This window comes from Oryctolagus cuniculus, chromosome 19, assembly GCF_964237555.1.
Source record: "Oryctolagus cuniculus chromosome 19, mOryCun1.1, whole genome shotgun sequence".
Taxonomy (NCBI): Eukaryota; Metazoa; Chordata; class Mammalia; order Lagomorpha; family Leporidae; genus Oryctolagus; species Oryctolagus cuniculus.
Window position 1 is genome coordinate 5,348,844 of NC_091450.1, and position 144,179 is coordinate 5,493,022.

Here is a 144,179-nt window from a genome sequence, read left to right on the forward strand (position 1 = left end):
GTCTCCCACTGGGTTGCCAAAGTTACGGAATTGTAGCGTCTCTGGAGAGTGCTCACGTGAATTCCGTGAGTTCTCTCCCCCACCGTCTCTTTTTTCACAGTCTCAGTTCAGTAGCACCACAAATTTACTAGGTCCTAATCTCCTGTTAATTCGCCCCGCCCAGAGTCAGGTTTTTCTGCTAGGCTCAGGGCCGGTGCAGACCTGAGGTCGCTGTGCTTATGACGTATGTCCAAGATGGTGCCTGCTCTTTGTCTTGCTCGCCCTTGAGAGGTGAGCGGAGAGAGAGAAACCCGTGTCCGTACCAGTCACCTTTTTTCTCTCTCTCTCTCTCTCTTCCAGTTAGCCTGGTGAACTTCCCCCCCCCCCGGGGGGTCGTTCCCTCTAGTCTCCTCTCTCCGCTTGCCTGCCGGTGTCTCGGGCTATTGAGGTTCAGCTCACCTCGCGTTCCAGCGCTGGTGTGTTGAGTCTGCCGCTGGTGTCCTGAACTGTGGGCTCCCACGCTCTCCATGCACGTCCACTGTGAATCACGCGTTCCAGAAGAGTTTCTTCTGCTGTTTCCTCCCCTACTCTTCCTTTAACCTGCAGTATCTCCACTTTTATTAAACTTTCTCTCCCCGGACTATCAGTGTGCTCCCTTCCTATTCCGCCATCTTGCCTCCTCCCTTCTACCAGACATTTAAAGAAGAACTAACTCCAATTATTCTCAAACTATTCAGAACAATTGAAGAAGAGGGAATCCTCCCAAATTCTTTCTATGAAGCCAGCATTGCCTTAATTCCTAAGCCAGCAAAAGATGCAGCATTGAAAGAGAATTACAGACCAATATCCCTGATGAACATAGATGCAAAAATCCTCAATAAAATTCTGACCAATAGAATGCAACAACGCATCCGAAAGATCATCCATCCAGACCAAGTGGGATTTATCCCTGGTATGCAGGGATGGTTCAAAGTGCACAAAACAAACAACGTGATACACCACACTAACAGACTGCAAAAGAAAAACCATATGATTATCTCAATATATGCAGAGAAAGCATTTGATAAAATACAACACCCTTTCATGATGAAAACTCTAGGCATAATGGGTATGGAAGAAACAGCCCTCAATACAAACAAAGCAATTTAGAAAAACCCACGGAAAGCATCCTATTGAATGGGGAAAAGTCACAATGATTTCCACTGAGATCTGGTACCAGAAAGGGATGTCCACTCTCACCACTGCTATTCAATATATTTCTGAAAGTTTTAGCCAGAGCCATTAGGCAAGAAAAAGAAATTAAAGGGATACAAATTGAGAAGGAAGAACTCAAACTATCCCTCTTTGCAGATGATATGGTTCTTTATTTAGGAGATCCAAAGAACTCTACTAAAAGACTATTGGACCTCATAGAAGAGTTTGGAAAAGTAGCAGGGTATAAAATCAATGCACAAAAATCAACAGCCTTTGTATACACAGGCAATGCCACAGCTGAGGAAGAACTTCTAAGATCCATCCCATTCACAATAGCTACAAAAACAATCAAATACCTTGGAATAAACTTAACCAAGGACGTTAAAGATCTCTACAATGAGAATTACAAAACCTTAAAGAAAGAAATAGAAGAGGATACCAAGAAATGGAAAAATCTTCCATGCTCATGGATTGGAAGAATCAATATCATCAAAATGTCCATTCTCCCAAATGGAATTTACAGATTCAATGGAATACCAATCAAAATACCGAAGACATTCTTCTCAGATCTGGAAAAAGTGATGCTGAAATTCATATGGAGACACAGAGACCTTGAGTAGCTAAAGCAATCTTGTACAACAAAAACAAAGCCGGAGGCATCACAATACCAGATTTCAGGACATACTACAGGGAAGTGGTAATCAAAACAGCATGGTACTGGTACAGAAACAGATGGATAGACCAATGGAACAGAATTGAAACACCAGAAAACAATCCAATCATCTACAGCCAACTTATATTTGATCAAGGATCTAAAACCAATCCCTGGAGTAAGGACAGTCTATTCAATAAATGGTGCTGGGAAAACTGGATTTCCACGTGCAGAATCATGAAGCAAGACCCCTACCTTTCACCTTACACAAAAATTCACTCAACATGGATTATAGACTTAAATCTACATCCTGACCCCATCAAATTATTACAGAGCATTGGAGAAACCCTGCAAGATATACGTACCAGCGAAGACTTCCTAGAAAAGACCCTGGAGGCACAGGCAGTCAAAGCCAAAATTAACTATTGGGATTGCATCAAATTGTGAAGTTTCTGTACTGCAAAAGAAATAGTCAGGAGAGTGAAGACGCAACCTACAGAATGGGAAAAAATATTTGCAAACTATGCAACAGATAAAGGGTTGATAACCAGAATCTACAAAGAGATCAAGAAACTCCACAACATCAAAACAAACAACCCACTTAAGAGATGGGCCAAGCATCACAATAGACATTTTTCAAAAGAGGAAATCCAAATGGCTGACAGACACATGAAAAAATGTTCAAGATCACTAGCAATCAGGGAAATGCAAATCAAAACCACAATGAGGTTTCACCTCACCCCGGTTAGAATGGCTCACAATCAGAAATCTGCCAACAACAGATGCTGGAGAGGATGTGGGGAAAAAGGGACACTAACCCACTGTTGGTGGGAATGCGAACTGATTAAGCCTCTATGGAAGTCAGTCTGGAGATTTCTCAGAAACTTGAATATAACCCTACCTTTCAACCCAGCCATCCCACTCCTTGAAATTTACCCAAAGGAAATTAAACTGGCCAAGAAACAAGCTGTCTGCACCTTTATGTTTATTGCAGCTCAATTCACAATAGCTAAGACCTGGAACCAACCCAAATGCCCATCAACAGTAGACTGGATAAAGAAATTATGGGACATGTACTTTATAGAATACTATACAGCACTGGCCAGCGCTGCGGCTCAGTAGGCTAATCCTCCACCTAGCGGCGCCAGCACACCGGGTTCTAGTCCCAGTCAGGGCGCTGGATTCTGTCCCAGTTGCCCCTCTTCCAGGCCAGCTGTCTGCTGTGGCCAGGGAAGGCAGTGGAGGGTGGCCTAAGTGCTTGGGCCCTGCACCCACATGGGAGACCAGGAGAAGCACCTGGCTCCTGCCTTCAGATCAGCGCGGTGCGCCGGCTGCAGTGCGCCAGCCGTGGCGGCCATTGGAGGGTGAACCAACGGCAAAAGGAAGACCTTTCTCTCTGTCTCTCTCTCACTATCCACTCTGCCTGTCACAAAAAAAAGAATACTATACAGCAGGAAAAAAACATGAAATCTGGTCATTTGCAACAAGATGGAGGAATCTGGAAAACATTATGCTGAGAGAATTAAGCCAATCCAAAAGGGACAAATATCATATGTTCTACCTAATTGGCGACAACTAACTGAAAGGGGAAACCTGTTGAAGTGAAATGGACACTATGAGAAACAGTGAGTTGATCAGCTCTTGTCCTGACTGTTGATGTACAATGTAATACTTTATCCATTTTAGTATTTTTGTTGTTCTAGTACTATTGGTTGAACTCTGTAATTAACACACCTTTATTCTTAGGTGTTTAAATTTTAACTGAAAAGTGATCCCTGTTAAATATAAGGGTGGGAATAAGAGAGGGAGGAGATGTACAATTTAGGACATGCTCAATCAGACTGCCCCAAATTGTGGAGTTAGAAACTTGCCAAGGGATTCCAATTCAATCCCATCAAGGTGGCATGTACCAATGCCATCTCACTAGTCCAAGTGATCAATTTTAGTTTATAATTGATCACACTGATAGGTCTAAGAGTGAAAGGGATCACACAAACAAGATTAGTGTCTTCTAATACTAACTGATAGGATAAAAAAGGGAGAGAATGATCCATCAAGGGCAGTGGGATGCACAGCAGACTCATAGAATGGCAGATGTCCTAAATAGCACTGTGGCCTCAGAATCAGCCCTTAAGGCATTCAGATAGGGCTGAAGAGTCCATGAGAGTATTTTAGGCATGGAAAGCCAAGACACTCTGGAAAAAAAAGAAGGCCTAAATGAAAGATCTCTGTGAGTGAGATCCCAGTGGAAAGAACAGGGTCATCAAAGAAGAAGGTACCTTTCTCTGAAGGGAGGAGAGAACTTCCACTTTGACTATGACCCTGTCAGAATGAGATCGAAGTCAGCGAACTCAAAAGGCTTCCATAGCCTTGGCAACTCATGACTAGAGGCTAGGGAGATTACTGATGCCATAAACAAGAGTGTCAAATTGTTAAGTCAGCAACAGGCGTCACTGTGTACTTACTTCTCATGTGGGATCTGTCCTTAATGTGTTGTCCAGTGTTAAGTAATGCTATAACTAGTACTGAAACAGTATTTTACACTTTGTGTTTCTGTGTGGGTGCAAACTGATGAAATCTTTACTTAATATATACTAAATCGATCTTCTGTATATAAAGAGAACTGAAAATGAATCTTTATGTGAATGGAATGGGAGAGGGAGCAGGAGATGGGAGGGGTGCGAGTGGGAGGGAAATTATAGGGGGGGAAGCCATTGTAATCCATAAACTGTACTTTGGAAATTTATATTTACTAAATAAAAAAAAGAAAGAAAAAAAATTATTTCCCCTCATCATCATCTATTTTGTGGTTGTCAATGTACTTATGTTCACGTTGAAGATGAGTTACTCCTTATCCCACTTACAAATTTGTAATATGGTAAATTTCATAACAGATGTCAGTTTTGAACCAGGAAATGGTGATTTGTTTATAAGGACAAAACACTGGCTCCATTTCCATGAAATTGCTCTTTGAAAATTTCTTTCTTCACAGGTAAGCCAATTGAGATATTGTGATGGTGTTGATTTCTTTCAATGATGCTTACCATTTATTTTAACCACTGTGCCCTTAAAAGTGTTACCAAGACATCATTTAGACACATTTAGACACATGCAAATTTTACTTCAGATTATCTTATATTGTATCACCCAAAAATTATTTTTAAGGAATCAGAAAAATATTAAGTGGGGACTATGATTACTACACTCAAGATATGAATTCAGGTAATTAGTTCAGCTAAGAATTTTTATAAAATTATCTTTATAAAACAGAAAAATATTAAGTGTGACATATTCTAGATTCTTATGAAATATTTATAAATTTGTATAAAACATAAAATTATAAAACATTAAAAATTTCACCATTGTGAAATCATTATTAATGTAAAGTATATTACTTGATCGCTAGATGTTCCACGATAAGAAATCTAGTATTTCTTATGAGGTGTTATTGTCTTGCACAAACTATCTCTGTGAAATATTCTACTCATGTGTGTACTTGATGTACACATGCATGTGATAAAACATATAACACACGTTCCCCAAACTCTTAGAAAAACTAAATAGACTCAGAAGTACAAAAATCATTAAAATGCTCAAGAGCATCTAAATGAACATTGGAGAATTTCCTAGGGGCAAACACAAATCAAGAGAAAAATCGAGAGGACAAGTCAAACTGAGAGAGTACTGCTGTCCCCAGGACGCTGGCTGACTACTTGAGCCTCAAACCTCTGTGGGTAAACCAATTTTCCCTCTGGTGAATTGGGATAAAGAATATATGCCACTTAGAAATTATCCATAGGTTAGGCATAGTCCACATGATTGCTAAACTGGAACTCATGAAGCATACAAAGAACTGGTCCACCAGAATGAAGTTTCACAGATGAAGTATTGGAATTATGTTTCAAATCTCTAAATAAATATCAGAAAATGAAAAAAAATTGAAACAATAATGAGAATGGGAGATAATAAGAGCAAAGAACAACAAAATTGAACATATTTGTAAAAAAAACAAATAAACATAAACATTTGAAAATTGTAATAATGTCAATAAATATACATCACAGAGTTTAAATATGAAGTAAAACTCAGGCTAATGACCTGGAAGAGTGAGTGTTGAATTGGATTACAGAGTGATAATGCTATAAAAAATACTAGCACAGTTATATGACAGCTAGAATGTGAATGAATGTGACACATTTATTTGGATCATAAGATTCAGGAAATTTATAGAACTATGAAAATTATTAAATCATCAAAATTATTTATAAATATATAACATAATATACCAGACCAAAGGTATGGAATTCAGCATTTAATTGTGCTAGGAAAGAGACAAGTAAATGGAAGCACTGGATACAAATGTCCCAATCTGTGTAAGAGAATGAGAAAGAGAATTTGAGGAGAGAGAAGTCCAACTTAAAAATAGGGACAGCATAATTGACACAGCCTTTAGTTAAACCACAAAAGAGAGAAATAATACATTAACACTGCTAACAGAAATTGGTATTCAAGCTACACTTACATATTTACCTATTTTTAACTAATAAGAATAAAATAAAAAAAATTTCAAATGTAAAACTCATGAAAGATTTGATTAGCTGTGTGTATTTCTAAAGTGCTCCTATGCGAAGTTTGAGATATCAGAATGAAAGAACAAAAAACTTGTAAACCTATGGAAATCTTAAACCATGGTACACATTGAATTAAAGGATTGTAAGTTCTGGACAAGATAGATATCAAAGTACTTAGATATAATAAAAGTATAATTCTGTACAATTCAATTAATCAGACAGGCATCTATTTTACTAGAATAATTTACATGTTCATAGAAACATCTATTACAGGGCAACTATTTTTATTTATTTATTTTAACTTTATTTGAAAGGCAGACAGAGACAGAGGGAGAGAGAGAGTGTGAGAGAGGCAGGGAGGGATAAAAAGAGAGAGAGACAGAGACAGAGACAGAGAGAGAGAGAGAGAGGAGAGAGGGAGGACTGGGCCAAAGCCAGGACCCTATAACTCAATGTGGCACATTGCATTGTACATGGAGGATAGCAATGCAAGTACTTGAACCAACACCTGATGACACTCAGGGTGTGCATTATCAGTAAGCTGGATGAGAATCAGAGCCAAAATCCAAGCCCAGGCACTCCAACATGTCTGTGGGCATCCCAAGCAGTGTCTTAACTGCTGCACCACATGTTCACTATATGACAACCATTTTATCACCAACTTGTTAAAATCAAAAGCTTTTCCATGGTACATTATGCAAAATATTGATCATCCTCTTATCAGAACTGATACGCACCAACGGACTTACAGTGGCAAAGACACTGACCACAACACACTGGACACACAAGATAACTGTCATATGTCCACAGTACCATGGAGGAAGAGATGATGAAGACAACCCAGTACATGACCACAAAGAAACTCACCAGCAGCAAGTTTGTCTGGGTGGCCCTTTTCTCTGGGGTGGGGGGCATCTTGGGGAGAGGCTGGTGCTGTGAAGGTGCTGGGACCTCCTCTGATGCCTGAGTAAGAGGATCACCATGTACACACTTGAGAGCAGCGTGACTCCTACAAGGAAGACGTCCCTGGATGTTGTCAGTGTGAACATTAAATGCCTGATGCCATGGGTCATGGGGGAAAATGAATAGTATTTAACAAGAACCATCAGATTGGGTCACATTGGAAGATGCCACCGTGTGGAAGAGTGTGCTAGTACTGAAAGACAAACATATCAGCCATATGAAGAAGAAATAGAAGATGAAATGTGTGGATTTAAACGTAAACTGTGCCAACTAGGAGGTGCTGGGGCTGATGGTGATGGCCTGGATGACAGGAGACAGGTGGTGCAGATGGAGAAGCTCCACACTACTGTTGATGTAGAACAAAGCCTTACACTTGAAGTCATTCCAAAAACTTAGCAACTCAAACAGTTCTGGAGAGAACAAAAACAACACAGTGATGAGCAATGCAATGTGGACAAAGGCCAAGTGACAGGTCATGAGGTCAGTGAGCTTAGTCTGTGATCCACCAGGAGTGTGATGATGTGGAAAAGGGAGAGGAAGTTATTGGCTGAGATTCCACAGCAGTTTGAGAAAGAACATATTTATTAACAGGGACACAAACAGAAGGTTTGCTCATCTTAATTTCAGGGAAAAAACACATGCAGGTCTGAAAAAGCAAATATTGTGTGTCACCTCATTGGCAAGCATTATTCTACCTAGTAGAAGTTTCCATTCTTACTTCCTATCTTTACTGTGGTATTGGATTTTTCTTAGTTTCCATCATAAATCCCTTAGATGAACTCTCTTGTATACAGGAGGATATTGTCAAAGTCCAGCTTTCAAGTATCAAAAGGGAAACAAATAAATTTTCCACCTTGTGATGTACAAGAATTTGCAAAATAACCATGATACAGTAAGCTTTTATTGCTAATTAGTATTAAGTACTTAATATTTAATTCTTAGATATCCAATACTTAAAAATTCCCTTCAACTCTTAATTAAGGAAAGTTCACTGCTGAATTTTTGCCATTACTTTAGCATATTATTGCCTTGATGCAGATATTATTATGCTCATTCTGTAACTCTTTCAAATAAACAAATCTTATAAAAAGACTTACCATGAGGTGTGTGGCCAGAGATCAGAATCAAAGACAAGAGCAAAGAAGAAGTATTTTATAAGAACTTAGGGTACATTTTAGATACAATGATTTGTCATTTTAGAGAAACATATCTTGGTAAGAACCTCATTCTTTAGTAATTTATTACATTCAGGAAATTATTACTTGAGAAAGGATATCGTTTCCATACAGATTTTTGTATTTTGCCTGGTGTAGATAAAATTACATAATCTACATTACAGAAGAGTACTTTTTGCTTTATTGTTAAGCCAACAAGATTTTTCATCAATTTGAACTTTCTTTGTGAACAACTGTGGAAATTATGACTGGTTACCTATAGCACAAAGATCTTTTGAGAATTTGAGAGGAGATGCATTAAGTATAATTCCCTTTATGTAAAGACTTCAAAGACAATACTGTAATATCATTGGCAGTTTTATCCCATCTATACTACATGTATTTAAGAACAGAAGGCCAACTTGAAATCTCTTCATTCACATGAACCCTATGCTTTGCAGGCCTCAAACATCTGAAAAATTCTGTAACAACACTTACCTTTCCTGTTCTTCAAGACTGCAACAATTCAGATGACATGTCCTGGAGAGAATGCTTACTCAGCAAGGGTTCCTCCACTAATGAGCTGAGGCCAACTTTAGCCTTGGCTGTCTAAGAGTGAACTCTGTATCCCAGTAGCCTATGCCAATTTCTTTCTGTTTACTTTTAAAATTTTGACTTGCTTCAGTCTCCTTGAAATACTCACATGGGTATTCCCTTTGCATTGCTCTGCTGATACCAAATATATCTTATTATTCTTAGGGGATTCTGATTGTTATGTTATTGCGCATCAGTAGATGCTTTTCCGGTTCTAAAGTTTAACTACTGTGCACATTCCAGTCAGATACAGTTGTTGGGTGCAAAATAATGTGCCCAGAGGACATAAGTAAGGAGCTCACAATGGAAAACAACATATGTCCAACTGATACTTTTCTTAAAGGTATATTCTTAAAAATCAGTCTTTTTTATATTCAAAACTTTATTTTACATGGAAAATAGTATTATATATTAAATATAGTATTATTATAATTTTGAGATGTAAAAGACAAGCCATTTATATTTTCAGCTTTGCCAAAATTTTGTAATAACTATCACAGCATAACAGGTAAATAATTACATTTAATCAGTACATACTTTTGCTGCCCAAATATCCTGAAAACTGGTCCCAGTAAAAGGGAAAATATTAGGTATGGATTAAATACAAAACTTACTGATATAAAAGGCAAATATTTTGATGTATATGTAATTTTTAAGATATAATGAAATCCTTCAAAATATTTATATATTAGATTAATTGTTCATTCCCTTGGAATCCTACAAATATCATTTGGTATTACTTCTAAGACAATGCTGAATCATAGATTTAGGCACCAATTTTTTTAATTCATTTTTATTTGAGGGGCAGACATTGTATCTCATCAGGATAAGCCATTGCTTGGGATACCTGCATCTCATATTGGAGCACCAGTTTGAGGCCCTACTAGTTGGCTTCTGATCCACCTTCCTGCTAATGATCCTGAGAGGCAACAGAAGATTATTCAAGTTCTTGTGCCCTTGTCACCAATGGGGGACACCCAGATTAAGTCCCAAGTTCTTGAATTCAGTCTAGGTTACTCCCAGCCATTGCAAGCAGTTGAGACAGAAAGAAGATCTCTTTCTATTTTTCTCTCTCCCTCTTCCTCTCCTTCTCCCTCTCCCTCTCTCCTTCCCTATCTATGCTTTTCAAATATATGCAGTAAGTATTTTAAATTAATTTTTAGACACACATATAGAGATAGATAGATATTCACCCTAGGGTCATCTTGAGGACACTTCAAAAGTTCATGGAATTAAAAGATAACATTAGGTTTGGTGTAAAAAGCTTTTCTAAATATAATATTTTCTCAATACGTATTGTTGTTCACCTTTTGAAGACCTCTTTTTGTGGAATTCAAACATTTTTATACTAAAATAAACATACTCTAGCTTAATTTTCACAAATTTTGAAGTATCCTTATATTCTTATCAAGTGTTGAGGAAGGCAATTTATCTCAGGCCTTGACTTCTAAAAATGCACAGCCCTGTCCAATTATTAAAAACAAAACAAAACATGCTGTTCCCAATACATAAGGCAGATAATTCTACCAAATACCTGATCAGCATCCTCGAATTTCCCAAGTTTTAAAAAAAGTCACACAGAGGATCTGAACAGGTATTATAGCCTGAAAGAACCTATGCAGCGTACAGGTGTTTGGTGCTGCAGTCAAGAGACATCTTAGGAATTCCACAACCCTGGATGAGAGTGCCCGTTCTCCTCCCAGCTCTGTTTCTGATTCCATCTCCCTCCCAATGCACACTCTGAGAGACAGCAATGATGGAGCAATTATTGAGACACTGCTAACTGTATGGGAGACTCAAGTTGAGTTCAAGGCTTCTAGCTTCAGCATGGCCTACTCTGGATAGTCTCTGGATATTTCAGGCATTTGGGGAGTGATCTAGCCAAGTGGAAGATATTTTTTCTCTTGCTCTCTCTTTCAAACAACAATAGAATTGTCAAGAAATATCTGTTCTGAGTCCAGCTTCTCTCAGAGCCTTTCCCAACGTGCTATTTGGGAACAGCTGACAAAGTCATGGAAGTGCTTTGACAAAGCCTGAATGACTGAGGTCCATCTACTTGGCCTCCCAGTGACATTGGTGCAGAGCCTTTGGGCACCATCCCTATCAGCCACCTCATGAGGAAAGATACCTTCTGATCAAAGGCGCCTGTATGAGACTCCAGGTGCTCAGTAACCATTTCTAGAATGAATCAGCATGCTGACCACCATAACTGGATATAAGCTTTTCCCATGTCCATAAGGCTCCTTCATGTCCCTCATGGTCAGTATCACCAGAAAGGGCACTCAGGCTTCTATCTGCAACACTAGTTTCTGCCTATGAACAAGAATCACATTGTACACACCCAGGAGGATCATGTGGTCTCACACAAAGAAAGCACTGAGATATGGACAAAACCTCAAAATTTATTAGTGGGAATTTTAAGGAAAGTAAAAATAGAGAGTCAGCAAGGAGTGGGGAAATCATCCAAAGAAAATGAACATTCAACCTGGTCTCAAGGTGTAGAACAGTACAACATTTTTAGGATGGCTCAGATTTCTATTCCACTTCCAAAGTTGTTCTCCTGGAAGTGAAAAAAAGTCTGTGGTTGCTTTCATGAGCTTTTATTGTGTCCCATCTCCTTTTTGTCTTCTGTAAAACATCGGAGCTCCTGATGAATACCTGGCAAATGGCTATATCTGTGCATTTATTTCACACAAAATGAGAGTCAGCACATCACAGGTGTATCTCTGGGTTTATTGGTGTGTACATTCTCATAGTTATTTTTACCTTAATTGTTAAGAAATAAATTTTATGATAAAGAGGTGAACTTTGACTTATCTTTTTTTAAAAGATTTTATTCATTTATTTGAGAGGTAGAGTTATGACAGTGTGAGGGAAAGACAGAGAGAGAGGTCCTCCATCCACTGGTTTACTCCCCAATTGGCCACAATGGCTGGAGCTGCACCGATCTGAAGCCAGGAGCCAGGTGCTTCCTCCAGGTCTCCCATGTGGGTGTAGGGTCCCAAGGACTTGAGCCATCTTCCATTGCTTTCCCAGGCCAAAGCAGAGAGCTGGATTGGAAGAGAAGCAGCCAGGACTAAAGTTGGTGCCTCTATGGAGTGCTGATAGCACAAGTAGAGGATTAACCTACTGTGCCATGGCACCAGCCCCTGCCTTATCTTTTAAATTAGGAATTGCAGCTATCTCAGTGTGAGCTATTGCACTGAGATTTATTGAATGTACATCAATGAATAGATTTCAATGACCTTATGCAAGGAAACTTTTCTTGCAAGCAGTGAGAAGGGTGAGTGCTCAGGATGTGCAGACACTTGGATCCCTTTCCCATGAACCAGTATCCTCTTTCTCACACTGTCCTCAGAAACCAATAGGATCCTTGCTTCACAGGTGACAAAGCTGAGGAACTGAGGAGTTCCCCCAAAACATGAGTAATAGGGGTTGTGACAGCAGGGGCACAGGGAGATAAGCCCCTTATTCTCTGACATAAAGATGTCAGAGGGTATCCTTAGGAGACTGGAATGTGAACAGAGGTGTCGTAGCATGATTCCTGTACTGAGGACACAAAGGCCCTTAACAAGAAGTAGTCTTTTATGCCAGCATAAGGCCAAGGTGGAATTCTTATCCAAAATCCTGAGCCCCAAACTCAGGTTTTTCCCTTATGTATGGTTTTAGCCTCTTTTTCTCCTTTATATGGTTACCTGCATACATTTGATTGGATATTCTAATGCTACATGGCATTCTAATTTACATTAATTTAACTTTTAGTGGATTCAAATCTTTTACCTAATTTAAATTAATTTAAATTCACCTGATTTAAATTAATTCATAGTTACATGGATATTCTAATGTTACTTGGCAGCCACAGAATTCATATAATACTACATATGCCAACATAGTTACTTAAGATTTTTCTTTAAGCACATACTGAGCCGTAAGCTTTCTGATAAGTGTTAACATCATTGCTCTGTACTAAGGAGTAGAGCCTGAAATGGTTACATATAGGCAGAAAGGGACAGCAGTTGAAGCATTCATAGGTAAGCAAATAACAACCACATTTAATTCCTAGGACAGATGCCTTCTTTTTCTTCTTCTGACCTTGGGAAGGCTTCTACCAAAACTTTAATCCTGTCAGCTAGAAACAAGCTTAATTAAAAGAAAGGGGTCTCTGCCACATCCCCCTCCCTTGATGCTAAGAACCGTTTTGGGCCAGATAGCATCATCCTGGTCCAAAAGCTTATTTTTAACAGAATTATGACATCTGTAGCTGTTTTTGTTTTGTTTGTATTTGACCAGGGTCTTTATGAAGCTGGAGACAATTTTCATAAACAAGGGTACAAGATAAGGAAAAGTCAGACAAGCCCCCAACACTATAATCACAGCACCTAGGAAAGATTTGAATCCACCAAAAATTAACAAAAAACATCCTCCAAACAAGTTTTTGGAGATTTATACTTTCTAGGTCTGGAACAAAACATGGATGGCCTTTTTATTTGATAATATTTTTTTTATTTGACAGGTAGAGTTATAGACAGTGAGAGAGAGAGAGACAGGGAGAAAAGTCTTCCTTCCATTGGTTCACCCCCCAAATGGCCACCATGGCCAGCACTACGCCAATCTGAAGCCAGGAGCCAGGTGCTTCTTCCTGGTATCCCATGTGGGTGCAGGAGCCCAAGCACTTGGGCCATCCTCCACTGCCTTCCCAGGCCACAGCATAGAGCTGGACTGGAAGAGGAGCAACTGGGACTAGAACTGGTGCCCATATGGGATGCTGGTGCCACAGGCAGAGGATTAACCAAGTGAGCTATGGCGCAGGCCCCTGATCAATAATTTTTTGTGATCTTGTTCTCATTATCTATTTGTATACAAAAATTGCTTAGATAAAAGTTTAAGACAAAAGGAAAGAGGCAAAAAAAGAGAAAGGATCAGCCCATTTATTGTATCAGGCAGCTGATTCCTCAAGCTTTGGCCATGCATAAATCAGTCAGCATCTGGAGTGACAGAAGCAAGGCTGTCGTCCTCTGGAGATCCTCTGTAGTCACCGTCTCTGGTGATCTCTTCATGGCCGGCTCACTTGTTTCAGATGCTCAGCTTGCATGCTGATGCTGGGTTTGAGCTGCACTCCAGTTTCAGGCCACCAGCTTCTCTCTGCTGTGGTGGATTCAGGGAGTGATCTTAACCACCTTGACTCTAGTAGGTGTGGACAAAGCAACAGTCTCTTATTTGTAAGGCCTTGTTTTGTGTCTTTGTACATCTGGAGGAAACAGATCTAACAAACAAATTAAATGTAACAAGATCTAAAACAAAAAGATTGAACTATTATTAGATCACCTAGGAAACATGTTATCTAAACCACAAGAAGTTTTCTCACTGAGAGGGGCATGTAGGCCTGGCCAGGTATATGTGATGCCTAGACCTATCTATGTTTACGTGGGATACTGAAAGAAACATTATAAGGAATTTGTGAACCTCTTTAGGGAATACATCCTGTTGACTCTGATTACCTAGCCTGCCTGAGAGAAGAGCTGGCTTGAACAGGTTAGTGTAAAACAGGTGATATATCCAAGAGGAAGAGCATAGTCCTTTCTATACTGACCCTGGGCCTTCCCCTCAGCAGAGGCTGTTATCCTGGAAGCTGGGCAGAGAAAAGAGCTTTATCAGTTTGAAGCCATCAGGGTCTGTGGTTCTAACCTGGGAGCCCTTTGGCCCCAGGGCAGTTCCACATACCCAGTTCTTATCAGAATTTTGTAGAGTCTGACTTTTGTCAGGACAACTGTTTGCCCAGTCTCTTGGGTTTCTATATGGAAACCTGATGACATTTGGGGTGGACTGTTCTCATTGTGTCTCTGTAGTGCCAGAACACTGAGTAAAGCAGCCTTTAGTTGACTTGCTACCCCTCATTACATTGACTCCACATGCCAGTCATAACAAGTTTTAATAAGTTTTTTACATAGACATGCAGCCTACACACATGTATGTATGACATATGTTTCAGTTAAGTTTCAACACGTAAGAATAATTGTGTATAAATTACAGATTTCAACCAATAGTATTAAGTAGAACAAAAAAATACTAAAAGGGATATAGTATTAAATTGTACATCAACAGTGATGACAAGGGCTGATCAAGTCACTGTTTCTCATAGTGTCCATTTCACTTCAACAGGTTTCCCCTTTGGTGCTCAGTTAGTTGTCACCGATTAGGGAGAACATATGATATTTGTCCCTTTGAGATTGGCTTATTTCACTCAGCATGATGTTTGCCAGATTCCTCCAGTTTGTTGCAAATGACCAGATTTCATTTTTTTCACTGCTGTATAGTATTCTATACAGTACATGTCCCATAATTTCTTTATCCAGTCTACTGTTGATGGGCATTTGGGTTGATTCCAGGTCTTAGCTATTGTGAATTGAGCTGCAATAAACATTAATGTGCAGACTGCTCGTTTGTTTGCCAATTTCATTTCCTTTGGGTAAATTCCAAGGAGTGGGATGGGTGGGTTGAATGGTAGGGTTATATTCAGGTTTCTGAGGAATCTCCAGACTGACTTCCATAGTGGCTTGACCAGTTTGCATTCCCACCAACAGTGGGTTAGTGTCCCTTTTTCCCCACATCCTCTCCAGCATCTGTTGTTGGTAGGTTTCTGTATGTGAGCCATTTTAAACGGGGTGAGGTGAAACCTCATTGTGGTTTCGATTTGCATTTCCCTGATTACTAGTGATCTTGAACATTTTTTTCATGTGTCTGTTGGACATTTGGATTTCCTCTTTTGAAAAATGTCTATTGAGGTCCTTGGCCCATCTCTTAAGTGGGTTGTTTGTATTGTTGTTGAGGAATTTTTTGATCTCTTTGTAGATTCTGGTTATTAACCCTTATCCGTTGAATAGTTTTCAAATATTTTTTTCCCATTCTGTTGGTTGCCCATTCACTTTCCTGACTGTTTCTTTTGCCGTACAGAAACTTCTCAATTTGATGCAATCCCAAATGTTAATTTTGGCTTTGACTGCCTGTGCCTCTGGGATTTTTTCCCAAAAAGTCTTTGCCTGTGCCTATATCTTGCAGAGTTTCTCTAATAATTTAATGGTGTTGGGTCATAGATTTAGGTCTTTAATCCATGTTGAGCGGATTTTTGTGTAATGTGTAAGGTAGGGGTCATGCTTCATGTTTCTGCATGTGGAAATCCAGTTTTCCCAGCACCATTTATTGAATAGACTGCCCTTGTTCCAGGAATTGGTTTTAGATCCTTGATCAAAAATAAGTTGGCAGTAGATGTTTTGAGTGATTTCTGGTGTTTCTATTCTGTTCCATTGGTCTATCCATCTGTTTCTGTACCAGTACCATGCTGTTTTGATTACCCCTTCCCTGTAGTATGTCCTGAAAACTGGTATTGTGGTGCCTCCAGCTTTGTTTTTGTTGTATAAGAATGCTTTAGCTATTCAAGGTCTTCTGTGTCTCCATATGAAATTCAGCATCATTTGTTCTAGATCTGAGAAGAATCTCTTTGGTATTTTGATTGGTATTACATTGAATCTGTAAATTGCTTTTGGGAGAATGGACATTTTGATGATATTGATTCTTCCAATCCATGAGCATGGAAGATTTTTCCATTTTTTGGTATTCTCTTCTATTTCTTTCTTTAAGATTTTGTAATTCTAATTGTAGAGATCTTTAACATCCTTGGTTAAGTTTATTCCAAGGTATTTGATTGTTTTTGCGGCTATTGTGAATGGGATTGATCTTAGAAGTTCTTCCTCAGCTGTGGCATTGCCTGTGTATACAAAGGCTGTTGATTTTTTTATACCCTGCTACTTTGCCAAACTCTTCTATGAGTTCCAATAGTCTCTTAGTAGAGTTCTTTGGGTCCCCTAAGTAAAGAATCATATCATCTGCAAAGAGGGATAGTTTGACTTCTTCCTTCGCATTTGTATGCCTTTAATTTCTTTTTCTTGCCTAATAGCTCTGGCTAGATCTTCCAGAACTATATTGAATAGCAGTGGAGAGAGTGTGCATCCCTGTCTGGTACCAGATCTCAGTGGAAATGCTTCCAACTTTTCCCCATTCAATAGGATGCTGACCGTGGGTTTTTCATAGATTGCTTTGATTGTATTGAGGAATGTTTCTTCCATACCCAGTTTGCTTAGCGGTTTCATCATGAAAGGGTGTTGAATTTTATCGAATGTTTTCTCGGCATCTATTGAGATAATCATATGGTTTTTCTTCTGCAGTCTGTTAATGTGGTGTATCACATTGATTGTTTTGTGCACACTGAACCATCCCTGCATACCAGGGATAAATCCCACTTGCTCTGGGTGGATGATCTTTCTGACGTGTTGTTGCATTCTATTGGCGAGAATTTTATTGAGGATTTTTGCATCTATGTTCATCAGGAATATTGGTCTGAAATTTTCTTTCAATGCTGCATCTGTCTCCGGCTTAGAAATTAATGTGATGCTGGCTTCATAGAAAGAATTTGGGAGGACTCCCTCTTTTTCGATTGTTCTGTATAGTTTGCAAAGATTTGGAGTTCTTCTTTAAATGTCTGGTAGAATTCAGCAGTGAATCCATGTGGTGTTGGGCTTTTCTTTGTTGGGAGGGCCTTTATTATTATTTCAATTTCTTTCTCAGTTATGGGTCTATTTAGGTTTTCTATGTCTTCATATTTCACTTTAGGTAGATTGCATATGTCCAGGAAGCTATGCACTCTGATAGATTTCCCTTTTTGCTGGAATAAAACTCTTTGTAGTAATTTCTGATGACTCTTTTTATTTCTGTGGTGTCTGTTATTATGTTTACTTTTTCATCTCTGATTTTATTGATTTGGGTTTTTTCTCTTCTTTTTTTAGTTAGTTGGGCCAATGGGGTGTCAATTTTATTTTTTTTCAAAAAACCAGCTCTTCATTTGGCTGATTTTTTGTAATTTTTTTTTTTTTGGATTCATCCTATTGATTTCTTCTCTGATTTTAATTATTTCTCTTCTCCTACTAGATTTGGGTCTGGTTTGCTGCAGTTTTTCTAGATCTTTGAGATGCATTGAAAGCTCATTTTTTGGTGCCTTTCCAATTTCTTGATGTAGGCACCTATTGCTATAAACTTTCTTCTCAACATTGCTTTTACCGTATCCCATAAGTTTTGATATGTTGTGTTGTTATCCTCATGTACTTCCAGAAAGTTTTTGATTTCTCTTTTTTATTTCTTCTATGACCAATTGTTCATTCAGGAGCATGTTGTTAAGTCCCCATGTGTTTGCATACACTCTACGGATTCTTGATTTGCTAATTTCCAACTTCATTCTGCTGTGGTCTGAGAAGCTGCATGGTATGATTCTAATGCTTTTGAATTTGCTGAGACTTGCTTTATGGCCTAGTATGTGGTCAATCCTAGAGTAGATTCCGTGTACTGTTGAGAAGAATGTAAATTCTTTAAATGTAGGATTGAAAGCTCTGTAGATATCTGTTAATCCATTTGGGCTATAGTGTCGATTAAATCTGCTGTTTCCTAGTTGATCTTCTGTCCAGTTGATCTGTCCATTTCTGAGAGTGGAGTATTGAAGTCCCCCAGTACTATTGCATTGAAGTCTAAGTCTCCCTTTAAGTTCCTTAACATATCTTTTAAATAAACTTGTGCCCTGTAATTAGGTGCATATACATTGATAATCGTTATATCTTCCTGTTGAATTGAACCCTTAATCATTATATAGTGCCCCTCTTTGTCTCTCTTAAGAGTTTTTGTGTTCAATTTTATTTTGTCTGATATTAAGATGGCTACACCTGCTTTTTTATGGTTTCTGTTGGCATGGTATATCTTTTTCCAGCCTTTCACTTTCAGTCTGCATGCATCTTTGTTGGAAAGATGTGTTTCTTTGTAAGCAGCAAATAGATGGGTTTTGGTCCTTAATCCATTCAGTCAATCTGTGTCTTTTAAATGGACAGATCAGGCCATTAACATTCAATGTGACTATTGATAAGTAGTAACTTTGTCCTTCCATTTTCCCAAATATATTTTCTAATATATGCTTTGATCTTCCCATGCTATTTTACTGGTAGGTGTTCTTCCTTTCCCTTCTTTCATATTGATGGACGTGTTTCTGTGTTTCTGAGTGTAGCACATCTTTAAGTATCTTTTGCAGGGCTGGACGAGTGGCCACAAAGTCTTTCAATTTCTGTTTGCTATGAAAGGTCTTTATTTCACCTTCATTCACAAATGAGAGCTTTGCAGGATATAATATTCTGGGCTGGCAGTTTTTCTCTCTTAGCACCTGGGCTATGTCTCGCCATTCCCTCCCAGCTTGTAGGGTTTCTGATGAGAAGTCTGCTGTGAGTCTAATTGGATATTCTCTCAGAGTAATCTGACGTTTCTCTCTTGCACATTTTAGGATCTTTTCTTTATGTTTCACTGTGGTGAGTTTGATTACAACATGTCGTGGTGAGGATCTCTTTTGGTCATGTTTACCAATTCTATGAGCTTCCTGTACTAGGATGTCTCTGGCCTTCTCCAAACCCGGAAAGTTCTCTGCTAGTATCTAATCCTTTCTCTCTCTCTCCATGCCTTCAGGAACTCCTAGAACCTGAATGTTCGGTTTTTTAATAGTATCCTGTAGATTCCCAACAATATTTTTTAGATTTCTAATTTCCTCTTTTTTGGTTTGACTGTATACTTTCCTGTGCTCTGTCTTCTAAGTCCAATATTCTCTCTTCTGCTTCACTGACTCTGTTTTTAAGGCTCTCTAATGTGTTTGTCATTTGATCTATTGAGTTCTTCATTTCATTTTGATTTTTCTTCACTATCACAATTTCCTGTTCTACTAGTTTCTTCATCTCATTTTGATTCTTCCTTAAGATTTCATAGAAAATTAATTTCAAAATAAATTTAAATAATTTTTCAGGAGTACTCCCTGTGTCTGCATCACACATTTACCAACAGAAAGATGATGCATTGAGATAAATCCTTTATCCAATACCATTCAGAATTTGACAGAGCTCATAAAACAATGTTGGAGGGATGAGCTATAATGCTTACAACAGATTTCTCATTAGTTTAACAAGGTAAGTAAAAATTGGAAAGGAAGTATTTTATTCCAACAACTAAATGTAAGCTGGCCACCTCCCAAGTATGGGAGTTCACAGGAGTCACTATTCCGTGAGGTCTAAGTCCCAGTAGTTATGCCATCAATTCCTCTGATTTCCAGAAAACAACGTGGAAACCCTCTGGCCTCTAAGCCTCTAAGCACTGAAGCTTCTGCCAGTTCCACCAGAGATGCTGAGTTTGGAATGGATAGACCTGTAGGTTTTGAGAAGTAGAAGGCACAGCAAAGATAGCGTACAAAATGTAAGGCAGAGAAAAGCCCACGTGGGGAAGCTGTATGTAAAGATCAGGTTTTTGAAATTGTTGCAGTGAAAATGACCTCAGCATTAACCTAACGTTCATGCATCCCTGCCAAGCACCAAGTCTCTAGTGCTCATGGGAACTGCATGAGGTTGTCCCTCTGGTCAAAGCCAGGAAGGAGCTGGCTTTTATTCTGACTTGAATGTTCTGAGCAAAACAACCCTGCATGCCTTGCTTAATATCTTATGCCAAATCCTACAGAAGATCCCTGAGCAGAGGCCCAGAGTTTACCAGGTACTATGAATGAGCCTTGGAACCTCTCCACTGGGAAGAACAGAACCTGAACTCGGCCAAGGGCTTTCACTTCCATCATCCCACTGGTGATAGGGTAGAGCTCAATATAGCAGGAAGACTACATGAAAACATGGGCACCCAAAATACAAGGGGATACTATAATACAAGAACAAAATAAAAACTCCAGTAAGACCAGCCTTTTATATAAGGAAGATCAATTATCCTAGCACAGAAGCAGTGCCAGGCATGTGAGCCAAAGGTTGATTTTGAGAAACCGAGTCTATGTGAAATCAACTTTCCTATGTGACCTGGTATTGCATAAATATTTATGAAAAGAAATGGACTTAAACAAATATTTGGAGTGACACCAAATGAAAAATTGCTATGGGAATTCATTATAATATTTAAGGGTAACACTTATTTAAAAGGAGTGAAATTGTGGAGAAATGTAAGTTACTAATGGAGTTTTCTAGTTGACAATATAATTCAACAGAACATGCCAAAAACCATAAATAAATTCCTAATCATTAAATCATATCTGGTAAAAGTATTTTTGGAAGACAATAAAAATAATTGGATCTTTCATCAGGACACATAGCTTTTGTTTTGGCATCCCATTTGTGTTTCTGCCATTGACTCAAGGTGGGAAGGAGATGCTGACCAAGTTCCCTTCCAGGCTTTCCTCTACTATTAAGAATCAGCAAGATGTCTGCTATGGAAAATCCCCAGTCAGATCAAGAACCTGAGTTCTTGAAATGTAGCCCTGGTTGGGGACCAGGTTACCTGAGAAAAACAGCATCCCACCACAGGCAAGTCAACACTTTATCTTCAGTAAGTGCACAAGAATGTTCTCAGGAAACCTGACATTCACTACGGAACAGGAAGGGGTGTGGATTCTGCCATGGAAGTAAAGCTCAGCCCTTCCCTCTCATCCTACCTTTCCAGAGTCCTCTCCTGGTTAGACCCTGCCTTCTGCCTCCTGAATGTCTCGGCCTTCATCTGTATTTACATTACTTCCAATCTTGAAAACAGAAAATGAACGCATTAAGTAACAATTAGAACAGCAAGTCTTTTTTTTTTTTTTAGTCACTCAATAGTTTAGCCTCAGATCATCAGAAACCCCCTTCAAATATCTGCCCAATCCAGCACTGGTGGTTCAAGGGAAATAACTCCTTCATTTATTCCATACATCATTCTCTAAAGTCAAGCCTTGGGCTGTGAGAGGGAGGCCTGTGCAGGTTTACTTGTGGAAGGCAGGGCACAATTAAGGAGAACAGGAAAATTCTTACCCAGCTGTCTTGAGCCTTTTCACAAACAGTGACCTGAAGAAGCAAACACATCAGAAAATGGAAGCTGATGGATACTAATGGGCACTGAATGCCTTTGCATAAGGGGCTGAAGGGCTCTGCAATGACTGGGAAGAATTCAGATTACCTGATCTCTGAAAATAGACCACTGTTGCTCCTGATGTCCCTGCAGTTCTTCAGTTTTTCTCCTGTGAGTGAGATTCACATTCATCAGAACATATTTACTATGGTCTCTCACCATGTGCCTACGTGATCATTATCCTCACACGTGTGCACAATACATGCACACAGATGAAATATCTTGATTACAGAGGCACAGTGGAATTTATGCTGTGACTCTACCATTTCCTTATCCAGAAAATAAACCTGCAGGGTTCTGAGTTAATGCAATCTCTTAACTCTTCTATCTCCCTAGTGGATCCTCCCTTGGGTATCTTGTCTCATAAAGCCCTGTTCTTTTTCTGATATCTTCCCATATTTCTCAAATTGCTGACACCTGGATTTACAGAATGACACCCTCATTTTTCATGGATGTCACCTGTCTTACAGAAAACTGCCTTCCTAAGGACGGCAGTTTTCACCACCCCCAGCAACATTCACGTGAGCCAAGCCTCCACAGCATTTGGCTGTCATTAGGGATCAGCATGTGCTAAGTAACCAACAGCCTTTGGCAATTAGTAATATTTAACTTGCAGTGTTGTTTTCCTGGTTTATGTCCTTGCTCTGTGTCTTCAGATCATTTGTTTGCATTTCTATATTTATCAGGACTAAGTATTATACAGAGTTAAAACAAAATCCAATACAGATATCTGGGGTGCGTGGTGTTCAGTCTCTGAACCCACTTGGATGTCGTCATTTCTTCTTCAGCCAGTTTCAGATTTTCCTTTCTCTGACAGCTGCCTCTCCTTTTCCAGCAGCTCCTGCTGTTCCCTTGCCAGCTCCCTATAATGACTAGAAAGCAAATACGTCTCAGAAACCCATGTGGAATTATGCCACTCTGATCTTCCAGAAGTCTGAAGCTTTGATTTACAAGACCCTATCCTTGCATTCCCTAGAAACACACATACAAATAAACACAGTGCAAGAAAAGAATTGAAGCTTTGCTTTGAAGGACAGTGGAAAATCAGAGTGTGGCCTGATGGCAAATTCTCTGCAATTGCCAATATCTCAAAGCTCTGCACAGTTACTCAAGAGTAAATAAGTCAATGAACATGCATAGTGTTAACATGTGCATGGTTGCTGTGGCCCTCATGCAGGGAGCACTCACTCTCTTTCAAGGTGGAAACAAAGCCTGACCAATTAACCTCATTTGGATGAGAGGGGTCCTTACTTGTTTGACTCCTCCCATGAGGAGTCCTATTATTCAGTCAGAAGCTGGTGCCACAACACCAACAACCAGACCCACAGATATCAACCCAGGACATGAATCAATAGCCTGTAGTCACTGTGGACATGGCTATAACGCAGCACTGGAACTAATGCCACCTACTTCTGGGAGTCTGCAAGTGTTAGTACAGGCAACACAGAATGAATTGAAAAAATAATAACTGTCTCATTGTTAGGATGTTATTTCCAGGAAACCAGGATCTATGTCTGGAAAACAGTTTCACTGTCATTACTTTCTTAAGGTAGAGCTTAATGATAGTGCAGGCAGCAAAATCCACGTTCTAGAACATTACATTTTCTATGTTTCCCTTGAACTCCATTGTCCATGGTTTTGTGTGAAATATTCCCTATTTGAAAGCTGTCCCAATAGTTATTTCCTACAAAATTAAGAGGCATAGGAGATAGTCAATGCTTCATTTCTGGCCACACATGCAAGCCTAGCAGCCATTGAATTCTAGTGTGGCCCTATGTGCTAGGATGTGCTAGAATGTTGAAAATACAAAGTAGGAAGAAGCACTGTCCCTACCCCGACAAGCTTACAATTCAATGCAAGCCAAGATACTAGAGAGGACATAGCAACTCTTGCCTCAGGCTTGAGAAGGACTAATATGAAACTTGAGTCTTGAATCTCCATAATAAATAAAAATTCATAAAGCTTGAATCTATAGAGAATTTCATAGGTTTTGGTGGACACCAAGAATACACTAGGAAAAAAGGAGAGAAGGAAATGCATTGTACTTCACTGGAGCCTACAGGGGATGATTTCATTTTGTAATTGGTTGAGGAGGATGACAACTTGCTAGTGCCATTGACCATCCACCTGAACCACATGCCTCTCTTTTCTGTAGGAAGTAGGAACTGCATCAGACTTAGGTTTTCCTATGTATTTTAGCCAATGTATTGTCTTTAATAAAAAAAATCTGGCTGGTTAACATCTCAGTTCACATCAAGTTCCTATTCTGTATTAGGAGAAGTAGGGGCTGCTCTACTTGGCTTGATATCCTCTTCCTTACACATGTATTTTCACTATCTCTATATGCAGGCTGCCAGGCAGTGCTGAGTGTTGTGTTAATTACCCAGGTTTTGATAATGAGACATCCTTTCTGGCTCATTAAATTTATAAAGTCATTGTAGAATTAATACATTTGAACATCTCCAGCAGAAGGTTCAATCTTCCACACTTTTTAATGCCATGAAGTGAGACTGTACAACTCAATCCACCCAAGAGATAAAAAGTGTCAAGAGCCAAATTATGTCAAAATGGAACCTCCACACACTTACCACATCCTGAAGATCTGTGTTTTGATCTCTTTTATACTCATCTTAGCATGAGTAATTTCAATTAATTTATTTCCTATATCATCAGCATCTTCAGGCTTTTTTGGCTATTGTTTAAGAAAGTGCATTGAATCAGCATGAGTCATTCATTGCTTTTACTTTGGCTTCTAGAATTCATTGCATTTTTATAAATTATTTATTCATTTATTTGAAAGGCAGAGTCACAGAAAGGCAGAGGCAGGGAGAGAGAAAGGTCTTCCATTCATTGGCTCACTCCCCAGACAGCTACAATGGCCTGAGCTGCACAGATCCAAAGCCAGGAGCCAGGAGCTAGGAGCCTCCTTCCAAATCTCACACATGGGTACAGGGGACCAAGGACCTGGGCCATCTACTACTTTCTCCAGCCATAGCAGAGAGCTAGACTAGAAATGGAACAGCTGGGACATGAAACAATGCTCACATGGGAAGCTGGCACCACAGAAGTGACCCCACCCACCCCACCATTCCAAAGCACCGGCCCCTATTGCTCATTAATAAAAAAAAAATGGTGTTAATTTCAGTTTCTCATCAGGTATCCCCTTTGTGTCTGAATTTTGATGTTGTTTCTTTAATTCACTAATTTTTATGTGTATGGAACAAAGAAACATAATTAAAAATATTAATTCAGTTGTTGACCAAAACCTATCTTATATTGTGTGACTCAAATACAAAAATAAACAAAGTGATATTTTATATTCAAGAAGCTTGCTTTTCAGGTAGACTGTAGATAGATCATATAAAAAAGGAACTTGATTGCAAGAATCAATAGAAAACTAATCAAATTATAGGAGGTATAAATGATTCAGAGGGAAACACAAATAAAATAAAAATTGAAAGTAAAATGATACTTTTCCAAAAAGATGTATTTTACAACTTCTACATAATACAACATGACATTATTGATATTTTTAAAAATTTTCTGTAAGTTAACTAGAAGGAGATGAAAGCAATCTCTGATACTGATGAACACTCAACAAAATCAAATTACCCCAATATATTAGCAGCAACTGTACATTATGTGGCACTATGCACATAAAATATGTTTCACAGAAAGATTCTTTAATGGGTACCATTTTAAATCTAACAAAATAAGAAAATAAGTATCCTACTTCAATGAAGTTCTTATTGAATTTTTCCAACATTGTGAAATTATCTTTGCCTAACTTCCCTGCTATCAGTAGGAACTATTTCACATGGGAAATTCTACCATTTCAAATAATTTCATCTTCATCAGACATGAAACATACAAATATCAAGGATCTAGACTTATTTTTTTTTACAGGCAGAGTGGACAGTGAGAGAGAGAGACAGAGAGAAAGGTCTTCCTCTGCCATTGGTTCACCCTCCAATGGCTGCCGCGGCTGGTGCGCTGCGGCAGGCACACCGCGTTGATCCAATGGCAGGAGCCAGGTACTTATCCTGGTCTCCCATGGGGTGCAGGGCTCAAGTGCTTGGGCCACTGCACTCCCTGGCCACAGCAGAGAGCTGGCCTGGAAGAGGGACAACCGGGACAGAATCCGGTGCCCCGACCAGGACTAGAACCAGGTGTGCCAGTGCCGCAAGGCAGAGGATTAGCCTAGTGAGCAGCAGCACCGGCTTAGACTTGTTATTTATCTTCCATTTCCAAGACAAATAAATACATCCCTTCCAAAAAGACCTTTATTCCATTAGGTGTGTCCCACTCCCAGCAACTCTTTGGAATTCCATAAAAGAAATGTTAAAATTGCCAATTGCTTGGCTATTCCAAAAACCTGTGATGACAGCCCTTCTTCAGAGGAACCCTGTTTCACAAGAAGCAGGGAAGAGGCTCTGGAAACACACTTATCAGATGAAGCATGATTGGGTGCATTCCCCGACTTGCCCCTTAGCATCTCGCAGATCTGGGTGACCTCGCAATTCATCTGGGATGGGCCTTTTCATCCTTAATATTATTCCTTAATATGAGAATGTTACCACCTACCGTAAACATGAACAACATGCAGGAAGCCTACATCTTTCAGGTGGGTAACACTCACCAGCACCTCAGGCAGTCCAATTGATTTCTCTGACACTCAATTCTCTCCTCTGACTCCAGAGTGCATCCAGGTCTTCTATTTGTTCTCTCATTACATGAACCTGTGTGGAGGGAAATAGTGACTTGACCTTTCTCCCCTCTTCCTCATCTCAATGAAAAAGGAAAACAACACTGAAAAGCACAGGTGAAGGTTACAGTCCAAGGACACAAGCTCAGTAAGTATTTGATATCTAAACATAGGCCTCAGGGCCACTTTAGCTTCCCCACACCTTACCACTACCACAGAGCTGCTTCATGTTAAATGTGGCATTCAGCTGAGGCCTGTGTCTAAGGCCTTATGGGCTAAAGGATATCAAAGATATGCATTAAATAGAGGAGATAAAAGCAAGGACACTAGAGGAAACTTTATCCTCTGCTGCTTGCTATTACTGTAAAGAGTAAACACAGCATGACTTCTAGTCAGATAAACCTAAAAGCTCACACAAATGACTTATTTATCCAATTTGCATTTCTTAGCATGTTTAAAGATTTATTTATCACTTTCAGAAAAAAAATCATGCAACCATAATAAGAATACAATTTATAAAGAGTTTATGAACTTCATACATACTCTTTTATGAAAACAATTTTAAAATAGAGCAGGTTATTTTTCTCTTGAAAAAATTAGTATCTGGAGAACAAATTCTGTGTGTCTCATACATACAATTTTATTAGTATAATGATACTTCCCATCCTATCTTCTGTCCTTCACTTCCACCCTCCCTCTTCTTTCTTATTTATCTTTTTTTAAAGATTTTATTTATTTATTTGACAGGTAGAGTTAAAGACAGAGAGAGAGAGAGAGAGAGAGAGAGAGAGAGGAAGGTCTTCCTTCCATTGGTCACTCCTCAAGTGGCTGCAATGGCCAGAGATTTGCCGATCTGAAGCCAGGAGTCAGGTGCTTCCTCAGAGTCTCCCATGCAGGGGCAGGGGCCCAAGCACTTGGGCCATCCTCCACTACCTTTCTGGGCCACGGCAGAGAGCTGGACTGGAAGAGGAGCAGCCAGGACTAGAACCAGAGCCCATATGGGATGCCAGTGCCGCAGGCGGGGGATTAACCAAGTGAGTCATGGCGACAGCCCCTTGAGACGTGGTTCATCAAAAAGTGAAACTATGGAGCAAGGTGTTTGGCCCAGCCGTTAAGACATCACTTGGGATGCCTGAATCCATATCCAAGTGCCTGGATTCAAGTCCCACCTCTGTTTTCCATTTCAGCTTCCTGCAAATACACCCTGGGAGGTATCAGATGATGACTCAAACACCTAGGTCCCTGCCACCCACATGGGAGACCAGGATGGAGTTACAGGCTACTGGTTTGCCTGGCCAAGCACTGGCATTTACCAGCATTTGAGAAGCCAACTACTGGATGAAAGATCTTTCTCTCTCTGTCTCTGTCTCTCTCTTTCAAATATAGAGATCTTATAAACTGAATTGACAACCTGGTCTCAATGAGTTATCTGCACATGTTCACAGTACCATTATTTCACAGTAGCCCAAATGTGGAAACACTCTAGTTGTCCATCAGCAAAATGTGACTAGATAAGATAAGCAGTGTCATCCACCCAAAAAATGCAGTGTTATCCAGCCTTTTAGAGGAAGGACAATTTAACACTTGGCACTACATGAATGAACTTGAGGTCCTATAATATAAATCAGCCACAGCAAGATAAATACTGATGGCACACGTTTAGCTTAGCAGTCAGTTAATATGCCAGCTAGCATACCTATGTCCTCTATCACAGTAATTGAGTTTGATTCCAATCTCCATCCCTGACTCCAACTTTATTCTATTGCAGATCATGATAGGCAGGCAGTTGATGACTCAAATGGCTGGGTTCCTTTTACCTATATGACACATGGGTTGAACTCCAAGCTCTTGACTGCAGCCCAACCCAGTCCTGGTCATTGCAGGCATCTGGGGGAATGAAGAAGCAGATGGGAGCTTTGACTCTCAAATTGACAAATAAATAAAACGTGATCTGAAGAGGCAAATACTGTTTCATTCTTTTTTTTATTTTTTGACAGGCAGAGTTAGAGAGAGACAGAGAGAAAGGTCTTCCTCTTCCATTGGTTCACACCCCAAATGGCCGCTACGGCCGGTGCACTGCACCAATCCGAGGCCAGATGCCAGGTGCTTCCTCCTGGTCTCTTATGCTTGTGCAGGGCCCAAGGACCTGGGCCTTCCTCCACTGCCTTCCCAGGCCACAGCAGAGAGCTGGACTGGAAGAGGAGCAACCGGGACATAATCTGGCACCCCAACCAGGACGAGAACCCGGGGAGCCAGTGCCGCAGGTGGAGGATTAGCCAAGTGAGCCACGGTGCTGGCCGCTGTTTAATTCTTATAAGGAAGAGTTTTAACATTCATAGAGGCTGGAACTAGGGGTAAGTGAGGTGCTGGGGATGGGATGGGGACTGGGTGTTTTATGGGGTGAGAGTTGCGATTTTGTAAGAGGAACAACTTCAGAAGAAGGAAAGCAGTAGCCACACAACCATGTCACTATGCTTCATGCCACTCAACTGTACACTTAAAAAGGGCTAAAGTGATGAATTCTGTGTTTTGTATTTTTTTGTAATTTTTAAAATTTTTTGTAATTTTTTATAAAACAAAAAAACCAAAACATTTCTCTCAATGCAAGACTGAAGTTACTGAGCATGGCTCCTGCAGCTAATATTAGCTTGTGGGGCTTGACAGTGGCTCCCAGACTTCTTGTAGCCACATGGGACACAGGGGACAGCTTGCCCTGTCAGTCATCCCCTGGACAGCCAGTGGCTTGAAAGCAGCTTTATCACTAACACTCACGAGGAGGTGGATGTATCCAAGCACAATTTCTCTGGGCAGGCACACGGTTGGCTTTCATCATCCCAGGAACTCCAGACTCTAACTTGTCACAAGGGCTTTTCAGACTCTTCTTCTAGCTCTCTTCAGGGGAAACAGGATCAGAGGAGGGGAGCTCCTGACAAGAAACACGTATCTGGAAGATGAAAAAGATGAAAAGTCAAGGATTGCAAAGCTCTCAGAAATCCCAGAGCCTGGTCTCATTTTTCTCTTTTTCTTTATCAATTCAAGTCAAACTCAAGCATATACTTCTGTAAGCTTTGAGGAATGTATACAGTTGTGGGCCTGCTATCACAATCCAGATAAAGAACAACCCGTGGGACTGGCATTGTGATACACGAGTTAAGACAGCCTGCAATGTCATCATCCCATGTGAGTGCCTGTGTGTGTCACAGCTGCTCCACTTCTGATCCACCTTCCTGCTAACATATGCAGGAGAGTAGCAAAAGATGGGCCAAGCACTTGTACCCTTGTTGCCTGTGTGGGCCACCTGGATAGAGATCCTAGCTCCTGACTTTGGCCTGACCCACAGGTTACCTGACATTTTGAGAGTGGATGATTGTTTAGAGTGCTGTCTCTTCCATTGGGGAGTGATCATTGTTTAGTTTTCTTTCCCTTCATACTATTTGCTGAACTTCTTTACTTAGACTAGGGTTAACTATATGATCACTAAGTATAACAATAATAGGTCACTGTCAAAGTTAAGAATAAGAAACCAAGATGGGAGGGTTGGAGTGTGGGGGGGGGTGTCTCACTATGTTCCCACTATAAATCTGTATATAGGAAAATACAAAACTTATATAACATACATAATATTTCAAAAATAAATGTTTCAAAAACTCTGTTTTTTTGTTGGTTGCAAAAAGCAATATGAAAATCTTGAATAGAAAATTTATCACATCAAATAAATTATTTTTAAATGACTCTGTATTGGCTCACTTTGGTCTACTAGCATAAAAGTTGGAAACATAGAGTCCACTGCTATTATTTAAATTAAACAGCATTAAACTGGAAAGCAATGACAAAGACAAGACATCCATTGAGTGGCCATTCAATTTCAGGGAGTACCAATGCCAAGCAGTGTCACAGGGAAATACCACATTTTTGTTTCATAGGTTGAAACTTACATTTCCTATTTTGTGAAATACACCCTAGAGGTTAAAAAATCTGATTCTAATCACTCACTGTTGTGTTATCATATGTTCTTTGGCAAAGAAAAACCTGGGCAGGAAAATGGAAACTGTGGGCACTAGTTAATGTGCCAGATGACTTCTTTCCATATATGTGGGTAATGAGTACTTTGGGGCAGCCAAGAAGGCAGCTCAATGGGAGAGGACACCTACTTCTGCAAGGCAGGCTCCTCAGTTATGATCCAGGAGCTACAAATTTTCTCAGGAATTTCTCGTCCTTGGGACTGGAAACTTGGACTTGGAGAATTAAACTCAGAAAATGAGGAGAGGTCACAGGGCAGAGACAATAACCAAAGAATAAAGTGGGAGGAAGACAAGGAGTGCCATCCACCTTAGGCCCTGTATATTAAAATCAGCAGCCCACACAAATTGCTTTTAATTGGATCAAAGAGACCTGGTGTTTTAAAAGAAAAATGACAATGTAGAAGATTAGAATTTTTCCAAAAACCAGAGAAACAATCAGTCTGATTTACTCACCCTTCCAATGAGTTAATCCAAGTCTTGGCATCAACAATACTGCAGGAATTTTCAGTCCATTCCTTGTCTCACAGCAATAAATTATCACAATATGGATCATGAGGGTGGGGGAGCAAAAGCAAACGTAGGTTTTCTTGAAAAACTGATATTCCTGCTGCTAGCCAGGAGGGAGACAAAGGGAGGGGTCCAATAAGGCCTGGGTACAGGAAGATTCATTAGGGAGTGACGCTGATGGATTCATTTTCTAAACAGAATTGAACACCACGTGTCTTTCTTCTCTCTCATGAAATGGTCATGATCCCTAACCATAAAAAATGTTACTTTGCTGACTATATGAAAAATGTGACAATATATTCCCTCTCTGCCTATAATTTCTCTTACTACCTCCTCACCTTCTCTCAGGCAGGATTCCAAGACTACCTCTTAATTGTTTCACTTCTCATGGAAGAGCTCCTCTTGGGCATCTCCCAAGAGGCTACAGAGATGCCACTTTCCACTCTGGACTCAAGGGCTTTCCTCTGGGGCTGGCAGGATACAACACATTCTGGTGAAGAATTTGACAATCCTCCTGCCAGTCCCCTGGTGACTCTTGCTCTTTTTCTCCTGAGTGTCTGAGGTCTCCTCCTCCTGTTGCATTCCTGGGATGCTCTGTTTCTCTGATGCTCCCCGGGAGCAGCTCCTGACTTCTAAATGATCATCACTGCCATTGCTGTTCAGCATGGAGAGGGAGGTCAGAGAGTCTTTTCTGAGTGCTGCCCAGGCAGCAGGGATCCCTGCCTCATGGCCAGTTGAGGACTATCTGTTCTGCAGGACTCACTGCTAGTCATACTGGGAGCCCGATGGCAGGCATTCTGCCCTGATTATTCCTCTTCAAGCAGCAGTGGTTGGGAGTTGGAAAGGGAACACACATGGGCTCTGAGTGACCAGGGAGGCACTGGAGAATGGGACAGCTTTGAGCCGTGGGGGTGGCCTGAAGCTTGGGCTTCCCTTTGGTGTGGCCTTTTTGCAGCAAAGTGGACAAGGAAGTGGCTTGGAGCCTGGGTGACAGGGAGTGTGCTTTATGGTCCATCTTGAAGCAAATTTCCCCAAGGGAGCTTAGAGCTTCGGGACCCTGAGGAGATTCTAGAGGCTCCACTCTTCTATATTCACATATCTCTTGCATGCTGTAGCCTTTCTGTGGGGATTTCACACAGTGTGGCACAGAGGACAAGGGGTCATCCCTTTCCTTAAGGCACAATTGAGAGCGTGGGCCCCATGGGAATTCCCATATTCCCTGTTCTTGGGAGGAAACAGAAACGTTTCACTTGCTTCAGGTACTTTATGTCCTACACGGAGCCACTGGTGGCCCATGATGTCTGCCACTGTGGGCTTCTCCTCAGGGTTTCAGGTCAGTAACCTGTCCAACAAGTTCTCAAGCTCAATGTTGACATAGCTGGGGATTCTGTAGTATCCAGACAGGATGGTTTCCTTCAGGTGTACAAAATCCTTCCCTTCAAAAGGTAGTGACTTGGTCACCATGGTGTACAGGACCACACCCAGGCTCCACACATCAGCCTTGTACCCATTGAACGCCTCAGCTCGGAATTCATCTGGGGCACAATACTGAAGGGTCCCACACAAACACTTCAGGTGTTCTCCATCAGCCAGTTTGCAGCTGAGCCCCAAATCGGTCAACTTAATATTCAGATTGTCATCTAGAAGGAGATTTTCTAACTTTAGATCTCTGTGCTCCATGAGCTGCTCATGGCAGTAATGCACAGCTGATAATGTTTGGTTAAATATCGGGCGTATCTCCTCATCCTGTAGGCAGCCTTGCTCTATCAGGTAACATCTAAGGTCCCGCCAATCGCATACTCCATAAAAATGTAGCCTCTCTGTGCCGTGTGCCTTAGCTGCAACAGTTTTATAATGTGAGGGTGATGCAGTCCCTTCATTATTTCTGTTTCTGTCCAGAACTGCTGGAACTTGTGGGAGTTCTGGCCACCTGTCGCAATCATCTTCACAGCCACCTGGGTCCCACTTTCCAGATGATGGGCCAGTGCCATCCACCCAAAACTGCCCTTGGTGGCACAAGATACCCATCCAGGACCTCCTCCTCACTGTTGAAGGCTGTGAGGCCTTCCATTGTGGGAGGTACCCACCCGCACCCTCCACCCCTGCAATTTTACACTACGAACACTTAATAGTCACATAAGGTAACAAAGAAAACTGAAAATCAAACAGCAAACCTGAAACAAATAAAAATTAACAAGATTCAATATGATAATATTTTTAACAGATAATGCTAACTATATAAACTACAGTATATTAATCACTAAAACTAATTACATCAAAATTAAGAATTAAAAATTAGAAAATCACAGAATGCTAAAAATGGTTAAGTAAAATAATACCCACTATGTTAACTATGGTAATAATTCTAATCAATAAGTCTTATAATGGTCCTATCTAGATCAAAGGATCAAAAATGAGAAAATAATCACAAAATGGGTAAAACACAGCAAGAATCACAGAATGAAAACAACAAAATACATTTAGCCTGTGACAATAAAAAACAAAAAAGAAATGAATAAATATTTAAGGAAAATAAATACAAAACTACAAAGTAAAAAGGGAGGGACAGATATATGGAAAAACTAGAGGAAAAAAACAAACTAGAAAAAAAAGAACCTATGTAGTATAAAGAACAAATAAACCAGACAGACAAAACAACAAAACAAACAACAAGACAAGAGAAAACCAGTAATGTCATCCAAGTCCTTCAGGCTGCCTCCAAAGAGCTTCCTGGGCCAACTGAACAAGAACCTAGGCCAAGCCAGGGAGCTGTTAGGCAGTTGGAATGACATCACAATGGCTCTCCTGATGTCAGGCCAACAGATAGACCAATCACAGCTGGCAACACTCCTTGGTGGTTTTCTGAAGAACCTACCACTGGTTAAAGGGAAAGGACCCCAAAAGCTTTTTGCTTAAAGTGGTGCTAGAGATTGATATTTAGTTTATAAGAAAGTAATACCTATAGGCTGTTTCAATGGACTTCGCATTTCTAGTTTAAAAATTTGTAAGAGCTCTTGGCTTTTATAGACCTGTTACCTCTACACTCAAAATATCTAACATGATAGGTCTCAACATGCTGGTACCACTTGACTGGCATCATGACATTACAACAAAATGTCACATTACTCCAGGTACCATCAGGTATTCATATCCATAGAGTTGAGAGGGCAATTTCTTTCATAATTTACCCTGAAGTTCATCATCAGATTACTCCCCAGAAACCCTGGAGGACTACAAAGAAGTGGGCTGATGTAGTCCATAGTAGAAGGTAAAGTAACAACAAATTGTGAAATCTATAGCTTCCAAACCTGTGCTTCGAAAGGTAAGCAGAAAGCAAAGTCATTCCAGTAAGTCAGTGCTGACTGTGTCTCCTACCATGGGAACCATTTCTTGACATAGACTCACACACAGGCACATCTGCACCACCCACAGGGTCTCTGTGAGGAAAGTTGACACAAACATGCTCAGCACACAAGGGCACCACAGAGGCCTGAACCAGCATCACCCTCAGCGGTTTTATATAATCTGATATTTATCATATTAACAATGTGACTGAAACAATAAAATCAAGTAAGCTCCAAGAGGCAAGTTTCTGTTGAGAATGCTTTAAAAAGACAGAACTGAGATGTCCCAGCCATATAGTGATCAGAAGCTGGGGGCTCCCCTGGGCACTAGCACTTCTAGGGTCTATGCTCTGCTGAGGCCATGTTTCAGTGTAGTCCCTGCTAGGAATCCCCCCTCCACCTCCTTCTCCCACCTCTCTAGAGCTTCTAATCACATATGCCCCAAGTCCAAAAACACCAAAATGGAACAAATATCTAAATACATGAGTGCCTTCATTATGTCATCCTCACTAGAACATAGCTTCTAAAACATCCCATCTGACATCCTGTTTTGCATTCCTGGAGACTGGATGGTTGCTACAATATTACAGAGAACAAGTATAAACTCAGCAGTGCATTATCACTCTGCACTACTGGTGCACCCTTCCTTTTTCTGTCTTTCACACCCTAAATATTTGGCTCTTATCTGTGCATTCTGAAGATCAATGATATTCAAACTTAGAAACCTAAGTCCTTCCTAACATCAAAAATATATGACCCTTAATACCCAATTCCTAGTGTATAATGGAAAAAACACATAATTTATGCACAGTTCCCAGCATGCTGCTCCTTAACATTTGTGATCACACAGCACATGATCAGTAACATTATATGGGTGAATGGAAACTCGCTGTTCATAAAAACAGACTTACTGAGAAATCACTGCCTATTCTAGGCTACTCCAAGCAAACAATGTGATATTTTAATGCAGTGATTGGAGGCCTTTCCTCTTAGCCCATGGCCCTCAGGTTAAAATAGCGGCATTGAAAGACCCTGCTCAGCTTGATTCTCTAGCTCAGTGCTACTGACAATCGATTGAGGAGGAGAAACATCAGCATTAAGAGGGAACTTGTTATGGAAGCCAGTTCATGTGTTTAACTGAAAACCTGCAGGATCATAATTTCTTAGGACCAACCCTGAATACCAAATGGTTGGATAACACATTGAAAATTGAGATGAAATGCTGAGCTTAGGGTTTCTCAGTACAGGCATCCAACAGGGGTTTCATGGTCAGTTTAAAGAAGCACTATTACATGTTCTCTGCAACATGTAGCCTGTCTAATAGTCTAGGTGGACAAAAAATGCATATTGTTATTTTTTATTGACAGCTTACATTTTATGTTTTTATCATGTGCAACATGATGTTTGATGGAGGACACATGAGGAAGCCACCAGGACTCTCCCAAACAAGACAGAAAACATTGAATAAATGCTATGGCATTGACTTAATTTTCAACTGAGCATATTCAACACTCCTGCGTATTTGACAAGGACTTAAATCACACAGCCCCTTTGGGCCATTATAGACTGGGAAAACATTTTCACATATGAGAAAGTTTGGATCGAAGCTGTTCCTTCCCTGTGATCTTCCACATCTCCCTGTAGTGTCTTCTGTTTGTACTGGTCCCAAAGCCATAGCTTGTCCTGACAACTGTGGGCCAGGTGGGAGATGAGCTCACTGCCTCCTTTTCTCATAGCCACACAGAGAGAGCCTCAGCACACATCCATGAGCTCCCTGCAGAGACCCTGCTGGGTGAGTGTGTGCTTCTCAGCCCTGTCAGTGGTGGTGAGTGCTCCACAAGAAAGTGGGTTACATGGGTGTTGTAGGATGATCCCGATTTATGTGAAGAAAGTGCTGTTCTCCTTATTTCAGCCTTGAATATTAAAAATCCATTAGTGAAGTCAGAAGTTGTTTGCAGGCACAAACATAAATTTCATAATCGTGTGAAGCTATAATTAATATATATAAGAAGCAACATTTATAATTGCATTTCTGTATTAGAGCTGGAACTGTATTTTTTACTGCACTTCAACATTTTTTCCTTACACTCACTTACTACATGCATAATGTGAAACTCTGTTGTGAAAAACATAATCTAATTCATTTGTTTTATTTTTCCTTTTTGAAGTTTTAAATGTAAAAATTTGTTAAGAAATTTAAAGTATTTTGAAACTTGAATTGTTATGGCATAAAATATTGGTTTTTTTTTAACCTTGAAACTGATTAAAATTTAGCAGGTCACCGCAAATGTCATTTTCCTTCATTATAATAATTGTCAGTACCAACTTTTTTTTGACAGGCAGAGTTAGACAGTGAGAGAGAGAGAGACAGAAAGAAAGGTCTTCCTTTTTCCGTTGTTTCACCCCCCAAGTGGCAGCTACGGTCGGCGCATTGCGGCCAGCGCGCTGTGCTGATCTGAAGGCAGGAGCCAAGTGCTTCCTCCTGGTCTCCCATGTGGGTGCAGGGCCCAAGGACTTGGGCCATCCTCCACTGCCTTCCCAGGCCACAGCAGAGAGCTGAACTGGAAGAGGAGCAACCCAACCGAGACAGAATCTGGCGCCCCAACCAGACTAGAACCCGGGGTGCCGGCGCCACAGGTGGGGGATTAGCCTAGTGAGCCACGGCACCAGCCAGTACTGGCATTTTTGTATGCTGGCTGCCAAACAGCTGTCTGGAAATATCACCATCTGTTCAAAATTATGTATTTGTAAAATTAATGAGTGGTGGCTTAATGCATTCACCATGAGTTAAATGATTTTCTTGAATTACATTCTTTGTTATTGTTTTAGGTTTTCTAACTAAACTCAAATGTATTAATTCTGGGTATATTAAGTTGAGTGAGATTTGTTTTATGATTGCAAACAAAATAACTAAGAATTTCAAGAATTTTGGTTTCCTTTTTGTAAAAGAATCCTTTAATTTGGTACTTTTGCTGTTTGCTTTGTTTTAATTTTTATTTGATCTTCAAAACATCTTCAGAAATGACTTGTTAATTTTAATACCATTATTGAGTCACATTAAATTCCATGGCAAATCATGAATTCAGCAGACTACTTGTCTATGTGACTTTAAACGGCATTAAGATAAGTGTAAAGAGATTCAACTCGAAAAGAGGAACTGCCATATTTACTTGTTACAAACCTTGGTGACACTGTTATTGTTAGTGGTACTATACATTCCAATTCTGCCAGCAGAAAAAGTTTCAAATGTTCTCATCACAAAGAAGAAATTGTATCTGAGACAATGCATATGTTAATTAACATGACTGAATCATGCGGTGATGTGTACTTGTATCTTAATATCACATTGTGCTCCACAAACATGCTTAATATTTACACAAAAATAAAAATAAATAAGTGACAGACAGTAAATCTTACTAAGGAATGTTACAAAACAAAATAAAACAGGATATTGATGATTGTATATCCTTGCTCAGAAATGCCAAATGCCACATGAATCGCAATCTGTAGACTGCCTTGCTTTCCAGACATAGATCCTGAAAATTATTCAGTGTTGCAGGCTTTCATTCAGTTTGGCAGGTGAACAACTAAGAGAAGGATCTTCTGCGAGGCCGAACCATGGCACCTGCAGCAGAGAGAGCAGGTTCTCCTCTCCCTTCCAGATCCCTATCTGACACTGCTGCTGTGACTCTCAGCCACCCTGATTGTGAGGCAGAGAGAGGCAGAGGTATTTGGGAAAGGAGTGTTAGACTTTGTGCATGTCCTCTAAAATTCTACAACATTCTTTGTACCTGGGATGACAAGCCATAGCTTTCACAGTGTTAGTCTCAGAATATGGTCCAAATGATGAGAAAATAATCTTATTGATTTGTGTTATTTGGCCATAAATCACAAAACACTATTTTTGTATATACATTAAAAAATTTCATCTAATCCAGGAAAAGTACAATAATCTGTCCTTGAGGCCTACAATATTGAGAATAAAGTGAAAATCAGTACACTGACAATGAAGTTGACCTGCATTATCTGTTTCTGAGTTTTCACAGGTTTCACCCTCACCTCAGGACAAACTGGTGGATGTTTCTTGTAGTAAAGGCTACGATGTGTACTCACAAGTGTTTACTTTCTGAATAACTTGGAGTCCATTTTCCTTTACACTTGCTCTATCTGGAGTTGATATCTATGGATTTAACCTCTGTCTTTGTCTTCTATTTCCTTTCCCCAATTGTTTGTACCATGTTATTCTAAACTACATGTGGCTTTCCAGAATAATTATGCAAAGTCAAAAAATTAAAACAAAGGGTAACCTTTAATTAAATTTAAATTCTGATAAACAATGAATGTCTTTTTAGTAAAAATATACAATAGTTATATTTTATTGCAATAGTGTGAAATTGGAATTTGCTTTTTACAAAAAATAATCTATCTCTATGAATTTTATATGTATTTTGTCTGATAACCTCTACCTAGAAAACCATGCTTCTCTGCAGTCCAAAATCACCACCAATTCTCTCAGAGTCTCACTGAAATAGTGTGTTGCCTTCTAACAGGTGAAAGTTGCATTTGTTGACAGTCATACAATCACACAGAATGAACCAGATATATCTTTGATTCAGACAAAAAATACTAAAATTATGTTTGCAATATTTTATCTGACAATTTTTGTTATCTCCAATTTATGACCCATAATATATGAATTGCATTAATCAATTAAACTAAAATAATAATTTTATTAATAAAATATAATCACAAGCTAATTATGCACACATAAGTGATCTCTCTTCTACTGTTTACTTTCCATTATACTGAAAAGAGACTCAGGATTTGGAAATGTTGTGATAATGCTGTTAGGTCAATATGATTCTGGTGCTTCTCCTGCATCCAATTTCAGAGAAAAACCAAGATTGCTGTGGGTTTTGTGGTTTTTGATGGCAGCAACCTGTTGTTTGGCTTCACCAGTCACTTCACTTCAGTTCAGATGGAAATGACCCTTTATTAGATGAAGCTTTGTGAAAGAATAATAAACATGTAATCAACTCATGGTTTCTCCATTTTACACACATGCATTTAATTAGCATTATAAATGTTTTGAACTCATATATAAAGGTCTAAATATGTGTCAAGAATGAAAGTGCCCCACATTTATGTATTAACTTACATATTTATATTGAGGGAAATAGAGTCAGTAGCCTTGATAACATAATCGTATTATCAGCCTTGGAAAAGGGAGGGAAATGCGGTAATTTTCCATTTCTTTCTCATCAATATACAGCTAAAGTGTTCCAATCCTTTGCTATAGCTTAAATGTTTTCTCTGAAATTCATGTTGAAATTTAATTATAATTTGAGGAAGTGATTAGGCATGAGAGTCCACCTTTGCAGATGGGATTAGTGCCATTATAAACAGGCACGTTAGCCCCCTTACTCTCTTGCTCCTTCACCTTTTACCGTGGGACGATGAATAAAGAAGGCACTCATCACATAGCTGTTCTTCAATCTTGGTCAGTGAGGAAAATTTCTGTCATTTAAAAATTTATAAATTTGTGCCTGGCACTGTGGCTTAGTGGGTATAGCCACAACCTGCAGTGCCATCATCCCTTTTGGTCCCAGTTTGAGTTGTTAATTTCCATCTGTACTCCATTGTGGTCAGAGAAGGTGCATGGAATGTTTTCAATTTTTTTTTTAATTTGCTGAACCTTTCTTTGTGGCTTCTTTGTAGCATATGGTCATTTTAGAGAAAGTTCCATGCACATCCATGATGAGAAGGATGTGTATTCTGCAACTGTAGGGTAGAAGGTTTTGTAGATTTCCATTTCTAAATTCCTCTCTGACATTTTCTTAATCTCTTGATCTCTTCATCTTCACATTCATTTTTTGTTTGTTTTAAAGATTTTTTATTTATTTATTTTACAGGTAGAGTCACAGACAGTGAGAGGGAAAAACAGAGAGAAAGGTCTTCCTTCCATTGGTTCACCCCCTAAATGGCCGCTACGGCCGGAGCTATGCAGATCCGAAGCCAGGAGCCATGGGCTTCCTCCTGGTCTCCCACACGGGTGCAGGGGCCCAAGCACTTGGGCCATCATCCACTGCCTTGCTGGGCCACAGGAGAGAGATGGACTGGAAGAGGAGAAATTGGGACTAGAACCTGGCACCCATATGGGATTCCGGCACCACAGGTGGAGGATTAGCTATGTGAGCCACAGTGCGTGCCCCATCTTCACATTCTAATATTAAAATGTTGTTACATTCCTCTGAAGGGGTCATGGCGACTTCTTTATTCTTGTTTCTTGAATTTTAGCTCTATTTTTCAGTATTTGTGGGGTTGATTTTTAATCTTTTCTTGATGGTTTTTATCTTTGGGGCTATGCTTCTGTGGCTTAGTGGAATGTCTGCACTTTCAGTGCATACCAGGAGATGTGTGATGGGTGTGGCCAGGGACTCTGGTCAATGCTCAAGGGTGGGGCAAGTCTCCAGGGTAACACCCAAGTTGGGCAATACCCAGCTACACCCTACACTTTCTCATGTAGTCACCAAGTCCCCAAAGTCTCAGAACACAAGGCTCCCATAGTCACCGGGACCTGACGGCACTGTTGGCTTGGGTGCCCCTCTGTCCCTTCTAGCTGCCCAGCCACCTCCCAGCCAGGCTCTGAGTCAGTGGAAGCTGTGGGCTGTTCCCTGTGCTCAGAGCTCTGGATCAAGCAGATCCAGAAGTTCCGGACACATGCACACTGGATCCACTGGATAAATGCCTGCCTACCGCTGCCACCAGCACTGTGTTCAGGTTCCCTACTAGTGAGTAGTTATGTGCATGCCTGAAGGCTTCCATAGTTCTTGCCATATTGCAGAATGGCACCTGCCCTCTCTCAGCTCAATCATAGGTTCTGTTTTGGAGAGATTGATTTGAGTTGAACATCCCCCTCCACTTCCACTGGGACCACAAACGACTGCCATCAACTGCCAGCCCCCAGGGCTCCAGTGTGGACCCATGCCAGGCTCTCCCTCTCTCTCTCTCTCTCTCTCTGACTTATCTCTGTGGATTGGGCAGTCCAGCCTTCCCTTCTGTCTCTAAAATGCCACTGGCTTGGGCTCTCCACCCTTGCAGCTTCAGAGGCTGTGCATGAGCACTCACCATGCAGGTTCACCTCCTCCTGGGGGGCTTCCTTGGTGTTTTTTTTTTTTTGCTCCAATTCTCTGCCAAAATTGTTCCTTATATAGTTTTCTCCTCACTGTTTATCCCAGGCCCTGCGAAGTGTGTCACTTCCTAACATGCTATTTTTAAGCCTCCAATCTCGTAGTCTATACCTCCCTTATTTTAGGTCACAATTTGAGACTCATACTTCAACTAATATTAGAAAATAATATTATTTTGTAAGTCATAAATATAAATTTTTGAAAGAATCAGGGGGAAGGAATTTGGTGCAGTGCTCAAGATGCCACTTGGGACAACTCTTCCCACAAACTAAGTGTCCTTTTCTATCCACATCCTTGCATACATGCCTTTTTTTAAAAGATTTTATTTATTTATTTATTTATTTATTTGAAAGGTAGAGTTACAGACAGTGAGAGAGAGAGAGACAGAGAGAAAGGTCTTTCTTCCATTGGTTTACTCCCCAAATGGTCACAACGGCCAGAGCTCTGCTGATTCAAAACCAGGAGTAGGAAGCTTCCTCCAGGTCTCCCAAATGGTTGCAGGGGTCCAAGCACTTGGGCCATCTGCTACTGCTCTCCCAGGCCACAGCAGAGAACTGGATCAGAAGAGGAGGAGCTGGGTCTCGAACTGGTGCCCATATGGGATGCTGGTGCCGAACGTGGAGGATTAACCTACGCACCACGGGCCCTCCCCTGCCTACGTGTCTTATGTCTTTAAAAAAAACTCATTAAAATATAATTCCAGCTTACCGCTGGACAAATTGTTTCACACATACATCAAACAGGCCAAAAAAATAATTAAATAGCAACATCATAGAAAAAAAAGAAAAAAAGAAACCTTTTATCTTTGACTTTTCTTTCTTATATTTAATTTCTTTATTTGAGATGTAGAGTCACTGATAGAGAGAGGGAGAGACAGAGAAACAGTTCTTCCACCCTCTGGTTCACTCCCAAATTGCCGCAATGGCCAGAGCTGAGCTGATCCTAAGCCAGATGCCAGGAGCTTCTTCAAGATATCCCATGTGGGTACAGGGGCCCAAGTATTTGGGCCACCTTCCACTACTTTCCTAGGCATTAGCAGAAAGCTGGATTGAGAGAGGAGCATTAGGGGCTAGAACCAGTGCCCATATGGGATGCTGGCACCGCAGACAGAGACTTAGCACACTACATCACAGTGCTCGCTCATATGTTTCACCTTTTTAACAATCTCATACAAACAATTACTTATATACAGCTAAGTACACACATAATAAAAAGTTACTGAGATGCTAAAAATGATTGTTTTTTGCTGTTTTAGCATTTTATACAAGCTGGTTTTTTTTCTCCTTTGAGATTATAATGAGCATGTTCACGTCACAAGTAAAGTCTAAAGTCAGGGGTAGGGCAGAGAATTATCAGAAGTCTGTTTGGTCATCCTGAGATCATTAAAATGTCAATTGCACTTGCATAAATTACCCAAATATTTCTTTCTTAGTAGGTTCTCTCACATATTTGTCATGAGGATGAAAATCTAGTAAATTTTAGGCATTTACAGTGTCTAAATTTGCCTCTGGTCTCATCTTTTTGGATTGCTCTGTTAGCCTAGCCTAATGAATCAGCGTCAACTTAAAATGAAAAGGTAGGGCTCAAGAGGTTTATTGCCATGTTTCTCCAAGGACCCCTGGAGTTTCAAGCCATTTCCCAGTCCACATTTTAAAATGACACCCTCCCCAAGACACATAACTCAGATTCCTGTTTCTACAACACCTTCCTCACTCATCTCCACATTCCAAGGCACTACCTTGCCTTTGCATGAAGCTCTCAGAGAAATCAGAAAACACAGTCTCACCTTTCCCTTCCAATAATGGATCTTCCTCATCTGTGCCCAATCTTTAAAACACAACTGTGCATGGTGCCCATTAGAACACAGAACTAACTCATCATGTGTAAATGAAGCTTTAAATCACTTGAGTATCATCCCTTCATTTTGCTTCCTTCCAGCAACTGGCAAAAACCAACCTCTGTGCTAATATGACTTTGGCTATTTTAGGCTCTGTTAGACCCTCTGAGTGAGGATGCTAACACGTCGAGAGGCACACCCCAAAGACTCAGAGTCCAGACCGGCTGATGCAAAAGCAAGAGGATTTATTCGGCATCTGCGCAGACGGGCCTCCTGAACTCGGGAGTCCAGAGAGCGCCCCCAGCACAGAGCCACACGGTTTATATACTCGCAGCGACCAATCCGTGAGTTGATCATGTGAAAGGCATGCACCTTCTGTCCAATCAGTGAGCTGATCATGTGAAAGGCATGCGTCCTCCATCCAATCAGTGTGCTGATCATGTGAAAGGCATGCGTCCTCCATCCAATCAGTGAGCTGATCATGTGAAAGGCATGCGTCTTCTATCCAATCAGCTACGGGATCACATGGGAGGCATGCCCCTCGTCGAAATTTTGTTGTTTACTTCTTCAGCAGTTCCTTTCCCTGTCAGCATCATCTTGTTCACCCTGAGGGGGATGACGTCTCGCTGCCTTCGTTCCCCTGGAGGGAGAGCAGCGTCCCGCTTCCACACCGTTATCTGAGTATTAGGAGGCATACAAACTGGGTTAGGTCTTAGCACAGCCAGGCACAAGTGTCGCAGCTAGCTAAGCATAGGGTTCCTTATTTTTATAGTTGCACCTAATTTTAGCTCTGGGGAAAAAGTTTAGGGCTATAATTTTTAAACTTTAAATTTATTTGGGGCAAAGGTGACTTCTTGTTTTTAATAGTGTTAGCTTAAGTCACTCCATCTTAGTTTGATTTTAAGGTTCTTCAGCTCCATATGTGAGATCATATAGGACTTATCTTTCGTGTTATTTATTCATCTGAGCACAATGTTTTCAGTTCCATTCTCATTGCCACAAGTGCCTGGAGTTTTGTCTTCCTTATGGTTGAATATTGCAACATCAAGTGTGTATCATGTTTCTTGCCCCAGTCACTCCTTGAACAACACTGGGGTTGTCTGCACATTTTCTGAATATATTTATTCTAGCGGTGGATCTGTGATTTATATCATTTAGCATTGGGGAGTGGGGGTGTCATGGTTGGCCATTCCCCAACACATGGCTGATCTCTGCTCAGGTTTGCAGCTTTAGGCACCACTTTGAGTTGCACACACAGAATTCTCCACATGAGGCTGAGCTTCATACCTCATGGAACTTACAATTTAGACATGGCAGGCTAGAAAGTAAATATTTTAAAAAGAATGGGACCAGCATTGTGGTGTATGTAATGGGGAGCTAGCATTACATATGGGCACTGGTTCCAGTCCCAGCTGATCCACTTCTGATTCAGCTCCCTGATAATGTGCTGGGAAAGCAGTGGAATATGGCCACATACTTGAGTCCCTATATTCATGTGGGAATTCCTATGAAGCGCCTGGCTCCTGACTTCAGCCTGGACCAGCCTTGGCAATTGCAGCCATTTGGAGAGTGAATCAGCAGATAGAAGAGCTCTATCTTTCCCTCTCTCTTTACTTCTGCTTTTTAAGTAAACTAAAACAAATCTTTTTTTTTGTTTGTTTGTTTTGTTTTTGACAGGCAGAGTGGACAGTGAGAGAGAGAGACAGAGAGAAAGGTCTTCATTTTGCTGTGGTTCACCCTCCAATGGCCGCCACAGCCGGCGCGCTGCGGCCAGCTCACCACGCTGATCCGATGGCAAGAGCCAGGTGCTTCTCCTGGTCTCCCATGGGGTGCAGGGCCAAAGGACTTGAGCCATCCTCCACTTCAATCCCTGGCCACAGCAGAGAGCTGGCCTGGAAGAGGGGCAACTGGGACAGAATCCGGCGCCCCGACCAGGACTAGAACCTGGTGTGCCGGCACCGCAAGGCGGAGGATTAGCCTAGTGAGCCGCTGCGCCGGCCACAAATCTTTAAAAATAAAGAAATGCAGGTATGAAATTCATTATTTCATAGGGAAGTTTTTTTTTATTCACTGTTCATTGCAAAATGTCAGTGTTCATGCATTGTGATACTGCAGCCTGTAAGAATTGAAAATACTGAGAAACCTCTCCAGGCATGAAACTCTCTCTTTGGTGAATGAAACTGTGCTTGGAATTAACTTTAAAAAGAGAAAGTGGCAGGGCAGGTACTGTGGTGCTATATGTTAATCCTCTGCCCGTGGTGCCAGCAGCCCATAAGGGCACTTATTCTAGTCCTGCCTGCTTCTCTTCTGATCCAGCTCTCTGAAATGGCCTGGAAAAGCAGTAGAAGATGGTCCAGGGACTTGAGCCCGTGCACCCACTTGGGAGACCCAGAGGAAGCACCTGGTTCCTGGCTTCAGATCAGCTCAGCTCTGGCTGTTGCGGCCAATTGGGGAGTAAACCAGTGGATGGAAGACCTCTATCTCTCTCCATCTCCTTCTCCCTCTCCCTCTCTCTCTCTCTTTCTCTCTCTCTCTGTGTAATTCTGACTTTCAAATAAATAAATAAATATTTAAAAAATAAACTAATAGTAATGAAGACACAAATAGAAGAGTGGTTGGGTCCCAATACTTGTGATATGAGAAGAAAGCAATCAAAATGTTACAAGATGCTCAACTTATGTTTCAACTAGTACTGGATGAAGTTATGAGTAACACTGGGGTCTTTGTCAAGTGCCTGTGAGGACCCCCACCCCTCATGCCACATCTCATTTGCCAGTCATGCCTTGTTGCTTTAGGAACTCCCCTGTGGAAAGCTGCAATGTCTGTTGGCTTCCATCCCAGCAATTCATGTGCTGGACTTCAAGAGTCCCGCCCAGCACTCAGCAAGTCATTTTTCTTTAAAAAAAAAAAAAAAAAAAAAAAAAAAACTTTTATCTAGTGAATATAAACTTCATGCATTTTTAAAAAGATTTATTTATTTACTTTTAATTTATTTGACAGGTAGAGTTAAAGACAGAAAGGTCTTCCGTCCTTTGGCTCACTTCCCAAATGGCCGCTACGGCCGGTGCTGGGTCGTTCCGAAGCCAGGAGCCAGGTGCTTCTTCCTGGTCTTCCACGCAGGTGCAGGGGTCCAAGCACTTGGGCCATCCTCCACTGCCCTCTTGGGCCACAGCAGAGAGCTGGACTGGAAGAGGAACAACCAGGACTAGAACCTGGCCCCCATATAGGATGCCGGCGCTGCAGGTGGAGGATTAACCAGGTGAGCTATGGCGCCGACTCCAAGATTTATTTATTTATTTGAAAGTCAGAGTTACACAGAGAGAGAAGGAGAGGTGCAGAGAGAGAGGGAGAGAGAGAGAGAGGTGTTCCATCCGCTGGTTCACTCCCCAGTTGGCTGTTCCAATCCGAAGCCAGGAACCAGGAACTTATTCCTGGTCTCCCACACAGGTGCAGGAGCCAAAAGACTTGGAGCCATCTTTTACTGCTTTCCCAGGCCATAGCCAAGAGCTGGATCAGAAGTGGAGCAGCCAGGACTAGAACCAGCGCCCATATGAGATTCTGGCACTGCAGGCAGTGACTTTACCTGTAGGTCATAGTGCTGGCCCCCATGCATTTCTTAAGTACAACTTTAGGTATATAGTGACTTTTCCCATCATGCCCACCCACCAACCCCTACTTCTACCCCTCTCCTTCCTCCCTCCCCAATTCCCAGTATTATTTTATACTAAGATCCATTTTCAATTAACTTCATCCACAGAAGATTAAGTCTATAGTAAGTGAAGTGTTCGTCAATTTATATGATAAAAGGAAATAAAAGTAAAAGAAAAAAAGGAAAAAAATATTTTTCAACAATTGAGATAAGGGCTATTCAAACTCATTGGATCTCCAAAATCACTTCATTTTTTTGAGAAACTTAATTAATTTAAAGAAACATTCCAGAGTCATACATCTTTCCAGCACAGTCTTGATGCATAGCTAACATTTAAACAAAATACCTGAAGTTGTTTAAAGGGAATCTATAGGAAAGCATGCTAAAATAACCCAATATTACAGGAAGTTCATGGTAACCACAAAATAGGAAAGAGTGAAAAACTGCAGTATGAAAGACATTTAACCACATGAGAACTTGGTTTGCTCTTTTATTTTTTAAATCTTATTTATTAATTTGAGAGATGCAGAGAGACAGAGGGAACTCACATTTGCTGGGTCACTCCCTAAATGCCCACAATGGCTAGAACCAGGGACCAGGGACTCAATCCAGGTCTCCCACAGAGGCAGCAGGAACCCAACTACTTGAGCCATCACTGGTGACTGTCAGATTCTGCTTTAGAGGTAAGCTGGAATTAGGAGCTTAAAGTAAAGAACCCAGGCACTTTTATGTAAGATACATATGTCTTAAGCCCTAGGTTAAACATTTGCTCCCCAATTTCATATTTTGTTTCAGGAAGAACCTGATGAAAATATGGTGAAGTGACAATTCGATTATTTTCTGTAGTTTCAAAATCTTGGTCCATTGATAAACAAATTGAACTAAATGTTCATTTCTACCTATCCTGGGTAAGATGTATGATAAACATTTTTTAAAGATTTATTTATTTATTTGAAAGGCAGAGTGGCAGACAGAAGGAGAGATTGAGAGAGAATGTTTTCATCCACTGGTTCACTCCACAAATGTCCACAACAGCTAGGGCTGTGTCAGGGTGAAAGCAGGATCCAGGAACTCTTATCTGGATTTTCCATATGCGTGGTTGAAATACAGACACTTGAAGCATTACCTACTGCCTCTAAGGTGTAATAGTAGGAAGCTGGATAGAAGTGGGTAGCAGAGACTCAAACTAGTTGCTTTGATATGGCATTTGGGTGTCTGAAGTAGTGACTTGATGCAATGTGCCAACATGCCTAACCCAAATAGACTCTTGAGTATAAGATATAAGTTCAGGAGACAGGATATATTACACCAACTGCTTTAACAAAGCATCACGTACTAGGCTTCACCGTTTTGATATTGCCCTGAGAGCATGTGTGCTGCATTCTGCAGTGTTTGTATCATTGAAAGCTTACTATTTTTCTTTGCACAATAATTTTTCATTAATATATAATTATTTATTGGAGAGACCAAAGAGACAGGCAGAAAGGGCTTTCATTCACAAATTCTCTTTTTCAAATGCCTTCAAAGACCAGACCTGGACTAGCTAAATCTAGGAGCTGGTAACTCTTTCTGGGTCTCCTAAATGGGTGTCAGGAACCCAATTACTTAGGACATAACTGCTGCCACCCAGGGACTGCATTAGCAGAAAGATAGCATTGGGAACTGAAGCTGGGACCAATTAACCAGGTACTTTGGTATGGGATAAAGAAGTCTTAACTGCTAGACCAAATACCTGCCCTGTTTTTTAAGTCATAGTCTAATTTACACTCAATTGCTCCTTTTTCATCTTAAGGATTTTTTTAAATTTTTATTTCTTTATTTATTTCTTTATTTATTGTTTTTGACAGGCAGAGTTAGACAGTGAGAGAGAGAGACAGAGAGAAAGGTCTTCCTTTTCCATTGGCCCACCCCCAAAATGGCTGCTACAGCCAGTGCGCTGCACCGATCCGAAGCAGGAGTCAGGTGCTTCCTCCTGGTCTCCTGTGCAGGTGCAGGGCCCAAGCACTTGGGCCATCCTCCACTCCCTTCCCAGTCCACAGCAGAGAGCTGGAGTGGAAGAGGAACAACAAGGACAGAATCTGGCACCCCAACCAGGACTAGAACCCTGGGTGCCAGTGCCGCAAGAGGAGGATTAGCCAAGTGAGCCCGCTGCACTGGCCAGCTTAAGGATCTAAGAGTCTTGAGAGATGCCATTGGTCATGGAACCATCTCCATGATCAAGACCAACAACAGTTAACCTCCAGCCCCACATACACCCCACACAGCCACAAGTCTGCTTTCTGTCCTATAGTTCTGTCTGTAGTTTCTGGGAATATCAGTGGCTGCACACAGTCCATAGAAACTGACATCTGGTTTCCAATACTTTGTAGAGTACAAGGTTGCTATGGGTAAAAGTTGTAGAGTGTGGGCTTTTAGCTTAAAGGTTGAGACAGCTGCATCCCATGTCAGAGAGCTTGGGTTTGCTTCCTGGCTCTGTGCCTCCTGACTCAAGCTTCTTGCCAGTGACACCCTCAGTGGCAGTAGTGATGACTCAAGTAATCGGGCCTCAGCCACGCACATGGGAAACCAGAATGGAGTTTTTGGTTCCTGGTTCCAGTCTGGACTAGTCCTGGCCATAGACGCCACTTGGGGAATAATCCAGCAGGTGGAACGTTCTCTCTATGTGTCACTAGGCCTTTCAGACTTCAGAAGTCAATTTTTAAAAATAAGAAAAATCCTAAAGTTCCAAAACAAAACAAAGCTGGATATTCCATGGCCAATGAAGTTAACCCAGAATTAATTAGCATGCCTGCTTACATTACTAGCTTTAGTAGCAGTCTTGAAGATGTTTTGGGATTTCCTATATGGATGAGTGAGAGTTTTCAGGGCTGGCATGAGGTAGCAGGTTAAGCTTCGGCCTACATTGCTACTATCCCATATTGGAATGCCATCTGGAGTCCCAACTGTTCTGCTTCCAATCCACCTCCCTAGTAATGCACCTGGGAGGGAGCAGGTGATGACCCAAGTACTTGAACCCTAGCCACACATATGGGAGATCCAGTTGAAGTTCTGGGCTCCTGACTGCAGCATGACCCATTGCTGGTCATTGTGGTTATTTGGGATGGATGGAATGTCTCTCACCATGTGTGTTTCTCCTTTTTTATTTCATCTGCCATTCAAATAAAATCAAAATAAATTTTATAAAGTTTGTTTTTTCCTTTCCAGCATATTTGCTTTTGTTTGTTCTAGAATAACAAACAAAAAAATTCCATTATGTGAGTGAATAGAAGAGTTGTCTGTACATTGTCTTATTCTAGCTCTTTCTAGAGTTTTCTCTTTGCTTTCAGTTATTAGAATTGTGACTGGCCATACCTCATGTATTGCTTGTTTCTTTGTAAGATCTGATGATTAATTCCTGCATAGATGCTTCATTATTACTTATGATCAAATTAAAATTAGAATACTAGCAAATATGAGAAATCCTTGAAAGTTCACAAAATATCCACATTATGAAAAAATTATGAGTACATTTCAACACAATCCTATTTTCCCACCTGACTTCAAGGGCCTAAGGACTTAGGCCATCTGCTGCTTTCCCAGGCACATTAGCAGGTAGCTGAGTGAGTAAAAATCCTCACAAGAGTGACCATTCTGGGCCCTGGCTTGGTCATGGATTTGTAGGACTCCTGTGCACTGTAAGTCATAAGCATGCTGACCTCTGGCTTGGGGACTTAGTGAGTGAGTGGTGTAGGGGTCTGCTTAGGGACTGTGCTCTGGAGGGCACATCACTGGGTGTTAGGAGTGTAGGCCCTTCAGTATGTATCAGGAGGCTGAAGGTGCTGAGCTGCCTGGAACTGCAGTATGGGATGGGAGCTTTTACACTAAGGGGAGGGACAATTTGGGCCAGATCCAGAGAGAGGGAGGCCTGCTGAAGACTCCTTCACCAGCAGGCACAAGACTTTCCAGTTTCCTGAGAGGGTCAGGGTAGTTCTGAGTAAAGGTATTCCACAACTATCCCAACCTACATTTGGTGGAATGAATTTGAGGAGGGCAGGAAGCTGTTGCCATCCCTCAAGTGGAGATGACCCCATATCATGTGCCAGGTAGGCCTTTGTAGCAAAGGCTGAGGTGATTGAGCATGACTTGCAGGCTGACATATAGCCACTGGACATGGCCCACTTCTGCTGTAGAGTCAAGGCCTCAGCAAGCAGATGACTGGCTGCTTCCCAAGCAGTGGGTGGAAGCAGTTCACCCACCATGTGCTCAGGAGAGTGTGTGGGATCCTGTTCCCCACACCCAGGACAGATAATGTCAGCCATACATCTCTTCCTGCACACTGAGTTCCACATGCTCACATTGTTGGGGAATCTGCTGCTGGTTTCTCAGACACATTAGCAGGGAGCTGGATTGGAAGTGGAGTAGCCAGGACTAAGACCAGCACTCATACAGGATGCTGGCACCACAGGTGGTAGGTTAACCCAGCCAGCCACAACAACAGCCACAGGCCCTTCCTTGTGAGAGCACCTTAAGAAGGTACCATATTATTCTGAAATTAACATCTGGGTGTTGGACAAAGTTGTAACACTTGTGCAACCTTTTGACACTTACACCTAGGATGAATTGCCCACACTAGGCCATCAGCCTTTTCATTTCTTTATCAGTTTTTTTAAGAAGGCACCATCTTAAAAGCAGAGAGTGAGACCTTCTCAGTAAATCTGCTGGGCCTTATCTTAGACTTCAAAGCCTCCGAAACAGTGTGAAATCAATTTTTGTTCTTTTTTGGTTACCCAAGCCAGGGTCTTGTTACACTAACCTAAGAAAAATCCTGGAATTACTTTGCTTTCTTTTCACCTTTTGAAACACAGGTTTGGAGACTATAGATTTCACAGTTTCTTGTTTCTTTGTCTTCAATTCTGTACTACATCAGCCCACTTCCTTTGTAGTCCTCCAGGGTTTCTGAGGAACAATCTGATGATGTACTTCAGGGTAAATTATGAAAGACACTTCCCACTCAACTCTCCGAATATGAACAATGTAATGTACCTGATGGTGCCTTGGGCAACGTGACATTTTGTTGTAATGTCATGATGCCAATCAAGTGGTAACAATGTGTTGAGCCCTATCATGTTACATATTTTGAGTGTAGACTTTAGAAGGTCTATAAAAGCCAAGAGTTATTACAAAATTTTAAACTAAAAATGCAAAGTCCATTGAAACAGCATATAGGTATTAATGTCTCATAAACTAAATGTCAGTCTCTAGCACCACTTTAGGAAAAGCTTTTGGTGTCCTTTCTCTCTAATCCAGTAGAAAGTTTCTTCAGAAAGCCACTGTGGACTATTGCCAAATGTGATTGGTCCTGACATCAGGAGAACCATTGTTATGTCATTCCAACTGCCTAACAGCTCCCTGGCTTGGCCTAGGTCCTTTTCAGTTGGCCCAGGAAGCTCTTTGGAGGCAGCCTGAGGACTTGGATGACATTACTGGTTTTCAATTTTCTTGTCTTTGTATTCTTGTTTTGTCTGTCTGGTTTATTTGTTTTTTTTTTTTTTTTTTTTTTTTTTTTTTTTTTTTAGTACATTGGTTCTTTTTTTTTCTATTTTGTTTTGTTCTTTTTTCTATTTTTTCAGTATCTTTGCCTCTCCCATTTTTACTTTGTATTCTTGTGTATTTATTTTCCTTAAATATTTTTCAATCCCTTTTTGTTTTTTATGTCAGCCTCCTGATACATACTTGTTTTTTATTGTATTTTGTTGTTTTCATTGTATTTTGTTTGTATTTTCAGCGTATTTTGATTGTTTTCTCATTTTTGATCCTTTGATCTAGACAGGACCATTATAAGACTTATCGATTAGAATTGTTACCATAGTTAACATAGTTGGTCTTGTTTTACTGTACCACTTTTAGCATTCTGTGTGTTTTCTAACATTTAATTATATATTTTGATACAATTAGTTTTAGTGATTAGTATACCATAGTTCATATAGTTGTAAATATTATCATATTGAGTCTTGTTAATTTTTATTTGTTTGATTTTCATTTGTTTCATGGTTTTCATTGTTACCTTAGGTGACTATTAAGTGTTCCTAGTGTACGCTTGTACACCCCCCCGGTGCGGGTGGGGGTGGGGGTGGGTAGCCTCACAATGGAAGGCCTCACAGCCTACAAAAGTGAGGAGGAGGTCCTGGATGGGTACCAGGTCCTCAGGATCACCGGCAAGGGCAGTTTTGGGTGGGTGGCACTGGCCCATCATCTGGAAAGTGGGACCCAGGTGGCTGTGAAGATGATTGCGACAGGTGGCCAGAACTACCGCAGATTCCAGCAGTTCTGTGCAGAAGCAGAAATAATGAAGGGACTGCATTATAAAACTGTTATTAAACTGTTGCAGCTAAGGCACACGGCACAGAGAGGCTACATTTTTATGGAGTATGCAATCAAGGGGAACCTTAGATGTTACCTGACAGAGAGAGGCTGCCTACAGGATGAGGAGACATGCCTGATATTTAACCAAACATTATCAGCTGTGCATTACTGCCACAAGCAGCGCATCGTGCACAGAGATTTAAAGCTAGAAAATCTCCTTCTAGATGACAATCTGAATATCAAGTCGACTGATTTTGGGCTCAGCTGCAAACTGGCTGATGGAGAACACCTGAAATGTTTGTGTGGGGACCCTTCAGTATTGTGCCCCGGAAGAATTCCAAGCTGAGGCGTTCAATGGGTACAAGGCTGACGTGTGGAGCCTGGGTGTGGTCCTGTACACCATGGTGACCAAGTCACTACCTTTTGAAGGGAAGGATTTTGTACACCTGAAGGAAACCATCCTGTCTGGATACTACAGAATTCCCAGCTATGTCAACATTGAGTTTGAGAACCTGTTGGACAAGTTACTGACCTGAAACCCTGAGGAGAGGCCCACAGTGGCAGACATCATGGGCCACCAGTGGCTCCGTGTAGGACATAAAGTACCTGAAACAAGTGAAGCATTTCTGTTTCCTCACCAGGAACAGGAAATATGTGAATTCCCATGGGGCCCAAACTCTCAATTGTGCCTTAAGGAATGGGATGACCCCTTGTCCTCTGTCCCACACTGGATGAAATCCCAAGAGAAGGGCTACAACATGAAAGAAATATATGGACATAGTGAAGTAGAACTTCTATTGTCTGCTCAGGGTCCCGAAGCTCTAAGCTCCCTTGAGGACCTTGGCTTCCAGCTGGACCATAAAGCAGGCTCCCTGCCACCCAAGCTCAAAGCCAGTTCCTTGTTGCCTGTGCTGCATAAGGGCCACACCAAAGTGAAGCCCATGCTTCAGGCCACCCCCGCTTCTCAAAGCTGTCCCATTCTCCAGTGCCTCCCTGGTCACTCAGACTACAATAGCAGAGCGCATGAGTGTGCTCTCTCCAACACTAAATCACTGCTGCTTGAAGAGGAACAATCAGGACAGGATGTCTGCCATCATCCTCCCAGTATGTCTAGCAGTAAGTCCTCCAGGACAGATGATCCCCAACTGGCCATGTTGACAAGGATCCCCACTGCCTGGGCAGCCCTCAGCAAGGACTCTCTGACCTCCCTCTCCACAGTGAGCACCAATAGCAACGAGGATCATCTAGAAGTCAGGAGCTGCTCCCAAGGAGCATCAGAGAAACAGAGCATCCCAGGAATGCAACAGGAGGAGTGGGAGGCAGGGACCTCTGACACTCAGGCTAAAAAGAGCCAAGGTCACCAGGGGGTTGGCAGGAGGATTGTCAAATTCTTCACCTGGATATGTTGTATCCTGTCAGTCCCAGAGGAAAGCCTGTGAGTTCAGAGTAGAAAATGGCATCTCTGTAGCCTCTTGGGAAATGCCCAAGAGGAAGGACCCTTACATTAGAAGTGAACAAATGAAAAGGTAGTCTTGGAATCCTGTCTGAGAAGAGAGAAGGTGAGGAGGTAGTAAGAGAAATTATAGGCAGAGAGGGAATATATTGTCACATTTTTCATATAGTCAGCAAAGTAACATTTTTATGGTTAGGGATCATGACCATTTCCCAAGAGAGAAGAAACAGACATGTGGTGTTCAATTCTGTTCAGAAAATTAATCCATTAATGTCACTCCCCAATGAATCTTCCTGTACCTAGGCCTTATTGGACCCCTTCCTTAGTCCTCCTCCTGGTTAGCAGGAGTATCAGTTTTTCAAGAAAACCTACTTTTGCTTTTGCTCCCCCACCCTCATGACTCATGTTGTGATTATTTATTGCTGTGAGACAAAGAACAGACTCAAATTCCTGCCACATCATTGATGACATGACTTGGATTGACTCAGATCCATTGGAAGGGTGAGTAAAGCAGACTGTTTCTCTGTTTTTTGGAAAAAATTTAATCTCCTACATAGTCATTTTTCTTTTAAAACACCAGGTCTCTTTGAGCCAGTTAAAAACAATTTGTGTGGGCTGCTGATTTTAAGATACAGGGCCTAAGTGGATGGCACTCTTTGTCCTCCCCCCACTATATTCTTTCTTTGATTACCGCCTCCATTATGTGCTCAGGTAGCTCTTTCTGTCCTGTGGACTATGCTCACTTTCTGAGTTTAATTCTCCAAGCCAGAGTTCCTAGTCCCATGGCTGACAAACTCCTGAGACTTCTTGTTGCTCTTAGATGAGAACTGAGGAGCCCACATTGAGACCTAGGTGGCCTCTCCCATTGGACTGCATTGTTGGGTTCCTCAAAGTACTCATGACCCACACATATAGAAAAAAGTCATTTGGCACATCAACTAGTGCCCATAGCTTCCATTTTCCTGCCCATGCTTTTCTTTATTGGGAGGGTCTTTTTTACTGATTCAATCTCCTTCTTGGTTACTCCTCTGTTTAGGTTTTCTATGTTTTCTTGATTCATTTTGGATAGGCTGTATGTGTTCAGGAATCTATCCATTTCTACTAGATTCTCAATTTTTGGCATACAGCTCTTTGTAGGAAACTTTTTAAAAAAGATTTATTTTATTTATTTGAAAGACAGAGATAAACAGAAAGGTAGAGACAGAGAGAGAGGTCTTCCATCCACTGGTTCACTCCTCAGTTGGCCACAATGGCCAGAGCTGCACCGATCTGAAGCCAGGAGCCAGGAGTTTCTTCCAGGTCTCTCATGTGGGTGCCGGGGCCCAAAGACTTGGGCCATCTTCTGCTGCTTTCCCAGACCATAGCAGAGAGCTGGATCAGAGGAGGAGCAGCCAGGACTATAACCAGCACCCATATGGGATGCCTGTGCTTCAGGCCAGGGCTTTAACCTACTGTACCACAGCGCAAGCCCATTTGTAGTAATTTTTGATGATTCTTTTTATTTACATGGCATATCTTGTTACATTTCCTTTTTTCATCTCTGATTTTGTTAATTTGGGATTTCTTCCTCATTTTTTGGATTAGTTGGGCCAATGGTATATCAATTTTTTTCCAAAAATGCATCTCTTCATTTCACTGATTTTTGTATTTTTTACTTTTGGTTTCAATTTTGTATATTCTCTGATTTTAATTATGTCTTTTCTCCTATGAATTTGGGGTTTGGTTTGGTGTTTTTCTAGGCCCTGAGCTGCATTGTTAACTCATTTATTTGGTGCCTTTCAAATATCTTGATGTAGGCAGCAATTGCTATACACTTCCTTCTTTACAATGTTTTTGTTCTTTACTATAAGTTTGATAGGATGTATTTTTTATTTCATTGGTTTCCAGAAACTTTTTGAGTTCTTTTTTGTTTTTTTTCTAATGACCCACTGTTCATTCAGTAATATGTTGTTCAGTCTTCATGTGTTTGCATAAGTTCTATTGATTCTTGAGTTTTTGCTTACCAGCTTCATTCCGTTGTGTTCCAAGAAGATTCATAGTATAATTTTTTTTTAATTTGCTGAGACTTACTTTGTGAAATAGCATGAGATCTATCCTAGAAAAATTCCATGCACTTGAGCCATCTTCCACTGCTTTTTGACCGTAGCATAGAGCTGGATTGGAAGTAAAGTAGCTGGGACTCAAACTGGTGCCCAAATGGGATATCAGTACTGCAGGCATGGTGTTACCTGCTATGCCACTGCACCAGACCCATTGAATGAAATAAATCTATAAAAAAAGAAATTACGAGTTAGAGTACTACATATGTGAAAACTCCTTAGAAAGAACTTAAGTGCTCTTACCATAACCAACTATGTGAGGTGAAGAATACCCTAATTCACTTGATTTAACCATTTCAGAAAGTGCTTCTGGTTTCTTCCCAAAAGTCCACATTGGTCAGGGTTGGACCAGGCCAAAGTCAGGAGCAAGGAGCTTCTTCCATGTCACCCAAGTTGGAGGCTGGGTGCAAGAACTCGGGCCATCTTCTTCAGCTTTCCCAGGAGCATTAGCAGGGAGCTGGATTGGAAATGAAGCAGCCTGGATAGGAACCAAGCCCATATAGGATGCCAGCATTACAGGCTGCAGCTTAACCCATTGTGCCATAGCGCTGCCCTCTGGCAATTGTTTATCGCTTTTATCTATGCTCTTGAGAAACAGTGGTCTTTCTTTCTTTCTTTCTTTCTTTCTTTCTTTCTTTCTTTCTTTCTTTCTTTCTTTCTTTCTTTCTTTTTCTTTGACAGGCAGAGTGGACAGTGAGAGAGAGAGAGACAGAGAGAAAGGTCTTCCTTTTCCGTTGGTTCACCCCCCAATGGCCGTTGTGGCCGGTGCGCTGCAGCCGGCACACCATGCTGATCTGAAGCCAGGAGCCAGGTGCTTCTCCTGGTTTCCCGTGCGGGTGCAGGGCCCAAGGACTTGGGCCATCCTCCACTGCACTCCTGGACCACAGCAGAGAGCTGGACTGGAAGAGAAGCAACTGGGGCAGAGTCCTGGGCCACAGCAGAGAGCTGGACTGGAAGAGAAGCAACTGGGGCAGAGTCCGGCGCCCTGACCGGGACTAGAACCTGGTATGCCGGTGCCACAGGTGAAGGATTAACCTATTGAGCTGCGGCACTGGATGAAACAGTGGTTTTTCTACTTAATACTTGAATTCTTTATTTAGTGGAGGCTTAAGCTTGTGATTATAAAGTTATTTGAAGGTATGTCACTGTAACATTAAAAGATAAATAAGAAAATAAAGAGGGAAGGTGGGAGTGATAGACAGAAGGTAGGGTGGGAAGTATCATTATTCTCATAAAACTATGTATGAAATACATGAAATTTGTTCACCAGATATAAATTTTTTAAAAGTAAAATAAAAATCTGTTGTGTTTTTAAAATAGTTATTTTCATAAAACAGTATATATGAAATTCATGAACTCTTTATAAGTTGTTTTATTATTATTACTGGGCATTTTGTTCTGAAGTTGATAATTCTTTGAACATGTTGGGAAATGTAAATTGGATAAATAGGCCACTTGTGTAGGCTTTTAGGTTTATCTGACTATAGAAGTCAGGCTGTGTTTACTGTTTACAGTAGTAATAAGCAACAGAGGATAAGTTTCCTCTAGTGTCCTTGCTTTTGTCTCCTCATTATTTAATGCACATCTTTGATATTCTTGAGCCCATGAGGCTTTAGACACAGGCCTCAGCTGAATGCCACATTTAACATGGAGCAGCTCTGTGGACGTGGTAAGATCTGGGGAGGATGAAGTGATCATTAGTCCTATGTTTAGATCTCAATTACTTATTGAGCCTGTGTCCTGGGGTTGTAACCTTCTCCTTTGCTTTACAGTGTTCTTTTTGCTTTTTTATTGGAATGAGGAAGAGGGGAGAGAGGTCAAGTTGCTATTTCTCACCACACAGGTTCATGTGATGGGAGAATACAAGTAAAAGACCTGGATGCACTTTGGAGTCAGAGGAGAGAATTGTCAGAGAAATCAATTGTACTACCTGAGGTGCTGGTGAGTGTTACCCACCTGAAAGATGTAGGCTTCCTGCATATCATTCATGTTTATGGTAGGTGGTAACATTTTCATATTAAGGAATAAAATTAAGGATGAAAGGCCCATCATAGAAAAATTGTGAGTTCATCCAGATCTGCTAGATGGTAAGAGGCAAGTCAGGGAATGCAACCAGTCATGCTTGATCTCAAAAGTGTGTTTCCAGAGCCTCTTCCCTGCTTCTTATGAAAGATAGTTCCTAGCCGGCGCCGTGGCTCAATAGGCTAATCCTCCACCTTGCGGCGCCGGCACACCAGGTTCTAGTCCCGGTCGGGGCGCCGGATTCTGTCCCGGTTGCCCCTCTTCCAGGCCAGCTCTCTGCTATGTCCAGGGAGTGCAGTGGAGGATGGCCCAGGTGCTTGGGCCCTGCACCCCATGGGAGACCAGGAAAAAGCACCTGGATCCTGGCTCCTGCCATCGGATCAGCGCGGTGCGCCGGCTGCAGCGGCGGCCATTGGAGGGTGAACCAACGGCAAGGGAAGACCTTTCTCTCACTGTCCACTCTGCCTATCAAAAAAAAAAAAAAAAAAGATAGTTCCTCTTAAGAAAGGAGTCATCACAGGTATTTGGAGTAGTCAAGCAACTGGCAATTTTAGTATTTCTTTTATGGAATCCAAAAGAGTGGCTGGGAGTGGGACAAAATTAATGGAATGAGGATTTTTTTGGAAGAGATGTAATTATATGTCTTGGTAATGGAAGAAAGAACAGTAAGACTAGATGCTTGATGTTTGTGTGTGTTTCATCTCTGATGAAGATAAAATATTTGAAATGATAGAATTTTCCATGTAAAATAGTTTCTACTGATGGCAGGTAAGTTAGGCAAAGATCATTTTTCACAATATGAGAAAAAATCAATATGAACTTCATTGAAATAGGATTTTATTTTCTTATTTTATTAGATTTAAAAAATTATGCAGTTAACCTTTTTATAAACATATTTTATGTGCATACTGCCAGATAATGTACAGTTGCCTCTAATATACTAGAGTAATTTGATTTTGTTGAGTGTTCCTCAATATCAAAGATTGCTTTTATCTCCTTCTAGTTAACTTATAGAAAAATTTTGAAAATATCAATAACGTCATGATGTATTATACAGAAATGATACTTTGGAAAAAAGTATCATTTTTTCTTCTTCAATTTTTTTGTTATTTGTGTTTCACTCTGAATTATTTATACCTTTTATAATTTGGTTATTTTACTATCATTTCTTGCAATTAAGTTTCTTTTATATGATCTATCAATAGTCTACCTGCAAACCAAGCTTCTCAAATATAAAATAAGTTTCTCCTTATTTTATTTGAGTCACATATTTTTTTAAGATTTATTTACTTATTTGAAAGAGTTACACACAGAAGGAGAGAGAGAGAAAGAGAGAGAGAGAGAGAGAGAGAGAGAGGTCTTTCATCCACTGGTTTACTCTCCAATTGGCCACAATGGCTGGTGCTGTGCTGATCTGAAGCCAGGAGCTAGGAGCTTCCTCTGGGTTCCAATGTGGGTGCAGGGGCCCAAGCATTTGGCTCATCTTTCATTGCTTTCCCAGGCCACAGCAGAGAGCTGGATTGGAAGTAGAGCAGCCGGGACTCAAACCAGCACCTATATGGGATGCTGGCAGCACAGGTGGTGTCTTTACCCGCTACACCACAGCGCTGGCCACCTCACACAATTTAAGATAGGTTTTGCTCAATATTTGAATTAATATTTTAATTATGTTCCTTTATTCCATACACATAAATATTAGTGAATCAATGAAACAACATCAAATTCAGATATAAAAGGAATCTCTTTTATGAGTAACTGAAATTTAACTTAAAATTTCTTTATTAACATGCAATATGAGCCTGTGCTATGGCATGGTGGGTGGGGCCACCACCTCTGGTGCAGGCATTCCTTGTGGGTGCTGGTTCATGTCCTGGCTGCTCCCCTTCTGGTCCACCTCCATCATTAACTTCATTGTATGAAGCTGGGAAGGAAACGGCGGGAGCTGCTAAAAAAGGATAGGCAGCTGTCAGAAAGAAGAAAATCTGAAGCTGACTGAAGGAGAAATGCCAAAACCAAGTGGATTCATAGACCGAACACCCAGTGTTCCAGGTATCAGTGTTGGATTGTTTTAACTCTGTAAAATGCTTAGGGCTGATAAACACAGAAATGTAAACAAATGATCTGAAGACACACAGGGAGAAAGAACTCACACCAAGAACAAACACAGCAAATGAAATTTTACTAACTGCCAAAGGATGTTGGTTTTTAAACACATGCTGATCCATAATACCAGCTGAATGTTGCTGGGGGTGGTAAAAGTTGCCATTGTCCTTAGGAAGGCAGTTTTCTGTAAGACAGGTGATATCCATAAAAAATGAAGTTGATTTTCTTTAAATCCAGGTGTTGCCACTCTGAGAACTATGGAAGATATCAGGAAAAGGAGAGCAGGGCTTTATGAGAAAAGATAATCAAGGGAGGATTGACTAGGGAGATATTGAAGATAGGCAAGGGGATTGCATCAACTCAGAATCCTACAGGATAAGGAAATGGTACAGCAACAGCATAAATTCCACTGGGTCTATATCATCAGGACATTTGATTTGTGTGCATGTCTTGGATATAGGAATTGTCCCAATGCATCACTTTTCTGTTGGTAAATGTGTGATGCAGGCTCGGGAATTGCCCCTAATAAATTATTTCAATTTTTTTGAAATTAATGTTCTAATACAACAACTAGAAGCTTTCCTAAATTGTATTGTTCTATGTAAAAGCATTACAGTAAAGGCATTTTGCAGTTCCCCTGCAAAGCCCAGGAACCTGTGTCTCTTCAGAGATCTCTGCCTACAATGAAGTTCCCTCTATGAAGAAACACCTTTGTCAGGGATGAAGGAGAAGGGAAGAGAGGGGCTTGTAGGAGGAGCAGTTGTCACCTGCTCTACTCCTTGAGCTGACTGTGGATGAAATTTTTGGTTCCCCTGGGCTTCTCTGCTCTCTGAGATTGACAGCAGGTTTTCTGAGAGGAAGATGAGACCATATATCATGACCAACAATCTAATTTAGTAGAGACAGAACAGGAAACACCTGAGAAAGTTCTCCATAGAGTAGCTGGCACTGTCAGTGTGGAGGGTGCCCTTTTTCTCTCCTTTCTCTACTGTTAATATGAAAATAAGGAGCTTCAGTGAGGAGGGGCTGGGGTGGCCCTGGACATGGGTGCCCACTGGGGATTTATCTTACTTAGTTCACTTTGACTATGAGTTTATTAGGATTGGAATTCCCTTTCCTGAGTTGACAGACACAGGCAGTGAGGGGTAGTGACAGCATTTTTTCTCCTGGCTTCCAGAACCCCCATCAGTGGTCAGGACCCAGTGAAAAGGGACAGTGACTGGCAGTGATGCCTCTGCAGTGAAACTGGTTCAGTGCTAGGGAGCAGGGGCTGGGACCTGCTTCACTGGCACTCCAGCTCTGGGTTTTGGTATTGGTGTTTCGCTTGGTTATATCAGTATTACTTTGTCATATGCCCTAAAGTTCCACATGGCTGTCACAGGACATCCTCTTTCTTGGAATTAACCTCCATGCCCTGCTTCATGGTCAGCCCTGCTGCAGCATTCATGGGTGCGGCCCTGCCACTCCCTTCATGAGCTATCAGTCACCACCACCTCCAGCCTGGGGGCCTGCAACTCCAGCATTGGGTAAGGTGATCTGCACAGACTTGAGTTGATTTGCACAGCTTTTCATTCAAAGTGAGTCAATCCAAAAATATCCCAGATGATACTGCAGAAGGTTGCAATTCAGTGGTGAGGCTGGCTTAGGGCCTTGGCACCCAGCACAAGGTTCCAACCACATTCAATGGGGACATTGTTTACTTTGTGCACAGGCAGTTTGGATGAGAGAAGGTAGTTTCTAAAAGTCAAAATGTCAGATTCACAGATTCCTATGGAAAAGTTTGGGGCACATGCTTGCCTCTGTGTGGCGTGAGACCTGTGCTTGTCTGTGCAAAAGAAGGAGTGAATCTATAATGGGAGTCAGTCAGAGAGCAGAGAAGAGGAAGTGGAAATCAGCAAAGGCCACACAGGAGTCTTGTGAGTTCCTCTAGGGGAGATATTGCCTGTCAGGGCAGGCAGCATGAGCAGGGCGTGTGCTGACTACATGAGGTCACACAGAGACTTGGCAGAAGTGTACCGATGACCCAGTGTGGGCCAGGACAGCATCCTACTCAGAGTTCATTTCCTGTCTCGAAGCCATTCAAGCACAATCTGCAGGGAAGATGAGAGATCGCGGTGTGGCTGTCAAGTTTGGGAGTCAGTGTGGAAAGATTTCCTGTAGGGTTGAGAAACTGGCCTTGGTCCTCTCAGGAGTCTTCATCTGTCTGAATGCTTCATGTGCCAAGGACCCTGACAGTGATGCTGATTCACCTAAATGGGCAGTTACCTGTCACTCAGGATGAGCTGACTCCATAGGATACTGAGGCTGACAGCTGTCACACTGTGACAGAGTTTAAGTAAACTTGTTTCTGACGTGTTTAAAGTTGTGGTAGAAGCCTTCCCAAGGTCAGAAGCAGAAAAAGGGAGGCATCTGTCCTGGAATTGAAATGTAGTTGTTATCTGCTTGCCTATAAATGCTTCAAATGCAGTCCCTATCTGCTTGTATGTAACTATTTCAGGTTCTACTCATTAGTACAGAGCAATGATGTTCACCCTTGCCAGACAGCTTACTGCTCAGTATGTGTGTAAAACAAAAATTTCAGAAACCACATTAACATGCATATGCAGTACTGTATGAATCCTGTGTAGGCCATGTAACATTAGAATATCCGATCAAATGTATGTAGGTAACCATATAAGAGAGACAAAGAGGAAAAACCATACATAAATGAAAACCTTCTTTGTTTGGGGCTCAGGATTTTGGATAAGAAATTCCACCTGTGGCCGGTGCCGTGGCTCACTAGGTTAATCCTCTGCCTGTGGCGCCAGCACCCCAGGTTCTAGTCCCGGTTGGGGCACTGGTTCTGTCCTGGTTGCTCCTCTTCCAGTCCAACTCTCTGCTGTGGCCCTGGAGGGCAGTGGAGGATGGCCCAAGTGCTTGGGCCCTGCACCTGCATGGGAGACCAGGAGGAAGCACCTGGCTCCTGGCTTCAGATCAGCACAGTACACAGCTGTAGCGGCCATTTTGGGGGTGAACCAACGGAAAGAAGACCTTTCTCTCTGTCTCTCTCTCTCACTGTCTAACTCTGCCCGTCAAAAAAAGAAAAAGAAAAAGAAATTCCACCTGTGCAGAGACAGGTGGAAGGGCATATTCAGGAAGCTGGGGAGGAGGGCCTTCCCTGCCTGGGGCTTCTTCCGAGTGTCTGACTTAATGTTGAATTTTCATAGATGCTCTCTTCATTGACTGTCATGCCCTCCCACATGGGATAGGGTTGATCTTGCAGAGCTAGAAGCCTATTCCCAAACAGCTGGGTAACAGCATTTTTAGCAAAGATGGTGGAATAGGTTCTTGTCTCTGTTCAAAAAAGAGTTTTGATGGAAGACAGAAAATAGTGGTTAATGGAAAACTTGGCAGGCCATGTGAAACAGGTTCTTAGCTCTGTGAAAAAAAAAAAGAGTTCTGATGTAAGACAGAGAATTGTGGTAAACTAAGTTACATGGTTTACTGGAAAAAATATATTTGCCATGCCAGGTAGACAACTCAAAATGCTGAGTGCTGAGCACATAGTCTGCATCAGACTGGGGCTTATAAGGAAATGGAGTCCTGTCCTTCCCATTGTTTCTCCTTCCCTTACTGCCTTTCCTCTAAGACAGAGTTCACTAATGTAAATTAAGTGAAATTCCTTCTGAAATATTAAAAGTACTATCTTGACTCAACTGTCTCTGACCTTGGGACTTCTAGTTGTCAAATATTAAACATGCTATGAAGTTGACATCATTTTTTTCATAACCTAAAGTCCATCATCAATTTATAGAACCAAACTTCTGTTTTGTTTGTATAAGGTCCTAAAGGGTTAAACCCCACTCCCCTCCTCTCTAGCTGTAGTTTCTTGAAAGGAGAGAGAGAGAGAGAGAGAGAGAGAGAGAGGAAATCTAGACTTTTTTTTTCTTCTTTTCAATTTGTGGCATGTTAATTTCATCCCTTTGCTAGAAATGGAAGAGGAAGGTCCCCGGTCTTGCAGCCTATGGCAGTGATACTAAAAAGTCTCCTAAATGTAAGTTAGCATCTCCAGTGGGCTTCTCACCCATGTGGCACACCACCCTTGGCCCACAGTCACCCTTGGGACCTGTCTTGTGATTGACAACACGCTTGTTTCAGAAACCGTCCCAGCTGACTGTTGACTAGGTGTTGGCCTAAGGTGCTTGTTAGGTGGAAAACTAGGCTTAAATTCAATCTAAAGTTTAAAGAGACATACTTGTAATAATCTCACACATAAAAATGACAGGGTAATGACTATTGTGCTAATCTGGGTCAGCTGTAACTGGATATATAAATCTAAAATGTGCTGCCTTAAAAAAGGGTGGTGTTTTATAGAAACACTGCCTTTCCAAATGAAAAATGGCCATTTAATAGATTTCAGGTTGATAACACTGATTTCCAGTTAGAGTTGTTTAATTAAAAATAAAAATTCCATATAAATGTAATTTTAATTCAGATAGGGTATGATATAATATTAACATGTAGGTCATCTATGTTTAATTGCTAAAGGTAAATAGAATGAAGATAAATGAGATAAATGTGTCTAAATGTAAACTTAAGTACTCTTAACACATGTTTTATGAAAAACTTTGAATTTGTTGACAACTAAGTTTTCATAAACTGCCTATAAATACAAATAATTCAAGACTGCTTGGATGTAACTAAGGTTATAATTCAGAATGTTCTTTTGTTTTAAAATGTTATATTTGATATTTTTAAAGGATTATTTCGATGTAAATCAAGCAAATCAGCAGACAGAAAAAAAGTCTCCAAGATAAAAATGTGTTTCTTAGTGAAAAAAGTTGAGAGAGACTTTAATAATAATAATAACAATAATAATAAACAAAAATCATGGCTTGTAAGAATTACTTTGGCTAATTCTTTTTTTTTTTTTTTTTTTTTTTTTTTTTTTTTTTTTTTTTAGATTCCAAGTACAGACTTTATTATTTTTACTCTGTAACAAGAACCCAATTTCACATTGGAAATCAGTATCAATGCCCCCAAGTAGTAAATTAATCTTCTTTTTTTTTTTTTTTAACTTTTATTTAATGAATATACGTTTCCAAAGTACGAATAATGGATTACTATGGCTTCCCCCCCATACCGTCCCTCCCACCCACCACCCTCCCCTTTCCCACTCCCTCTCCCCTTCCATTCACATCAAGATTCATTTTCGATTATCTTAATATACAGAAGATCAGCTTAGTATACATTAAGTAAGGATTTCAACAGTTTGCTCCCACACAGAAACATAAAGTGAAAAATAATAGATGATTTTTTTTAATGATGATGAAATCAGATCAGACCTATTGTCATGTTTAATCCCAGTGAGAGTCAAGTTGGGAGTTGATAGTTTCTTTTCTTTTCTTTTCTTTTTTTTTTTTTTTTTTTTTTTTTTTTTTTTATTTTACAGAGGATCAGTTTAGTATGCATTAAGTAAAGATTTCAACAGTTTGCACCCCCATAGAAACACAAAGTGAAATATATTATTTGAGTACTCCTTATAGCATTAAATCTCAATGCACAGCACATTAAGGACAGAGATCCTACACGAGGAGTAAGTGCACAGTGACTCCTGTTGTTGACTTTACCAATTGACACTCCTGTCTATGGCATCAGTAATCTCCCTATGCTCCAGTCATGAGTTTCCAAGGCTATGGAAGCCCCTTGAGTTCTCCGACTCTTATCTTGTTTAGACAAGGTCATAGTCAAAGTGAAGGTTCTCTCCTCCCTTCAGAGAAAGGTACCTCCTTCTTTGAAGACCTGTTCTTTCCACTGAGATCTCACTCACAGAGATCTTTTGCCAGAGTGTCTTGGCTTTCCATGCCTGAACTACTCTCATGGGCTTTTCAGCCAGATCTGAATGCCTTTAGGGTTGATTCTGAGGCCAGAGTGCTATTTAGGGCATCTGCCATTCTATGAGTCTGCTGAGTATCTCACTTCCCATGTTGGATCACTCTCCCCTTTATTTATTCTATCGGTTAGTGTTAGCAGGTACTAGACTTGCTTATGTGCTCCCTTTGACTCTTAGTCCTTTCATTATGATCAATTGCGAACTGAAATTGATCACTTGGACTAGTGAGATGGCATTGGTACATGCCACCTTGATGGGATTAAATTGGAGTCCCCTGGTATGTTTCTAACTCTACCATTTGGGGCAAGTCAGCTTGAGCATGTCCCAAATTATATATCTCTTCCCTCTCTTATTCCTACTCTTATGTTTAACAGGGATCACATTTCAGTTAAATTTCAACACTTAAGAATAACTGTGTATTAATTACAGAATTAAATCAGTCATATTAAGTAGAACAGACAAAAAAACTACTAAGAGGGATAATGTATTAAGTTGTTCATTAACAGTCAGGGCTATGCTGATCAAGTCACCGTTTCCCATAGTGTCCCTTTCACTTCAACAAGTTTCCTTTTTGGTGTTCAGTCAGTTGTCACCGATCAGGGAGAACATATGGTATTTGTCCCTTTGGGACTGGCTTATTTCACTCAGCATGATGTGTTCCAGATTCCTCCATTTTGTTGCAAATGACTGGATTTCGTTGTTTCTTACTGCAGTATAGTATTCTAAAGAGTACATATCCCATAATTTCTTTATCCAGTCTACCGTTGATGGGCATTTAGGTTGGTTCCAGGTCTTAGCTATTGTGAATTGAGCTGCAATAAACATTAGGGTGCAGACCGCTTTTTTGTTTGCCAATTTAAATTCCTTTGGGTAAATTCCAAGGAGTGGGATGGCTGGGTCGAACGGTAGGGTTATATTCAGGTTTCTGAGGAATCTCCAGACTGATTTCCATAGTGGCTTGACCAGTTTGCATTCCCACCAACAGTGGGTTAGTGTCCCTTTTTCCCCACATCCTCGCCAGCATCTGTTGTTGGTAGATTTCTGAATGTGAGCCATTCTAACCGGGGTGAGGTGGAACCTCATTGTGGTTTTGATTTGCATTTCTCTGATTGCTAATGACCTTGAACATTTTTTCATGTGCCTGTTGGCCATTTGGATTTCCTCTTTTGAAAAATGTCTATTGAGGTCCTTGGCCCATCTCTTAATTGGGTTGTTGGTTTTGTTTTTGTGGAGTTTCTTGATCTCTTTGTAGATTCTGGTTATTAACCCTTTATCTGTTGCATAGTTTGCAAATATTTTTTCCCATTCTGACGGTTGTCTCTTCACTCTCCTGACTATTTCTTTTGCAGTACAGAAACTTCTCAATTTGATGCAATCCCAATAGTTAATTTTGGCTTTGACTGCCTGTGCCTCCCGGGTCTTTTCCAGAAACTCTTTGCCTGTGCCAATATCTTGAAGGGTTTCTCCAATGTTCTCTAGTAACTTGATGGTGTCAGGTCGTAGATTTAGGTCTTTAATCCATGTTGAGTGGATTTTTGTGTAAGGTGTAAGGTAGGGGTCTTGCTTCTTGATTCTGCACGTGGAAATCCAATTTTCCCAGCACCATTTATTGAATAGACTGTCCTTGCTCAAGGAATTAGTTTTAGATCCTTGATCAAATATAAGTTGGCTGTAGATGTTTGGGTTGATTTCTGGTATTTCAATTCTGTTCCATTGGTCTATCCATCTGTTTCTGTACCAGTACCATGCTGTTTTGATTACAACTGCCCTGTAGTATGTCCTGAAATCTGGTATTGTGATGCCTCCGGCTTTGTTTTTGTTGTACAAGATTGCTTTAGCTATTCGAGGTCTCTTGTGCCTCCATATAAATTTCAGCACCAATTTTTCCAGATCTGAGAAGAAGGTCTTCGGTATCTTGATTGGTATTGCATTGAATCTATAAATTGCTTTTGGGAGAATGGACATTTTGATGATATTGATTCTTCCAATCCATGAGCATGGAAGATTTTTCCATTTCTTGGTATCCTCTTCTATTTCTTTCTTTAAGGTTTTGTAATTTTCATCGTAGAGATCTTTAACGTCCTTGGTTAAGTTTATTCCAAGGTATTTGATTGTTTTTGTAGCTATTGTGAATGGGATTGATCTTAGAAGTTCTTCCTCAGCCATGGCATTGTCTGTGTATACAAAGGCTGTTGATTTTTGTGCATTGATTTTATACCCTGCTACTTTGCCAAACTCTTCTATGAGTTCCAATAGTCTCTTGGTAGAGTTCTTTGGGTCCCCTAAATAAAGAATCATGTCATCTGCAAAGAGGGATAGTTTGAGTTCTTCCTTCCCAATTTGTATCCCTTTAATTTCTTTTTCTTGCCTAATAGCTCTGGCTAGAACCTCCAGAACTATATTGAATAGCAGTGGTGAGAGTGGACATCCCTGTCTGGTCCCAGATCTCAGTGGAAATGCTTCCAACTTTTCCCCATTCAATAGGATGTTGGCTGTGGGTTTTTCATAGATTGCTTTGATTGTATTGAGGAATGTTCCTTCCAAACCCAGTTTGCTTAGAGTTTTCATCATGAACGGGTGTTGTATTTTATCAAATGCTTTCTCGGCATCTATTGAGAGAATCATATGGTTTTTCTTCTGCAGTCTGTTAATGTGGTGTATCACATTGATTGTCTTGCGCACATTAAACCATCCCTGCATACCAGGGATAAATCCCACTTGGTCTGGGTGGATGATCTTTCTGATGTGTTGTTGCATTCTATTGGCGAGAATTTTATTGAGGATTTTTGCATCTATGTTCATCAGGGATATTGGTCTGTAATTCTCTTTCAGTGCTGCATCTTTTCCCGGCTTAGGAATTAAGGTGATGCTGGCTTCATAGAAAGAATTTGGGAGGATTCCCTCTTCTTCAATTGTTCTGAATAGTTTGAGAAGAATTGGAGTTAGTTCTTCTTTAAATGTCTGGTAGAATTCAGCAGTGAATCCATCTGGTCCTGGGCTTTTCTTTGTTGGGAGGGCCTTTATTACTGTTTCAATTTCTGTCTCAGTTATGGGTCTGTTTAGGTTTTCGATGTCTTCCTGGTTCAATTTAGGTAGGTTGCATGTGTCCAGGAATCTATCCATTTCTGATAGGTTTCCCTGTTTGCTGGCATACAAGTCCTTGTAGTAATTTCTGATGATTCTTTTTATTTCTGTGGTGTCTGTTGTTACATTTCCTTTTTCATCTCTGATTTTATTGATTTGGGTCTTTTCTCTTCTTTTTTTAGTTAGTTGGGCCAATAGGGTGTCAATTTTGTTTATTTTTTCAAAAAACCAGCTCCTCGTTTGGCTGATTTTTTGTAATGTTTTTCTTGATTCAATCCTGTTGATTTCTTCTCTGATTTTAATTATTTCTCTTCTCCTACTAGATTTGGGTCTGGTTTGCTGTAGGTTTTCTAGATCCTTGAGGTGAATAGAAAGCTCATCTATTTGGTGCCTTTCCAATTTCTTGATGTAGGCACCTATTGATATAAACTTTCCTCTTAACACTGCTTTTGCTGCGTCCCATAAGTTTTGGTATGTTGTGCTGTTATCCTCATTTACTTCCAGAAAGTTTTTGATTTCTCTTTTGATTTCTTCTATGACCCATTCTTCATTCAGGAGCATGTTGTTCAATCTCCATGTGTTTGCGTATGCTCTAGGGATTCCTGAGTTGTTCATTTCCAACTTCATTCCTTTATGGTCTGAGAAGCTGCATGGTATGATTCTAATTCTTTTGAATTTGCTGAGACTTGCTTTATGGCCTAGTATGTGGTCAATCCTAGAGAAGGTTCCATGTACTGCTGAGAAGAATGTATAATCTTTAGCTGTAGGATTGAAAGTTCTGTATATATCTGTTAGATCCATTTGGGCTATAGTGTCGTTTAAATCTACTGTATCCTTGTTGATCTTCTGTCCTATTGATCTGTCTATTTCTGAGAGTGGAGTATTGAAGTCCCCCAGTACTATTGTATTGGGGTCTAAGTCTCCCTTTAAGTCCGTTAACAACTCTTTTAGATAAACCGGTGCCCTGTAGTTAGGTGCATATACATTGATAATTGTTATATCTTCCTGTTGAATTGATCCCTTAATCATTATGTAGTGTCCCTCTTTGTCTCTCTTAATGGTTTTTGTGGTAAAGTTTATGGTGTCTGATATTAAGATGGCTACGCCTGCTCTTTTTTCATTTCTGTTGGCATGGTATATCTTTTTCCAGCCTTTCACTTTCAGTCTGTATGGATCTTTGTTGGAAAGATGTGTTTCTTGTAAGCAGCAAATAGATGGGTTTTGTTTTTTAACCCAATCAGCCAAACGGTGTCTTTTAACTGGACAGTTCAGGCCATTCACGTTCAATGTGATTAATGATAAGTGGTAACTTTGCCCTGCCATTTGCCAAAGATAAGTTCTAATATATGCTTTGAATTCCCTGTGATCTTTTGCTGTGAGCTTTCCTTCCTTGGTTTCCTTCCTTTACCTTCTTTCATATTGATGACCGTGTTTCTTTGTTTCTGTGTGTAACACATCTTTAAGCATCTTTTGCAGGGCTGGACGAGTGGCAACAAATTCTTTCAATTTCTGTTTGTTATGAAAAGTCTTTATTTCACCTTCATTCACAAATGATAGCTTTGCAGGATATAATATTCTGGGCTGGCAGTTGTTCTCTCTTAGTACCTGGGCTATATCTTGCCATTCCCTCCTAGCTTGTAGAGTTTCTGATGAGAAGTCAGCTGTGAGTCTGATTGGAGATCCTCTGAGAGTAATCTGACGTTTCTCTCTTGCACATTTTAGGATCTTTTCTTTATGTTTCACTGTGGAGAGTTTAATTACAACGTGCCGTGGTGAGGGTCTCTTTTGGTCGTGTTTATTAGGGGTTCTGTGAGCTTCCTGTACTAGGATTTCTCTGTCCTTCTCCAAACCTGGGAAATTTTCTGCTAATATCTCACTAAAAAGGCCTTCTAATCCTTTCTCCCTCTCCATGCCTTCAGGAACTCCTAGAACCCGAATGTTGGGTTTTTTAATAGTATCCTGAAGATTCCCGACAATATGTTTTAGATTCCTAATTTCCTCTTCTTTTCTTTGGTCTGACTGTATCCTTTCCTGTTCTCTGTCTTCTAAGTCCGATATTCTCTCTTCTGCTTCTCCCATTCTGTTTGTAAGGCTCTCTATTGTGTTTTTCATTTGATCTATTGAATTCTTCACTTCAGTCACTATCCCAGTTTCCTGTTGTACTAGTTGTTTCGTTTCATTTTGATTCCTCCTTAATATTTCATTTTCACGAGAGAGATTTTCTATCTTGTCCATTAAGGATTTCTGTAGTTCAAGAATTTGTTTTTGAGAACTTCTTAATGTTCTTATCAATTTTTGAGATCTGCTTCTTGCATTTCTTCTATGTCATCATCCTCATAATCTTGAATTGGGGTGTCTTTTTCATTTGAGGGCTTCATGGTGACTTCCTTGTTTTTATTACCTTGGTTTTTGCGTTTGTTATTTGGCATATTGGAGATATTTGGTTTCTTCACTGTGGTGCTTTTTCTTGTTATACTATGACTCTAGATTAAGTGGACTATCTGTTTTTGATGGAGCCTTAGGGCTTGAGATGGGTGTGGCCTGAGAGCTCTGTTTGGTGTGCCAAAGGTGACACTCCCAGGTTAGGCGTGGTAAACCTTTCTCTCTCTCTCTCTCTTTTTTTTTTTTTTTTGATTCAACAGGGAAGTTATTCTGCACAGCTGAACAAAGTTGGAGGTAGTTAGCAGGCAAATGATATACCCACAGGAGCCAGAGATCAGAAGCTCTTTCCCAAGGACCACACAGGGAATCTGTTCGGCCCTTAGAGTGGGCTCAAATTCTCCTTCAGTTTCCCACTGGGTTGCCAAAGTTACGGAATTGTAGCGTCTCTGGAGAGTGCTCACGTGAATTCCGTGAGTTCTCTCCCCCACCGTCTCTTTTTTCACAGTCTCAGTTCAGTAGCACCATAAATTTACTAAGTCCTAATCTCCTGTTAATTCGCCCCACCCAGAGTCAGGTTTTACTGCTAGGCTCAGGGCCGGTGCAGACCTGAGGTCGCTCTGCTTATGACGTATGTCCAAGATGGCACCTGCTCTTTGTCTTGCTCGCCCTTGAGAGGTGAGCGGAGAGAGAGAAACCCGTGTCCATACCAGTCACCTTTTTTTTTTTCCCTCTCTCTCTCTTCCAGTTAGCTTGGTGAAGTCCCCCCCGCCCCGGGGGTCGTTCCCTCTAGTCTCCTCTCTCCGCTTGCCTGCCGGTGTCTCGGGTTATTGAGGTTCGGCTCACCTCGCGTTCCAGCGCTGGTGTGTTGAGTCTGCCGCTGATGTCCCGAACTGTGGGCTCCCACGCTCTCCACGCAGGTCTGCTCCCCTTCCAGCGCCGATGTGTGGACTCGGAGCCCTGGACTTCCCAAGTCTCCCCACTGTTGCACTCCCCTTCGAGCACTTGCGCGCAGCCCCTGCAGCTTGCGCAGCTCAGTCCCCCGGCTCGGCTTCCGCGGCTCCGTCCCGGGGCTCGGTCCTGCGGTTCGGCTTTCGCGCGTGGTGGGCGACCTTGTTCTCCCAGTAGGTCCTCCGATTCACGCCCACTGGATCCAGAAGAGTTTTGTCTGCAATATTTTCCTGGTTCTTTTTTCTGAGGCTACCGTAACTCCCCTTTTATTAAACTAAATTTTCCCGGACTATCGGTGCGCGCCCTCACTATTCCGCCATCTTGGCTCCGCCCTTGGCTAATTCTTACAATTAGTGGATACTTTAGACTAAAATGAGAAAAAAGGTTTAAGTTGCAAGAGGTGTATAAAAGTCATAAAAGTCTATAAAACAGAGAATTTTGGGATTTAAAAGTCTATCAATCTATTTTTCTTGATATAAAGTTAAAATCCTCTGTTAAAGCAATAAGATTTTAAAAATACATAGACTTATGTAGATATTTGAAAATAGTATTTTTGTATCCTATTGAGGTAATCTTCGTATTCTGTCCCATTGCTGGAATTATCAGACACTGTGTATGATATAAGAAATATATATGCATATACCCACACCTATATATGCCGTGGCTCACTAGGCTAATCCTCCGCCTTGCGGCGCCGGCACACCAGGTTCTAGTCCTGGTCGGGGCGCCGGATTCTGTCCCAGTTGCCCCTGTTCCAGGCCAGCTCTCTGCTGTGGCCTGGGAGTGCAGTGGAGGATGGCCCAGGTCCTTGGGCCCTGCACCCCATGGGAGACCAGGAGAAGTACCTGGCTCCTGCCATCGGATCAGCGTGGTGTGCCGGCCGCAGCGCGCTGGCCATGGCAGCCATCGGAGGGTGAACCAGCGGCAAAGGAAGACCTTTCTCTCTGTCTCTCTCTCTCACTGTCCACTCTGCCTGTCAAAAAAAAAGTATAAGAGGTGATTAAAATGTGTAAGCAAATAAAAAGGACTTTTAAAAATAACTAAACAAATTTGGGGTTAAAAAACAAGTAAAATTTATAAAAATGATAAATAAATTTTTTTTCAAAAACTCAAACAAAAGCTGAGTGTTAAAAAGTGTTATTGCTTGCCTAAATATATACTTATATTAAAGTATCTGAGTAATCAGCTTAAAACAATGATTAAATCTGATCTATATTATGTCATGATGTTAAAGAATCCTGTTTAAATCTGATATTTTAAGCTTTGAAATCCTTAACATTCAAAAACTCAAAAGTTTTTCTTTGGAATTTGATAGGTCAGTTGGCCCCTTGGAACTGTCAAAGGATATATTTCTTATCTTGTATGAACACCAACTAATCAAGCTTTTTAGAATATATTGAAAGTAATGTCAAGGTGTAAAATGGTACTAAACTTTTTTTTAAAGATTTATTTATTCATTTGTAAATCAGAGTTATACAGAGAGAGAATGAGAAGCAGAGAGAGAGAGAGAGAGAAGTCTTCCATCCGCTGTTTCACTCCCCAATTGACTGCAATGGCTGGAGCTATACCATTCTGAAGCCAGGAACCAGGAGTTTCCTTTGGGTCTTCCCTGAGGATGCAGGGGCCCAATAACTTGGGCCATATTCTTCTGCTTTCCAAGGCCATGGCAGAGAGCTGGACTGGTAATGGAGCAGCTGGAACTCAGACTGGTACCCATATGGGATACCCAGCACTGTAGGCAGCAGTTTTACCAGCTGTACCACAGTGCCAGCCACAAGGGTACTAAATTTTAAGTCATGCTAATAAAAATGTGCTGAAACAAATATCCACAGTTAGAAATGTCTAATGCTTTTATGTTGTTATCAGTCATAAAGATTATCTTAATAAAAAAGCTAAAAGGCTTAAAAGAGATAAATGTTTTACAAAATTCTGCAAGTTCCTTCTAAAATACTATATGTAGTAAATAGGTACCTTGTTGCAATTATATTCTCTTCATAAGAGGTTTCAAGCCTCCAAAACAAAACCAGACTGCTCATAAAAATTTAAATATTGTTGCTTCTGTATTTAAATATTTCCTCTTATAGGACCCAAATAACTTCTTTCCATGGCTTCTGTTATATTCAGTACTTTGGGACAGCTCTATAAACAGATAAAAACTAAAGTTTAACAATAAAATACAGGTGCCAATTAAAAGGTTATGGGTAGTTTAGGTACTTTTGGTACTATAGGTAGTTAGGTACTTTTGAAGCAAAAGATAATTCTAATCAATAAATGATAATTTTAAAAACAGTTAACTGGGGTTGGCACTGTGGTGCATTAGGCTAATCTTCTGCCTTTGTAGCCAGCATTCCATATGGGCACTGGTTTGAGTTCCGGCTGCTCTGCTTCCAATCCAGCTCTCTGCTACGGCCTGGGAAAGCAACAGAAGATAGCCCAAGTGCTTGGGCCCCTAACCTGTGTAGCAGTGCTAGAAAAATCTCCTGACTCCTGGCTTCAGAGAGGCATAGCTCCAGCTGTTGTGGCCAATTGGAGAGTAAACCAGTGGATGGAAGAATCTCTCTCTCTCTCTCTCTCTCTCTCTCTCCCTCCTTCTCTCTCGCTGTAACTTGGACTTTCAAATAAATAAATAAAGAAATTTTTGAAAATTTTAAAAAGTTAAAAAACTATTAATAAAACTGCTCTATTTCAGTATTATAATGTATATCATACATACATGTGTGCAGGTTGCATGTCTATGTAAAAAACTTATTAAAAACAGTTTGATTGGCTTGTGGAGCCAATATAAAGATAGGTGGTGAGCCAACTAATAGTTGTTTTACACTATGTTCTGTCATTAAAGAGACCCAAGGGGGCCAGTCCACCCCAAATATTACTAGGTTTCCATTTGGAAAGCCAAGAGATTGGGTAAACAGCCATCATGACAAAAGCCAGCCTCTAAAAAATTCTGTTAAGAGCTGCGTAAGTGGAACTGCCCTGGGGTGGAAGGGCTCTCATATTAGAACCACAAACCCTGTTGGCTCCAAGCGGGAAAAGTCCTTTACTCTGCCCAGCTTCCAAGATAACCACTGCTGCTGAGGGGAAGGCCTAGACTTAGTACAGACAGGACTGTGATCTTCCGCTTGGATATGCCACCTGTCCTGTACTAACCTCCTGTTCAAGCCAGCTCTTCTTCCAGGCAGGCTAGACAATGAGAGTCAACAAGGTGTCTTCTATAAAGACGTTCACACTTTCCTTAGATGTTTCTTCCAGTATCCCATGTGAAGAGTAGATAGGTCTAAGCTTCACCTATACCTGGCCAGGCCTACATGCCTCTCTCAGTGAGAAAACTTCTTGTGGTTTAAATAACACATTTCCTAGATATTCTAATAATGATCCCATCTTTTTGTTTTAGATCCTGTTGCATTTAATTTGTTTGTTAGATCTGTTTCTTCCAGACTCACAGAGCCACAAAAGGGAGGAAAAAGGCCTGTATTGTTAAAGGGCCATCAAACACTAAAACAAGGCCTTACAAATAAGAGACTGTTGCTTTGTCCACACCTACTACAGTCAAGGTGGTTAAGATCACTCCCTGAATCCACCACAGCAGAGAGAAGCTGGTGGCCTGAAACTGGAGTGCAGCTCAGCATCTGAACAAGTGAGCCAGCCCTGAATAGATCACCAGAGATGGTGACTACAGAGGATCTCCAGAGGACTTGCTTCAGTCACTCTGAATGCTGACAGATTTACACATGGCCAAAGCTTGAGGAATCAGCTACATGATACAATAATTGTGCTGATTCTTCCTATATTTTTTGCCTCTATATATTTAAAATTTTGTCTAAGCAACTATTGTATACAAATAGATAATGAGAACAATATCATTAAAAAATCCCTGGTCAAATAAAAAAGGTCATTCATGTTCTGATCCAGACCTACAAAATTTAAAACCCTAGAGACTTGTTTGGAAGATGGTTTTGAACTTTCAGGTGATGTAAATCTCTCATAGGTGCTGTGATTATAGTGTTGAGGGCTTGTCTGACTTTTCCTTGTCGTACGCCCTTGTTTAAGAAAACTGTCTCTAGCTTCATAAAGAACCTGGTCAAAAACAAACAAAACAAAAACAGCTAGACATGTCATAATTCTATAAAAACGTAAGTCCTTGGACCAGGGTGATGCTGTCTGACCCAAAAGGATTCTGAGCATCAAAGGGAGGAATGTGGCAGAAGCATTTGTCTGTTAATTAAGCTTGTTTCTAACTGACAGGATTAAAGTCGGTAGAAGTCTTCTCAAGATCAGAAGCAGAAAAAGCGAGGCATCTGTCCTGGGATTGAAATGTAGTTATCATCTCCTTAGCTATGAATGCTTCAACTTCAGTCCTTCTCTACTTATATGTAACCATCTCAGGTTCTGCTCAATAGTACAAAGCAATGATGCTAACACTTGCCAGACAGCTTACAATTCAATGTGTGTATAAAACAAAAATTTCAGTAACTATGTTGGCATGCATGCACAGTATTGTATCAATCCTGTGTGGGCCATGTAACATTCAAATATCCAATGAAATGTATGTAGGTAACCATATAAGGTATACAAAGAAGCTAAAACCATATATAAGGGAACAACCTTTCTTTGGTCAGGGCTTAGCATTTTGGATGAGAAATTCCATCTGGGCCTTATGCTGGTATAATGAAAGATTTCTTCCTGTAAAGAGGCCTTGGTGTCTAATCTCAGTACACTGATCCTGCTACAACACCACTGTCTGCATCCCAGTCTCTTAAGGATACCCACTGACAGCTCTATGTCAGATAATAAGGGGACGATTTCCCTGTGCCCCTGCTGTCACAGCCCCTGTTACTCATGTTTTGAACTCCTCAGTTCCTCAGCTTTGTCACCTTTGAAGCAAGGATCCTATTCATTTCTGAGGACAGTGTGAGAAAGAGGAAACTGAGCTCATGGGGGAAAGATCCTGCAGGTGTTTACACATCCTTGGCACTCAACCTTCTCACTACTCACATGAAAAGTTTTCTTGCATAAAGTCATGATAATCTTTCCACTGATGGACATTCAATAAATGTTGGTATAATATCTCACACTGAGAGACTGGAAATCTCTACTTTAAAAGATAAGGCAAAGTTCCTCTCTTTATCAACAATTTATATCCTAACACATAAAGTAAAATTAACTGCGAGAATGTGCGCAGCAATTAACTCAGAGATACATCTGTGATGTGCTGTTATTTTTTGTGAAATAAACACAAAATAAATAGCCACAAAACATGTATTCATCAGGAGCACCAATGTTTTACAGAAGACAAAAAGGGGATGGAACAAAATAAGAGCTCGTGAAAGCAACCACAGACATTCTGGTTTCCAGGAGAACAATTTAAAAGTGGAAGAGAAATCTGAGCCATCCTAAATATGCTGTGGCTGTTCTACACTTTGAGTCCAGCTCAAATGTTCACTTTTTTTTTTTTTTGCATGATTTCCCCACTCCATGTTGTCTCTCTATTTTACCTTCCTTAGAATTTCTGCTAATAAGTTTTGAGGTCCTCTCCATATGTCAGTGCTTTCTTTGTGCAAGACCACATGATCCTCCTAGGTGTGTACAATGTTTTTCTCATTCACAGGCAGAACCTGGTGCTGCAGATAGAAGCATGAGTGCCCTCTCTGGTGGTCCTGACCATGACAGACATGAAGGAGCTTTATGGGCATGGGAAATGTCAGGGAATTACGAAGGAAAAGCTGCACTCTAAGCTGCCCTGCAAGGGGAAATGGCCTAACCACAGACTGTTGTCACAACTATGTAACCCTTCTACTAGGACTACAGGGCCTAGGAGTGTGGCATTGCTATGACTACAAGACCCTGGGAGGGCGGCGCAGGGGTGGGGTTGCCCTTCAAAAACTGTATATAAGTGGACCCTCAGACGCTGTAAAGTATAGGTTGCTCAGCCTCTCTCCCCGGTCCATAGTGCCTTGTGCCCACAGGGATTCGTGCCTTGTGCCTGCAGGAGTTTGGCTGAGCAGTCTCTCCCTCTAGATGCCATAATAAAGGTGTGTACCTGAGTCTTCTCAGTCTCCTTTGTTGAACCCGTCATTGGCTTCTTGACAAGTTGCTGATGATCAGAAAGCTGATAGTTGGCTCCAGAACAGGGACAGACTGAAGCAGTGGAAGGAGATGTGCCCTTGAGAAGACTACAGAAGGGTGAGTAGCAGTGGTTGAAAAAGACCACAATGGGTGGGACGTCCCAGTCTAAAGAGTATAGGAAGGCACTAGAGTGTACAGGAAAGGTAAAAGTCTTTCCAGGACAAACGCAGAAAGGAAAAAGAGTAAAATGCTATATACCAGGTAATGTAACATGGGCTTGTAAACTGGCAGCAGCTTGTACAGAACGTGACTTCTCTAGTCTTAGGACAGTAGAAGACATAGAGAAGATGTTAAAGGACTTCCTTCTAAAGGGAGAAGGTAATCTTGGAAAGGATTGTAAGTGTGCAGCCGAGACCCTTAAGGTGCTTGTCTGCTGTGGGAAAGAGCTATGCCCCAGGAACACTGAGGAAGCCTGTGGTCTATATAACATGATTGCAGACTTTCAAGACAGACCCTTCATGGAATGAGCCTTTGCCCACTACGACTGAAGAAAGGATGAAAGAGCAGGCAGCCTACCCTGTAGTAGTGCAAGCTGTAAACATAGAATATGAACTACTGGGTCCTAGCGCAATTTCAGCTTGAGTAAAGCAGGTACAGGAACATGGCTTAACAGGAACCCCTGTCATTGATTATTTTGGGGTAGTCTCAGTAAATCTTACTGATAAGATAAATATGCTTCTAAATGTGATACCAGGGGCAGCATCAGGGAAGCAATTAATTCTGGAAAAGATAAGGGAAAAGGCAGTGCAGTGGGATGAACAACACCCACCCCCGCCAGCTGGCGCAGCAGGACCAGCACCATTAACATCTATCCAAATAAGAGGAATAGGCATGACACCACAGGAAGCAGCTGACCCTGTATTTAATAATGCCTGAGCCCTATATAGTCAGTGGATAATGGAGGCAATGCAAGAAACCCAGGGTAGTTAGCGGGGCTCCAAAAGCAGTCAGCATAAGGCAAGGACCGAAAGAACCTTATTCTAATTTTATTGACAGTGCTCAAATACTGGGGCCCCTGCCACCCACATTTGAGACCAGGATGGAATTCCATGCTCCTGGGTTTTACCTGGATCACCAGAGCTGTTGTGGTCATTTGGGGAGTACACCAGTGGATGAACAATTTCCCTCTGTCTCTTCACCTCTCACTGTAATTCTACCTTTCAAATAAATAAATAAATAATTTTTTTGACAGGCAGAGTGGACAGTGAGAGAGAGAGACAGAGAGAAAGGTCTTCCTTTGCCATTGGTTCACCCTCCAATGGCCGGCGTGGCCGGCGCACTGTGGCTGGCGCACCGCGCTGATCCAATGGCAGGAGCCAGGTACTTATCCTGGTCTCCCATGGGGTGCACTCCCTGGGCCCAACAGAGAGCTGGACTGGAAGAGGGGCAACCGGGACAGAATCCGGTGCCCCGACCGGGACTAGAACCCGGTGTGCCGGCGCCGCAAGTCGGAGGATTAGCCTAGTGAGCTGCGGCGCCGGCTCAAATAAATAAATAATTAAAAAATGAAAGTTGACCTCCCTGATAACAACCCATTATGATACCATCCCTGAGTCTAGCATCATTTCTCAAAGATATGCATGAGTATGGAAATCAAGTCCTACTGAGAAGTAAAAGTAGAAACTGGATTGTCCTAGGAGTGGAGAGCTGATGAGAGGCAAAGAAAGCAGCCCCAGTGTCTCCCAGCCTCTGCAAAACCAGCAGAGTTCAGGTAGGGATGTCCCCAGAACATGGTAGGTGTCCTAGAGAGGACCTGAGAGGATACATCTCCTGGAGGACTGGAATGGGAGAGATGTCCCATTCATTTGAATGAGGAGCACTTGCCACCTATTTCAGAGTCCCCAGCTCCAGCTAGGGAGCTGACCATGGCCAGAGGGCCACCCCTCTGCCAGATCACTTTATCAGCCTGGCTCTGTGCTCTTCCCCCTGGATGGTGTCCTTCAGGCCTTCTCCTACCTAGAACTGGAGACACAGGGGCCTGGGTCTCTCACATTTGTGGCAAGCGCCTAACCACCTGGGCCATCTTTTGATGCCTTCGCATGCCATTGTAGTGGAGCTGGATTAAAAGAGGCGCAGCTGGGACACAAACCAGTTCCCAAATTGAATGCATCTATGTGGAAAAGGCAACTAGCATTCTCTTCTGACATCTTGGTAGACAAAGTGTATCTCCCAGACTGAAGCAGCTGTTGTGCTGCATATACAACCACTCCAAATTGCCTTTATGAATATAGGCTTTTGGGACCCTCTGCCTGCAGCACGGACATCCCATATGGGTGCTGGTTCTAGTCCCAGTTGCTCCTCTTCCCATCCAGGTCTCTGCTATGGCCAGGGAAAGCAGTGGAAGATGGCCCAAGTCCTTGTGCCCCTGCACCCACACGGGAGACCCAGAGGAGGCTCCTGGCTCCTGGCTTTAGATCGGTGTAGCTCTGGCCATTGTGGCCATTTGGGGAGTGAACCAGCGGACAGAAGACCTTTCTCTCTGTCTCTCCCTCTCACTGTCTGTAACTCTACCTCTTAAATAAATAAATAAATAAATAAAGGCTTTTTTTCTTTTATTTGTTGGGAACACTACCCAGTCATTCTCACTGCTATGTTTGGGAGGGAACTTTTGCATGGACATCACAAGTAACTAATTGTATTGCTGTAATATTAATTAGTTATTTGAAAAGCTGTAGCAGATTTCTTTTTTTTTTTTTTTTTTTGACAGGCAGAGTGGACAGTGAGAGAGAGAGAGAGACAGAGAGAAAGGTCTTCCTTCCGTTGGTTCACCCTCCAATGGCTGCTGCAGCCGGCGCACTGCGTCGATCTGAAGCCAGGAGCCTGGTGCTTCTCCTGGTTTCCCATGTGGGTGCAGGGCCCAAGGACCTGGGCCATCCTCCACTGCACTCCTGGGCCACAGCAGAGAGCTGGACTGGAAGAGGGGCAACCGGGACAGAATCCAGTGCCCCGACCAGGAGTAGAACCTGGTGTGCCAGCACTGCAGGCAGAGGATTAGCCTATTGAGCTGCAGCACCGGCCACAGATTTATTTTTTCAACATGCCCATATGGTTTTTATGTATGCTAAATATATTTGAGTGATTGACATGAGACTGAGAAAAGTGAAAAGATGATTGTCAAATGATTAGTTCTTACAGTGTATAAACTTTATAAAGTTATTAGGAAATAGGAGTAATAATTTGATATTAATGGTTGAAACAAAGTTCTTACATCAATGCTCTTGAGGTCTTGGTGGACTAATGTTAGTCCCTGATTGTGCATCAACATTAAATGGCCCTAAAATTATCCCCTCTATTTAGTGTAGTTTGAAAGAATTGCAAGCCCAGAAGGGAAAAAAATTACAATAAGAAAGTAGACATCAAACATCCAGGAGCAGAAGTCTGTGTATAAACAGAATGAAGATCCAGGAGTGATCTGGGTGTCTCACCCTCATCCCTGCCTGAGGGCTCAGTGTCAAATGCAAATATCTGTGTTAGATGTCCCTATAGGAAGATGAGACATTCATGGCACTCCTTGACAGTAAGATCACCATGCACTACGACCACAGATCTGTTGATAAATTTCTATCTGTGGCTATATCTTGACTGTGAAAGATGAAAATGAAATATTTTATGGGATTAGAGTGAAAATTTCAATGGTTGTTGAAATGTTTTAATGGAATTTATGGTAAGTTATTTCATTTCTCTTAGATAAATGTGTTATGGAAATGGATTTGAAGCCTAACAGCTTTACTACTTAGTTTGTTAAAGAGAGCATGTATTCAGCCTTTGACCAGTATTGAGTGGACATATTAAATGGGAACCTGTAGAATTTCCTCAGGGCAATGGCTGCTAATTTGTATTTTTGAAAGCTCTGTTTGATGTAGCCTGTTAAGCCACCACTTGGGATAGAACTCTCATCAGACTGCTTGTTCAAGACCCAGCTACTCCAATTTAGATGAAGCTTGCTGTTGGTGCACTCTAGAAAGCAGCAGAGGATGGTTCAAGTGCTTGGGCCCCTGACACACATGAGGGAGACCTGGATGGAGTTTCCAGCTCCTGCTTTTGGCTTGGCCTACACTGGTGCTATGGGCATTTGAGTAGGAAATAAGCTGGTAGAAGATTCCTCTCTCTCTCTCTTTCTTTCTCCCCCCACCCTCTCCTCCTCCCTCCCTCTCTGTCACATTGCCTTTAATGTAGCATAAAATTAACAGTTTTAGCTCTTCTGGTTCTTTCCCTCTTGCCAGGAGAAGGCTAGCTGTAGCCCTGTGTCCCCAGGGCGTGTGGCCTTCGGGCCACCTGCCCTAGGCTTCCTGGCCTAGATGCTCCTCCACGTGGCTGGTTCCTGATGCTCGGTATGAACCCAGATTTACCCCTTTCTCTCTCTTAGATAAAGCTCTCACTCTTCTATGCATCTTTCTCACTAAATAAAGGCTCAAAATGTAAAAAAATAATTAACAATTTCAGAAAGTTAGTCTGGGGCCAGCACCATGGCTCACTAGGCTAATCCTCCGCCTGTGGTGCCAGCACCCTGGATTCTAGTCCCGGTCGGGACACCGGATTCTGTCCTGGTTGCTCCTCTTCCAGTCCAGCTCTCTGCTGTGGCCCGGGAAGGCAGTGCAGGATGGCCCAAGTGCTTGGGCCCTGCACCCGCATGGGAGACCAGGAGGAAGCACCTGGCTCCTGGCTTCGGATCGGCACAGCACACTGGCTGTAGCAGCCATTTGGGGGGTGAACCAATGGAAGGAAGACCTTTCTCTCTGTCTCTCTCTCTCACTAACTCTGCCTGGAAAAAAAAAAGGAAGTTAGTCTGAATTGATGATACAATTGCTGAATTGGAATTTTTTCCACAGTGAATCTAGCTAAAGAAAATAAATATACAAAATGATAGAAATGCAAAAATAGCTATAGGCAAATGAAGACAAGAATTACAGCAAATAAACATACCTTGGCAGGCACCATGGTTCACTAGGCTAATCCTCTGCCTGTGGAGCTGGTACCCCGGGGTTCTAGTCCCGGTTGGGGTGCCGGATTCTGTCCCAGTTGCTCCTCTTCCAGTCCAGCTCTCTGCTGTGGCCTGGGAAGGCAGTGCAGGATGGCCCAGGTCCTTGAGTCCTGCACCTGCATGGGAGGCCAGGAGGAAGCACCTGGCTCCTGGCTTCAGATTGGCGCAGCGTGCTAGCCGTAACACGCCAGCCATAGCGGCCACTTGGGGGATGAACCAATGGAAAAAGGAAAACGTTTCTCTCTGTCTCTCTCTCTCACTGTCTAACTCTGCCTGTCAAAAAAAAAATAATAATAAACATACCTCATTGTTTTGTAAGAATGTATTTGAAAAGAGAGCAAACAATGATTCACACATGTCTTGGTGAATATTTTCTGAGCAGTACATGTCACCATAAGCCACGTGGTGTAATTGAGCAGAGGATTAGTGCAAGCATTCTAATTTCCACCACACCATTAATTAAACTGCTCATCTCCACTCATCCTCACATTCACCTATCTTGTTTCAAAATAGCATTCTTTGGGCTAGTGATGATGTTAGCTAGCTATTGCCTTTATTTCAAAGTAGCAAATATTTAAGAGTTTGGTATTACATAGTTCTAGTGAGAGAACAGCAGCTGGTCCAGTGAATCTTTTCATTAGATGGTATGTAAGTATAGGTAATATTACTAATGCTAATTTAAATTATATGAAAATGAACATATGCATTTTAAATATAAAATGTAAAACTCAGCTTTATATCAATATAATTCCAACTATTTAAAAGAAAAACCAAATTGGCTCGTAAACTTCCATGATTTTCATACCTGTAGAATCAACTACCTGATGGTCGAAAATATTCCAAAAATATTGTGCCCATACTGAAAATATACATCTTGGTTTTCTTTTTAGTATTCCCTACAAAATATAGTACAAAATATTTACAAAGTGTTACATTGTACTAGCTATAAAAGTAGTTATTATTATAGTTAACATAAGGATTTTTGAAACATACTTTATAATAATGTTTCTGTACTGTATGAAGAACTGGAATACAGAAACTCATAGGTTCCAAATGCATAGAAAGGGTAAGGAAGTGTGTTACTGGTTGCCGAGGGGAGGGTGGTTACTGGAGAGAGTTTGGTGGATTCTATCCCCAGCTTATTATGGAAATAAACAGTCTGCAAAGAAGCGGAAGCTTTATTTTCTTATCTATATGCAAGCCAGAGTAGAAGTCAGAAATGAGCAGTGACAGAGTGTCCTGAGTGGAACACTGGTTTTCAGGAAGTGTATCTGGGTTTTAAGATACTGCTGATTTCTTATGAGATCCTGCTGTGGGGGCGCCTATTGGATGGGAGTATCACATAGTGTATGCTCATTGGCTCAGGGCCCATGGTGATAGTGGGGGTCTTTTGGTGACAGCCTGAATGGCAGTTGCTAAGAGATAGCTTCCTCTTTGGTAGACCCAACTCCCCTGCTGCTAGTTCTGAGTGGAATATTGTGACTAGCCCGAAGATGATGTCAAAACCACAGGCTCCTACACAGAATAAGATGTTAACAGTGGGGAGAGATGCAAACAGGTCTCAGAGCAAAATTCCCAGTCACGGCATGCAGCCTGATTACACAAGACATTCATAAAATCTGAGGGGCCCACAGATAAAACAGCCTCAGCTCCCTCCCCCCTTTTTTAATCCTACTGTAGGGACCCAGTGCACTAATCTTTTTCTGGCTACTTCCTGCTTACAAGGGATCATTGTCTTAGGAGCCCCTTGGGGTATGAAAGGTCAAGGATGGTGGTTGTGGCCATCCAGGTGGCTTTGGTAGAAGGTAACCTCCCTTTGCAGTTTCATCTGGAGTCTATTCTGTGACAGACACATTTTACAAGGCAGTTAGAAAAATGGGCCAAATATTAGCTTTAGGAGAACAGCCACCAGGGGACCCAACAGGTGGAACTGATTGGGGCCAGAACCAGTTTCTTAGCTCCTAGATACAGATGATGATGACATAACCAACACTATTATAGGTTATTGCTTTTTACTATTGTCTACACATACATTATAAGAGTAGGTTATTTTCCCAGGCAATATCATGCCTGGACTCATGAGAGGACTCTAAGCATAGGAGAAGGAGGAAGAAGCTAAGAAATATAATTAATATAATTAGCCCCAATGGGATAGAATGACATCATGAACTGGAACACCTGGGGGCTGAGCCCTCATTTGAGATACTTATCACTCAGATGTCTTCCTGAGGATGTGTTTTAAGTCCTCCAGGGGTTCACAGGTGTAGCTGGGTTCTGGAAGCTCTACTCTACTTGGATTGAAGTTTCAGTCTGAGGTCTTATACTTCTCACCAGCAGTCAGCCCCCTTTTGGACTTCTGGAATTGGTATGTTTTACGGATGCACACCCTCCAATGATAACCCCATTTACACTAGCCAGTTGGTAGTGGGCTTTAGTCCATCTTGGGCATCCAGCTTTAGGGAGTATTGTCTTTGGGGTAAATGTAGGCATCTTTAAGGTGGGTGACTATGGGTTTAGCTGAAAGAGTCCAACTCACTGTTTTACATCTGTTCACACTGCAGGATCACAGTCTACCTCAGTTAAAGGAAAACAGCCGTGAGCATTAGGGGTAAACACTTAGACAACATGTGCCTTAACCAGAATATCCCTCCCCAAAAGAGAGGATGGAGTCTCAGGGATTATCAGGAAGGAAGTCACACCAAGAACAAGCCAGAGGCTGCTTAAAGTACTGTTCAAGATCCTGGTCTGAAACACCCCAAATGGCTAACTTTTTTGTGGGCATAGGCCCAGGAGAAAAGGGCAAAGCTGAAATTTTAGCACTGATGTTGAGCAGAAACCTGACCCCTTGTGAGCTCACCATCAGGAAGGCCCAGGGCTCCTCAGTGTGAACACAAGTCATGAGAGCCTGGATAGGAGATCCTGGAGCCCATCACTGGGAAGTCTGATCCGGTGGCCATTGCTCCATTCAGAACTTGGGGCACAAGGCTTTCCAGTGTTCTCACTAACAGATCAGAGGTGGTCTTCTCCCAGGGCACTCTTTTTTTATAATTCTTTTTTTTTCATTTAGTAAATATAAATTTCCAAAGTACAGTTTATGGATTACAATGGCTTCCCCCCGCCAAAATTTCCCTCCCACTCGCACCCCTCTCATCTCCCGCTCCCTCTCCCATTCCATTCACATCAAGATTCATTTTCAATTATCTTTATATACAGAAGATTGATTTAGTATATATTAAGTAAAGATTTCATCAGTTTGCACCCACACAGAAACACAAAGTGTGAAATACTGTTTCAGTACTAGTTATAGCATTACTTCACATTGGACAACACATTAAGGACAGATCCCACATGAGAAGTAAGTACACAGTGACTCCTATTGTTGACTTAACAATTTGACACTCTTGTTTATGGCGTCAGTAATCTCCCTAGGCTCTAGTCATGAGTTGCCAAGGTTATGGAAGCCTTTTGAGTTTGCCAACTTCGATCTTATTCTGACAGGGTCATAGTCAAAGTGGAAGTTCTCTCCTCCCTTCAGAGAAAGGTACCTCCTTCTTTGATGACCCTGTTCTTTCCACTGGGATCTCACTCACAGAGATCTTTCATTTAGGCCTTCTTTTTTTTTCCAGAGTGTCTCGGCTTTCCATGCCTAAAGTACTCTCATGAGCTCTTCAGCCATATCCGAATGCCTTATGGGCTGATTCTGAGGCCAGAGTGCTATTTAGGACATCTGTCCCAGGGCACTCTTAAAGTGCTCCCTCTTCCCACAATTGAAGCAAGTTCTCAGCTTTTCGTTTTCGTTTTCTTTTTTTTTTCTTTTTTTTTTTTTTTTTTTTTTTTTTTTTTTTTTTTTTGACAGGCAGAGTTAGTGAGAGAGAGACAGAAAGAAAGGTCTTCTTTCTGTTGGTTCACCCCCCAAGTGGCCGCTATGGCTGGTTCATGGTGGTCAGCGTGCTGCATCAATCCAAAGCCAGGAGCCAGGTGCTTCCTCCTGGCCTCCCATGCAGGTGCAGGGCCCAAGGACATGGGCCATCCTGCACTGCCTTCCCAGGCCACAGCAGAGAGCTGGACTGGAAGAGAAGCAACCGGGACAGAATCCGGTGCCCCGATCGGGACTAGAACCCGAGGTGCCGGCACCACAGGTGGAGGATTAGCCTAGTGAGCCATGGCGCCAGCTAGCTTTTCTTTTTCTCCTAAGATGGTGTCCCTCATTGCAGCCGGGATTTCCCCTATGGTGCTTGTTTTTCTGCTCTTCCCTCTCCAGGAGTCTGTTATACTAGATGGTATTAGCCACCTGAATTATTGGTCCAAGGTAGACATATCTGTGACTGCTATTAGCTCTTGGAGTTCTTTTCTTATAAATGAGGTGGACTGAGCTAGAATTTTGTTCCTGAGGACAGCCTCCCCTTCCACCATTCTTGGTTCTAAGTCAGTAAAGTGTATTATCGCCCCCTTGAGTCTTATTTGGAAGGTCATTGGCTGCTCAGATTTCCCTTGCTGTCCAGCCACTGGTTGTCCATAGTTTAAAGGTTTGTCTTTGGTCTTTTTTTATGCCCTTTTGCTCATTTTTCATATCCTCTGTGTCCCAATCAGGAATTTTAAGAGGAACTGCCTCAGCTCTGGCTATGCTCTGGGCAGCATAATCTACTTCCTGAGGCACAGTTAACAAACTCTCCTTCGTTTGCCTTCTCTCACTCTAGGGAAGTCTTAACATCCATTTATTCCAGTTGATACATTGATCTAGGTTGAACAAATGTTTGCTCATATTGCTCTGGCATCTGGGTCCACTCTTTAGGACTGAGAATTCATCAGAGTGATCAGGAGACAGAAGAGGGTGTCTGCTTAAGGAAGTCATCTCTCTCCCATGACAGCCCAGTAAAAAGAACCTGAACACAGCCAGGACTGGGAGACAAAAAACACACCAGCCCCTGAATGGTTCTCAACTGGTTTTTGAATTGTTTGCAATAGTGGATATTGCGAGGGTACACTCGCTGTCCCAATAACGGATCTGTACAAGTGTGTGGATTGTCATCCTTACTCTTGCCTCAGTTCATCTGCTCCTCTCCTCTCTGATTTCAGGGCTGGGACCTTGATAGAAGGATCTATATCGCCTATATTGCTGATACCCCAGCTCTCAAAACAGTCTAATTCCCAAAATGTTCTCTGTGACCGGGGACCCAAGACAGTGATTAGCACCAAAACTTCTAAGAGGAGGTCTAGAAGTCAGAGCCATTGTAGCTATCAGGCATTATGCAGGGCTGTAAATTCCAGGCAACTCCAAAGTGTGGATGACTGGTTGGGAAACATAATGTTTAAAAGAGTCCAAAGCCACTCAGGGATCTGCTTCTTTGCCCAGAAATGATCTACCCAATGGCAGGTGTATCACATGAGGCATGGGATGCAAGAAAGAAAAGAGTTTGCTGAAGACCAATTGTCTCAATGGATATTCAATTTTTTTTGATGGGCATGACAAATATCTAAAGACTTGTTAAGAAGGAATCCTAATTCTGGTGGGTGCAAAATCTCCTTTTGCTCATGACTACACACTATCTAGTTTTCTGAGTTTACCTCTGTGCACAATATTAGCCTAGGTCTAGGCTATGCCCCACTTGTGGAACAGCACAGCATGACAAGGGAGCTCTCCAAGAGAGCAGCCAAGTCCTTGTGTTGCAGCCTGGCCTCAGAAAGCCAATGCGAATTTGGGGTAGGGGTGCGTATCTCCAGGCTCTCAAACAACTTCTCTTCCTAGTTGCCCTTCCCCCTTTACAAACTCTTTGGAGTTTCTGCATAGCTAAGCTATGTCTGTGGGACTCTGTATTCTCAAAGAGCTGTGAGGGGCTGGATGATCAATGGACACTCTCACAGATCTGGTCCTGTTAGAGGGAAGGAATACAAATCTTAATTATGTCTTCTATTGAACGCCATGTTGGGCAACAAAGATGTCACCAGTCACAGAAGCGAGGATGGTTATTGGAGCGAGTTTCATGAATTCTTTTCCTTGGCTTAGTATAGTAATAAGAAGCCAGAAAACAATTTGCAAACACAAACTATATTTTTGTTTTGCAAAGATAAATCAAGTGTCTCGTCTGAGACAGAGACATAGTTCCTGCGCAGGACACTGGTTTTCAGGAAGTGCACCATAGTTTTAAGGTTTTGCTGATTTCTTATGAGGTCTTCATAATGTATGCTTATTGGCTCAAGGCCCATGGTGATGGTGATAGTGGTTTTTTTTTTTTTTTTGGTGACAGTCTGAGTGGGAGTTACTAGGAGCTAGCTTCCTCTTTGGTGGACCCAGCTCCCCTTTTGATAGTTCTGGGTGGAAGATTGTGACTACCTTGAAGATGTCATCAAAACCACAGGCTCATACCCAGAACAGGAAGGTAGAGTGGGGAGAGGTGCAAGCAGGTCTCAGCAAACCTCTGAGTCACAGCATACAGCCTGATAGCACAAGACATTCAACCAAAGCATGAGTGAACCACAGAAATTCAGCCTGCACCTCCAACATGAACAGCCTCAACACAGCCACTCAGTCACCAGAGATTCCTGTTAGCTTCTTCTTCTTGGTCTTGATATTGTTCCTGGTCTGCTAGGAGAGGTCCTCCAGCAACATCAAAGGGATATAGCTACAGGACAGTGTAGCAGACATGAGTCCAAGAAAAGCCTCAAATCAAGGCCCCCTCCCAAGGCCTACCCAGCATCTGGAGTCCTGGGGTCTCAGTGGTCTCTATGCAGCAGGATCTGCTGCTAACCATGGAGACAGAGATGCTACTCTCCACAGATGGACACCATGGTGATTCTCCCCTCACACTTCCATCATGGGCTTTGCCCAATTCCTACCCAACCTTCACCTCTGGTTCTCACTGAACCACTCCATGGATGAAAACACAAACCTAAATTACTCCTAATTTAAAAAAATTGTATTTCCTTGCTTCCACTTGTGGTACATGGATCCTTTGAAGAACTTTGACCTCCTGGGGCCAGTGGGACAGTCTACTGACTGGACTGTAGCAATTGGAATGCTGTAAGAGATTTGTGGGGAGGGGCAGGAGATTGAACATTGGATCTTTTCTCAAAAATAACCTTTTTTTATATTTTATTTTATTTTATGAACATAAATTTCCAAAGTATAGCTTATGGATTACAATAGCTCCCCCCATAACTTCCCTCCCACCCACAACGCTCCCCTCTCCCACTCCCTCTCCCCTTCCATTCCACACAGAAACACAAAGTGTAAAATACTGTTTGAGTACTAGTTATAGCATTAATTAAACACCTAAGAGTAATTGTGTTTTAATTACAGAGTTCAACCAATAGTTTTAAGTAGAACATAAAAAATACTAAAAGGGTAAAGTATTAAGTTCTTTTTTTCTTTTTCTTTTTTTGTTTGTTATATAGTTATTTTTTATTTAATAAATGTGAATTTACAAAGTGCAACTGGTGTATTGTTGTGGCTTCCCCCCCAACCTCCCTCCCTCCCGCGACCCTCCCCTCTCCCACTCCCTCTCCCATCCCGCCCTTCATCAAGTTTCATTTTCAATTACCTTCATATACTGAAGATCAATTTAGTATATACTAAGCAAGGATTTCAACAGGCTGCACTCACACAACCGCACAAGGTATAGGGTATTGTTCGATTAGTGTTGTTTTTAGGTTTCATAGTAAAACACATTAAGGACAGAGATCCTACGTGGGGAGCATGTACCCAGTGACTCCCATTGTTGATTTAACAATTGGCACTCTTATTTATTGAATAATTTCTTTACAGCAAAGGAAACAGTCAGGAAAGTGAAGAGGCAACCAACAGAATGGGAGATGTTATTCGCAAACTACACAACAGATAAAGGATTAACAACTAGAATCTATAAAATGATCAAAAACACCACAAAATCAAAACAAACAACCCAATAAAAAAATGGGCCAAGGACCTTAACAGACATTTTTCAAAAGAGGAAATCCAAATTTATTGATTTCCAAAGCATCCTTTTTTTATTTGACAGGTAGAGTTATAGACAGTGAGAGAGAGAGAGACAGAGAAAAAGGTCTTCCTTCCATTGGTTCACCCCCCAAATGGCCATTATGGCCTGCACGCTGTGCCAATCCAAAGCCAGGAGCCAGGTGCTTCCTCCTGGTCTCCCATGCAGGTGCAGGGCCCAGGCACTTGGGCCATCTTCACTGCCTTCCCGGGCCACAGCAGAGAGCTGGACTGGAAGAGGAGCAACCGGGACTAGTATCCGGTGCCCCAACGAGGACTAGAACCCAGGGTGCCAGCACCGCAGACAGAGGATTAGCCAACTGAGCCGAGGTGCCAGCCTCAAAATTTCATTTTAAACATTTAAACATCCTATTTAGTGAGTAGTATTTTCCTTTTTTATTTTTTAATTAGCAAATGAAAATTATAAATGTTCATAGTGTGCAATGTGATGTTAATGTATATGTACATTTTGAACATATGAAATAATGACATATTTTCATAAACTTCATTGTAGTTGAAGAACAAAAATTTTTAAATTTGATAAAGTGCACTTTAATGATCACTAACACTTATTCTGTGGCTTCTCCTAAGGTTTTTTGTTTATACAATTATTTGTAAGTGTCTGATCTGTATTGTGACTTCCTTTTGTCATGTGTGATAAGTGTTAAGCGTCTAATATCATTCTTTTGCGATTGGATATCTTCTTTTTTTCCACAATCATTTGTTGTAAAGACTTCTTAACACACTAAAATATTTCTTAGTTTGCCAAAATAAATTTACCATAAATGTATCTATTGAATATTAAATCCTATCCTATTTGTTCACATGAAATCAGTCAATGCCAATAATTCATGTTTTATAGGTGTTATTTTGTAATAAAATTTATATCACTGTATTTAAATCACAAGGTGTTATTATGTCCTTTAAGGTTAATTTTGGGCTTTTTATTTTCTTTGTATACCCATTAGAGTTTAGAAGAAGTAGTTCAAGTTCAAAACTAAATATGCAATTTGAAAGGGTTTTATTGAATTTTTGTGGGGTGTTGTACCCTTAACAATAGTAAATATTGCTCTCCTGAAATATCAGAGGGCTTTCAATTTATTTATTTATTGTTTGATTTCTTCTATCATGTTTAAAATAGCTTCAATCTAAATTCTTAAAAAGTTTTTGCGAAGTTTATTTATTATATTTTAATGCTTCTATGAATGTAATTGTTTCCTTATTTAAATTTCATATTGTTAGTTACTGGTATACAAAAGTAGAATTTAATTCCTTGTGTTCAATTGATATTTTATGATTCTGATGAATTATTACATTAATTGAGTTTTTAGTATATTCTTTAATATATGCCTTGTGAAATTACAACCACTTATTCTTTCTTGTCAGAAGAATTTTGTTTCATTTTCTTGAGTAATTTATCCAGTTCATATCTCAGTATACTACCTACTAGATTGGTAAAAGTGAAAATTATATTTGAGTTCCTTAACTTTTATATTAAGCCTTCAGTCATTCACTATTAAATATGATGTGGGGTGTAGATTTTCATGGAAGATTTCAGGAGATTGCACAAGTTTCCTTCCTTTTGTAGTTTCTTGGAGCATTATCACTAATAGCTATTGGGTTTTTCAGATGGTTTTCTTTGACTATTAAACTTATCATTTGCTCCTTAATTTAAGTAACTATGTGTTTTAACTCAATCGGTTCTATAATTTTCTTTCTTTCTTTCTTTCTTTCTTTCTTTCTTTCTTTCTTTCTTTCTTTCTTTCTTTCTTTTGACAGGCAGAGTTAGACAGGGAGAGAGAGAGAGAGAGAGAGAGAGAGAGAGAAAGGTCTTCCTTCCGTTGGTTCACACCCCAAAATGGCCACCACGGCCGGTGTGCTGCACTGATCTGAAGCCAGGAGCCAGGTGCTTCCTCCTGGTCTCCCATGCGGGTGCAGGGCCCAAGCACTTGGGCCATCCTCCACTACCCTCCCAGGCCACAGCAGAGAGCTGGACAGGAAGAGGAGCAACTGGGACAGAAACGGTGCCCCAACTGGGACTAGAACCCGGGGTGCCGGCACCGCAGGCGGAAGATTAGCCAAGTGAGTCGTGGCGCCGGCCTATAATATCCTTTCTACATGAAATTTGGGGGGAAACACTTGATCAGTATGATATATAATGATTTTTATATTTATGGGATGAAGCTTGTCAGTGTTTTGAATATTCTTGTGTCTGTGTTCATGTGGGATATTGGTCCATATTCTTGACTTGTAATGCCTTTCAAAAAATATTTATTTGAAAGGCAAGTTAGAGAGAGAGGGAGGGAAAAAGGGAGAGAGGGAGGGAGGAAGGGAGAGAGGGAGAGAGAGACAGAGAGAGACAGAGAGACAGAGAGAGAGAAAGGAATCTTCATCATCTGGTTCACTCCCCCAAATAGTTGCATTGTTCTGTGCTGGGACAGCAAGCCAAAGTAGAGTCTGGATTTCCATTGGTGTCTACCATGTTGATTGCATGAATCCAGGTACTTGGGACATCATTCATTACTTTCTGGGTACATGTGCAAGAAGCTGGATCAGAATTCAAGCAGCTAGAATTTGAACCAGCACTCTGATATGGGATGCTAGCATCACAAGCAGCAGCTCTCTGTTATGGCCTGGGAAAGCAGTGGAAGTTGGTCCATGTCCTAGGGCCCCTGCACCTGCACAGGAGACCTGGAAGAAGCTCCTGACTTCAGATTGGCGCAGCTCCAGGTGTTGTGACCAACTAGGAAGTGAACCATCAGATGGAAGACCTCTCTCTCTCTTTCCCTCTCTGCCTCTGTGTGTAACTCTTTCAAATAAATAAAAACTCTTTAAAGTGGCTATTAATTATTCATTAATTGTTGTTAAAATTTAACAGTTAAAATGTGATTTTGGACAACACACTAAGGACAGATCCCACATGAGAAGTAAGTACACAGTGACTCCTATTGTTGACTTAACAATTTGACACTCCTGTTTATGGCATCAGTAATCCCCTTAGGCTCCAGTTATGAGCTGCCAAGGCCATGGAAGCCTTTTGAGTTCACCGACTCTGATCATATTTAGACAAGGTCATAGTCAAAGTGGAAGTTCTCTCCTCCCTTCAGAGAAAGGTACCTCCTTCTTTGATGACCCGTTCTTTCCACTGTGATCTCACTCACAGAGATCTTTCATGTAGGTCATTTTTTTTCTGCCAGAGTGTCTTGGCTTTCTATGCCTAAAGTACTCTCATGAGCTCTTCAGCCAGATCTGAATGCCTTAAGGGCTGATTCATTTTAATGTATTCAGTGGGGGACATTACCTATGTATCATAAGCTATAGCAATGTCTAAGTGTTTGCAAAAGATGCAACAATCTTTCATTATTCTCCAAAGTTAACATCCTCAAAAAATATATAGATAGATAAGTCAAACCTCAGAAAGGTTTACTTTTATAGAATTAAAAAGTAATTACTTTCCTTATTATAAAAACAATCCTATTGGTGTTCTATTGCATAGTAGGGTAATAATAGTTACAATAACTTTCTGTACTTTTCTAAATAGCTAGGAGAAAGACTTCTGAATGTTCACACTACAAAGAATCCCTGAATATATGAAGTGATAGATGCTAGTTGTCCTTTATTATCATTTAATTGTATGTATTTAAAAATATTACATTGTACCCCATAAATATGTACAATGATAGTTTGTCAATAAATAAAAATAAATTATTAATTAATTTAAAAAGAAACAAGAAAAGCCTTATTGCTGGGGTTGGCACTGTAGCATAGAGATAAAACCACCACCATATCAAAGTAAACAATTTTGTGCACAGTAAATGAAACAATGCACAGAGTGAAAAAGAGACTTATTGAATGGGCAGAAGTGTTTCCAACCAATACATCTGGTAAGTGGATAACAAAGGATATATAAGGAATGACTAAATCTCAGTAGTATAAAGCCTAATTAGCCAATTTAATAATAAATAAAGGGCTTAAATAGACCATTTCTCTTAAGAAAACATGCAATTACTAAATAGGTATATTAAAATATGCTCAATATCACTAGCAATCATGAAAACATTCAAAACTACAATGAGACACAACCATACACCTATGAGGATGGTCATGGTCATTGTGATAAGGGACCTATCAAAGTGTTAGCTTCCTTAGACACTGTTGGTAGGAATGTATAATGGTGAAGATTCTATGGGAAGTAATTTGGAGGTTACATAAAAATAATAGTAGAGTCACGCAATCTCACTTTTAGATATTTGTCTAAAACAGGACCTGGAAAAGATATTTGATGCTCCCATGCTTGCTAAGTTTCATTCATGATAGTTAAGAGATGGATACAACACAAACATCTATTGACAAAAAAAGGGAAAATACATACAATGAGATATTATTTATCCTTAAGAATGAAGGAAGTATGGCTCATGCACTAATATGTTTGATTCTTTTTAAAAATAAATCAATTTCTTTGAAAATCAGTGTTGAGAAAGAGAGAGAGGAAGAAAGAGAGAGAGAGAGAGAGGGAAAGAGAGGCTTATAAATAGGAAAGGAGGAAGCCAACTCCGTAGAGATGATTTCAGATGATCCGATTCTGTACATAGAAATATCTAGACTACGTTAAGAGACTTTTACAGCAGATAAACAAATAGAGTAAAGTTACAGAATAAATGTTCAACATGTAAAAACAAGTAGCATTTTTATATACCAATAATAAATTTGCTATTAAAGAAATCACTGGGGCTGGCATTGTGGAGTAGTGTGTAAAGTCACCATTTGGGGCCGGCGCCGCGGCTCACTAGGCTAATCCTCCGCCTTGCGGCGCCGGCATATCGGGATCTAGTCCCAGTCGGGGCGCCAGATTCTGTCCTGGTTGCTCCTTTTCCAGGCCAGCTCTCTGCTGTGGCCAGGGAGTGCAGTGGAGGATGGCCCAAGTACCTGAGCCCTGCAGCCCATGGGAGACCAGGAGAAGCACCTGGCTCCTGCCATCGGATCAGCGCGGTGCGCTGGCTGCGGCGGCCATTGGAGGGTAAACCAACGGCAAAGGAAGACCTTTCTCTCTGTCTCTTTCTCTCACTGTCCACTCTGCCTGTCAAAAAAAAAAGTCACCATTTGAAAAACTGGCATTCCTTAATGGCGTGTGTTCAAGTACCAGCTGTTCCACTTCTGATCCTGCTCTTTGCTAATATTTCTGGAAAATGAACAAAACTGGCCCATGTGCTTGGGCCCCTGCACCCTTGTGGAAGCTCTGCATGAATCTCCTGGCTCCAGGCTTTAGTCTGGCCCATCCCCAGTTTCTGTAGGCATTTGGTCAGTGAACCATCAGATGGAAGATTCTTTCTCTCTCTCTCTCTCTCTCTCTCTACCCCCCATCTGTCTTTCCATCTCTTTCAAACTCCATCTTTAAAATAAAATAAATATTTTTAAAAAGAAATCATAAATGCAATATCACTCATAGTAGCTACCAATAAGAACCAAATTGTCTATCAGCAAATTTAACCAAGGGTGTGATAGACCTCTACAAGAAATATCAAAATGTGCATAAAACAAATTTCAAGAAAAAATAGCAAGTGTTCCCCTGCTTTAGAACTGGAAAAATATGTATCATATACAATGTTAATACTGTTGTACAATTATTTATAGACTCAAATCTCTATCAAATTGCCAATGGAATTATTTCCATAACTAGAAAAAATCCCAAAAATTCATACCTCAACACAAAAACCCTGATAGACAAAGTAAACTTGGGAAAAAAGAAAAATATTTATAGGAATTGAGATGCCTTAATTCAATATACACACAAACACATACAGATTTTATGACTAAAACAGCATGTTTCTGGCATAAAAACAAACACATAATAATGAGACATGCTAGAGAGTGCATGAATGAATCCACACGTCTGTATCCAAATGATCCTTGACAGTGGTGTCAAAGCACACACTGGGAAAAGAACAGCCTCCTCAATACATTGTGATGCGATAGCTGGATCTCTATATACATAACCTTGAATGAAACTTGAACCTTAACAACTCACTTCATACAAAAACCTAGTAGAAATGAATTGAAAACCTGAATATTTGACCCAACACTATGAAATAACTAGAAGAAAACTTGAGAAAAGTGTTCAATACAAAGTAAGAAGCTTTCCTACAGCAAAGGAAATAATTAAGATTAACGAAGCAATCTATAATATGGAAGAAAATTTTATACGCTATTAACATAACAAAATATTAGTATCCATTATATATAAATAATTCAGAAATATGACTTTTGTTTACTTTAGTGGTTAAGACATCCATTTTCCTCACCATAGTGCCTGGGTTTGGTTCCTAGGTATGGCTCCTGATTCCAGCTTTCTACCATGCACAGCATGGGAGGCAATGGAGGTAACTCAAGTAATCGAGTTTTTACCTCCCACATGGCAGGGCTAGTACATGTTCCTGGCTGTTGGCTCAAGCCTTGGACCAGTTCTAGCTGCTGTGGGCATCTGGAGAGTCAAGAAGTGGATTGAGATTCTCTATATTTCTGTGTCAGTCTAACTCTGGCTTCATCAGGTGCTGAAATAATACTAAAAATTTTAAATGATTGAATATCAAAAAATACACCCAGATAATCCAATCAGATTGAGAAAAAATATGGAGAAAACACTTCTTTAAAAAATTCATGGGGAATTCTTAATAGCACTAAGTCTCGAAGGAAGTGAAAATCCAATCCCCAACATGTCTTTTCACTTAAGTTAGAGTCTTGATTTTCAACAGATAGAAAAGTAACAAATGTGCGTGAGTGTACAGAGAAGTAGAAACTTGTACACAATTAGTGGGAATGTAAATGAGCACACCCACTATGGTACCAGCACTGTTCAAGGTCACTCCCTACTGAGGACTTGTCCTAGTGTGGCCCCACGATTGAATCTCCCCTCAGAGCAGGCAGGGCCCACAAGAGTCTTAGTGGCTTCTCCCACCTCTCCAGAGCTGCTGCTCCTATCCACCCCCCAAGCTCCAAAGCAGAAAATGGGGCAAATTTCTATATATGTTGGCAGTTTTATTATGTCTTTGTCATTAAAACTTGACTTCTAAACAGATACTGTCCAACACCCTGTTTCCATTCCTGAAGATTAAACTGCTGCTCTAATACACCACTCTGCACCCCCGCACATTTCATCCTCTGTCATTTGCACCTCATTTATTGGGTTGTTATGTGTGCATTCTAAAAACAATGTAAAATATAGGAAGGTGGATAAATCCTAATTTTATAAACATCAAAGCAATTAGAAGACCCTTGGTACTCAAATCCTACTATATTATGAAAAATATCTTACATATTGTGTGTGTGCTTATCACTGCCTTGCATGTTCTTTAGCACCAGAAAAGATGTAATATTTTAATATAGTGATTGGAGGTCTTCAATGTGAGCCCATGGTATTCATATTGAAACAGTTATGGGTAAAATCTCTGTGTTCAGTTGCTTCTCCAGCACAAGGCTCCTAGAGATGGTCTAGGACATCAGCATTAACAGGGGGAATTGTTAAAGAAACATTTCATGGGCTCCTCTGGAAAACTATATGATCATGATTTCTTAGAGCAGGAGACTGAATGCCATACAATTTATGTGCACAATGAAGCTGGGTGAGATGAAGTGTTGAGTTAAATGTATCTTAGCCTAGAGTTCCAATGAGAGTCACATGGCCAATTTTACAAACATGTGCTCTCTGTCCCATGTATTCTGTCTAATGGTTTGGGGGGGAGCAGAAAAGATTTTTTTTTTTGACATGCAGAGTGGACAGTGCAAGAAAGAGACAGAGAGAAAGGTCTTCCTTTGCCGTTGGTTCACCCTCCAATGGCCGCCACGGCCGGCGTGCTGCGGCCAGTGCACCGCGCTGATCCAATGGCAGGAGCCAGGTGCTTATCCTGGTCTCCCATGGGGTGCAGGGCCCAAGCACTTGGGCCATCCTCCACTGCACTTTCCTGGCCACAGCAGAGAGCTGGCCTGGAAGAGGGGCAACCGGGACAGAATCCGGAGCCCCGACTGGGACTAGAACCCCGTGTGCTGGTGCCGCAAGGAAGAGGATTAGCCTATTGAGCCACGGCACCGGCGAATTGTGTCTTTAAATGACGATAGCTAATGGAGATTCAGTTAAAATAGACACAAGTGCTGTAGAGATTTTTTACAGAGCCCTGTTGACTCTGTGGTTGTTAATGTGTTGTGTGTTCCAGTATTGTTAATGGAATAGATTTTAAATGTCCTCACCAGAAAGAAGTAAATAGATAGGATGCAAATATTAATTATCATGTTTGAATCATCATTTGATATTACTTGTATCTTAGTATCATGCTGTACCACATAAGTAAACCTGCTTCTTATTTATAAATTAAAGTGTAAAAATGAAATGAAATGAAAGACAGTAAGAACAGAATTAATAAATCTAATTTTTGAAACTAAATTAAGAAAAATGATAATTGTTCATTCCTTGCTGATGAGCACAAAATGCCTCAAGAAACTTGATCTGTAGATAACCTTAATTTCTCTATGTAGACAGTGAAGAAGGTTTAGTCTATCTTAGTAGCCTGAATTCATTTTCTGATCCAGGGGACTGCAGTACAGGATGAGCAGGTTCTCCAGTCCCTTCCCTCCCCCCGCTTTTTTTTTTTTTTTTTTGACAGGCAGAGTGGACAGTGAGAGAGAGAGACAGAGAGAAAGGTCTTCCTTTTGCCGTTGGTTCACCCTCCAATGGCAGCCGCGGCCGGCATGCTGTGGCCGGCGCACCATGCTGATCCAATGGCAGGAGCCAGGTGCTTATCCTGGTCTCCCATGGGGTGCAGGGCCCAAGCACTTGGGCCATCCTCCTCTGCACTCCCTGGCCACAGCAGAGAGCTGGCCTGGAAGAGGGGCAACTGGAACAGAATCCGGCACCCCGATCGGGACTAGAACCTGGTGTGCCGGCGCCGCAGGCGGAGGATTAGCCTATTGAGCCACAGCACCAGCCCTCCAGTCCCTTCTAAACCCATTCCTTACACTGCTGATCTGAATATCGCCTTCTCTTATTATAACATACTGGGGTGCAGTGGTGAAACTACTTTTTTATATAAATGGAGTTATATTTTATGCATCTCCTGCAAAATTCTCAAAATATCTTTGTGCTGTGGATGACCAGTCATAGGTTTTACACAGCTGTTCATAAAATATAGTCAAGTTAATGAAAGAAATATTGTTGATTTGTGGAATTTAACAATAAACACAAGGTACACTTTGCAATGAAGATTACATATTATTTTATCTAAGTCAAGAAAAGTACAACAATCTGCATAGAAATGACACCCTTCCTAAAATAATTATTCCATGAATATTAGATATCAGACTAAAAAAGCTATTTTTCCCTAAAATGTTGAATCATTTTATCTAAAAATAGCCTGTTGAATGCTATAAAATCCTTCTTTCTTTCCTCGCACTGCTCTTTGTTTCTAATCTCAGCCCACAGACTTTGTGGTCAATCTTTTGTTCTTGGTACAGTCACTGGTGTTATTTCCCCCACCATAATCCACAGCTATGTATTTTGGGGCTCACAATATTGAGAAAAAAGAGAAAACCGATACAATGACAGTGAGCTTGATCTGCATTACCTGTCTTCTGAGAGTTTCATAGGCTTCACCCTCAGCCCTGGAACAAACTGTTATTCACATCTCACAGCAAAGATTACAATGCGCCTCAGGTTTATATATTTTTTAACAAATCAATTGGAATGTGCATGCATTTACACAGTGACAAACCTGTTATTGACCTCTATGAATTTCACCACTATATTTTCTTTCTCCTATTATTTGCACCAAATTATTACAGACACTTTTGTGGATTTTATGTTAGATTTCCAAATTCAGCAAATTTAAATACTGAGCACCTAATTAACTTTAATTCCAGTTAAACTATAAATGATTTTCAGTAAAATATTTGGTAAGCGTCAATTTTCTTTTGATAGCATGAAGTTAGAATATATTTTTGTTAAAAATCATCTAAAATTTGTATTTAATGGATATTCTGTATTTTATCTTGTAACCTCTGCTCTTAGGAACAACAATTATTTGCAATCCAGCAGCAACACCAATGCCTTCAGAGTCTTGCTACAATAGTGTGTTACCATCCTGTAAGTGAGCACTTAACATTTCATGGTAGGCATGCATCAGAGAGAGTGAACTGTATATATCTTGAGTTCAGGGAGCAAACACGAAAATTACCATCTGTGATATTTTATCCACTACTGCTTATTGTCCTTTTTTATTCACAATGCATGGATTACAATAATAAAATAATTGAGGTATAGATTCATAAAGTAATTAATACATACACTAATGATCTGTGCTATACAAATTTTTCTAACATTGAAGTGGGACCTTTAAAATCTGGATATCATTGTGACTGTTACTTTAAGCACCATGACTCTGGTGCTTCTTCTGGGTTCAGCCAGAGAGTAAATCCAAGTGTGCCAAAGTTGTAGAGCTTGGTGGTGGCAGCAACATATGGGTTCACTTCGTCAGCTCAGATGAACATGTCCTTTTGGTAGATGCAGCTTTTAGTGAAAGATTAGCAAACAAAATCAATTCCTGGTTTCTCCATTTTTAAAAATTTTTAATAATTGTTTATATAAAAGGAACAGATGTCATGTATTTCATATATACTGTTTAAGAACATAATGATATTTCCCACTGTCCCTCCTTCCCCTCTTTGCTCCTACTCTCATGCCATCTTTCTTTCTTGTTTTCCTTTTAGTTTTTGCAATGATATGATTTAAATTTAAATTATAACAACAAGCTTATGTATATGCTCATTATCATCTATAGATGTTTATATAAGAGACAAGAACAAAAACTCCTAACATTTCTGTATTAAGTTACACATTTATGTTGATGAAACTACAGTGCTGTAAGTATCCTTGAAATATTATCACATCCTAATCAACCTCAGAAAAGGGAGAGAATGTTGGAGTTGGCTGGTTTTCTCATCAACATGCAGCTAAATTGTTCTAATTCTTTGCCATATATTAAAGGTCCCCTCTGAAATTTATGTTGAAATTTAACTGTCATTTTAGGAACTGATTTGGCTATGAGGGCTCCACCTTCACGAGTGTGACTGATGCCTCATAAAAGAACACTTTGGTCCCCCCTTGCTCTCTGGCCCCTTCTCCATGAGACAATGTAACAAGAAGACCCCCATCGGATGGAAGTTTCTCATAATTGAACATCATGCTCTCAAGAATTGTGAGAAAAAGCATATTTAAAGTTTTATGTATTCTGTTACAGCAATATGAAATGGACTAGCACACTCTGGAGTAAAATCTAATATTATCATTTTTTCTATATACAAAGCAATAGCATCCTAAATAATGGAAAAATTCTAACATTGGATATATCTTAAATAAGACTTCAATAAAATTAGGCTAATTTTTGAGGATCTAAGATATTCTCAAAGAACGGGTGAGTGTACCTGTATTAAGTAAATTGGCAGTAAACTGTCACCATCTGATGATTATTTTGAAACCCATATATATCACCACATGAATTTATGTGTTTTCTACACAATAATGGAAAGCTGGACTTTGACAGCACAACCTGTGAAATGAAGGCAGTTCACATAGGGATTTCTGGGATGGAAACTAAGAGATATTCAATACCATTCTGCAGATAGGAAGTTAGAATGGAAATGTCTGTTAAATAGAATAATGCTTGCTGGTGATGAGGGATCATTTGTTATTGCTTTGTTTGTTTTTCAGACATACATGTGTTTCCTCCATGATATAAAGATGATCAGTTTCTACTTATATTGCTGTGAATAAATATCTTCTTTTTCAAACTGGCATTGAAATGACAGCCAACACATTCCTCCTCCTCTTTCACATCTTCACACTCCTGCTAGATCACAGGCCTAAGCCCACTTACCTGACCACCTGTCACCTGGCCTTTGTCCACATTGCATTGCTCATCACTGTGTTATTTTTGTTCTCTCCAGACCTGTTTGAATCACTCAATTTTTGCAATGACTTCAAATGTAAGACTTTGTTCTACATCAGTAGGGTGACGAGGGGCCTCTCCATCTGCACCACCTGCCTCCTGAGCATCATCCAGGCCATCACCATGAGCCCCCGAGCCTCCTGGTTGGCACAGTTAAAATAAAATCCACACTTTCATTTTTTTTATTTCTTCTTCTTTATTTGGTTTCTCTATGTTTCAGTACTAGCATGATCTTCCACACAGTGGCAGCTTCCAATGTGACCCAGATCAGTCTGATGGTTCTCACTAAGTATTGTTCATTTTTCCCCCATAAGCCACTGCATCATGGGTTTAATGTTTGCTTTGACAACATCCAGGGACATTTTTCTTATAGGAGTTATGCTGTTATCAAGTGTGTACATGGTCATCCTATTGCTCAGGCATCAGAGGAGGTCCCAGCACCTTCATAGCTCCAGCTTCTCCCCAAGATTCTCCACAGAGAAAAGGGCCACCCAGACCATCCTACTGATGGTGGGTTTCTTTGTGGTCGTGTACTGGGTGGACTTCATCATCTCCTCCTCCTCAATGATACTGTGGACATATGACTCAGTTATCTTAGGTGTCCAGAGTGTTGTGGTCAATGCCTATGCTGCTGTCAGTCCATTGGTGCTTATCAGTTCTGATAAGAGGATACTCAATATGCTGCACAACATTCTGTGGAAAAGATTTTGATTTTCAGAAGTTAATGATACAAGTGATTCCCTTGCATTGGGTGTGTGGTGTGGCAGTTAAGGCAGGGCTTGGGATGCCCACATCCTGTATTGGAACTCTTGAGCTTGAAGCTTGTCCCTGTTTCTAATCCAGGTTATTGTAAATGCACTGAGCAGTACAGCAGATGCTTTCTAAAGTACTTATTCCTGCCACATGGTAGTACCAGATGGAGATCTACAATTCTGGTGTTGGCTTGGCCTTCACATGTTCCTATGTGATCATTTAGGTATTAAACAAGCAGATGTATGATCCTTCCTTCCTTCCTTCCTTCCTTCCTTCCTTCCTTCCTTCATCCCTTCCTTCCTTCCTTCCTTCCTCTCTCTCTTCTATCTGCCTTTCAAGTGAGTTAAAAATAAAAAAATTTTTGAAATGGTTGTATGCAATTGAAATTTCTGACACAAGTTATTCTGGTAGAATGGGTTCCTATATTACTAATTAAATTGTACAGAATTATACTTTTCTTACATCCAAATACAAGAAATCTATATTTTTCCAAAATTGTATTCCTTTAATACAAAATCCACCATAATGGAAGATTTAATTATATATTTCAAATATTTAGTTTATATGATTGTTTTCCAAATATTGCTACTCAACTTTATCTATTATTTCTCATTCTTGTTTTTATTTCAAATTTTATTTGACATGTATTTATATGCATAATTCAAATATCTAATATCTGTGAAACTTCATTTTCATGGCTTATTTCTCTGTATGTTCCATTATTTCCATTTTGGTTCTCATATTTGCTCTGCTTTGTTACTTGGAAAAACTCTAGTAGCACGTCTAGTAGTTCCTCTGCCTCACAAAAGAATAATATATATAAATATATATATATACAAATATATTTTAAAAAGAACAGATTTTTCCAATTCTGATGCTTGAAAATTAGATTAATTGAATCACTTTTTTATTTTTGATATTCACTTGCTTTAAAAGTTTGACATGATCCATACAACAATAGTCACACACTATTTAAGTGAAAGTTTCATACATTTTGATGTTATGAATGGGTTCTATAATTATGATCAAATTAAAGAGAAACTTTTGAGAAATGAAATTTGTATTTCAGAACCAAGAATGACTTGTGACTTGGCAGCACTCAGGGTCAAGAAATGTTCACAGAGCTGACTCAGCCGTGTGGTATTTACAAATGGTACATGGAAACACAGTACTGAACTAGCTCATTAGGCTAAGGGTGAACAGCCACCTCATTCTTACATCCTGAGAATGGCTGACGTGTAGCTTTAGTGATTGCCTGAAATAAACTCACCATCAAGAATGAAATCCATGGCTAGCGCTATGGCTCACTTGGCTAATCCTCCGCCTGTGGCGCCGGCACCCCAGGTTCTAGTCCTGGTTGGGGAACCAGGTACTAGTCCTGGTTGCTCTTCTTCCAGTCCAGCTCTCTGCTGTGGCCTGGGAGGATAAAGGAGGATGGTCCCAGTGCTTGGGTTCCTGCACCCGCGTGGGAAACCGTGAGGAAGTATCCAACTCCCGGCTTCGGATCGGTGCAGCACCGGCCTTAGCGGCCATTAGGGGAGTGAACCAACGAAAGGAAGACCTTTCTCTCTGTCTCTCTGTCTACAACTCTCTCTCTCTGTCTCTCTCTTTCAGTGTCTAACTCTGCCTGGCAAAAAAAAAATGAATTCCAAAATTGGGTTTTTACTTTTTTTAAGAGCTAAGTGAGGTTGAAGTGTGAAGGTCTAGAGACAGCCTTGGCAAATTTTTAAGGTAAGGTTATAGTTTCCTTAATCTAATAAAAACTCCATGGTACTTGCCTCTATGTGTGCAGCAGGCCCCTTGAGGCTCCAGGGAGTTTCACTAATCCCCATTCCACCAGAGGACCAACATTAATCTATACTCAGTGCCCAGAGATTAGCCATTTTTGTTTTTTTGGTTATCAAAACCATGTAGTGCCCATTGTTTTATGTTTACTTTCTTTCTGTAATATTAATGTTTTTGAGATCTGTTCTCTTTGTAACATATCACCATTTAAGTAATTTTGATTATTAAAGAGTTTTCCATAATAAAGACATATCACATTTTTTCCAGTCACTGGTAAATATTTGGATTATTTTCACATTTAGCTCTTGATAAGCGCTGCAGTGAGCCTTTATGCAGATAGATGTTTTCATGTATTTTGGGTATGTAAGTAGGATTTTAATTACTGGATCATATGCTAATTTTCCTTTTAAATTTTTATTTATTTATTTGAAAGGCATAAAAGGAAAGAAACAGAAACAAAGGCATACAGAGAAAGTTCACATACCCTGGTTTATTCCCCAAATACCTAAAATAGTCATGACTGGGCCAGGTTGAAACAGTATCTGGAAACTCAACCCAGTTCTCCCAACTGGGTGGCAGGAATCAACCAATTGAACCATCTTTTTCTGCCTCTCAGGAGTGCACTAGCAGGAAGCCAGGATTAAGAACAGATACAGAACTATAAACTAGATACTCCAATATGAGGTGCAGGTGTCTCAAATTAGTACCTTAGCTGCTATACCAAATGCCACCCCCCCATGTGATAATTCTATTGTGACAATTTGAAAAGCTGCCAGGTTACTTTTACAGTGGCTGTACTATTTTATTACTCTCTATCAGCAACATTCAATGATTCCATATTCTCCATATCCTTGAATTGTTTTTCACTGCTGTTTAGAACCATTGTACAAGCAAGTGAAGTGTTATTTTTCACATTTTTATTTGCTATTTTATTGCTTTATTTACTGTTCTCAAATTACCACTGGTGTTGAGAATATTTCATATAGTTATTGAAAATTTATGTATGCTTGTCATACATGTCAATTCAAATGTCAATTCAAATCTGTACTAATTTCAAATTCCTGGTCTTTTATGTGGTAGAGTTCATTATGAAATCAGCATCACTTCTTAAAAATTTCTTTCTAAGATATGAATTCATTTTGTTGCTATTTCTGATGCTATCATATTCTTTTTAAAAGAGATTTATTTATTATTTGAAAGGTAGAGTGACATCATTAGGAAGAGGAATTGGAGGAGAAGGAGCGAGAGGAGAGTGAGAGGAAAAAAGAGAAAGAAACTTTCCAACTTCAGGTGTTCTCCCTAATTACCTGCAATAGTTGGAGATGGGCCAGGCCAAGGTCAGGAGGTGGAGGTCCACCTGTGTCTCCTGTGTTGTTGACAGGAACCAAACTAATTGTAACATACATAGTATTTTTCTTGCATAGCCAAAACTGGCTTCTGGCTAAAGCCAGCCCCCCCCCAAGCTGTTGTGGGCACTTGAATGAACCAGGAGATGGAATATACACTCGCTCTGTGTCCCTGTCTCTCTCTCTCCCTCCCTCTTTCTCTCTCTCCCTCTCTATCATTGTCTTAGTCACTTTAACATTCAGCTAAATAATAAATAAGCTTAGGAAATGTTTGTAACATTTTATAAATATATGAAGATTCATTGAAAAGAAGATGAAGTAGTATACTTAGAATTATAATAAGCATCATCAAAACTATCACAAATCAATTTTTGGTATACAATAAGGATAAAAAACATAATGAAAGTTAAATAATTTTATTGGGAAAATCAGCAGGTTAGTAAGATATGAACATAGACAACATTTTAACCAGTAAACAGAGTGAATGCCATTTACAAATGGTAAGAAGAAATTTTGAAAATTTCAATGTTTTAGGGTCCAATAATGTTGTGAAAATATTAGCTTCTACTAATGCAGACTCTGGAAGGCAGCAGTGGTTCAGGTAGTTGGGTTTCTGTTACCTAATGGGAGTTCTGGACTGAGTTTATAGTTATTGGTTTTGACCCCAGTTCAACCCTGCCTATTATGGGCATTGGGGAGTGAACCAAGGGATGGGAACTCTCTCTCTCTCTCTCTCTATGTCTATAGAAACATGCCGTTCAAGTAAATAAATAAAATTTTTAAAAGGAAAAACAAAAGAAAATATTAATCTACAAATCCTATATTTTCTCAACCATGAAGTGACAGGTAGAACTACTAATTAAAATGTGACCAAGATGTCATTCAGAGAAATTTATGTTTTATTTAAATCATCTTATTTAACAGTTGTATCAAATGAAACATCCAAATAAATTATTTTTGAGGAATCAGAAAAGTGGTAAGTAAGTATTGTGATGATTACCTGAAAAAATGAATTCAGGTAACTAACTCGGCTAGTAACTTCTAAAAAAGTTATCTTTTATGACAAAAATATTAATTATGGCAATATTCTCATATTAATCACTATTATATTTGGATTTCCATAAATTTGTATAAAATATAAATTTACCTATACAACATTAAAAATAAGACAAATTGATAAATCATTATTAATATATTTGTATATTATACTTTCATGAAATGTTCCAAATTGAGAAACCTGGTATTACTTTTTAGACTTTTTGTCTGCCACAAACAATTTTTGTAAAATGTTATACTCCTGTGCATTTGGTGTATGCATGCATGTGATAAAATATATGCCACATGTTCTCAAAACACTTCTAATATAATAACTAAATGTACTCAAGAAGTTGCAAACATCCTTAAAAGGTCCAACAGAGTCAAAAGGAAAATTGGAGAATTTCCCAATATCAAACAAAACTCATCAGAAAGCCAGAGGAAAAATCAAACTGAGAGACAAGTGCTACCCTAGGGACACTGCCTGGACATTTAACTTTCTCTGTGACCAACTGGAGTAAACAAGAAAATACAAAAACTGGAGACTTTTCAAGGATCAAAGCACACCAAATATGAGAACCAAATTGGAAGTAAAGGTGCAAACACAGAAATAAGCCACAAGAATGAAGGTCCCCAGAAATTATATATCAGAATTATGTTTCAAATATTTAAATAATTAAACAGAAAATGAAAAAAATGAACTAGTATGAGATGAGAAATAATAAGATGAGGGAACCCAAAATTTGATAGCCATATGTAGAAAAGAACCAAATGAAATGTAAATATTTGAAAAAATGGAATAAAGTAAGCAAAAATAAAACACAGAATTTAGAGATTAAGCTCAGGTGATGAGAGTAACGAACTGGAAGATAAGCTGCAAATTATATCACAGGGTGACATTGCATTAGAACATATAAATTTAGTTATGTGACAACTGGAATGAGAATGAAAAAACACATTTACTTTTATTTTTAGATTTATGAATTTTATACAATTATGAAATATATTAACCCAGTAAAATAATTATAAATACCAAATACATCAACCAAACATAAGGCATTGATTTCAGCACATCATTGTATTTAAAAAAAAAAGAGATAAATAAATAGAAGCATTCAAACACATATAAATGTTAAACTGCATGACCAGGTCGAAGTACAATTGGAGAATAGAGAAAAAGAAATACAACCTAAAAAGTGATAGAAGAATCTACACAGCCTTTTTATAATCCAGAAAAGAGAGATACCAAAATTATCATTGCTGACAGAAATGGATAGCCATGTAACATTTGAATACTTACCTATTTTTAATTAAAAAAGTAAAATAAAAATATTTTCCAAAGGAAGACATGAAATATTTGATTGCCATCACTTTAAGAAGAAAGAGAAGTTTTCCTGTCCGATTTTCTGAAATCAGAATGAAAAACAAGAAACTTTTGTAAACATATGGGAATCTGAAATAATGCTGGATGTTGAATTAAAGAAATTTAAATTCTGGACAAAATGGTTCTCAAAGCATTTAGATATAAGAAAAGTATAATTCTATACAATTGAATTAATCAGGTAGAAACTTGAGGTACTAGAATAATTTATATGTTCTCAAATACAGCTATTGCAAGACAGTTATTTTTAAATTATTTATTTGTTTTTACTTAATGTTAGAAAAAAGAGAGATGATAAATAGATAGACAGATAGATGATAAGTAGATAGTTAAAAATATATTTGCTTGTTCATTGTTGCTGTGCACAGCCAGGGTTAGGCCAGCCCAAAGCCAAGATCCTAGAACTCCAGATGTCACTCCCATGTGGGCGACAGGAACCCAAGTACTTGAGCAAACACATGCTGCCAATTACACTGTGCACTAACAATAAGCTGGATCAGAAACAAAGGCAGAATTCAAACCTAGGCACTCCAATATGGGATGCGGGCATTCCAAGTGGTACCTTAACTGCTGAACAACATGTCCACTGAAAGACAACCATTTTTGTCATCAATCTGTTAAAACCAAAAGGTTTTCCATGACATATTGTGCAAAAAATTGAGTATCCTCTTATCAGAACTGATAAGCACCAATGGACTGACAGTGGCATAGACATTGACCACAACACACTGGACACCCACGATAACTGAGTCATATGTCCACAGTATCAAGGAGGAGGATGAGATGATGAAGTCCACCCAGTACATGACCACAAAGAAACTCACCAGCAGCAGGATGGTCTGGGTGGCCCTTTTCTCTGGGGAGGATCTTGGGGAGAGGCTGGTGCTGTGAAGGTGCTGGGACCTCCTCTGATGCCTGAGTAAGAGGATCACCATGTATGCACTTGAGAGCAGCATGACACCCACCAGGAAGACGTCCCTGGATGTTGTCAGGGTGAACATCAATCCCATGATGCCAGGCATTATGGGGGAAAATGAGCAGTATTGAGTGAGAGCCATCAGATTGGTCTGGGTCTCATTGGAAGATGCCACAGTGTGGAAGAGTGTGGTAGTGCTGAAAGACAAGCAGACTAACCATATGAAGAAAAATAAGTAGAAGATGAAATGTGTGCATTTATATTTAAACTGTGCCAACTGGGAGGTGTGGGGGCTCATGGTGATGGCCTGAATGATGCTCATGAGGCAGGTGGTAAAGATGGACAGGCCCTTCATCACTCTGTTGATGTAGAACAAAGCCTTACACTTGAAGTCATTCCATACATTCAATGACTCAAACAGGTCTGGAGAGAGCAAAAACAGCACAGTAGTAAGCAAAGCAATGTGGACTAAGGCCAGGTGACAGGTGGTCAGGTCAGTGGGCTTAGGCCGACGATCCAGCAGGATTGTGGAGATGTGAGAGAGGAAGAGGAAGGTGTTGGCTGAGATTCCAATGCCAGCTTGATAAAGAATGCATTTATAAACAGCCATGTAAACAGAAATTGAGCTCATCTTAATATCAGTGAAGAAACACATGCAAGTCTGAAAAGTAAACAAACAAGAACGGTACATCTCATATCATCAGATGGCATTATTCTGCCTACTAGAAATTTGCTTTCTAACTCCCTATCTTCACAATGAAATTTGATCTCTGTAGTTACAGTTTCCATCACAGAAATTTATTTTGTGAACTCTATTCTATTCATGAGAATATTGTCAAAATCCAGCTTTCAAGCTTCAAGTGGAAAACATCATAAATCCTTCACTTTCTTGCTACACATGTGATTGCACAATAGTTTCCCATGCATTGAGAAATTTTTGGATCCTCAGTAGAAAGCATAATTCCCTTCAAATTTTATTTAACATAGATTCAATGTTAAAATAGTTCCATTATTTAGCATGCTATTACCTCAGATAGAAGCATAAGTATCCTCCCTAATTTTTTTTAATCTAGAGTGTCTTATTCTACTTATGGTGCTATAATATCATTTCTAAATTTTTACAGATTATATTTGAAAGACTGTTACAGAAGCATAGGCAAAGAGAGAGAGAGAAAGACTTTCCATCTGTTGGTTTACTCTGCAAAGATCTGCAACAGCTGGAGCTGGACCAATCCGAAGCTAGGAGCCAGGAGCTTCTTCTAGGTCTCCTTTCGTGGGTGCAGGGGCACAAGAACTGTTTTTTTTTAACTTTTATTTAATGAATGTAAATTTCCAAAGTACGACTTATGGATTACAATGGCTTCCCCCCCATAACGTCCCTCCCACCCACAACCCTCCCATTTCCCACTCCCTCTCCCCTTCCATTCACATCAAGATTCATTTTCAATTATCTTAATATACAGAAGATCAGCTTAGTATACATTAAGTAAGGATTTCAACGGTTTGCTCCCACACAGAAACATAAAGTGAAAAATAATAGATGATTTTTTTAAATGATGATGAAATCAGATCAGACCTATTGTCATGTTTAATCCCAGTGAGAGTCAAGTTGGGAATTGATAATTTCTTTTTTTTTTTTTACAGAAGATCAGTTTAGTATGCATTAAGTACAAATTTCAACAGTTTGCACCCCCATAGAAACACAAAGTGAAATATATTGTTTGAGTACTTGTTATAGCATTAAATCTCAATGTACAGCACATTAAGGACAGAGATCCTACATGAGGAGTAAGTGCACAGTGACTCCTGTTGTTGACTTTACCAATTGACACTCCTGTCTATGGCATCAGTAATCTCCCTATGCTCCAGTCATGAGTTTCCAAGGCTATGGAAGCCCTCTGAGTTCTCCGACTCTTATCTTGTTTAGACAAGGTCATAGTCAAAGTGGAGGTTCTCTCCTCCCTTCAGAGAAAGGTACCTCCTTCTTTGAAGACCTGTTCTTTCCACTGGGATCTCACTCACAGAGATCTTTTTGCCAGAGTGTCTTGGCTTTCCATGCCTGAAATACTCTCATGGGCTTTTCAGCCAGATCCGAATGCCTTTAGGGCTGATTCTGAGGCCAGAGTGCTATTTAGGACATCTGCCATTCTATGAGTCTGCTGAGTATCTCACTTCCCATGTTGGATCACTCTCACAGGGGCACAAGAACTTAAACCATCTTTTACTGCTTTCCTAGGCCATAGCAGAGAGCTGGATTGCAAGCGGAACAGCCTTAACTCAAATTAAGACTCAAAAAGGATGCCGATACTGCAGGTGGTGACTTTACCCACTTTTTCAAATACAACACAGTGCCAGCCTCCATGTACAAATTTTTAAATGAGAGAAATTTTTCTCACTGTCCAAGATTGAGGAATGTTATGTGATGAGTGCCTTATTTATTCATAATCCCACAGTACAAGGGGAAGGATCAAGAGAGTAAGGGGGCTAATGTGCCTTTTTATAATGGCACTAATCACAGCCAAGAAGTTAGAGCTGTCACAGCCTAATCACTTCCTACAATTTTGATTAAATTTTAACATGAATTTCAGAGAAAACATCTAAGCTATAGCAAAAGATTGTAACATTTTAGCTGTATATTGATGAGAAAAAAAACCAGAAAATTACCACATTTTCCTCCCTTTTCCAAGGCTGATAAGTATATAATTATATTATCAAGACCACTTACTCTAGTCCCATCAATAAAAATATGTAAGTTAATACAGAATTGTTGGGAGCTTTCATTCTTGACTCCTAGTTAGACATTTGCATCTGAGTTTGATACATTTATAATGCTAATTAAAATGCGTGTGTGTAAAATGGAGAAACCATGAGTTGATTACATATTATTCTTTCACAAAGCTTCATCTACTAAAGAATTATTATTATTATTATTTGAAGTTATTATTATTATTAACATCTGAACTGAAGTGAAGTGACTGGTGAAGCCAAACAATATATTGCTGCCATCAAAAATCTCAACACCTTCAGCAGTCTTGGTTTTTCTCTCAGATTGGACCCAGGAGAAGCACCAGAACCATATTGGCGTAACGGCATTAACACAGCATTTCCAAATTTTAAGTCTGTTTCGAGTACTAATGGAAAATAAACAATAGAACAGAGATCATTAATGTGTGCATAATTAATTTTTGAATATATTTTCTTAGTTAATTTTAATTAAGAAAATTATTAGTATATTTATCAATGTAATTCATGTATTGAGTCATATAGATGAGATGACATAAATTGTCAGATAAAATATTGCAGACATAATTTTAGTATTTGTTGTTTTGAATCAAAGATATATCTGGTTTACTGTCTTTGATGTATGGCTGTCAGCAAATGCAACTTTCACCTGTTGGAAGGCAACACACTACTTCAGTGAGGTTCTGAGAAGGTTGCTGGTGATTCTGGATTGCAGAGAAGCATGGTTTTCTGAGTAGAGGTTATTAGACAAAATACAACATACTCACTAAATATAAATATCATGTAAATAGATAATTCTTTGAGAAAGGCATATTCTAATTTTACACTGTTGCAATAAAGAGTCAAATATTATATATTCTTAATAAAAAGTCATTCAATCTTTATCAGAATTTAAATTTAATTAAAAGGAAACCCTTTGTTTTAATTTTCTGACTTTACATACTTATCCTGGAAATCAACATGTAGTTTAGAATAACATGAGGGAAAGGGAATAGAAGGAAAAGACAGATTAAATCCATAGATATCAAATGCAGACAGAGTAGGTGTAAAGGAAAGTGGATTCCAAGTTATTCATAAAATGTACACGTGTGAATACACATCATAACCTGTACTATGAGAAGTGCCCACCAGTTTGTCCTGGGGTGAGGGTGAAGCCTGTGAAAACTCTCAGAAGACAGATAATGCAGGTCAGGTTCATTGTCATTACACTGGTTTTCACTTTATTCTCAATATTTTAGGTCTCAAAGTATAGATATAGTGGTGAGTTATGGTGGGGAAAATAACCCCATTAAGTGTACCAGGAACAAAAAACTACCATAAAGTCTGTGGTCTTAGAGCAGAAGAAAAGAGGAGTACAAAGGAAAAAAGAAGCCTACAATAACCCAAGGGCTATTTCAGATACAAGATTGTCATTTCAGAGAGAACACTGTTAAGATCTTCAATCTTACACTAGTATCTAATACTCAGAGAATTATTACTTTAGGAAGGATATCCTAAATTACAGACTTTTGTACTTTTTTTGACTGGATAAAATTTTATAATGTACATTCAAAAATAGTGCTTTGTGCTTTATGGCCAAATTACACAAATCAACAACATTTTTTTCTCATCAATTGGACCATATTCTGTGGCTAGCGCTGTGAAACAAATGTCTGGTCATCCATGGCACAAAGAAACTCTGAGAATTTTAGAGGAGATGCACAAAGTCTAACACACCCTTTCCCCTAATACTGCTGCCTCTCTCTGCATCAAAATCAGTAGAGGGTGAGAGTTACAGCAGCAGTGTCAGGTAGGGATCAGGGAGGGAGAGGAGAACCTGCTCTCTCTGCTGCAGGTGCCATGGTTTGGCCTCGCGGAAGGTCCTTCTCTTAATTGCTCACCTGCCAAACTGCATAAAGCCTGCAGCACTGGATTATCATCAGGATCTATGTCTGGAAACCAAGGCTGTTTACAGACTGTGTTGCTTGAGGCATTTGGCATTTGTGAGCAAGAAATGTACAATCATCATCACTATTTTGTTTTCTTTTGTTATTATCATATCATAATAAGATTTACGGTCTGTAATTTAATTTAATTTGTTGTTTTTGTGAAAACAGTAAGCATGTTTGTGGGGCACAATGTGATGTTAAGATACAAGTACACAAGGCAGGCGCCATGGTGCAGTAAGTAAATCCTCCGCCTGTGGTGCCAGCATCCCATACGGGTGGCAGTTCTAGTCCCTGCTGCTCCTCTTCCAATCCAGCTCTCTTCTGTGGCCTGGGATAACAGTAGAAGATGGCCCAAGTGCTTGGTCCCCTACATTCACATAGGAGACCAGTAAGAAGCACCTGGCTCCTAGTTTCAGATCGGCTCAGCTCTGATGCTTGCGGCATATTTGGGGAGTTAACTAGCAGATGGAAGACCTTTCTCTCTGTCTCGCCCTCTCACTGTATGTAACTCTATCTCTCAAAAAAATAAAGAAAATCTTTTTAAAAAGATACAAGTATACATCACTGAATGATTCAGCCATGTTAATTAACATATTCATCGCCTCATATACAATTTCTTCTTTGTGATGAGAATATTTGAATCTTTTTGTGTCAGCAGTATCGGAATGCATAGTACCACTAACAATAATAGAGTCACTAGGCTTTGCAACAAGTAACTATAGCATTTCCTCTTTTCTAGTTGAATCTCTTTACACTTACCTTTATCTCATTTAAAGTCACATAGACAAGCAGTCCCTGAATTCATAAACTGCCATGGAATTTAATATGAATCAATAAAGACATTAAAATTAACTAGTCAAATCCAAATATGTTTTGAAGATAAAAAAAAAATGAAACTAAGTAAACAGAAAAAGTACTAAATTAGGGGGTTCTTTTACCAAAAGGAAAGCTAAATTCTTGAAATTCTCAAGTTATTTTGTCTGTAATCATAAAACAAATCTCACTCAACTATACACCCAGATAATACATTTGGGTTTAGGTAGAAAACCTAAACAATAACAGAGTGTAATTCAGGAAAATCATATAACTCATGGTGCATGTACTAAGCTGCCATTCATTAAATTTACAAATATGCAATTATGAACAGGTGATGATATTTCTAGACAGTTGTCTAGTAGGCCCTAAACAAAAATCTGACAATTATAATAATAGAGGGAGGGAAAATAACATTTGTGGTGACCTGCTACAATTCAATTACTTTCAAGATTTAAAAAAAGAATGTTTTATGCCATAATAATTCACATTTCAAAATACTTTAAATTTCTTAACAAATTTTTACATTAAAAACAAAAAGAAATAAAACATTGTGAGTTAGATTGTGTCTATTTTACAAAATACAATTTCACACTATGCATGTAGTAAGTGTACCTGTGAAAAAATACTAAAGCGCAAAAAAAAAAAAAAAAGGAATACAATTCCGGTTCAAATACAGAAATGTAATTATAAATGTTGCTTCTTGGATGTATTAATCATATCTTCACAAGATTATGAAATTAATGCTTGTGCCTGCAAATATCTTCTGACTTCAAAAGTGAATTTCTGATTGATTTTCTTTGTTTAAACGTGTATAAAGACCCCAACCCAAGACTATTCGAGGCCGCCCGCCTGTCCTGAGATGGGGGGCCCCGACATGTCGGATCATCAATAAACCTTATCCTTTGTTAATTGCATGAGAAAAAAAAAGTGAATTTCTAATATTCAAAGCTGAAATAAGGAGAACAGTGCTTTCCTCACATGTCATCAGCATCATCTTAAACACCCATAGAACCCACTTTCTTGTGGAGCACTCACCACCACTGACAGGGCTGAGAAGCACACACTCACGCAGCGGGGTCTCTGCAGGGAACTCATGCATGTGTGGTGAGGCTCTCTCTATGTGGTTATGAGAAAAGGAGGCAGTGAGCTCATCTCCCACCTGACCCACAGTTGTCAGGACAAGCTATGGCTTTGGGACCAGTACAAACAGAAGACACTACAGGGAGATGTGGAAGATCACAGGGAAGGAACAGCTTAGATCCAAACTTGCTCATGTGTGAACACAATTCCCTAGTCTATAATGGCCCAAAGGGTCTGTATGATCTAAGTCCTTGAAACTACACAGGAGTCTTGAATATCCCCAGCTGAAAACTAAGTCAATGCATAGCATTTATGTTAATGTTTTCTGTCTTGTTTGGGAGAGTCCTGGTGGCTTCCTCATGTGTCCTCCATCAAACATCATGTTGCACATGATAAAAACATAAAATGTAAGCTGTCAATTAAAAAAATTAAAATACACATTTATCTTCCACATAGAATATTAGGATACATGAGGCAGAGAACATGTAATAGTGCTTCTTAAAAATGAACATGAACCCCCTGTTGGAAGCCTGTACTGAGAAACCCTGAGCTCAGCATTTCCTCTCAAATTTCATGTGTTATTCAACCATTTGCTATTCAGGGTTGGCCCTAAGAATTTGTGATCTTGGAGGTTTTCAGTTAAACACATGAACTGGTTTCCATAACAAGTTATCTCATAATGCTGATGTTCCCCTACTCAACCCATTAGTAGTAGCACTGACCTAGAAAATCAAGCAGAGCAGGGTCTTTCAATGCCACTATTTTATTTTTTTAACTGTTTAGTTCAATTGCTTATATATTGCATTATTTCTTTTTTTAATTTTATTTAATGAATATAGATTTCCAAAGTACAGCTTATGGATTATATTGCCTTGCCCCCCGCCCCATGACTTCCCTCCCACCCGCAACCCTCCACTTTCCCGCTCTCTCTCCCCTTCCATTCTTATCAAGATTCATTTTCAATTTTCTTTATATACAGAAGATCAGTTTAGTGTACATTAAGTAAAGATTTCAACCGTTAGCACCCACATAGAAATACAAAGTGAAAAATACTGTTTGAGTACTCGTTATAGCATTAAATCACAATGTACAGCACATTAAGGACAGAGATCCTACATGAGGAGTAAGTGCACAGTGACTCCTGTTGTTGGCTTTACCAATTGACACTCCTGTTTATGGCATCAGTAATCTCCCTATGCTCCAGTCATGAGTTTCCAAGGCTATGGAAGCCCTCTGAGTTCTCCGACTCTTATCTTGTTTAGACAAGGTCATAGTCAAAGTGGAGGTTCTCTCCTCCCTTCAGAGAAAGGTACCTCCTTCTTTGAAGACCTGTTCTTTCCACTGGGATCTCACTCACAGAGATCTTTCATTTATGTCTTTTTTTTTTTTTTTTTTTTTTTTTGCCAGAGTGTCTTGGCTTTCCATGCCTGAAATACTCTCATGGGCTTTTCAGCCAGATCCGAATGCCTTTAGGGCTGATTCTGAGTCTTGAGTGCTGTTTAGGACATCTGCCATTCTATGAGTCTGCTGAGTATCTCACTTCCCATGTTGGATCGCTCTCCCCTTTATTTATTCTATCGGTTAGTATTAGCAGGTACTAGACTTGTTTATGTGCTCCCTTTGACTCTTAGTCCTTTCATTATGATCAATTGTGAACTGAAATTGATCACTTGGACTACTGAGATGGCATTGGTACATGCCACCTTGATGGGATTGAATTGGAATCTCCTGGTATGTTTCTAACTCTACCATTTGGGGCAAGTCAGCCCGAGCATGCCCCAAATTATACATCTCTTCCCTCTCTTATTCCCACTCTTATGTTTAACAGGGATCACATTTCAGTTAAATTTCAACACTTAAGAATAACTGTGTATTAATTACAGAATTAAACCAGTCATATTAAGTAGAACAGACAGAAAAAACTACTAAGAGGGATAATGTATTAAGTTGTTCATTAACAGTCAGGGCTATGCTGATCAAGTCACCATTTCTCATAGTGTCCATTTCACTTCAACAGGTTTCCTTTTTGGTGTTCAGTCAGTTGTCACCGATCAGGGAGAACATATGATCTTTGTCCCTTTGGGACTGGCTTATTTCACTCAGCATGATGTGTTCCAGATTCCTCCATGTTGTTGCAAATGACCAGATTTCATTGTTTTTGACTGCTGTATAGTATTCTAAAGAGTACATATCCCATAATTTCTTTATCCAGTCTACCGTTCATGGGCATTTAGGTTGGTTCCAGGTCTTAGCTATTGTGAATTGAGCTGCAATAAACATTAGGGTGCAGACTGCTTTTTTTGTTTGCCAATTTAAATTCCTTTGGGTAAATTCCAAGAAGTGGGATGGCTGGGTTGAATGGTAGGGTTATATTCAGGTTTCTGAGGAATTTCCAGACTGACTTACATAGTGGCTTCACCAGTTTGAATTCCCACCAACAATGGGTTAGTGTCCCATTTTCCCCACATCCTCGCCAGCATCTGTTGGTAGATTTCTGTATGTGAGCCATTCTAACCGGGGTGAGGTGAAACCTCATTGTGGTTTTGATTTGTCAATGCCACTATTTTAACCTGAGGGCCATGGGCTAAGAGGAAAGACCTCCAATCACTGCATTAAAGTATCACTTTGTTTACTAGTGCTCTAAAGGCTAGAGTAGACAGTGATTTCTGAGTAAGTTTGTTTTTATGAACAGTGGGTTTACATTCACCCACATAATGTTACTGATCATGTGCTGTGTGATCACAAGTGTGTTAAGAAGCAGCATACTGGGAACTGTGCATAAATTATGTAAATTTTTTCAGTTATACATTAGGAATTGGGTATTAAGGGTCATATATTTTTAATGTTAGGGAGGACTCAGATTTCTAAGCTTGAATACCATTGATCTTCAGAATGCACAGATAAGAGCCAAATATTTAGAGTGTGAAAGACAGAAAAAGGAAGGGTGCACCAGTAGTGCAGAGTGATAATGCACTGCTGAGTTTATACTTGTTCTCTGTAATGTTGTAGCAACCATTCAGTCTCCAGGAATGCAAAACAGGATGTCGGATGGAGTGTTTTAGAAGCTATGTTCTAATGAGGATGGCATATAAGGTGCCCATGTATTTAGATATTTGTTCCATTTTGGTGTTTTTGGACTTGGGTATATGTGACTAGAAGCTCTGGAGAGGAGGGAGGGGAAGACTGAAGGGAGATTCCTAGCTGGAGCCTCACTGGGACCAGGCCTCAGCAGAGCATAGACCCTAGCAGTGCTAGTGCCAAGGGGAGCCCCCAGCTTCTGATCACTGTATGGCTGGGACATCTCCAGTTCTGTCTTTTTAAAGCATTCTCAACAGAAACTTGCCTCCTGGTGTTTGCTTGATTTTATAGTTTCAGTCACGTTGCTAATATGAAAATATCAATGTATATAAAACTACTGAGGGTGATGCTGATTGAGGTCTCTGAGCTGCCCTTGTGTGCTGAGCATGTACGTAGTCAACTTTGTTTCCTCACAGAGACCCTGTGGGTGGGTGCAGATGTGCCTGTGTGTGAGTCTATGTCAAGACACGGTTCCCATGGTAGGAGACACCATCAGCACTGACTTACTGTAGGCAGTGAGACCCGTTGTGGGCCTTTCAGAGATGTTAAGTCTCATAGCCAGGAATAGGATGGGGAACCCCTGCACTGTGGAAGTCTTGGGTGCTGTAGGACACTGGGATGCCAAGTTCTGTGAGGAGTAGTCTTCTTGTGGGAAATGGAATCCATTTCATCAAAATGGGCAGAACTGATATCACAATACTGGGCCCTCCATGGGTCATTGTTCTTCTCTGCATATATATGCATCTGTATGCATCACTGTCATCAGTGATTTGTGCTTTTTGACAAATGGACACCTTCAAGTTTTGTAGAGTGCATATCTTCAAGTAGCATGTTTTTCGTACTATAGAAATAGATATTATTTTTTAAATTCTTTAACATGTTGAAATTCAGTTCATTACTGCCATAAAGAAGAATAATAGACTTTTCTATTTTTGTTTTATTTTTATCTAGTATCCTGCAACCTGGCTAAATGAAAATACTAGTGTAGTTGTTGTTGTGTTTGTTGTCTTTTTTATTTTACTGTAAATATGTTGGGATTTTCACATAAAATTGTTATCTCTGGTACAGATATTTTAATCTTCCTTTCTGAACTCTGTAGCAATTGGTCCTTTTTCTGTTATTATTGTAGGACTTCCACTAAAATGTTGAATATAAATGGGTTGGAGAATATTCTACTTTTATTTCAAAGCTCGGTGATAAGGCACTCAATCTTTCAGGATCAGGGTGCTTTGATTTTTTTAAAGGCACCTTTCATTAGGATAAGAATGTTCCCTTATAGTCCTAGTTTGCTGAGTTTCTGTGATGAATTGATGCTGGATTTTTACATCTGCTTATTTGGCATCTAATGATATATGCCTTTGTAAATATTCTTTTGCTAAATTGAAAATTGCATGGAATGAATATCTGCAGGTGAAACCCCTCTTATACAACTGGATGACCACTGCTACTTTGTCCCTATTTCAGGATTTTGCTATGAAATCCATAGAAGCTCAATTAGGGCAGGGATTTGTCAAAGTGAATAATCTGCCACTTGTGTTATCTACACTTCATATCAGAGTACCTGATTCAAGTCCTAGCTATTCCACTTCCATCCAATTCCTGCTAATGCTCACTCCAGAGGGCAACAAGTGATGAATCAAGTGCTTGTGTCCCTGTCAAAAATATGGGAAACCTATATTGAGTTCCTGGCTCTTGGCCCCCATCTGGTATATCCTAGGGTATTATATGCATTCAGAGTGTTCAGCAGTGGGTGGAAGATCTCCCTGTGTCAGTACCTCTGTACCTCTGCTTTTCTAATAAAATTAAAACTTTTTAAATTTAAATTAAAGAATCAATCTTTACCATTCAAATCATTTACCGTTATTGTCCCAATGATACAATGGATACTGTTGTGGAGTTTCAAGCTTACCATGACTTCAACAATGTTCATCCCAGTGGGTATTTTTCTCCTGTTTCTGAATGACCAGCCTGCAGCTGTCAGCCCACCCTCCTGGTTGAGCTTCCATGACCTTGTCCTATTCTTAGCTCCTGGTTTCTTAATGCTGCAGAGCAAGTTACCCAAACCTGCCAACAACATAAAATCTGGGTATGGAAATATCACACAATGGCCCCTGATAGGAAAGAAGACTGATGCTGAAAGAGAACTTATGCTGTCCCCTTGAGATTAAGAAACCTGCACCAGATGCCTTTCCAACAGGCTACACCAGATGCCCTTCACTGCATTCACACCTTTGTGAAATGCTACTGACAACATCCATCTCCAATAGCGACAGAGCAGAGACCTCAGACTTCCACCTCCACTCCTGCAGAAGCTTAGGACTCAGAGCTGAGGACCAGGCACCTGCCCCACATACAGCTCCTTCCCAGTTATTATTCCCAAGTTGTTTACTGGATTGCTTAGCTCTGGGCTAAGGCAGACTAGGATAGGCACTGGGATGCCAGCTGGGACAAGGTTGCAAACCTAGGGAGGTCTGTCCTGCCTTCAGTAAGGTGTTTGTGAAAATGGTATCATCCACGGGATAAGATTGAGGGCAGATGACTCATAGCATAATGCCCAGCCTGTCTGGGACTGTGCAGAGCATCACACCCCTTTTTTCCTCAGATACCACATGCACCCCTCCTTAGTGATCCTGCAACAAAGATGAGAAGTCAGGGGCACCTGGGGACTTGGGAAAGCCAAGCAGTCCCTCCATTCTGTGTGTCCTGAACAATTGCAGAATGCTGTGATCAGGGGTACGGCAAAAGAGCAGCATCCAGAACTGTACCTGCTCACAACTGATGGTGATGTCTGCCAGCTCCTTGCCCAGCCAATCTTCAAGACCCACAGCTATTTCAGGATTCAAGACAAAAATCCCAACATAAAGCCCCAGAAAATACAGAAACTGCTTACCCACAGAGCTCCCATCAATGGATCAGAGGGGAGACATCCCCATGGGACAGTCCGAAGCGGTTAACATGTCTAGAGGACACACACAGAGTGGGAAAAGACTTGGAAAGTCCCTGGCGAAAAACCCCATCCCACAAGAAGGTTGTACGACATGTGGCATCCCAGTGTCCTACAGCACCCAAGACTTCCACAGTGCAGGGGTTCCCCATCCTATTCCTGGCTATGAGACTTAACATCTCTGAAAGGCCCACAACGGGTCTCACTGCCTACAGTAAGTCAGTGCTGATGGTGTCTCCTACCATGGGAACCGTGTCTTGACATAGACTCACACACAGGCACATCTGCACCCACCCACAGGGTCTCTGTGAGGAAACAAAGTTGACTACGTACATGCTCAGCACACAAGGGCAGCTCAGAGACCTCAATCAGCATCACCCTCAGTAGTTTTATATACATTGATATTTTCATATTAGCAATGTGACTGAAACTATAAAATCAAGCAAACACCAGGAGGCAAGTTTCTGTTGAGAATGCTTTAAAAAGACAGAACTGGAGATGTCCCAGCCATACAGTGATCAGAAGCTGGGGGCTCCCCTTGGCACTAGCACTGCTAGGGTCTATGCTCTGCTGAGGCCTGGTCCCAGTGAGGCTCCAGCTAGGAATCTCCCTTCAGTCTTCCCCTCCCTCCTCTCCAGAGCTTCTAGTCACATATACCCAAGTCCAAAAACACCAAAATGGAACAAATATCTAAATACATGGGCACCTTATATGTCATCCTCATTAGAACATAGCTTCTAAAACACTCCATCCGACATCCTGTTTTGCATTCCTGGAGACTGAATGGTTGCTACAACATTACAGAGAACAAGTATAAACTCAGCAGTGCATTATCACTCTGCACTACTGGTGCACCCTTCCTTTTTCTGTCTTTCACACTCTAAATATTTGGCTCTTATCTGTGCATTCTGAAGATCAATGATATTCAAACTTAGAAATCTGAGTCTTCCCTAACATTAAAAATATATGACCCTTAATACCTAATTCCTAATGTATAACTGGAAAATTTACATAATTTATGCACAGTTCCCAGTATGCTGCTTCTTAACACACTTGTGATCACACAGCACATAATAAGTTATATTATATGTGTGAATGTACATATGCTTTTCATAAAAACAGAAATCACTGCTTACTCTAGCCCTTTTCATTTTTTAATTTTTTCCAACTTTTGTTTAATAAATATAAATTTCCAAAGTACAACTTTTGGAATTTAGTGGCTTCCCCCCCATATCCTCCCTCCCACTGGCAACCATCCCATCTCCCACTCCCTCTCCCATCCCATTCTTCATCAAGATTCATTTTCAATTATCTTTATATACAGAAGATCAATGCACTATATACTAAGTAGAGATTTCAACAGTTGCACCCACAAAGCTACACAAAGTATAAAGTACTGTTTGAGTAGTAGTTTTACTGTTAATTCACATAGTACAACATATTAAGGACAGAGATCCTACATGGAGAGTAGTTGCACAGTGACTCCTGTTGCTGATTTAACAATTGACACTCTTATTTATGATGTCAGTAATTACCTGAGCCTCTTGTCATGAGCTGCCAAGGCTATGGAAGCCTCTTTGTATTCTAACCTTTATAGCATCAGCAAAGTGATATTTTTATGCCGTGGTTGGAGGTCTTCCCTGGTAGCCCATGGCCCTCAGGTTAAAATAGTGGCATGGGAAATACCCTGCTCAGCTTGATTCTTTAGCTAAGTGCTACTGATAATGGGTTGAGGAGGGGAAGCATCAGCATTGAGATAACTTGTTATGGAAACCAGTTCATGTGTTTAACTGAAAACCTGCAAGATCACAAATTCTTAGGGCCAACCCTGAATACCAAATGGGTGAATAACACATTGCACTTTGAGAGGAAATGCTGAGCTTAGGGTTTCTCAGTACAGGCTTCCAACAGGAGTTGCATGGTCAGTTTTAAGAAGCACCATTACGGCCGGCGCCATGGCTCATTTGGCTAATCCTCCACCTGTGGCTTCAGCACCCCAGGTTCTAGTCCCCGTTGGGATGCCGGGTACTAGTCCCGGTTGCTCCTCTTCCAGTCCAGCTTTCTGTTGTGGCCCGGGAGGGCAGTAGAGGATGGCCCAAGTGCTTGGATCTCTGCACCCCCATGGGACATGAGAGGAAGCACCGGGCTCCTGGCTTCAGATCAGCACAGCGCTGGGCTTGGCAGCAGCCATTAGGGGAGTGAACCAATGGAAGGAAGATCTTTCTCTCTGTCTCTCTCTCTCTGTCTATAACTCTACCTGTAAAAAAAAAAAAAGCACCATTACATGTTCTCTGCCCCATGTATCCTATCTAATAGTCTAGATGGAAGATAAATGTGTATTTTAATTTTTAATTGACAGCTTACATTTTATGTTTTTATCATGTGCAACATGATGTTTGATGAGGACACCATGGTTCTCCCAAACAAGACAGAAAACATTGACATAAATGTTATGGCATTTACTTAATTTTCAGGTGATGTAATTCAAGACTCCTGTGTTGTTGACAAGAGCTTAGATCATACAGCTCCTTTGGGCCATTGTAGTCTAGAGAAACATGTTCACACATGAGCAAGTTTAGATCCCAGTTACTCCTTCCCTGTGATCTTCCACATCTCCCTGTAGTGTCTTCTGTTTGTACTGGTCCCAAAGCCAGAGCTTGTCCTGACAATAATGGGCCAGGTGGGAGATGAGCTCACTGCCTCCTTTTCCTATAACCACATAGAGAGAGCCTCACCACACATGCATGAGTTCCCTGCAGAGACCCCGCTGCGTGAGTGTGTGCTTCTCAGCCCCGTCAGTGGTAAGTGCTCCACAAGAAAGTAGGTTGCATGCGTGTTTTTGGATGATCCCGATGACACTGATGAAAGTATTCTTCTGATTTCAGCCTTGAATATTAGAAATTCACTTTTGAAGTCAGAAGATATTTGCAGGCACAAGAATTAATTTCATAATTGTGAAGGTATAATTAGTATATCCAAGAAGCAACATTTATAATTACATTTCTGTATTTGAGCTGAGACTGTATTTCTTTTTATTGTATTTTAACATTTTTTCCTCATGTTTACTTACTACATGAATAATGTGAAACTTATGTTGTAAAAAACATAATCTAATTCATTTGTTTTACTTTTCGTTTTTGAATTTTAAATGTAAAAATTTGTCAAAAAATTTTACATATTTGGAAACTTGAATTATTATTATCATAAAATGTTAAGCTTTTTTAAGCTTGAAACTGATTAAAATTTAGCAGGTCACCACAAATGTCATTTTCCTCCATTATAATAATTGTCAGTACCAGGATTTTTGTATAGGGACTACCAAACAGCTGTCTGGAAATATCACCACCTGTTCAAAATTGTATATTTGTAAAGTTAATGAGTGGTGGCTTAGCGCATTCACCATGAGTTAAATGATTTTCTTGAATTACATTCTTTGTTATCATTTTAGTTTTTCTACCGAAACCCAAATGTATCAATTCCGGGTATATTAAGGTGAGTGAGATTTGTTTTATGATTGCAGACTTAAACAACTTAAGAATTTCAATAATTTTAGTTTCCTCTTTGTAAAAGAATCCTTTAATTTGGTACTTTTGCTGTTTACTTAGTTTGAATTTTTTTGATCTTGAAAATATAATCGGAAATGTCTAATTTTAAAGTCGTTATTGAGTCATATTAAATTCCATGGCTATTCATGAATTGTAACCCTTTTTTCTTTCTTTGCACTCCTCTTTGTTTCTGCTCTAAGACCACAGACTTTATGATAGTTCTTTTGTTCCTGGTACATTTAATGGTGTTATTTTCCCTGTCATAACTCACAACTATATCTGTATTTTGAGGCCTACAATATTGAGAATAAAGTGAAAATCAGTACAATGACAATGGCCCTGACCTGCATTATCTGTCTTCTGAGAGTTTTTATAGGATTCACCCTGACCCCAGGACAAAATGGTGGGCACTTCTCTTAGTAAAGGCTACGATGTGTACTCACACATTCATATATTGTGAATAACTTGGAATACACTTTCCTTTATACTCGCTCTGTCTGTATTTGATATAGATGGATTTAACCTCTGTCTTTGCCTTTTATTTCCTTTCCCCTATTTTCTGCACCATGCTATTCCAAACTACATTTTCCAGGATAAGTATGCAACTCAGCAAATTCAAGCAAAGGGCAACCTTTAATTAAATTTAAATTCTGATAGACAATGAATGACATTTTAATAAACACATACAATACTTGTCTCTTTATTGCAATAGTATGAAATTGGAATTTGCATTTTACAAAAAATTATCTATCTCTATGAAATTTATATTTAATGAGTATGTTTTATTTTGTCTGATAACCTCTACTCTTGGGGAACCATGCTTCTCTGCAGTCCAGAATCACCACCAATTCTCTCAGAGCCTCACTGAAATAGTGTGAGACAACAGTTGAACAGCAACAGTTGAAAGTTGCATTTCTGTCCCAGTTGCTCCTCTTCCAGTCCAGCTCTCTGCTGTGGCCTGGGAAGGCAGTGGAGGATGGCCCAAGAGCTTGGGCCCTGCACCCACATGGGAGACTAGGAGTAAGCACCTGGCTCCTGGCTTCAGATCGGTGCAGCGCGCTGGCCTTAGCGGCCATTTGGGGGGTGAACCAATGGAAGGAAGACCTTTCTCTCTGTCTCTCTCTCTCACTGTCTAACTCTGCCTGTCAAAAAAAGAAAAAAAAAGAAAGAAAGTTGCATTTGCTGACAGCCCTATATCAAAGACAATGAATCAGATATTTCTTTGATTCAGACAAAAATACTAAAATTATATCTGCAATATTTTATCTGACAATTTTTATCTCATTTTTTACTCATAATACATGAATTACATTAATAAAATAAACTAAAATAATTTATTAATAAAATATAATAATAAGATAATTCTGAACACATTAGTGATCTCTGTTCTATTTTTTACTTTTCATTATATCCAAAAGAGACTCTTAAAATTTGGAAATGCTGTGTTAATACCGTTAGGTCAATATGATTCTTGTGCTTCTCCTGGGTCCAATCTGAGAGAAAAACCAAGACTGCTGAAGGTGTTGAGGTTTTTGATGGCAGCACCAGGTTGTTTGGCTTCACTAGTCTCTTCACTTCAATTCAGATGTAAATAACTCTTTAGTAGATGAAGCTTTGTGAAATAATAATAAGATGTAATCACCTCACAGTTTCTCTATTTTACACACATGCATTTTAATTAGCATTATAAATGTTTCAAACTCAGATATAAACGTCTAAATATGTGTCAGGAATTAAAGCTTCCAACATTTCTGTATTAACTTACATATTTATTTGATGGGACTAGAGTAAGAGGCCTTTATAACATAATCATATAGTTATCAGCCTTGGAAAAAGGAAAGAAATGTGGTAATTTTCTGTTTCTTTCTCATCAATATACAGCTAAAGTGTTCCAATGCTTTGCTATAGCTTAAATGCTTTCTTTGAAATTCATGTTGAACTTTAATTGTAACTTTAGGAAGTGATTAGACTGTGAGAGCTCTAACTTCATGGATGTGATTAGTGCCATTAAAAAATCATGTTAGTCCGTGTTGCTCTCTTGCACCTTCATCTTTTACTGTAAGACGATGAATAAAGAAGACACTCATCACATAGCTGTTCTTCAATCTTGGATAGTGAGGAAAATTTCTCTCATTTAAAATTCTATAAATTTGGGCCTGGCACTGTAGCTTGGTGGGTACAGCCAACACCCGCAGTGCCAACATCCCTTGTGGGTCCTGGTTTGAGTTGCTGCTGCTCCACTTCCTATCCAGCTCTTGGCTACAGCCTGGAAAAGCAGTAAAAAAACTCTAAGTTCTTGGGTCCCTGCACCCATGAGGGAGACCTGGAAGAAGCTCCTGGCTTCAGAATGGTCCACCCCTGGCTGTTGAATCCCTTTGGGGAGTTAACCGGCAGATGAAAGACCTCTCTGTCTCTCTCTCTCTCTCTCTCTCTCTCTCTCTCTGCCTCTGCCTTTCAAATAGTAAATAAATCTCTAAAGAATGAATAAATTAGAGAGGATAGTTATGCCTATATTTGAGGCAATAGTATGCTAAAAAATGGGAGAAAATAACGTTGGATCTATCTTTAATAAGACATGCAGTGAATTATTTAACTAATTAGGATCCAAGAATTCTTTAAAGCATGGGAAAGTTTCCCTGCTTTAAACAAATTACAAACAAAAGTGTCATCATGTGATGATTGCTGTGAAACTTCATGTGTATCACAAAAGAGAAGAAATTATGATGTTATCCTTTTGAAGCTTGAAAGCTGGAGTTTGACAATAGTCTCCTGAATAGAAGAGAATTCACAAAATAAATATCTGGGAAGGAAACTATAACTAAGAGAGATATAGTTTCATTGCGAAGATAAGGAGTTAGAAAGCAAGTTTCTGATAGGCAGAATAATGCCATCTGATGATATGAGATGTACTGTTTTTGTTTGCATTTCAGACATGCATGTGTTTCTTCCCTGATATTACGATGAGCTCAATTTCTGCTTACATTGCTGTTTATAAATGCATTCTTTATCAAGCTGGCTTTGGAATCTCAGCCAACACCTTCCTCTTCCTCTCTCACATCCCCTCAATCCTGCTGGATCGTCGGCCTAAGCCCACTGACCTGACCACCTGTCACCTGGCCTTAGTCCACATTACTTTTCTCACTACTATGCTGTTTTTGCACTCTCCAGACCTGTTTGAGTCATTGAATGTATGGAATGACTTCAAGTGTAAGGCTTTGTTCTACATCAACAGAGTGATGAAGGGCCTGTCCATCTTTACCACCTGCCTCATGAACATCATCCAGGCCATCACCATCAGTCCTAGCAGCTCCTGGTTGGCACAGTTTAAATATAAATGCACACATTTCATCTTCTACTTATTTTTCTTCATATGGTTAGTCTGCTTGTCTTTCAGCACTACCACACTCTTCCACACTGTGGCATCTTCCAATGAGACCCAGACCAATCTGATGGCTCTCACTCAATACTGCTCATTTTCCCCCATAATGCCTGGCATCATGGGATTGATGTTCACCCTGACAACATCCAGAGACGTCTTCCTGGTGGGAGTCATGCTGCTCTCAAGTGCATACATGGTGATCCTCTTACTCAGGCATCAGAGGAGGTCCCAGCACCTTCACAGCACCAGCCTCTCCCCAAGATCCTCCCCAGAGAAAAGGGCCACCCAGACCATCCTGCTGCTGGTGAGTTTCTTTGTGGTCATGTACTGGGTGGACTTCATCATCTCATCCACCTCCCTCATAAAGTGGACATATGACTCAGTTATCGTGGGTGTCCAGAGTATTGTGGTCCATGTGTATGCCACTGTCAGTCCATTGGTGCTTATCAGTTCTGATAAGAGGATATTCATTGTTTTGCACAATATATCATGGAAAATGTTTTGATATTAACGAGTTGAAGACAAATGAATGGTTGTCTTTCAGTGGACATGTTCTTCAGCAGTTAAGGTACCACTTGGGATGCCCACACCCCATATTGGAGTGCCCAGGTTTGAATTCTGCCTCTGCTTCTGCCCAGCTTATTTTTAGTGCACACTGTGATTGGCAGCCTGTGCTTGCTCAAGTACTTGGGTTCCTGTCGCCCACATGGGAGTGACATCTGGAGTTCTAAGACCTTGCCTTTGACCTGGCCTAACCCTAGCTGTGCACATCAGCAATGAACCAGTAAATTTATGATTATGTATCTATTTATCATCTATCTCTCTATCTACCTATCTATCATCTATCTTCTCTATGATATTAAAGAAAATGCAAATAAATAATTTTAAGAATGTCTTACAATAGATGTTTCTGAGAATACATAAATTATTCTATTACATTAGGTATCTATCTGATTAATTCCATTGCATTCCATTATATTTTTCTTTTATCTAAATGCTTTGACACCTATTTTCTCCAGAATTTAAATTTCTTTAATTCAATATCCAGCATGTTTTAAGATTTCCATACCTTTACAAGTTGCTTTTTATTCATTCTGATTTCAGAAAATCAGGCAGGAAAATTTTTCTTTCTTCTTAAAGTAAATTTCTTAGATATATTTGATGGCAATCAAATATTTCATGACCTACTTTGGATAATATTTTTATTTCATTTTTAATTAAAAATACTCAAATATAACCTGGACACCAAGTTTTGTCAGCAATGATAATTTTTGTATCATTCTTTCTTGGATTATACAAGGGTGGTGTAAATTGTTCTGTCAATTTTTTAGGCTGTATTTCTTTTTCTCTATTTTCCAATTTTACTTCTACTTGGTTATGCAGTTCAACATTTATTGCTGTTTGAATACTTCTGTTTATTTATCTCTTTTTAATACAATGAAATGCTGATATCAATACCTTATGTATCATTGCTGTGTTAGTTATTTATGAATTATTTTATTGGGTTAATATATTTCATAATTGTATAAATTTTCTAAATCTAACAATGCAAACAAACATGTCTTATTCATTCTTATTCTATTTGTCATATAAATTTATATTTTCTATTGCATTGTCATTCTGTGATATAATTTAGCAGCTCAATCTTCTACTGTGGTCATATGACTCAGTTATCTTTGGTGTCCAATGTGCTGTGATCAATGTCTATGCCACTGTCAGTCCATTGGTGCTTATCAGTTCTGATAAGAGGATACTCAACATTTTGCACAATGTACCATGGAAAAGCTTTTGATTTTAACAGATTGATGATAAAAATGGTTGTCTTGTACTGAACATGACATTGCTTGTGATTCAAATATTGAATTGCCTGGACTTGAATTTTGGCTCTGATTCTCATCCAGCTTATTGATATGCTCACCATCAGTGTCAGCAAGTGTTGGCTCAAGTACTTAGATTTGTATGATAATGCACACCCTCAGAGTCAGCAGCTGTTGGCACAAGTATTTGCATTCCTTTCATCTATGTGGAGTTGTAGGGCCCTGGCTTTGGCTCAACCCTCCACTGGCTGTGGGAATTTGTCATTTAACCAAAGAAATATGACATATCCCTTTCTCTCAGTGTCATCTCTTTCTCTCTCTCTCTCTCTCTCTGCCTTTCAAATTCAAAATAAATAATTAAAATAGTTATCCTGCAATATATGTTTCTGTGAACATGTAAATAATTAGTGGAATAGATGTTATCTGACTAATTCAATTATATGGAATTATGCTTTTCTTATATCTAAATAATTTGATATTTATCTTGTCCAGAACTTGCATTCTTTTTAATTTAACATCTGCCATGATTTAAGATTTCCATAGGTTTACAAATTTCTTGTTCTTTCATTTCGATTCACAAACTTCACACAGAAGACCTTTGTTACTATTAACATAAGCACTATAGAAATACACACAGTTAATCAAATCTTTCATTATTTTTACATCTGAAAATTTTTATTCTTTTTAAAATAGGTAAATATACAAGTATAGCTTATATACTAATTTCTGTCAGCAATGTTAATGTATTAATTCTCTCTTTTGTGGAATGAAATCTGGTCATTTTAAACAAAATAGATGAATCTGGAAAACTTCATACCTAGTGAAATAAGCCAGTCTCAAAGGGACAAATACCATATGTTCTGATCTGTGACAACTAACAGAGCACCTAAAAGGAAACCTGTAGAAGTGAAGTTGACACTATGTAAAGCAGTGGCTTGAACAGCCTGTCTGCACTGACAAGTAACAGTTTATTATTTTATTTTATTATTATTATTATTATTTCTACTTAATACTTTACTTAGCATAGAATTAATCATGGGTGTAGAAAGTCAACTGAAAATAGACCCCAGTAGAGAGGGAGTGGGAAAGGGGAGGGTTGTGGGTGGGAGGGACGGTATGGAGGGGGAAGCCATTGTAACACATGAGTCGTACTTTGGAAATTTATATTCATTAAAGATATAAAAAAAAAAGAAAATAGACCCCAGTAAAAATAAGAATGGGAATAAGAGAGAGGAGCTGTACAGTTTGGCACACATTCCCAGGGACTTACCCCTAAGGGTAAAACTAAAAAATTGCCGTGGGACTCCAACTCCAATTAAGCTGGGTACTAATAATGCCATCTGACATATTAAAGTAATCATATTAAGTGTGTAAGTGATCATATAGGTAGGATTAAGTGTCAAAGGGGTCACATAAATAAGACCAAGTGTCTGGTTATAACTACAGATAGAATGAAAAAGGAGGGAATGATCCAACAATGGGAAGCAGGCCACACTGCAGACTCATAGAATGACAAATGCCCTAAACAGAACTCTGACCTCAGAATTAGCCTGTAAGGCATTCGTATATGGCTGAAAAGCCCAGGAGAGCATTTCAGGCATGGAAATCCAAGACACTGAGGGCAATTCTATATGAAGGATCTCTGTGAGTGAGACCCCAGTGGAAAGAAGGGGCCATCAAGGAGGATGTACTTTTCTCTGAAGGGAGGAGAGAACTTCCACTTTGCATATGGCCCTGTCTAAACACTGATGGAGTTTGTTGACTCAAAAGGCTCCCATAGCCTTGGCAGCTCATGTCAAGAGCCTCAGGTGATCACTGCTATCATTAATATGACTGTTAATTGTTAAATCAATAACAGGAGTCACTGTGCACTTACTCCCCATGTATGACCTCTGTCCTTAATGAGTTGTACTATGAGAAATAACTGTCAAACTTATACTCAAACAGTACTTTATTCTATATGTGGGGGGTGCAAATTGTTGAAATTTTTACTTATATAGTTGGTCTTCTGTAATTAAAGTTAATTAAAAATGATTTGTAATGAAGACTGGGATGGGAGAGGGAGTAGAAGGTGGGACAGGAGTGTATGTGGGAGGGTGGGTATTGGTGGAAGAATCACTATATTCCTAAAGGTGCACCTTTGGAATTTGTATTCATTAAATAAAATCTTTCTTAAAAATAGAAATACACACAGCTAATCAAACCTTTCATGATTTTTACATTTGAAAATATATTTATTTTATTCTTATTAATTAAAAATAGGTAAATTTTCAAGTGTAGCTTGGTTACCAATTTCTGCTGGAAATGTTAATTTATTCTTTCTCTCTTGTGGCTTAAGTAAAGTTCTGTCATTGTTTTGAAGCTGGAATTCTCTCAAATTTTCTTTCTGATTGGCCTTACACAGATTTGCACATTTGTATCCACTATTTCTATTTACTTATACATACTTCTTTCCTAACACAATGAAATGCAGACTTGCATAGCTTGGTCTGATATATTATGTAATATATTTATAAATTATTTTAATGATTTAATAACTTTCAATGTTTTTAATTTCTTAAAACTCATGATCCAAATGAACGTGTTTTACTCATTCTCATTCTAGCTGTTGTATAACTGTAATAGTAATTTCTATAGCATTATCTCTCTGTAATGCAATTTGAGAGCTCACTCTTCCAGGTCATTAACCTGAGTTTAACTTATTGTTTAAACTTTTATTGTATATTTGTTTATTAAAATTTTCAAAGGTTTATGTTTATTTTGTTTTTCTCAAATATGATCAATTTTACTGTTTCTTGTTCTTATTTCTTGTTATCATTATTTTAATTATTTCATTTTCTGATATTTATTTCAATATTTGAAATATAATTCCATTATCTAATCTGAGAAACTCAATTCTAGTAGCTTAATTCATTGTATGCCTCATTAGTTACAATTTAGTGCAAATTTTGGCTATGCCTAACCTTTGGATAATCACTAGCTGGCAAAAACAAAACATATGCTTTATAGTTTTTTCTTATTTCAATATTGTTATCTAAATTTTAACACAAAAGAGAATGTACACGCAGTTTGTCATGTTGATAAAATCCAAAGTCAAATGGCACAATTTATCAATTTACATTATGCAAAATATTTCATTTGTTTTATAAAATAACTGCATAGCACATAGAGCAGTTATTTTCTGCTTGCTACATCAGAGTAAACTGAAGTATAGTGTGGTGATGGATTGCCCAGTGCATTCTTCTTCAACTTAATTTTTCCCACACCAACTTCCATGAAAATTCAGAAACACGGAATATGACCAAAAACTTAAAAGAATAAAAATTATCAAACTTGATGCAAGAAGAATCATAATTAATATTTATATTAATTAAAATCTTTGTGCTAAATAAAATGAATTTGCTTATATGAGGGATCCTCAAAAAGTTCCTGGAAAAGAATAGCTCAGGAAGGAAGAAAAACAGAAAAAAAACAAAAAAAAAAAAAAACACTGCATATTAAGAAAAACCCATTGGCGGGTGGTGGCGCTGTGCACACCGAAGGGCGGGCCCGGCTGCGGTTGCTGGCTGAACCCGGGAGGTGAAGCCTGTCGCTGCTTTGGCCATCGCATCCCCCAGGGAGTCCTGTTGCCGTTGCCCCTCCCGGGAGCCCAGGATCACCCCCGAATCTCCTGTCTGTGTGTCTGACCCTGCCAGCAGCTTGTCTCTTGCCTTGCGGACCCTGCCATTTCATCATGTGCGGTACATTTGCTTACTTAAACTATGATGTTCCTTGCACAAGAGGAGAAATCTTGGAGACTCTAAAGGCTTCCATAGCCTTGGCAACTCATGACAAGAGCCTAGGGGGATTACTGATGCCATAAACAAGAGTGTCAATTTGTTAAGTCAACAGCAGGAGTCACTGTGCACTTACTCCTCATGTAGGATCTCTGTCCTTAATGTGCTGTGTGCTGTATAGTGTGATTTAATGCTATAACTAGTACTCAAACAGTATTTTTCACTTTGTGTTTCTATGTGGGTGCAAACTGTAGAAATCTTTACTTAATATATGCTAAACTGATCTCCGTATATAAAGAGAATTGAAAATGAATCTTGATGTGAATGGAAGGGGAGAGGGAGAGGGAAAGGGGAGGGTTGCGGGTGGGAGGGAAGTTATGGGGGCGGGGGAGCCATTGTACTCCATAAGCTGTACTTCGGAAATTTATATTCATTAAATAAAAGTTAAAAAAAAAAAGGTCTTCAGGGACTGGAATATAGAGGATACGATTCTGCTGGTGTGGGAGTTGATGGAGGCAATGACAAAGAACTGGGAAGCCAATGCCTGCAAAATCCAGCTCATTAAGAAGAAAGGAAAAGTTAAGGCACTGGATGAAGAAGTCTACAAACAACAGGCTATGGATTTGGATATACAATTTGATGTGCACCTTGGAATGGCTCATACCTGTTGGGCAACACATGGAGAACCCAATCCTGTCAATAGCCACCCGCAGCGCTCTGATAAAAATAGCGAATTTATTGTCATTCACAATGGAATCATCACTAACTACAAAGACTTGAAAAAGTTTTTGGAGAGCAAAGGCTATGGCTTTGAATCTGAAACAGACACAGAGACGATCGCCAAGCTTGTTTAGTATATGTATGACAATCGGGAAAGTCAAGATATCAGTTCTACTACCTTGGTGGAGAGAGTTATCCAACAACTGGAAGGTGCTTTTGCACTTGTGTTTAAGAGCTTTCATTTCCCTGGACAAGCAGTTGGCACAAGGTGAGGTAGCCCTCTGCTGACTGGTGTACAGAGTGAACATAAAATTTCTACTGATCACATTCCGATACTGTACAGAAGAGGCAAAGACAAGAAGGGGAGCTGCAATCTCTCATGTGGACAGCACAACTTGCCTTTTCCCTGTTGAAGAAAAAGCAGTGGAATATTACTTTGCTTCTGATGCAAGTGCTGCCATAGAACATACCAACCGCGTCATCTTTCTAGAAGATGATGATGTTGCAGCAGTGGTGGGTGGCCGTTTTTCTATCCATCGAATTAAATGGACTGCAGGAGATCACCCTGGATGAGCTGTGCAAACCCTGCAGATGGAACTCCTACAGATCATAAAGGGCAACTTCAGTTCATTTATGCAGAAGGAAATTTTTGAGCAGCCAGATGAACACAATGATGAACACAATGAAAGGAAGAATCAACTTTCTATTTACTTATACTTACCTCTTTCCTAACACAATGAAATGCAGACTTGCATAGCTTGGTCTGATATATTATGTAATATATTTATAAATTATTTTAATGATTTAATAACTTTCAATGTTGAACACAATGAAAGGAAGAATCAACTTTAATGACTATGCTGTGAATCTGGGTGGTATGAAGGATCACATTAAGGAGATCCAGAGGTGTCAGCGTCTGATCCCTGTTGCCTGTGGAACGAGTTACCATGCTGGAGTAGCAACACATCCAGTTCTGGAGGAGCTGACAGAGTTGCCTGTGATGGTGGAAGTAGCCAGTGACTTCTTGGAGAGAAACACGCCAGTCTTTCGAGATGACGTTTGCTTTTTCATCAGTCAGTCAGGTGAGACAGCAGATACCCTGATGGGTCTTCGGTACTGTAAGGAGAGAGGCGCTTTAACCGTGGGGATCACAAATACAGTTGGCAGTTCTATTTCAATGTGTGGAGTTCACATCAACGCTGGTCCTGAAACTGGCGTGGCTAGCACAAAGGCTTATGCCAGCCAGTTTGTGTCGCTTGTGATGTTTGCTCTCATGATGTGCGATGACAAGATCTCCATGCAAGAGAGACCCAAAGAGATCATGCTTGGCCTGAAACGGCTGCCTGATTTGATTAAGGACGTACTCAGCATGGATGATGAGATTCAGAAGCCAGCAACAGAACTGTATCATCAGAAGTCAGTCCTGATCATGGGGCGAGGCTAACATTACGTCACTTGTCTTGAAGGGGTGCTGAAAATCAAAGAAATTACTTACATGTGCTCTGAGGGCATCCTCGCTGGTGAGTTGAAACACAGCCCCCTGGCTTTGGTGGATAAGCTGATGCCCGTCATCATGATCATCATGAGAGACCACACTTACGCCAAGTGTCAGAATGCTCTCCAGCAGGTGGTTGCTCTGCAGGGGCGCCCTGCGGTGGTTTGTGATAAGGAGGGCACGGAGACCATTAAGAACACCAAGAGAACAATCAAGGTGCCCCACTCAGTGGACTGCCTGCAGGGCATCCTCAGCGTGATCCCCTTGCAGCTGCTGGCTTTCCACCTTGCTGTGTTGAGAGGCTATGATGTTGATTTCCCATGGAATCTTGCCAAATCTGTAACTGTAGAGTAAGGAACATCGGAACCTCTGGACGATTAAGCAACACAAGACACCTTTTGAATTTAAAACTTTGATTTGAAATATCACTCCTTTCAAGCCTTTTTTAGTAAATCCTTATTTATAGATCAGTTATAATTAGCCCACTCAGTTTGTGATTTTTGTGAAATTACTTTCAGTAATTGTTGGGGTGGTTTAAATAATGGAATGTATGCAAAAGACTTCAGCTGTTGTTTTCTGTAAAGAATGCTGGGTGTTGAATTTCTGGGTCCTCTGCTTCTATCCGAGATGATTGTATTTTAAAAGTAACTGGTATTTGTTTTACCTTGCTTTGTTCATTCAGACCAATGAAAGAGTAGTGCATTTAGTTGTAGGCTCTAAAGCCCGTGGCAAAGTTTGCTGATACTTAGACATTTACTGAAGGCTTTGCTAAGTTACATATAAATAGAAGATGCTATGATTGATTTTGAAGCCTGCTTCTGTTTTGTTTTTAGATCAAACTGTACAACAAAAAGCTGAACACTATTCTTGGTGGAATTTATTTCTAAGTTTGGTTAATCTTAGTTTCTCAAACCTGTTGTCTGTTATCTATAGGAAAAGCTAATTTAGGAGGCAAAGTATTATAGTAGTGCATAAGTGTTCCCCAATCTTTAGCAACATAATTTGCATAATTATGTAGCATAAGCTTTACATTTGAGCTGCTTTGGACAACTGACAGTAAGATTTTAAATTTGAAGTTGGAAATTTGAGACGGAAGTTGTGTTCTGATCTCCTAAAAGTGATTTCTGTTTCTTTGTAGTCTTTTTTATTTCTTAACTGTTGAGCACATCTTTTATCTTGTTCTTTGAAATCACAGCAGAGAGTTGCTGTCATAGGTCTCAAATAAAATCAATCTTGATATGCTCAGTATATGTCAAGGAAGGGAGAATTTCCTGCAGTTAATTCAAGCTTTCCTTCACTGCCTTGTTGCATAAAACTGGTACCCTTACTGCCAGTCTGGAAGTTCTTTGCAGTCGTTGGGAAGATTGGCAAGTCTATGTCTAATTCTATGTCTCCTGATGTGTAAGGCTGTTGCAGAGTGTGTGAAAATCTATGGTGCTGCAAGAATAGCAGCGACTAAGTGCGAAGATGAAAACCAGTCAAACCTGCTGCTGCTCCTGAAAGGGAACTGACGCACGGTGGCATGCCGGTAGGGTTGTTGGTTAAGAGAGCCAGTACAGGCTTTCTCTGTTAGGTTTCTTAGAAGGTTATTTCTAACATGATATTGTCTTATCCTTTTTTAAAAAAAAGTTTTATTTGACACAATATGTACATATTTATGGGGTCCACTGTGACAGTTACAAGTGTACAGTGTGCAATGATCAGATCAGGGTAACTGGGACAAACGTATCACCTCATTTATTGTTTCTTTGTGTTGAGATCATTCAAAATCCTTTCGACTAGTTGTCTTATCTGTTTGAATACAGGTGTTTTGGACGCTAGTTAGGTCTGTGTTGGGAGGAAAGGTGCCAGTTTTTGGCTTCTTGGTACTATGCCTCTGACTTTACTTCTGTTTCTCTTCAAATGAGAAAACCAGCTGAAGTATTTTCTTTAGCAAGCATATTTTTAAAAAGTCTGTTAGGGTCAGTTTTTTTCTCTTACTATTTTTTAAAATTAGGATATATTATAGCAATAAAAGATAAAGACTACTGTTGACTAATGCATGCTACAACTTAAGTGTTTTTCCTAAAAAAGCCCAATGTCATTGAAAATTATTCAATGAAAAAGATTTCATAGCTCACATTGAATTTGTGAAGATCAAAGAAAATTGAAGGAAATGAGGAAGGTATTTTAGTTTAATGATATCCACACATTTAGTAAATTTTGTGCACCTCTTTTCTCAGTCCCTCCGCAGATCCTTTGCTACACATACACCACCTCTCCCTCTTCTTGGCTTCCCGAGCGTGGACCCGAGCAGTCTCTGGTGTAGTCCTTGGCCACTCTGTATGAATTTTTGGCCACTCTGCCACCGGCTTGTATCTGCTCTGCTCACTAACTTTCCATTTTTTCCTGCACAGCTTGGAATCCTGCTGCTATACCACCATCTTCCCAACCCTCTCCTCCCTTTTCTAACTCTGTCACTCTGACTTTCAAATAAACAAACATATGTTTTTAAAAGTACAAGATACTATTCAAAATAGCAAAAAATTAATACATAGAAAGAAAATTAAGAAAAACATGACTCCAATTTTATAATGAACTCTACCAAATAAAAGAACAGAAAAGACCTTTTAAAATCAGTAAAGATTTGAATGGACATTTTGCCAAAAAAATTTCAATAACTATGTAAAATATCCTCAAAATCATTCTTTGAAAATAGTAGATAAAGCCTCCCTTCAAAAAACACACTTCATATGCTGTACAATGGTTCCAATCCAGCAACAGTAAAAAAAATCAAATATTGTCAGAGATATGGGGGATACAGAATTAGCAAACATTTCTGATGGGAAGATAGAATAATGCAGCAACTCTAAAAACTACCTGGTAGCTCTTTAATTGTCATACTATAATTACAGTATTTGGGCTAGTATTTGGTGCAACTAGCAAATTGCTTTGAAAAATCAGCCCCCTATATTGGAATACTTGAGCTACAGTCCTGTAACTGCTCTCAGTTCTAGTTTCCTGCTAATGCAACCCTACAAGATAGTAGATTAGGGCACAAGTTGTTTGGTGCCTACCAAAAAGAAGCGTGGCCTAGATGGAGTTCCAGAGGCTGGCTTCAACCTGGCCCAGTCATGACTATTGCAGATATTTGGGGGAATAAACCAGAGGCTAGGAACACTCTCTGTATGTCTTTGTCTCTGTTTCTCTATCTTCCTTTCACATAAATAAATCAAAATTTTTAAAGTTGAATTATCAAAAAAGTGAATTATCATATGACCAAGTAATTACAATCCCACTCATGTACCCAAAATACAAGAAAACATGGACCCACATAAATTCCCACCACAGCACTAATCACAAAACTAAATGTGTGAAAAGAACTATGTGGCATGTCTTTATGATAGAAAACTCCTTAGTGATCAAATAAATTAAATGGTGCTTTGTGCTACCAAGAGAACTAATCTCAAAATCATTAAGATAACAGACAGAAACTAAACACAAAAAATGCATACCACATCATTTTGATAATAAGAAATATATAGAAGTTGCAAATTTCTGGGGATGTGGTGTAGGTTAGTGGTGTTCCTGGGTGGGGGTGGGGATGAGAGATGATACTCCAAGGGACCTTGAGGAACCTGCTTCACACATAAATGCAAGTAGCATGGAATTTTGCTTGGATTACACAAAATATGCCATTAAATTCATATTAATCTGAAGCTGTTTCCAGACCTTCAGTCCCTACATATGGAACTTCAATCTAACCTACTGCATAAAAAATTAAAACCCAATTTAAGATTTCATTTTGGTAAAAGACAGCTTGGCTTCAGCCAGTCACTTGCAGGAACAATTTAACAATTTTCAGTCTGTGAAAATAAGGTGGATGCTACCCTTAACCCATCTAACCATTTTGGTTCTGAGCTTCCATATCCCATCTATAGACAGCAGAGGCCAGCTCTGTGACCTTCTTGGGCTCTCAGTGCTGCTCAAGTCATGAGTCACTCTCTGTTAAAAAAAAATTGATTTCCCTAAAGTGTCTCTTCTAATAGTTTTTAATTTAGACTGTAATTATATATTCCAATAATATGAAGATGCATGTGATGTCCACTTATTAAGTGACTACTGTTTTGGTCTTCAATGAAGGAGCTACCTTTCTCTGAAGGGAGGAGAGAACCTCCACTTTGACTATGACCTTGTCTAAACAAGATAAGAGTCGGAGAACTCAAAAGGCTTCCATAGCCTTGGAAACTCATGACTGGAGCATAGGGAGATTACTGATGCCATAAACAAGAGTGTCAATTTGTTAAGTCAACAACAGGAGTCACTGTGCACTTACTCCTCATGTAGGATCTCTGTCCTTAATGTGCTGTACATTGAGATTTAATGCTATAACGAGTACTCAAACAGTATATTTCACATTGTGTTTCTGTGGGGGTGCAAACTGTTGAAATCTTTACTTAATGTATACTAAACTGATCTTCTGTATATAAAGAGAATCAAAAATGAATCTTGATGTGAATGGAAGGGGAGAGGGAGTGGGAAAGGGGAGGGTTGCGGGTAGGAGGGACGTTATGGGGGGGAAGCCATTGTAATTCATAAGCTGTACTTTGGAAATTTATATTTATTAAATAAAAGTTAAAAAAAGTGACTACTGTTTTATGAATAATGTCAAGGTTTTTAAGACAAATAAAATCTATACAATAAAGTGATTCAATGACTAATACATTTAAGAACTAGAAAATAAGTACTCATTTAAAAATTTGTCAATATGATTATTTTTTTTTCATTTTGGAGACAGAGAAATCCTGAACACTGGATCACCACCTCATTACCTGCCATAGCCAGGGACTTGATAAGGCTGAAATCAGGAGCTAGGAACTCAATTCACATCTCCCATGTAGTTGGCAGGGACATAAGTTCCTTTGCCAAAACCTGTCCTCTC

General features: G+C 40.1%; 3 protein-coding genes, 1 long non-coding RNA gene and 3 pseudogenes across 24 annotated transcripts; 4 read left to right on the top strand and 3 right to left on the bottom strand.

Annotated features, from left to right (window-relative positions):
* ORYCUNV1R-PS1513 (vomeronasal 1 receptor oryCunV1R-ps1513 pseudogene) lies at positions 7,142-7,931 on the bottom strand (annotated as a pseudogene).
* On the bottom strand, positions 9,625-34,121 carry LOC100350366 (uncharacterized). 17 transcript variants are annotated; one of them, XR_011384629.1, is made up of 9 exons: positions 31,284-34,121; positions 29,581-29,752; positions 28,505-28,695; positions 26,743-26,842; positions 24,692-24,795; positions 22,152-22,212; positions 22,007-22,039; positions 21,655-21,738; positions 10,386-14,291 (listed from the first exon to the last, which is right to left on the bottom strand). XR_011384629.1 is itself a non-coding variant. In XM_070064552.1 (7 exons), the coding sequence occupies exons 2-6, from the start codon at positions 29,639-29,641 to the stop codon at positions 21,676-21,678; spliced, it is 318 nt and encodes a 105-aa protein (XP_069920653.1). In that variant the 5' UTR covers positions 29,642-29,752; positions 31,704-34,117; the 3' UTR covers positions 9,625-14,291; positions 21,655-21,675. The 17 variants fall into 17 exon arrangements, 3 of the variants coding, with proteins under 3 accessions (XP_069920653.1, XP_069920652.1, XP_069920651.1); XR_011384632.1 differs by lacking the exon at positions 28,505-28,695 and adding an exon at positions 22,867-22,975 and having other exon boundaries at positions 10,390-14,291; positions 22,007-22,070; XR_011384625.1 differs by lacking the exon at positions 28,505-28,695 and adding an exon at positions 22,867-22,975 and having other exon boundaries at positions 10,392-14,291.
* An 18,826-nt stretch (positions 34,122-52,947) lies between these two features.
* LOC138847108 (uncharacterized) lies at positions 52,948-119,297 on the top strand. 5 transcript variants are annotated; one of them, XR_011384714.1, is made up of 6 exons: positions 52,955-55,653; positions 59,095-59,192; positions 95,614-95,662; positions 102,787-102,861; positions 103,804-103,972; positions 113,063-119,295. It is a non-coding gene; the product is annotated as an uncharacterized lncRNA (long non-coding RNA). The 5 variants fall into 5 exon arrangements; XR_011384715.1 differs by lacking the exon at positions 95,614-95,662 and having other exon boundaries at positions 52,948-59,192; positions 113,063-113,201; positions 114,175-119,295; XR_011384713.1 differs by having other exon boundaries at positions 52,949-59,192; positions 113,063-119,297.
* ORYCUNV1R-PS1622 (vomeronasal 1 receptor oryCunV1R-ps1622 pseudogene) lies at positions 104,531-105,433 on the top strand (annotated as a pseudogene).
* ORYCUNV1R1613 (vomeronasal 1 receptor oryCunV1R1613) lies at positions 111,640-112,548 on the bottom strand. Its single transcript, NM_001167300.1, is given in 1 exon segment — positions 111,640-112,548. A coding segment is annotated over 1 exon segment (909 nt).
* Positions 119,298-131,031: 11,734 nt separating the features above from the next.
* On the top strand, positions 131,032-131,955 carry ORYCUNV1R1635 (vomeronasal 1 receptor oryCunV1R1635). The gene is given in 1 exon segment (NM_001167320.1): positions 131,032-131,955. A coding segment is annotated over 1 exon segment (924 nt).
* Positions 131,956-137,000: 5,045 nt separating this feature from the next.
* LOC100349875 (glutamine--fructose-6-phosphate aminotransferase [isomerizing] 1-like) lies at positions 137,001-141,229 on the top strand (annotated as a pseudogene).
* Positions 141,230-144,179: the final 2,950 nt, after the last annotated feature.

Bases quoted from the DNA above. Each gene is read 5' to 3' on its own strand.
- LOC100350366 (XM_070064552.1), bottom strand. From the start codon at position 29,641: ATGATGAAAGCCAACCGTGTGCCTGCCCAGAGAAATTGTGCTTGGATA. The intron at 22,040-22,151 runs GTAATCTGAATT...TTGCTTCTTCAG, and splicing joins GGTCTATTTTCAGAGATCAG to GTCACTGTTTGTGAAAAGGC. The intron at 21,739-22,006 runs GTAAGAATTTTC...TCTGTTTTCAAG, and splicing joins AAAAGGCTCAAGACAGCTGG to ATTGGAAGTAATGTAAATAC.